This window comes from Pelobates fuscus, chromosome 9 (genome assembly GCF_036172605.1).
Source record: "Pelobates fuscus isolate aPelFus1 chromosome 9, aPelFus1.pri, whole genome shotgun sequence".
NCBI classification, from domain to species: Eukaryota; Metazoa; Chordata; class Amphibia; order Anura; family Pelobatidae; genus Pelobates; species Pelobates fuscus.
In genome coordinates this window covers 164,511,526-164,644,205 of record NC_086325.1, presented here as the reverse complement: position 1 = coordinate 164,644,205, position 132,680 = coordinate 164,511,526, and the positions used below count along the sequence as shown (strand labels likewise).

Genomic DNA, 132,680 nt, shown 5'->3' with positions numbered 1-132,680 from the left:
ATAGTGACACAGTAACAGAGGGATTGAGGGCCCTGCTCAGTGAGTTTACATGTTAGAGGGAGTGGGTTATAGTGACACAGTAACAGAGGGATTGAGGGCCTGCTCAGTGAATTTACATGCTAGAGGGAGTGGGGTATAGTGACACAGTAACAGAGGGATTGAGGGCCTGCTCAGTGAGTTTACATGCTAGAGGGAGTGGGGTATAGTGGCACAGTAACAGAGGGATTGAGGGCCCTGCTCAGTGAGTTTACATGCTAGAGGGAGTGGGGTATAGTGATACAGTAACAGAGGGATTGAGGCCCTGCTCAGTGAGGTTACATGTTAGAGGGAGTGGGGTATAGTGACACAGTAACAGAGGGATTGAGGGACTGCTCGGTGAGCTTACATGTTAGAGGGAGTGGGGTATAGTGACAGTAACAGAGGGATTGAGGGCCCTGCTCAGTGAGTTTACATGCTAGAGGGAGTGGGGTATAGTGACACAGTAACAGAGGGATTGAGGGCCCTGCTCAGTGAGTTTACATGCTAGAGGGAGTGGTGTATAGTGACACAGTAACAGAGGGATTGAGGCCCTGCTCAGTGAGCTTACATGTTAGAGGGAGTGGGGTATAGTGACAGTAACAGAGGGATTGAGGGCCCTGCTCAGTGAGTTTACATGCTAGAGGGAGTGGTGTATAGTGACACAGTAACAGAGGGATTGAGGGCCTGCTCAGTGAGTTTACATGCTAGAGGGAGTGGGGTATAGTGACACAGTAACAGAGGGATTGAGGGCCTGCTCAGAGAGTTTACATGTTAGAGGGAGTGGGCTATAGTGACACAGTAACAGAGGGATTGAGGGCCTGCTCAGTGAGTTTACATGCTAGAGGGAGTGGGGTATAGTGACACAGTAACAGAGGGATTGAGGGCCCTGCTCAGTGAGTTTACATGTTAGAGGGAGTGGGTTATAGTGACACAGTAACAGAGGGATTGAGGGCCTGCTCAGTGAGTTTACATGCTAGAGGGAGTGGGGTATAGTGACACAGTAACAGAGGGATTGAGGGCCTGCTCAGTGAGTTTACATGCTAGAGGGAGTGGGGTATAGTGACACAGTAACAGAGGGATTGAGGGCCCTGCTCAGTGAGTTTACATGTTAGAGGGAGTGGGTTATAGTGACACAGTAACAGAGGGATTGAGGGCCTGCTCAGTGAGTTTACATGCTAGAGGGAGTGGGGTATAGTGACACAGTAACAGAGAGATTGAGGCCCTGCTCAGTGAGTTTACATGCTAGAGGGAGTGGGGTATAGTGACACAGTAACAGAGGGATTGAGGGCCCTGCTCAGTGAGTTTACATGCTAGAGGGAGTGGTGTATAGTGACACAGTAACAGAGGGATTGAGGCCCTGCTCAGTGAGCTTACATGTTAGAGGGAGTGGGGTATAGTGACAGTAACAGAGGGATTGAGGGCCCTGCTCAGTGAGTTTACATGCTAGAGGGAGTGGTGTATAGTGACACAGTAACAGAGGGATTGAGGGCCTGCTCAGTGAGTTTACATGCTAGAGGGAGTGGGGTATAGTGACACAGTATCAGAGGGATTGAGTGCCCTGCTCAGTGAGTTTACATGCTAGAGGGAGTGGGGTATAGTGACACAGTAACAGAGGGATTGAGGGCCCTGCTCAGTGAGTTTACATGCTAGAGGGAGTGGGGTATAGTGACACAGTAACAGAGGGATTGAGGGCCCTGCTCAGTGAGTTTACATGTTAGAGGGAGTGGGTTATAGTGACACAGTAACAGAGGGATTGAGGGCCTGCTCAGTGAGTTTACATGCTAGAGGGAGTGGGGTATAGTGACACAGTAACAGAGAGATTGAGGCCCTGCTCAGTGAGTTTACATGTTAGAGGGAGTGAGGTATAGTGACACAGTAACAGAGGGATTGAGGGCCTGCTCAGTGAGTTTACATGCTAGAGGGAGTGGGGTATGGTGACACAGTAACAGAGGGATTGAGGGCCCTGCTCAGTGAGTTTACATGTTAGAGGGAGTGGGGTATAGTGACACAGTAACAGAGGGATTGAGGCCCTGCTCAATGAGCTTACATGTTAGAGGGAGTGGGGTACAGTGACAGTAACAGAGGGATTGAGACCCTGCTCAGTGAGTTTACATGTTAGAGGGAGTGGCGTATAGTGACACAGTAACAGAGGAATTGAGGGCCTGCTCAGTGAGCTTACATGTTAGAGGGAGTGGGGTATAGTGACACAGTAACAGAGGGATTGAGGCCCTGCTCAGTGAGCTTACACGTTAGAGGGAGTGGCGTATAGTGACACAGTAACAGAGGAATTGAGGGCCTGCTCAGTGAGCTTACATGTTAGAGGGAGTGGGGTATAGTGACAGTAACAGAGGGATTGAGACCCTGCTCAGTGAGTTTACATGTTAGAGGGAGTGGCGTATAGTGACACAGTAACAGAGGAATTGAGGGCCTGCTCAGTGAGCTTACATGTTAGAGGGAGTGGGGTATAGTGACACAGTAACAGAGGGATTGAGGCCCTGCTCAGTGAGCTTACATGTTAGAGGGAGTGGCGTATAGTGACACAGTAACAGAGGAATTGAGGGCCTGCTCAGTGAGCTTACATGTTAGAGGGAGTGGGGTATAGTGACAGTAACAGAGGGATTGAGACCCTGCTCAGTGAGTTTACATGTTAGAGGGAGTGGGGTATAGTGACACAGTAACAGAGGGATTGAGGGCCTGCTCAGTGAGTTTACATGTTAGAGGGAGTGGGGTATAGTGACACAGTAACAGAGGGATTGAGGCCCTGCTCAGTGAGTTTACATGCTAGAGGGAGGGGGGTATAGTGACACAGTAACAGAGGGATTGAGGCCCTGCTCAGTGAGTTTACATGCTAGAGGGAGTGGGGTACAGTGACACAGTAACAGAGGGATTGAGGGCCCTGCTCAGTGAGTTTACATGTTAGATGGAGTGGGGTATAGTGACACAGTAACAGAGGGATTGAGGGCCCTGTTCAATGAGTTTACATGTTAGAGGGAGTGGGGTATAGTGACAGAGTAACAGAGGGATTGAGGGCCTGCTCAGTGAGTTTACATGCTAGAGGGAGTGGGGTATAGTGACACAGTAACACAGGGGTGGAGGGCCCTGCTCAGTGAGCTTACATGTTAGAGGGAGTGGGGTATAGTGACACAGTAACAGAGGGATTGAGGGCCTGCTCAGTGAGTTTACATGTTAGAGGGAGTGGGGTATAGTGACACAGTAACAGAGGGATTGAGGCCCTGCTCAGTGAGCTTACATGCTAGAGGGAGTGGAGTATAGTGACACAGTAACAGAGGGATTGAGGGCCCTGCTCAATGAGTTTATACACTAGAAGGAGTGGGGTATAGTGACACAGTAACAGAGGGATTGAGGGTCATGCTCAGTGAGTTTACATGTAAGAGGGAGTGGGGTATAGTGACACAGTAACAGAGGGATTGCTGGCCCTGCTCAGTGAGTTTACATGTTAGAGGGAGTGGGGTATAGTGACACAGTAACAGAGGGATTGAGGGACTGCTCGGTGAGTTTACATGTTAGATGGAGTGGGGTATAGTGACAGTAACAGAGGGATTGATGGCCTGCTCAGAGAGTTTACATGTTAGAGGGAGTGGGCTATAGTGACACAGTAACAGAGGGATTGAGGCCCTGCTCATTGAGTTTACATGTTAGAGGGAGTGGGGTATAGTGACACAGTAACAGAGGGATTGAGGGTCATGCTCAGTGAGTTTACATGTAAGAGGGAGTGGGGTATAGTGACACAGTAACAGAGGGATTGCTGGCCCTGCTCAGTGAGTTTACATGTTAGAGGGAGTGGGGTATAGTGACACAGTAACAGAGGGATTGAGGGACTGCTCGGTGAGTTTACATGTTAGATGGAGTGTGGTATAGTGACAGTAACAGAGGGATTGATGGCCTGCTCAGAGAGTTTACATGTTAGAGGGAGTGGGCTATAGTGACACAGTAACAGAGGGATTGAGGCCCTGCTCATTGAGTTTACATGTTAGAGGGAGTGGGGTATAGTGACACAGTAACAGAGGGATTGAGGGCCTGCTCAGTGAGTTTACATGCTAGAGGGAGTGGGGTATAGTGACAGTGACAGAGGGATTGAGGGCCCTGCTCAGTGAGTTTACATGTTAGAGGCAGTGGGGTATAGTGACAGTAACAGAGGGACTGAGGGCCCTGCTCAGTGAGTTTACATGTTAGAGGGAGTGGGGTATAGTGACAGTAACAGAGGGATTGAGGGCCCTGCTCAGTGAGTTTACATGTTAGAGGGAGTGGGGTATAGTGACACAGTAACAGAGGGATTGAGGCCCTGCTCAGTGAGTTTACATGTTAGAGGGAGTGGGGTATAGTGACACAGTAACAGAGGGATTGAGGGCCTGCTCAGTGAGTTTACATGTTAGAGGGAGTGGGGTATAGTGACACAGTAACAGAGGGATTGAGGGCCTGCTCAGTGAGTTTACATGTTAGAGGGAGTGGAGTATAGTGACACAGTAACAGAGGGTTTGAGGGCCCTGCTCAGTGAGTTTACATGTTAGAGGGAGTGGCGTATAGTGACACAGTAACAGAGGGATTGAGGCCCTGCTCAGTGAGGTTACATGTTAGAGGGAGTGGGGTATAGTGACACAGTAACAGAGGGATTGAGGCCCTGCTCAGTGAGGTTACATGTTAGAGGGAGTGGGGTATAGTGACACAGTAACAGAGGGATTGAGGCCCTGCTCAGTGAGTTTACATGTTAGAGGGAGTGGGGTATAGTGACACAGTAACAGAGGGATTGAGGGCCGGCTCAGTGAGTTTACATGTTAGAGGGAGTGGGGTATAGTGACACAGTAACAGAGGGATTGAGGGCCCTGCTCAGTGAGTTTACATGTTAGAGGGAGTGGGGTATAGTAACACAGTAACAGAGGGATTGAGGGCCCTGCTCAGTGAGTTTACATGTTAGAGGGAGTGGAGTATAGTGACACAGTAACAGAGGGTTTGAGGGCCCTGCTCAGTGAGTTTACATGTTAGAGGGAGTGGGGTATAGTGACACAGTAACAGGGGGATTGAGGCCCTGCTCAGTGAGGTTACATGTTAGAGGGAGTGGGGTATAGTGACAGTAACAGAGGGATTGAGGGCCCTGCTCAGTGAGTTTACATGCTAGAGGGAGTGGGGTATAGTGACACAGTAACAGAGGGATTGAGGGCCCTGCTCAGTGAGTTTACATGGTAGAAGGAGTGGTGTATAGTGACACAGTAACAGAGGGATTGAGGGCCCTGCTCAGTGAGTTTACATGCTAGAGGGAGTGGTGTATAGTGACACAGTAACAGAGGGATTGAGGGCCCTGCTCAGTGAGTTTACATGCTAGAGGGAGTGGTGTATAGTGACACAGTAACAGAGGGATTGAGGGCCCTGCTCAGTGAGTTTACATGTTAGAGGGAGTGGGTTATAGTGACACAGTAACAGAGGGATTGAGGGCCTGCTCAGTGAATTTACATGCTAGAGGGAGTGGGGTATAGTGACACAGTAACAGAGGGATTGAGGGCCTGCTCAGTGAGTTTACATGCTAGAGGGAGTGGGGTATAGTGGCACAGTAACAGAGGGATTGAGGGCCCTGCTCAGTGAGTTTACATGCTAGAGGGAGTGGGGTATAGTGATACAGTAACAGAGGGATTGAGGCCCTGCTCAGTGAGGTTACATGTTAGAGGGAGTGGGGTATAGTGACACAGTAACAGAGGGATTGAGGGACTGCTCGGTGAGCTTACATGTTAGAGGGAGTGGGGTATAGTGACAGTAACAGAGGGATTGAGGGCCCTGCTCAGTGAGTTTACATGCTAGAGGGAGTGGGGTATAGTGACACAGTAACAGAGGGATTGAGGGCCCTGCTCAGTGAGTTTACATGCTAGAGGGAGTGGTGTATAGTGACACAGTAACAGAGGGATTGAGGCCCTGCTCAGTGAGCTTACATGTTAGAGGGAATGGGGTATAGTGACAGTAACAGAGGGATTGAGGGCCCTGCTCAGTGAGTTTACATGCTAGAGGGAGTGGTGTATAGTGACACAGTAACAGAGGGATTGAGGGCCTGCTCAGTGAGTTTACATGCTAGAGGGAGTGGGGTATAGTGACACAGTAACAGAGGGATTGAGGGCCTGCTCAGAGAGTTTACATGTTAGAGGGAGTGGGCTATAGTGACACAGTAACAGAGGGATTGAGGGCCTGCTCAGTGAGTTTACATGCTAGAGGGAGTGGGGTATAGTGACACAGTAACAGAGGGATTGAGGGCCCTGCTCAGTGAGTTTACATGTTAGAGGGAGTGGGTTATAGTGACACAGTAACAGAGGGATTGAGGGCCTGCTCAGTGAGTTTACATGCTAGAGGGAGTGGGGTATAGTGACACAGTAACAGAGAGATTGAGGCCCTGCTCAGTGAGTTTACATGTTAGAGGGAGTGAGGTATAGTGACACAGTAACAGAGGGATTGAGGGCCTGCTCAGTGAGTTTACATGCTAGAGGGAGTGGGGTATAGTGACACAGTAACAGAGGGATTGAGGGCCCTGCTCAGTGAGTTTACATGTTAGAGGGAGTGGGTTATAGTGACACAGTAACAGAGGGATTGAGGGCCTGCTCAGTGAGTTTACATGCTAGAGGGAGTGGGGTATAGTGACACAGTAACAGAGAGATTGAGGCCCTGCTCAGTGAGTTTACATGCTAGAGGGAGTGGGGTATAGTGACACAGTAACAGAGGGATTGAGGGCCCTGCTCAGTGAGTTTACATGCTAGAGGGAGTGGTGTATAGTGACACAGTAACAGAGGGATTGAGGCCCTGCTCAGTGAGCTTACATGTTAGAGGGAGTGGGGTATAGTGACAGTAACAGAGGGATTGAGGGCCCTGCTCAGTGAGTTTACATGCTAGAGGGAGTGGTGTATAGTGACACAGTAACAGAGGGATTGAGGGCCTGCTCAGTGAGTTTACATGCTAGAGGGAGTGGGGTATAGTGACACAGTATCAGAGGGATTGAGGGCCCTGCTCAGTGAGTTTACATGCTAGAGGGAGTGGGGTATAGTGACACAGTAACAGAGGGATTGAGGGCCCTGCTCAGTGAGTTTACATGCTAGAGGGAGTGGGGTATAGTGACACAGTAACAGAGGGATTGAGGGCCCTGCTCAGTGAGTTTACATGTTAGAGGGAGTGGGTTATAGTGACACAGTAACAGAGGGATTGAGGGCCTGCTCAGTGAGTTTACATGCTAGAGGGAGTGGGGTATAGTGACACAGTAACAGAGAGATTGAGGCCCTGCTCAGTGAGTTTACATGTTAGAGGGAGTGAGGTATAGTGACACAGTAACAGAGGGATTGAGGGCCTGCTCAGTGAGTTTACATGCTAGAGGGAGTGGGGTATGGTGACACAGTAACAGAGGGATTGAGGGCCCTGCTCAGTGAGTTTACATGTTAGAGGGAGTGGGGTATAGTGACACAGTAACAGAGGGATTGAGGCCCTGCTCAATGAGCTTACATGTTAGAGGGAGTGGGGTACAGTGACAGTAACAGAGGGATTGAGACCCTGCTCAGTGAGTTTACATGTTAGAGGGAGTGGCGTATAGTGACACAGTAACAGAGGAATTGAGGGCCTGCTCAGTGAGCTTACATGTTAGAGGGAGTGGGGTATAGTGACACAGTAACAGAGGGATTGAGGCCCTGCTCAGTGAGCTTACACGTTAGAGGGAGTGGCGTATAGTGACACAGTAACAGAGGAATTGAGGGCCTGCTCAGTGAGCTTACATGTTAGAGGGAGTGGGGTATAGTGACAGTAACAGAGGGATTGAGACCCTGCTCAGTGAGTTTACATGTTAGAGGGAGTGGGGTATAGTGACACAGTAACAGAGGGATTGAGGCCCTGCTCAGTGAGCTTACATGTTAGAGGGAGTGGCGTATAGTGACACAGTAACAGAGGAATTGAGGGCCTGCTCAGTGAGCTTACATGTTAGAGGGAGTGGGGTATAGTGACAGTAACAGAGGGATTGAGACCCTGCTCAGTGAGTTTACATGTTAGAGGGAGTGGGGTATAGTGACATAGTAACAGGGGGATTGAGGGCCTGCTCAGTGAGTTTACATGTTAGAGGGAGTGGGGTATAGTGACACAGTAACAGAGGGATTGAGGGCTTGCTCAGTGAGTTTACATGTTAGAGGGAGTGGGGTATAGTGACAGTAACAGAGGTATTGAGGGCCCTGCTCAGTGAGTTTACATGTTAGAGGGAGTGGGGTATAGTGACAGTAACAGAGGAATTGAGGGCCTGCTCAGTGAGCTTACATGTTAGAGGGAGTGAGCTATAGTGACACAGTAACAGAGGGATTGAGGGCCTGCTCAGTGAGTTTACATGCTAGAGGGAGTGGGGTATAGTGACACAGTAACAGAGGGATTGAGGGCCCTGCTCAGTGAGTTTACATGTTAGAGGGAGTGGGGTATAGTGACACAGTAACAGAGGGATTGAGGCCCTGCTCAATGAGCTTACATGTTAGAGGGAGTGGGGTACAGTGACAGTAACTGAGGGATTGAGACCCTGCTCAGTGAGTTTACATGTTAGAGGGAGTGGCGTATAGTGACACAGTAACAGAGGAATTGAGGGCCTGCTCAGTGAGCTTACATGTTAGAGGGAGTGGGGTATAGTGACACAGTAACAGAGGGATTGAGGCCCTGCTCAGTGAGCTTACATGTTAGAGGGAGTGGCGTATAGTGACACAGTAACAGAGGAATTGAGGGCCTGCTCAGTGAGCTTACATGTTAGAGGGAGTGGGGTATAGTGACAGTAACAGAGGGATTGAGACCCTGCTCAGTGAGTTTACATGTTAGAGGGAGTGGGGTATAGTGACACAGTAACAGAGGGATTGAGGGCTTGCTCAGTGAGTTTACATGTTAGAGGGAGTGGGGTATAGTGACAGTAACAGAGGTATTGAGGGCCCTGCTCAGTGAGTTTACATGTTAGAGGGAGTGGCGTATAGTGACACAGTAACAGAGGAATTGAGGGCCCTGCTCAGTGAGTTTACATGTTAGAGGGAGTGGGGTATAGTGACACAGTACCAGAGGGATTGAGGGCCCTGCTCAGTGAGTTTACATGTTAGAGGGAGTGGCGTATAGTGACACAGTAACAGAGGAATTGAGGGCCTGCTCAGTGAGCTTACATGTTAGAGGGAGTGGGGTATAGTTACACAGTAACAGAGGGATTGAGGGCCCTGCTCAGTGAGTTTACATGTTAGAGGGAGTGGGGTATAGTGACACAGTAACAGAGGGATTGAGGGCCTGCTCAGAGAGTTTACATGTTAGAGGGAGTGGGCTATAGTGACACCGTAACAGAGGGGTTGAGGGCCTGCTCAGTGAGCTTACATGTTAGAGGGAGTGGGGTATAGTGACACAGTAACAGAGGGATTGAGGGCCCTGCTCAGTGAGTTTACATGTTAGAGGGAGTGGGGTATAGTGACACAGTAACAGAGGGATTGAGGGCCCTGCTCAGTGAGTTTACATGTTAGAGGGAGTGGCGTATAGTGACACAGTAACAGAGGAATTGAGGGCCTGCTCAGTGAGCTTACATGTTAGAGGGAGTGGGGTATAGTGACACAGTAACAGAGGGATTGAGGGCCCTGCTCAGTGAGTTTACATGTTAGAGGGAGTGGGGTATAGTGACACAGTAACAGAGGAATTGAGGGCCTGCTCAGTGAGCTTACATGTTAGAGGGAGTGGGGTATAGTGACACAGTAACAGAGGGATTGAGGGCCCTGCTCAGTGAGTTTACATGTTAGAGGGAGTGGGGTATAGTGACAGTAACAGAGGTATTGAGGGCCCTGCTCAGTGAGTTTACATGTTAGAGGGAGTGGCGTATAGTGACACAGTAACAGAGGAATTGAGGGCCTGCTCAGTGAGCTTACATGTTAGAGGGAGTGGGGTATAGTGACACAGTAACAGAGGGATTGAGGCCCTGCTCAGTGAGCTTACACGTTAGAGGGAGTGGCGTATAGTGACACAGTAACAGAGGAATTGAGGGCCTGCTCAGTGAGCTTACATGTTAGAGGGAGTGGGGTATAGTGACAGTAACAGAGGGATTGAGACCCTGCTCAGTGAGTTTACATGTTAGAGGGAGTGGCGTATAGTGACACAGTAACAGAGGAATTGAGGGCCTGCTCAGTGAGCTTACATGTTAGAGGGAGTGGGGTATAGTGACACAGTAACAGAGGGATTGAGGCCCTGCTCAGTGAGCTTACATGTTAGAGGGAGTGGCGTATAGTGACACAGTAACAGAGGAATTGAGGGCCTGCTCAGTGAGCTTACATGTTAGAGGGAGTGGGGTATAGTGACAGTAACAGAGGGATTGAGACCCTGCTCAGTGAGTTTACATGTTAGAGGGAGTGGGGTATAGTGACATAGTAACAGGGGGATTGAGGGCCTGCTCAGTGAGTTTACATGTTAGAGGGAGTGGGGTATAGTGACACAGTAACAGAGGGATTGAGGGCTTGCTCAGTGAGTTTACATGTTAGAGGGAGTGGGGTATAGTGACAGTAACAGAGGTATTGAGGGCCCTGCTCAGTGAGTTTACATGTTAGAGGGAGTGGGGTATAGTGACAGTAACAGAGGAATTGAGGGCCTGCTCAGTGAGCTTACATGTTAGAGGGAGTGAGCTATAGTGACACAGTAACAGAGGGATTGAGGGCCTGCTCAGTGAGTTTACATGCTAGAGGGAGTGGGGTATAGTGACACAGTAACAGAGGGATTGAGGGCCCTGCTCAGTGAGTTTACATGTTAGAGGGAGTGGGGTATAGTGACACAGTAACAGAGGGATTGAGGCCCTGCTCAATGAGCTTACATGTTAGAGGGAGTGGGGTACAGTGACAGTAACTGAGGGATTGAGACCCTGCTCAGTGAGTTTACATGTTAGAGGGAGTGGCGTATAGTGACACAGTAACAGAGGAATTGAGGGCCTGCTCAGTGAGCTTACATGTTAGAGGGAGTGGGGTATAGTGACACAGTAACAGAGGGATTGAGGCCCTGCTCAGTGAGCTTACATGTTAGAGGGAGTGGCGTATAGTGACACAGTAACAGAGGAATTGAGGGCCTGCTCAGTGAGCTTACATGTTAGAGGGAGTGGGGTATAGTGACAGTAACAGAGGGATTGAGACCCTGCTCAGTGAGTTTACATGTTAGAGGGAGTGGGGTATAGTGACACAGTAACAGAGGGATTGAGGGCTTGCTCAGTGAGTTTACATGTTAGAGGGAGTGGGGTATAGTGACAGTAACAGAGGTATTGAGGGCCCTGCTCAGTGAGTTTACATGTTAGAGGGAGTGGCGTATAGTGACACAGTAACAGAGGAATTGAGGGCCCTGCTCAGTGAGTTTACATGTTAGAGGGAGTGGGGTATAGTGACACAGTACCAGAGGGATTGAGGGCCCTGCTCAGTGAGTTTACATGTTAGAGGGAGTGGCGTATAGTGACACAGTAACAGAGGAATTGAGGGCCTGCTCAGTGAGCTTACATGTTAGAGGGAGTGGGGTATAGTTACACAGTAACAGAGGGATTGAGGGCCCTGCTCAGTGAGTTTACATGTTAGAGGGAGTGGGGTATAGTGACACAGTAACAGAGGGATTGAGGGCCTGCTCAGAGAGTTTACATGTTAGAGGGAGTGGGCTATAGTGACACCGTAACAGAGGGGTTGAGGGCCTGCTCAGTGAGCTTACATGTTAGAGGGAGTGGGGTATAGTGACACAGTAACAGAGGGATTGAGGGCCCTGCTCAGTGAGTTTACATGTTAGAGGGAGTGGGGTATAGTGACACAGTAACAGAGGGATTGAGGGCCCTGCTCAGTGAGTTTACATGTTAGAGGGAGTGGCGTATAGTGACACAGTAACAGAGGAATTGAGGGCCTGCTCAGTGAGCTTACATGTTAGAGGGAGTGGGGTATAGTGACACAGTAACAGAGGGATTGAGGGCCCTGCTCAGTGAGTTTACATGTTAGAGGGAGTGGGGTATAGTGACACAGTAACAGAGGAATTGAGGGCCTGCTCAGTGAGCTTACATGTTAGAGGGAGTGGGGTATAGTGACACAGTAACAGAGGGATTGAGGGCCCTGCTCAGTGAGTTTACATGTTAGAGGGAGTGGGGTATAGTGACACAGTAACAGAGGGATTGAGGGCCTGCTCAGTGAGTTTACATGTTAGAGGGAGTGGGGTATAGTGACACAGTAACAGAGGGATTGAGGGCCCTGCTCAGTGAGTTTACATGTTAGAGGGAGTGGGGTATAGTGACACAGTAACAGAGGGATTGAGGGCCCTGCTCAGTGAGTTTACATGTTAGAGGGAGTGGGGTATAGTGACACAGTAACAGAGGGATTGAGGGCACTGCTCAGTGAGTTTACATGTTAGAGGGAGTGGGGTATAGTGACACAGTAACAGAGGGATTGAGGGCCCTGCTCAGTGAGTTTACATGTTAGAGGGAGTGGGCTATAGTGACACAGTAACAGAGGGATTGAGGGCACTGCTCAGTGAGCTTACATGTTAGAGGGAGTGGGGTATAGTGACACAGTAACAGAGGGATTGAGGGCCCTGCTCAGTGAGTTTACATGTTAGAGGGAGTGGGGTATAGTGACACAGTAACAGAGGGATAGAGGGCCCTGCTCAGTGAGTTTACATGTTAGAGGGAGTGGCGTATAGTGACACAGTAACAGAGGAATTGAGGGCCTGCTCAGTGAGCTTACATGTTAGAGGGAGTGGGGTATAGTGACACAGTAACAGAGGGATTGAGGGCCCTGCTCAGTGAGTTTACATGTTAGAGGGAGTGGGGTATAGTGACACAGTAACAGAGGAATTGAGGGCCTGCTCAGTGAGCTTACATGTTAGAGGGAGTGGGGTATAGTGACACAGTAACAGAGGGATTGAGGGCCCTGCTCAGTGAGTTTACATGTTAGAGGGAGTGGGGTATAGTGACACAGTAACAGAGGGATTGAGGGCCTGCTCAGTGAGTTTACATGTTAGAGGGAGTGGGGTATAGTGACACAGTAACAGAGGGATTGAGGGCCCTGCTCAGTGAGTTTACATGTTAGAGGGAGTGGGGTATAGTGACACAGTAACAGAGGGATTGAGGGCCCTGCTCAGTGAGTTTACATGTTAGAGGGAGTGGGGTATAGTGACACAGTAACAGAGGGATTGAGGGCACTGCTCAGTGAGTTTACATGTTAGAGGGAGTGGGGTATAGTGACACAGTAACAGAGGGATTGAGGGCCCTGCTCAGTGAGTTTACATGTTAGAGGGAGTGGGGTATAGTGACACAGTAACAGAGGGATTGAGGGCACTGCTCAGTGAGTTTACATGTTAGAGGGAGTGGGGTATAGTGACACAGTAACAGAGGGATTGAGGGCCTGCTCAGAGAGTTTACATGTTAGAGGGAGTGGGCTATAGTGACACAGTAACAGAGGGGTTGAGGGCCTGCTCAGAGAGTTTACATGTTAGAGGGAGTGGGGTATAGTGACACAGTAACAGAGGGATTGAGGGCCCTGCTCAGTGAGTTTACATGTTAGAGGGAGTGGGGTATAGTGACACAGTAACAGAGGGATTGAGGGCACTGCTCAGTGAGTTTACATGTTAGAGGGAGTGGGGTATAGTGACACAGTAACAGAGGGATTGAGGGCCCTGCTCAGTGAGTTTACATGTTAGAGGGAGTGGGGTATAGTGACACAGTAACAGAGGGATTGAGGGCACTGCTCAGTGAGTTTACATGTTAGAGGGAGTGGGGTATAGTGACACAGTAACAGAGGGATTGAGGGCCTGCTCAGAGAGTTTACATGTTAGAGGGAGTGGGGTATAGTGACACAGTAACAGAGGGGTTGAGGGCCTGCTCAGAGAGTTTACATGTTAGAGGGAGTGGGGTATAGTGACACAGTAACAGAGGGATTGAGGGCCTGCTCAGTGAGTTTACATGTTAGAGGGAGTGGGGTATAGTGACACAGTAACAGAGGGATTGAGGGCCTGCTCGGTGAGTTTACATGCTAGAGGGAGTGGGGTATAGTGACACAGTAACAGAGGAATTGAGGGCCTGCTCAGTGAGGTTACTTGTTAGAGGGAGTGGGGTATAGTGACACAGTAACAGAGGGATTGAGGGCCTGCTCAGTGAGCTTACATGCTAGAGGGAGTGGGGTATAGTGACACAGTAACAGAGGGATTGAGGGCCTGCTCAGTGAGCTTACATGCTAGAGGGAGTGGGGTAAAGTGACACAAAAAGTAAGGATATGCATTTCAAATAGAAACACTGTGGACGACAAACGCATGAGTGGCGAGCGCCATTCTCGTCCAATCAAATGCTTCTCAGAGAAAAACATTGAACCCAATGCTTTCCTATGATCAGCATTTAAAGACGTTCCGCATCCTCATGTAATGCAAGAAAATGTCCAGTGACTCGGTCATTGCAGTGTAAGCACCCTCTAGTGGCCGTGAGGAAGACAGCCACTACAGTTGTGTTTAGCTCTGCAATGTAAACTGCTGCGTCTGCAAACAGAGTTCTTCCTATTTCTATCACCTATGGGCTCTCTCTATCTGACCTCACAGTGAGTCGCTTCAGTCTGCCATCTTGGCTTCACTGCGTGAGTCCCATAGGAATCCTTACAGGGCCATTTACTAATGTAAGAATTTAAAGTGAATTTCTGGTTTAAGGTCAAAGTAGTTGCACTGACAGTATAGCTGTCTTGGAGAACATTTCTAGTTTGTTTATTTTGACCTTAAAGGATCACTAAAGGGTCATGAACACAAACATGTATTCATGACCCTATAGTGTTAAAATCACCATCTAGCCTCCCTGGGCCCCTCATGCCTCCATAAATATAGCAAAATCTTACTGTATTCAAGCCTGAAGCTGTAACTCTGCATGCTGTTTGCCTCAGAAAAACAAGCAGTCTGCTGACATCATTAGAAGTGGTGGCCTGATCCAATCACAGTGCTTCTCCATACGATTGGCTGAGACTGACAAAGAGGCAGATCAGGGGCAGAGCCAGCATGATTCAAACACAGCCCTGGCCAATCAGCATCTCCTCATAGAGATGAATTAAATCAATGAATCTCTATGAGGGCAGTACAGTGTCTGCATGCAGAGGGAGGAGATACTGAATGTTTGGATGCATTTTAGGCAGCCATGACCCATGAAGGATCTCTAATAGCCATCTGAGGAGTGGCCAGTGAAGTTATCACTAGGCTGTAATGTAAACACTGCATTTTCTCTGAAAAGACAGTGTTTACAGCAAAATGCCTGACAGTAATGATTCTACTCACCAAAACAAATTAAATAATCTGTAGTTGTTCTGGTGACTATAGTGTCCCTTTAAATTCGAAATCTACATAAGAGAATAACGCCGTTAATGTCGGCAGAAGCCTCGGGTACATTTTATACAAGTGCCGCCTAGCTACGCAGAGCGTTCCAACTGGTTTCAATGACAACAAACCCCCTGACAAACCTGCTGCAGATCTAACACGCATTGTAACTGACGCACGTATTGTGCGGCTAACAGGGGCAACACCTCCCGATGAAAAACATTTTAATTAGGGGATTCCAGGTATTAAAAAACACTTCAATGACATGAAACAGTTATAGTGTCTAAGATGTCCCCTTAATATTGACATTATTACCATTTATATAGTGTCTACATATTCTGAGGCACTACAACTGCAATGTTCCTAAATGGAAAAATGGTGTGAGAAAGCTGTCTGGTGTCAATGCATGCCTTCCATTCTGAGAAGCAAAAATGTATTGATTGTCTGATGTTTAAATGGTTAACAAACCTCTGCTACTAACATAAACAAACAAATTGCAAAAACAGAATAAGTGTCGGCATTCGCTTAATAACAGAGAGAAGGAGCAGATCGACTAATTAAGCAGTCATGCTTGGGTACCACAGCTCTCCGTAATTATACAGGAAGCAAGTACGAAATTAGAGACATCCGTAGTGAACACATTCTCCGACCCTTTAACTGCCGGTGAAATCAGTCTTCTTACTTGTAACATAAAATAGGGGTCCAGGCACTCCTTGGTTCAAGACAGGCACTTTATTGAGAACCACAACAGCAACGTTTCGACCCCAAAAGGTCTTTGTCAAGCTCAGATTTGTGGGAGTGAGTGCAGTTCCACATATACTATTCAAAGTCTTCTTACTTGTGACCGACAATTTCTAAACTGCTCACTAAAAAATGTACGAAAAACTATCCAAGCTGTGACTATACCTGCACACCTCCCAACATGTCACATGGACAAAGAGGGATTCTTTAATTTTAGGGGTGTGGCCAGGGGCGGGGCTGTTCTGAGAAATTTTAGGTAAATTACTAATAACAATTTATACAACTAAAATGTAATTTATAACAAGAGCAATGTATATTAGTTATACAGACTGGTAAGGGATAAGGGGGGCCAACCACCTAAACTGAGTTTTAGAACTGTAGTGTCATTAATACACGTTTGTGTTCCAGACAGTATAGTGCCTATTTAAGTTTGCATACATGTCATGACATATTCCTTCAACCTCTCATTTTGCCACGCAATGGTTGCTGGAATGTAGTACTGTTATTTGTGAGCCTGTTCAGCTCCGGTACCTATTCCTCCGATAGGTGAACAAAGCTGCAGAAACAAAGTTGAAGGTAATTGAATAGTTTATGATCTAATTTTAATTTTGGATCACTAATGATATGTTGATGGTGTTAAGAATAAATAAATGTTATCAGTAATATTAATATCATTAAAACAAATCTCACCCAGTAGATTCTGGGACATGTCAGATGTATTGTTTTATTTGTAATAATTGCCAAACAGAAGAAAACAAAAAAATAAAGAGAATATTTTTTTTTTTTTAAAAATACGTCCTCTACGTGAACAGCATGTATTCCAATAATCTAGGAACCAATCCAAGTTTGTTTCCTTCACCTGCAAACGGTCAGAGATGCACTCTGGACTGAGATTGCCATCGGGTTCTGAGACACCAGTAAATCTGTTGATATTTAAAGTTACCACCGATGATCACTGCGAGGATTGATACATTATTACTGCTGTCTTTTTAATTCGGATACGGGAGCATTGGGAATGTAATGATAGGATGGAATCCTTCACAACTCCACTCTATGCAGTGGTTAGAAAATGGGCTACAGCCACGTGGACCCTCACCCCTAGGCAGTTGCATAGAGCATCATTGTTTGTAGTTGGACATAGAATATACGTGGCCCTGCTCAATCTTAGCTGCACCCATAGCCATTGCCCATTCTGTCCAGCCCATTGTGTCACCCACTCTATCCTTAATACCACCTGTTCATTTATCGAGGGTAGGTGTACATGTAGTACTAGGGCTTAGGGGTTTATGAATGAAATTCCACCCCTATTTCTGTAAGAATATACTAAAACAATGTGGACCATGGGCAGCAGAAGTGGACCAGATTTGTGTAGCAATCTCAGCAGAAAAATGACAGATACACCAAAACAGCCACGGGACATCCTAAATCCATGTACAATATCAATTAGAAGTCCATACATATGTTTAAAAACCAAGCAAAAACAAACAGTAGTATTTTTCTAAAGGTGTGTATTTCCAGGGTGAGATACCTGCTGGCTTTCCAGAGGGACAGCCAGTCCTGTATAACTGGTTTTCTAGCTGCTCCTGTGTGATTTGTGGAAGGGACAGATAGGATAATATATGATGGGTCATTTGTATAAATATATGATCGACACATTAGTGGAAAGAAAGGATCTTAAGAGGGTTGATTTGTGCGACAACTCAAGATCACCATCCAGGCTTTGTTCAGTGATGAGCTGGTTTGAGTCCAAGGCATTTGAGTTAGATTACTTGTGGAGCCAACACCCAAAATGTCTCTGTTACGTCCTTTAAAAACCACGGAGACCATGGTGATTGGCCTGGAGAAGGCCTTGAGCTAGAGATGGAAAGTACAATTCAACCTTGGCCTTGGAAGAGCTAAAGTCAAATGGTTTGCTGTTGCTTGCTAGAACGGTAGTTGGTGCAGATAGTGAATAAGGATAGAATGACAATGAGAACGAAGAGGAAGACGAGGGCTGACCAGGAACTGAAGGTGACTGCTTTAAACCTGGAGGGAGCTTCTGCTGGGATCATATTGGTGAGATTAAGCATATAACCCAAAGCCCAGCCAATGGATGTGTCTCCGGCCTGCAAAAACAACAGAATGAAAAGATCACATAGGGCATTCAAAGATCTGTCTCGATTAGCTATATGTCTGCATGCTTAGCACATCTAGAATTTACAACTCTTTGCTTCAATAGCACCAATGCTACTTATTCGTCACATGTTGCAGCCTCCCTTGTCTTAATTCAGTAATATCCCATGATATAACGCATGATACAATATAACAAGCTTAACTATGGCAGCTATGTTAAATATATAGTTATTGCCATAGCATGATCCATATTTAACCATCTTCTCCAATACTTATAACCATTTTATTCCCTGCACCTGGAATGAACATTCTCTTATTGACTTAATCTCTTTTCCATAAATTACGACTGTATCTGGTCCTATCGCCACTGAAACATGCGACAGGTGACGCAGTTTATCATTGTCAACCGCACATTGCTAAGACAGTTTATTAGTGTGGCGAAACCAACCTCGCCACTGGGCATTGAAGAAGCCTGTTTGCCCGCCTGCTGACTATGGCCCCTGGGAGATTTGGCCCTTTAAATACAGTATTTGGGCATATTGTATTTTATTATGCTGCTGCTGGCCCTTTAAGAACCATCTGGGGACATACTGTGACTTTTAGGAACAATGCCCCTTTAAGATTATGGCCCCTGGAAGATATTGCCTGTTAAAGACTATTTTAGCAGATTGGATTTTAAAAGACTTGCTGCCCCTTTAAATTGTATTGGAGCAGTTCTGCAGCTTTAAATTGGCACTTCGGATGTAGCCGATGTGCCGAAGTAGTCGAAGTGGCCACCATTCGACAAATGAACACGTGGCGGCGGCCATCTTTGTTAATTCGAACAAGGTCAGCGGTATGTATAGCCAAATCCATGGAACTGAAATCGGCTACACATTTCAACAAACACCGCTGATCCTTACCTTCTCCTACACTCTGTTTTCAGCTGCAGAGACTAAGTCCCGTTCGGGAGTTTGAACTCACTGCTATACTAAGATAAATGCACGAACGGCCCCGTAAAATAGACCGACCGCACAGCCCAAATCTATGGAACTGTTTTGGGCAGGAAAATGTGCTTGCGGTCGGTCATGAAGGACTCCCAGCTAACTTTTGATCTACCTGATGGATTTGTCTGATTTTTGAGAGTGTTTATGTTTAACGTTTGCTGATTCTGAATATGTAATTTTTATGAAGATTGGACGTATATTTTTAAAGTTTTATAGTACATGTATAAAAACTGTATTTTTCCTGCTTGTGATAATTATGTTAACCCATTGTGTACCATAATTATATCCAGGGCCGTCTTTAACAAGGGGCAAACTGGGCAGCTGCCCCGGGCCCTGTTGCTCCTGGGGGGCCCAAAGCAGCTGCCCTGTGGGCCCCCTGCCCGCAGCCAGGTCTGAACAGCCCACAGGATACTAAGAAATATTCCGGTGGGCTGCTGCAGGTGTGGTAATCAAGGGCCCCCGGCCCTTTAAGAGAGCTCCAGACCGGGCCTCTGTCTTCCTGCCTGCTGGGAGGAAGTGTTGTGAGGTCACTTCCTCCCAATTAACTGAGTGCCGCTGGGGAGGAGGAGGCATACAGGGAGAGAAGGTGACCAAGAGAGAAGGTACAGACCAAGAAGAAGAAGACTCCCATCAATCTCAGCCATCCAGCTCCCACTGGACTCCAGGGAAGCCACACTTCTGTAAAGGTAAGGAGGGTGGCTAAACTATGTAAATTGATATGTGTGTGTGTGTGTGTGTGTGTGTGTATCTGACTGTGTGTGTATCTGACTGTATGTATGTGTGTGTGTGTGTGTGTGTGTATCTGACTGTGTGTGTGTATGTGTATCTGACTGTGTGTGTGTGTGTGTGTATCTGACTGTGTGTGTGTGTGTGTGTGTATCTGACTGTGTGTGTGTGTGTGTGTATCTGACTCTGTGTGTGTGTGTGTGTGTGTGTGTGTGAGTATCTGACTGTATATGTGTATATCTGACTGTGTGTGTGTGTATCTGACTGTATATGTGTATATCTGACTGTGTGTGTGTGACTGTGTGTGTGTGTGTATCTGACTGTATGTTTGTATATCTGACTGTGTGTGTATATTTGACTGTATGTGTGTATATTTGACTGTATGTGTGTGTCTAAATGTGTGTGTCTGACTGTATGTGTGTATATCTGTGTGTGTGTGTATATCTAACTGTGTGTGTGTGTGTCTCACTGTGTGTGTGTGTGTGTGTGTGTATCTCACTGTGTGTGTGTGTATCTGACTGTGTGTGTATGTGTATATCTGACTGTGTGTGTGTGTGTGTGTCTCACTGTGGGTGTGTGTGTGGGGGTGTGTATCTCACTGTGTTTGTGTCAGTGTTTGTGTGTATATGCGTGTGGAAATGCATACATCCCATCTAACATTGCACACAAATACATTCCGGGGGAGGGGGGGTGGCGGGGAGGGGGGCAGGAAAGGGGGGGTGGCAGGGGGCGGCGGGGGGGGGGGGGCAGGAGGGCAGGATCCAGGGGGCCCAAGCAAATGCATGCCCAGGGTCCAATCAATGTTAAAGACGGCCCTGATTATATCACAGGCAGAGGGGAGGATTTTGTGTATAATTGCTGGGAGTGTTTTCTGTAATGTACGTTGTGGCGGAACCCACCTCGCCACTGGACATTGGAGGGGCCTGGCTGCCTGCCTCTTACCTGCTGACTATGGCCCCTGGAAAATTGGTACACTTAAAGATTTATATTTGGGCATATTGTACTGTATATTGCTGCTACTGGCCCTTTTAACAGCATCTATGGACACATTGGGACTTTTGGGACTACTGTCCCTTTAAGACTGTGAAGCATGTTCTAGTGTGCTGCCTGTAATATTGTATATGTATTCATGTGTTAAGTTTATCCTGGGTGATATGTATGCAGCATTCAACTGATTGTTCGGTAGAATCACTCCATTCAGTATATTGAGTGAAACTACTGAACAACCAGACCACCCAGGAATAAGTGTGCCTCCAATTACAGTTTGCAACAATGTTGCAAACAGGTAATTGGCAATCAGTGCAGTGTGGTCTTTGTCCTCTGGGTGGCCGCCATTCGGGAAACAAACACGTGGCGGCGGCCATCTTAAACTACCGAACAGCGGTGTTTTGCCGTCGAGTGTCTGGAACTAAAATCGGACACTTGACTAGGCAAACACCGCTGAGACCTCCATACTTCCAGAAATTCGTATGGAAACTACCGAATGACCCGCCGTTCGGTAGAAAGAACCCCACAAACAAGGGAATTCATTCAAACCCTCTCCAGGCTCTATAACACAGGCAATTCGCCTGTTTTCATTCCCTTGTTTGTGACCGACCGCAGGGCCAAAATGCATGGAACTGTTTTCGGATACTTTACCCATGCGGTCGGTCAAATCTTTGGAACCCCATATCTCACGAACCATTCATCCGAATTACTTGAATTTTGGATATGTTGTCCCCCTGAATAAGGGCTATCCAGCGATGCTGGATTTAAAGGTGTACCTCCTGTTTTTGGGGTACATCCAGGAATTGGGGAAAAGTGTGTACTGTATAATTGGGTTAAGTGGTAATCTAAGGGGAGGAAATGTGTGGGAGGTGCATCCATGTGATTGGTCAATATCATCCTCCCCCTGGGAGTGTCCTGTATGTACCTGTTTGTGAATAAAAGCCAGGCTGGATGAGCCAGTCCAGAGTTCCTGTTTTAACCTCAAAGTGATGTGTCGTCTCATTATTGGGGGAAGGATTTATTGTATGCTGTTCCAGTTGACTGCTAGGGGTACAAGCCTATTCGTATGGTTCCTATTCAATGGTCTACAGCATTCATACGCTTGGGAGAATTTAAAGTTTTCTTGGATTCGGTGATTATGGTGTCTGCCAGAGTGCTTGGAGCCCTCAGGAAGCACTAGGAGCATCCATTAACGGAGGTACCAAGTCGGGGTGCCAGGCGATCCGTTACATACGTGTGTTATTGGTTGTTCTGTAAAACCTTGTGTGCAGTACTATGTTTGTGGATTGGGAATAAAAGAGACTGTATGTGCCAGTACAGTCAGTTCTGCTTGACCTCAAAACGAAGTGTCGTCTCGTTGTTGGGGGAATTGGATTGTATGCTGATTGCCAGGAGTGTAAGCTGATTGTATGCTTTTCCTGTTCAGCTGTTTACAGCATTCATAAGCTTGAGAGCATTCGTATGCTTCACCGGTTCGGTGGTTGTGGTGTCTGCTGCAGTGCTTGGAGTCCTCAGGAAGCGCTAGGAGCATCCATCAACGGAGGTACCCAGTCGGGGTGCCAGGTGATCCGTTACAATTAGTATCCACTAGGTGGTGCTAACACACAGAGTTTATAAATGTCCATTAGATGGCGCTGTCATTAACAATTCCTCACTGTTGACTAAATGACCTATAGTAGCCAATCTGTCTAAATGGGACCCAGTAACGTTCATTATAAAAAGGTATAATATATGGAGTTCCAAAATTCTGGAGCAAAATATTGACCCCCACATTAGTACTTTCCCAAGCACAGCTTTCAAGCTGAACTCTGTGTTGATAGGAACGTAATCTGGCCTTACTGTAACTGGATTGTAAGTGAGTTTTCCAAGTGATTATAAATTACCGGTAACTTTTAAGTGAACTGGAATGGATTATTAGAAACCATTTTGTTTTACTTGCTTCCATTTTATATAATAGTACTCCTGTAAAGAGCTGGATCCTGTCAATGCGAAATGTATCACGGTCTATGACCATTCCATTCATATGTTACAACAGAGATTTCTTTTTGTTTAGTCCAATGAGTTTCTTAAAGCCTATCCTGGAACAGTCTCTGCTGATCAGGATAGTCACCCTGAATTTAGACTGTGGCCACTTCCATTTCAGGTCTGGCTTCACCCATGTTCCACATGAGCTGGCTTAAATTTGGACTAACTCCAGAAATAAAACCAGAAGTTATAAGACCCCGAGAGAAGTAAGATGACAGTAATAAATTGTTAGGGTACACACCTTTCTCTGGAAAGCAATGTTGGGGAATGTCTCTTCATTAAAGCGGTATCCTTGGCTTAACAACAGGTAGATAAAGTTGGCTGTGGTGCAATAGCCGTTAAGATGTTTCTGCAGAAATGGAGGGGCTTTAACAACCAGCTGCAGGGGGAGGACGAGAACGGAGAAATATTAAAATCCAGTTTTACCGTCATGGCCTCAAATTCTAATCAAATAAATATTTCCAACCTACATCGCTATAGGAAGACGAGCACACGGAATTGGTGGCCGCTTTGAAGTTTTCAAGTGAATCCACCGGCATCTTCATCACAGACTTAATGAAGTCTGTTGTGTAATAAAAGCCTGCAAAAGCCTAAACCATGGAGATAAGAACGAGTGAGTAAAACACAACCAAGCATAAATCAAATTATTACTAAAAATATATATCATCAATAGGCCAACAGGTAAACGGAACAAAAAAAACAGCACAGGTTCCATGACATAATTGGGCTTACCATAGCTATATAAATGAATGTAATAATAACTATATATATATATATACACACATGCACATAAACAAATTAATTTTACATCACTACATTTATTGATAACACCATACCTACATATTAAAACCCATCACTTCTATTTGCTAGGTTTGTGTAGTACTAACTGTTTGCCACTAGAGGCCACCACAGTCCAAGTTAACTAAGGCATTCAGATAGGTGATTATTACTAGATACTGTAAGAGAACTGGCCATAGACCGAATAATTCATATAATTAGAAATTCCTGTTATCCTTCATAATAAATTGAAAAAAAAAATGTAATGAGTGGACCTTTTCTACCCTTAAGGGGCCTGTGCTCTAGTGAAATGTCTGAATAATTATCCCACTTATGATTGCACCTGGATTTTATTTGTGTAGATTAGTGCAGATCCAGTGCTGTAACATATATATCATTGGGGTCTCCCACTACATAGGATCCCTCATGCCCACCCTACTCCCCATTATTAAATAATAATCAAAATCCACATCATCATTATCATGTAAAGTCATGTTCTGCAGCTTAGTATTGTCACACTACAACGTTCGTGATCTGATAAATCACCCCGAATGGCAATGAGATGATGTAATGTCAGGTCCTACCTGGCCCCTGATATGTGCCACCTGTCACAGGTGCGTGGTATCTGCTCACCAGGCATGGACCACACCTTAGCTCATTATCGAGTCATGCTTTGATATTGCTATCTTTGTAGTTACTGTGGAGTCTGATGTGAAGCCTCCAGGGGCAGCTGATTGTGCTAATCTTCCCATTCTCTTCACTTACCTTAGGGTTTGAGTAATTGGAAGCTGCTACAGTTGCTGCTAATTGACTTAATGAACATCTGATCTGTCCATCAAGTCCTTCGATTCTAGGATCAGATACCAAACACCTAGTGTGACAACAACCCATTTGCCTTGTGTGTTTTCTATTTTGTTTTGTTTTAACATGTTTCTGGATCTAGACTGGACTTCATTATTTCTAGTCTATATGTTCGTAACTTGTGTTCCGGACTCTGTTTGGGCCAGCCTTGATCTAGTCATTGATCCTGTTACTTATTTCTTGTTTAGTTTTTCCTGCACGGTCACGTTCTTCCCTTGTGTTATTCAGGAATGACTACCCCATTACTCTGGGTCCAAACAGTTACATCGTAGAATGGTGGGATATATTTGCCATTTCATTGTCAACTCGGCACAATTCTTTGTTTGGTGATTAGAACCCTGCTTGTACCATGACACCCAAAAATAAACAGTACAAATATAGTCACTATGAAGGCTACTTACGATGAAATTTCCAGAAATGTTGGGCTGGAAGACGCTGTCAAAGGAGCAGGAGGAAAAGGTGCAAGTGGAAAACTGGAAGAGACTTTGCACCAGTGCAGTACACTGACCGGCATCGCCACTGCCCGTCATGCTGAGTGTTGCAGTGGGGTTGTAGTTTGGTGGTTTCTCTTTGCCAGTGCATGGCGACTCATAGACATCTCCAAAGGTCAAGGACTTGTTGTAATTTTTCGGCCAACATGGATTTTGAACGGCAGTTGCGTAGGACTGCGACTACAGACAGAATTAACATGTTACATTTTCGACAGATACATTCTTGGCAATGTTTTCACAGCATTAGTGTCTGCCATGGACTGCGTTACTTACACACAGGGCTATTCACTAAGGTATGATTTATTGGGAATTCAAAATTAATTTCAAATGTAAAGCCAAAATAGCAGAACTAGAAACACATTGGCTCTCGTGGTATAAAATCTGAAATTTGCCTTGAATTCCTGAAAATTCTAATTTTTGTGAAAAACAATGATGGGATACCAAAATAAAAAAATTGCTAATTTTAAAAACTCTTCAAGTTGGTGGTATTTCCAGCTCGACTAGTTTTGCTCTAACATTTGCAATTCCCTTCGATTCACCACAATTCTTGAAATAGTGATTAAGCTGCCTACATAGAATGACAAGCAAGGATTCATTTAATGTATTTATATTCATTTATTTTTTTACTGCCATTTATGAAACTGCTAATTAAACTAATAATCTGGATAAAAGCAGCTCTGAATGTGCATCGTGTGTGTCCATGTGCAAAATTATTCTACAATACATCTATTATTCATTATTTGGCAGGTGTACATAAGAAAATGTCAGCCTTTCTCAGGTGAGCCAGACTCAGGTGAAGGAGGGGCTCATCTATCCACACCCACTCCACTCATTGCACAACCGTAACAGTGTGAGTTGGTGACCCCATTTAAGGATAAAAAAAAGTTATTTTCTATTATTCAACTGAGTGTTCTAACCACCTGGTAAGTCATGGGTTACATTTTCAGGAGTCCCCTTTGTATTAGAGTAATTGAGAGTCTGGCAATCGATCACTTAGACGCCAGGAATTATCCAGACCTCCCATGTGACCCACTTGCGAATCTTGGCTATTACCCCTGCGAGGGCCACTAATCTTTATTATGGTAACAATTAATGAAATTATTGCAGTATACACAGCACTCCACGATAATGGGTTTAATGTTTACATTGTTTTAGTACTAATGCCAAGGAAAGTGTCCTGAAAAAAAAGGTTTTTACCGTGCAAAACTCACACATTGCAATAAACCTCTGATTGCAAAACTTCTCATTGAAGCTTTACATTGTTTAGTAAAACCTTGAAAACCTTGGAATGAAATTGTGTATTCCCTGACCCTGAGAATCTGTACATTCACCCTGAGAATCTGTACATTCACCCTGAGAATCTGCGCATTCATACTCAGAATCTGCACATTCGCCCTGCTAATGTGGCCATTTACCATGAGAATCTGCACATTCACCCTGAGATCTGTGGATTCATTCTAATAATCTGCCCATTCTCACAGATAATCTGGCCATTCACACAGAGAATCTGCCCATTCATTCTCAGAATATGCACATTCGCCCTGATAATCTACATGTTCATCCTATAAACCAGAAAATCTGCCCATTCACCATGAGAATCTGTCAATTAACTCACTCTACATATTATTTCTGCCTAATGGGGTCATGGTAACAAAAAAAAAAATTACACAGCTAATTAGATTGATTAGTTTAATCTTTCCATATGACTTTTTTATTTTTTACTTCGAAAGACTGTAGGGATGTTTTTTGGGGGAGTAGGAGGGACTTGTTCCCAGACCTACTCCCCCAAAAAAACATCCCTACAGATAAGCCCACTGCCATTATCCTGTTCCAGTCATCCCCTTTTACCTTGAGTACTTTAGAAAGGACTCTCTTCAACACCTGGTCTCGTCCATAGCACAGAAAGCTGTGGGTGTACACCCGGTATGTCTGGCCATAAAGACGCAAGACCATCTGGTTTGTTGGATCTTCGATTTTAGCCTTTGTCTCAAAAGTAATCTGAGTAGACGCTCCCCCCAAATCCATTGCTCCAAGAGTCCCTTTCGTGGGCTGCAACCAACGTCCAATCCAGCTATACTACATGACAGAGATGTCAAAAATATACTTTAATTTTTTTATAAAGTCAATCAAACATACAATTTACAAAATACAGGATTGCATTAATTAACACTGATTTTATATTAATATAGAGCTCGCATACATAGAATACAGTCATCAATGAGCATGTTATACAGTACATTCCAGTCACATGCAATCAGAATGGATGAATACTGGCAGCTGTGAAATACTCAGGGAAAGGTCCTAGTGACAAGTAACCTGGTTGGGAGCCAATAAGTTGGACTCAGAGGGACAGTAAGGGGAGCTTAGTTCGAGCCAGCAAACATATTTGGTGGAGGCGACTGGTTGGAGGACAAGAGATAATTTGTTTCTGGGACAAGGAAGGAAAGAAACAAAGCAGAGTCATTGATTAAATATACTGCTTTTAAAGGACATAATAGTCAATAGACCCACTACAGCTTAATGTAGTGGTTCTGGGGCATATAGCCTGTCACTGCAGGGTCAGTGAACGTTACCTTTTCTGAGACACTGCAGTGTTTACATTGCTGCCTAATTCCACCTCTAGTGGCTGTAGAGCGAGTTCATGGACAAGGTCCAGCAATCTTTATCTTTAACCCAATGCATCGATTGGACGGAGTGGCGATTTTCAGCGCATGTGCAACATATCTAAAATGCTTCTCAGCCAAATAGGTGAGGAAGATGTACCAAGAATGGGGCAGCAAGGTCTGAAAGGTAAGTTAATTTCTCTATTTCTATCATGGGGAGGGGGCAGTAATCGAAATAGTCAATCCGAAGACAATTGTTTGCGTTTTTAATTGTTGGGGTTTTCTTTTAAGTCACACTAAAAATGTTGATCAATATACAAAAATGAGAGGGTGATTTAGGGTAGAATAAAGGTACCACAACGCACTCTTTGAGTGTCAGGTTTATTAGCAAAAATGTTGATGTCCTGTTGCTATCAGATCTTTTCTCCAGTGTGGCATTTATGGTAGGAACAAAATCTTCTAGGCGTAGGGAGCGTTATGAAAAAAATAAAAAATCACCAAGTCTAATGTTTACAAACTGGCACTCATATTAAGCATATTATCGAGACAGGCAATCTCCTTTCATGCAGCTTAGGACCTTCATCCTTTGTTTTCTTTGTCAAAGCTGAGAGGCACCTAATAATTCTTTTAGAAAGCTATGCCAACTGAGGCTTGGAATACTTTCTTTATATTGTGTGATCTACAGATTGTGGGAATAAAGGAGCCGAACACACCACATCGTTTTTTTTTTTACATTGGGCACGATTCACATAAAGGCCCTTCCATGAAAGGGACAGAGAGATAAGAGAACGAGATTCACAAAAATAGTAATGAAAGAGGCAAGGAGGAGCTGACGAAAGATGAACTCTCAAATCTTCCAAAGACACTAGTAGTTTATTCACTAAACACTGAACCGTTGTGAATTGAAAAGCAAACTGCAAAATTTTGGCTAAAACATTTGATTTGGAAAAAAATCTTTTTCAATTCAGCTGCACTCACTGCTTGGGTAGTTTAGCCTAAACGTTGCGATTTGGTCAACTCTCTGCATTTTAGCATTCCGTGAGTAAATTCAGATCTGTATATAGAACATGTCATACCTCACTATAAAGGGGATACATCTGTACATTAGTACTCATTTGGGCAGGGTCCTCTTACTGTACTATGTCAAACATGTTTTGTTATAATTAATTGTTCGTCTTGTTTTACCTATTGTTGTACAGTGCTGTGACACTATATAAAAATTGTAATTATTCATTTGTGATGTAGGTCTAGTCTTGACATGTGTTCAAAGAAGGCCACAGTAACTCCTCTGAGTTCCATGTAACTTTCTCACACAGATATGTGGGATTTAAGCCAAACTAGGCATTAATATGGCTAACACGTGTCTTTTGGCAGCACCAATAATTATTATTACTGGTATTTATATAGCGCCAGAATATTCCGTAGCGCTTTACAATATTATCAAAGGGGGAGATTTAACAATAAATGAGACAATTACAAAAACTTACAGGAACAATAGATTGAAGAGGGCCCTGCTCAAAGAAGCTTACAGTCAATAGATGGGGGGCGGGGGTGTAAAACCCAAAAGGACAGGAGGTAGCAATCAAACAAGATGGAGTGAAGCAGAGCTGGAGGAGAGAATAGAGTGCTGCAATTTAGGAGAGAGCAAGAGACAGGTATGTGAGGTAGAGGTCACTCTGGGAGGCCATAAGCTTTCCTAAAGAGATGGGTTTTGAGGCACTTTTTAAATGATTGTAGACTAGGGGAGAACTTGATGGTGGTAGGGAGGCTATTCCAAAGGAAAAGAGCCACCCGAGAGAAGTCCTGCAAGTGTGAGTTGGCTGTACGGGTGCGAGCAGCAGACAGGAGAAGACCAAGAAGGGGCATACCTGCAGATCAGTGAAAAATTTATGAGGGGCTAGAATTGGTCAATGCTTTATATGTGTGGATTAGTACCTTGAATTGACTCCTATAGGATACAGGAAGCCAATGTAAGGACTGACAGAGGGGAGAGGTGTGAGAAGAGCAACAGGAGAGGAAAATCAGTCTGCCGACAGAATTTATTACAGACTGTAGTGGGGCAATACAACTTGTGGGAAGACCCATTAGGAGAGAGTTACAATAATCCATGCAAGAGATTATTAGAGCATGGACAAGCTCCTTAGTAGCATCTTGTGTAAGAAAGGGGCAGATGCGGGCTATGTTTTCAAGGTGGAACCTACAGGATTTGGTAACATACTGGATGTGAGGCCAGAATAAAGTATAACTCCAAGACAGCGCACTTGCAAGGATGGACTGATGTGGATACCACTAAATGAGCAAAAGAAGGGGATCAGTATTAGGAGGAGGAAAGACAAGGAGCTCAGTTTTAGAGAGATTGAGTTTCAGAAAGTGGGAGGACATCCAGTCAGAGATGGAAGAAAGGCAGGCAGTGACACATTGCAGGACGGCAGGGGAGAGGCCCGGGGGAGGAGCGGTATATCTGAGTGTCATCAGCGTACAGGTAGTATTGGAATCCAAATGAGGTAATACGTTTGCCAAGAGAGGCAGTATAAAGAGTAAATAGAAGGGGACCAAGTACAGAGCCTTGGGGGGCTCCAGCAGAGACAGGACAAAGGGAGGAGGTATCATTAGAAAAGGAGACCCTGAATGAGGGTTGGGAGAGATAGGAGGAAAACCAAGAGAGGACAGTGTCACAGAGACTGAGTGATTGATGAGTTTTGAGAAGGAGAACATGGTCAACAGTGTCAAAGACAGCAGAGAGGTCAAGAAGAATTTCAGTATTTAATAAGAGCAGTCTCGGTAGAGTGAAGGAGGTGGAAGCCAGACTGAAGAGGGTCAAGGAGAGAGTTGGAATTAAGGAAGCAAGTCAGACTGGTAAAGACAAGCCTTTCCAGAAGCTTAGAGGAAAAAGGGAACAGGGATATGGGATGATAGTTAGAAGGGGAGGATGGGTCAAGATATTTTTTTTCCAAGATGAATACTACAGTACCATGTTTAAGGGCAGCAAGGACAACACCAGAAGAGAGCGCGAGCAGTTGAAGATGTGTGTTAAGGAAGGCACAAGACAAGAGGAGAGAGATCTTATAAGGTGAAAAGGGACAGGATTAAGCGGGCAAGTGGTGGGTCGAGAGGAAAGGATTAGCGCAGCCACCTCTTGTTCAGTAGCCTGGGATAAAGGCTGAAGGGTAGGAAAGGCATGATCTAGGTGTGGTTGAGAAGGGAGGAGCAAGGGGGTGAGAATTCTTTCCTTAGCTGTTCAATCTTGCCGGTAAAGTAGCATGCAAAGCTATCAGCTGTAAGGTTAGTTTGGGGGCTGGCCACAGCAAGGCAAAGAAGGGAGTTAAAGGTGACAAAAAGACGCCTGGGATTGCGGGAGCATGAGCTAATGAGAGAGGAAAATTTTGACTGTTTGGCGAAGGCTGTGCTTTATGAACGCTACATGGATTTGTAGTGGAGGAAGTCAGACTGGGTGCGTGACTTCCTCCAGCAGCGTTCAGCAGAACAGGAGCATCTCTGCAGGTAGCGTGTTGATTAAGTGTGCCACGGTTAGGGGCGTGTTCTCGTCAAGGTGCATGTTTGGAGCGGGGCTGCAGCATACCTGGGCAGAGGTGAGGGTAGTGTTATATGAGGAGATAGCCAGTGAGGGACAGGAGAAAAGAGGGATGGTTAGAAGTTGGGAATCAATATTATCTGACATCTAATTCAGATTTCTTCTTAGTTGAAGGGGGTTAGGTTGAGGATGATGGGGTAGAGGGCTATTGAGAGCAAATGATAAGAGGTGGTGATCTGAGAGAGGAAATGGAATGTTGCAGAGATTAGATATTATACATTCATGAGAGAAAATAAGATCAAGAGTATTGCTAGCTACATGGGTGAGGGACTAAGCCCACTTCAATAGCCCAAGAGAGGAGGTAATTGAAAGCCGTTTTAAAGCTACTGAGGACAAGGGTAGGTTAATGGGAATGTTGAAGTCCCCAAGAATTAGGGATGGAATATTAGAGGAGGAGAAGTAGGGAAGCCAAGCAATGAAAGTATTTTGGGAGTATTTTACCTTTATAAAGTTCTCCAGGAGGTAGTTGGCAGTGACCCAACCAAACACTCCTTCATCTTGACCAGAAAGGATACGTGCTCCTCGGAAATCGAAAGGATAGGACCTTATGGTGGTGCTTACTGCTTCTAGGACCTTGTCTGAGGCAACAGGATTAGTCCAGCTGTAGACAGGATGAACAAGCGTTAAACCCTGAAGTCAATATTAACAGCGTGTTCCAAGAAGAATTTAGTTGCTTCCAGATTCAGATCTACACCTTCAGTGGTCTACAACATTACAACATTCTCCCCAATCAATGGTCTTTAATTTCACCCATCTAGTAATACATTTCACAATATGAATGACCTAATTGTATTCTGCGACCAAACAAAAGTCATTATTCCAACAGCTAGATCTTAAACACGTACTTGCGTGCCTAATCTATCTGCTCATATGACCACTTGAACAAATCTGACCTTAAAGAACGAAATATACAACTTGAGAAGATGGAACTGATAAGATCTTCTTCTTGATGACTCAGGAAATGTTGAAAGGAAGCCGTTGGCCTGATTTCTTAACCTCTTAGCATTTTACCATTTCCTGATTTTAATGTAAGTACAATACAGAAATCCGTGTTCGAATGGTTTGGTTTTTGGTCACTGGGTATTTATTCAGTGAATTGGTACGTAGCCATATTAACCATTGAGAAAGATGTCTCCAGCACCATAAGTACCAATGGTTACATTACATGATGTGCCACTTGGTATCATTCTGCAATAAAAACAAACTACTCCCCAAACGCCATAACTTTATATTAATATATAGAGCACACAGAACCTCTTTTAGCAGATCTATACAATCCTCAGAAATCTTGTTGAACTACGTAATCCATAATTCCCTGCCATCTTGGCCATCTGGAAATGTATTCCAACAAGTCATGGATGAGTCAAACTCAGACGCCCCCGGTCTCCATGTAGTGATATATTTCTTTAAATGTGTTTAAAGTGACACTGTAGGCACTCAGACCTCTTCATTGAAGTGGTCTTGTGCAATGTCCCATGTCACTTAACCCTACAGTGGTAATTATTGCAGCTTCTGTGAAACTGCAATAATTACCTCAGAGGGTTAACTACACCTCTAGTGGGACCATTAGAGGGACTTCCTGGACTGAAACGAATCTTTGGTCTGTTATCTGATGCTAGACGTCTTCACTTTAAATAATGCGTTCCTATGTGGAAATCCTAGTGCGATATAAATGCCGGCGGGGGAGAATGTGTGTGCGGCGTTAGCCGGTGGAGGAGACTGGACTGTTCGGCATGATCAGTATGTTTTAAAAATCAAACTACAGCTGCAATTATTGGTTAACCGACTTGTATAAGTTCTGCATTACCAAGGGTGCTCCACCACGTTGGACTTGTCTTCCATAAGATGTCTAAAAACCAGATAAATCTTCCTGCGAAACCAACCAACCAGTCAATAAATCTTACTTGAGTATCCTCATGCCAGCGGTGGCTCCCAGGTAAATGGGGGTAATTGAGTGGCGGTTGGTGGGAACATCCTTCACAGCTTGGTTCAGACAGACTTCTAGGCTTTTTCCTGCCTGGGGTGGATCTTGGTAATAGCTTGAAATACCTGGACCTGCGAGAAAGGCAAGGAACATCTTCATAACAGAAAGTCCTGGCTGTGAAACAAACTCATAGCGGTGGAAACCAAACTAATTAATCTCTCATGAGAAAATGCATTTAATTATTGTTGGCATAACTGACTAATGAGACTCACTTAGAAATAAAATGGAGGCCAGCAAACAGTGTACTGTAACAATATGTAAAAAGTTAAAACAAAGACGGTGTTTCATTAAAGGTGGCATTAGCAGCAGCAAATCAAATGTGAAGTTATTGAGGAAATTTCAAAGGCTTAAATAAGTCCAGAACAATCTGAAATTAGTCATAACCTTAGGAACAAATCTTCCCAACTTTTAAACGACACAATTAAACCAAAAAGATAGAGGCAGGGGTCTATGGGACAATCACAAATAAGAAGTGGAGCGAGATTAATTTTCTTCAACCATCCCCTGTGTGGGAGGCAAGGGGGTTAAAAACCTCAAAGATGTCCTGGGACACTTGTAACATCAGGCAACAGCTTAAAAAATGACTGACAGCACCAAATGTTCAGCAGAGAAGGAGATGAACTGGGCCACTCACTCATTCATTCCTTCATCTTGCGGTTTAGGATGGAGGGGGTCATTTATTAACCTGGGGGTACACTCCACATCTATTTACATCTCCTATCATTTCAAATGGACAAAAAGGGACACTCTTTAGGGGGATTCGAAGTGTGGTCAGCAACAGGGATATACCAAAATATTTGAAATGACTTCATGAAGTACTGATAACTATTTTTGGAAATGATAAATGTAATTTTAGAACAAGATTTCCGTATCTTATTCACGCAGACTGATTTCTAAATTTTATTGATCCATTACTGGGAGTATTATTACTGTGGAGCTCTGTTATACACACAGACACATTACTGGGAGTATTATTGCTGTGGAGCTCTGTTATACACTCGGACACATTACTGGGAGTATTATTGCTGTGGAGCTCTGTTATACACTCAGACACATTACTGGGAGTATTATTGCTGTGGAGCTCTGTTATACACTCACATTACTGAGAGTATTATTACTGTGGAGCTCTGTTATACACACAGACACATTACTGGGAGTATTATTGCTGTGGAGCTCTGTTATACACTCAGACACATTACTGGGAGTATTATTGCTGTGGAGCTCTGTTATACACTCAGACACATTACTGGGAGTATTATTGCTGTGGAGCTCTGTTATACACTCAGACACATTACTGGGAGTTTTATTGCTGTGGAGCTCTGTTATACACTCAGACACATTACTGGGAGTATTATTGCTGTGGAGCTCTGTTATACACTCAGACACATTACTGGGAGTATTATTGCTGTGGGGCTCTGTTATACACTCAGACACATTACTGGGAGTATTATTGCTGTGGGGCTCTGTTATACACACAGACACATTACTGGGAGTATTATTGCTGTGGAGCTCTGTTATACACTCAGACACATTACTGGGAGTATTATTGCTGTGGGGCTCTGTTATACACACAGACACATTACTGGGAGTATTATTGCTGTGGAGCTCTGTTATACACTCAGACACATTACTGGGAGTATGATTACTGTGGGGCTCCGTTATACACGCAGACACATTACTGGGAGTATTATTGCTGTGGAGCTCTGTTATACACTCACACATTACTGGGAGTATTATTGCTGTGGAGCTCTGTTATACACTCAGACACATTACTGGGAGTTTTATTGCTGTGGAGCTCTGTTATACACTCAGACACATTACTGGGAGTATTATTGCTGTGGAGCTCTGTTATACACTCAGACACATTACTGGGAGTATTATTGCTGTGGAGCTCTGTTATACACTCAGACACATTACTGGGAGTAGTATTGCTGTGGGGCTCTGTTATACACTCAGACACATTACTGGGAGTATTATTACTGTGGAGCTCTGTTATACACTCAGACACATTACTGGGAGTATTATTGCTGTTATACAATCAGACACATTACTGGGAGTATTATTGCTGTGGAGCTCTGTTATACACTCAGACACATTACTGGGAGTATTATTGCTGTGGGGCTCTGTTATACACTCAGACACATTACTGGGAGTATTATTGCTGTGGGGCTCTGTTATACATTCAGACACATTACTGGGAGTATTATTACTGTGGGGCTCTGTTATACACTCAGACACATTACTGGGAGTATTATTACTGTGGAGCTCTGTGATACACTCAGACACATTACTGGGAGTATTATTGCTGTGGGGCTCTGTTATACACGCAGACACATTACTGGGAGTATTATTGCTGTGGAGCTCTGTTATACATTCAGACACATTACTGGGAGTATTATTGCTGTGGAGCTCTGTTATACACTCACACATTACTGGGAGTATTATTGATGTGGAGCTCTGTTATACACTCAGACACATTACTGGGAGTATTATTGCTGTGGAGCTCTGTTATACACACAGACACATTACTGGGAGTATTATTACTGTGGGGCTCTGTTATACACTCAGACACATTACTGTGAGTATTATTACTGTGGAGCTCTGTTACACGCTCAGACACATTACTGGGAGTGTTATTGCTGTGGGGCTCTGTTATACATTCAGACACATTACTGGGATTATTATTGCTGTGGAGCTCTGTTATACACTCAGACACATTACTGGGAGTATTATTACTGTGGGGCTCTGTTATACATTCAGACACATTACTGGGAGTATTATTGCTGTGGAGCTCTGTTATACACTCAGACACATTACTGGGAGTATTATTGCTGTGGAGCTCTGTTATACACTCAGACACATTACTGGGAGTATTATTGCTGTGGAGCTCTGTTATACATTCAGACACATTACTGGGAGTATTATTGCTGTGGGGCTCTGTTATACATTCAGACACATTACTGGGAGTATTATTACTGTGGGGCTCTGTTATACACTCAGACACATTACTGGGAGTATTATTGCTGTGGGGCTCTGTTATACATTCAGACACATTACTGGGAGTATTATTACTGTGGGGCTCTGTTATACACTCAGACACATTACTGGGAGTATTATTGCTGTCGGGCTCTGTTATACACTCAGACACATTACTGGGATTATTATTGCTGTGGAGCTCTGTTATACACTCAGACACATTACTGGGAGTATTATTACTGTGGGGCTCTGTTATACATTCAGACACATTACTGGGAGTATTATTGCTGTGGAGCTCTGTTATACACTCAGACACATTACTGGGAGTATTATTGCTGTGGAGCTCTGTTATACACTCAGACACATTACTGGGATTATTATTGCTGTGGAGCTCTGTTATACATTCAGACACATTACTGGGAGTATTATTGCTGTGGGGCTCTGTTATACATTCAGACACATTACTGGGAGTATTATTACTGTGGGGCTCTGTTATACACTCAGACACATTACTGGGAGTATTATTGCTGTGGGGCTCTGTTATACATTCAGACACATTACTGGGAGTATTATTACTGTGGGGCTCTGTTATACATTCAGACACATTACTGGGAGTATTATTACTGTGGGGCTCTGTTATACACTCAGACACATTACTGGGAGTATTATTGCTGTCGGGCTCTGTTATACACTCAGACACATTACTGGGAGTATTATTGCTGTGGGGCTCTGTTATACACTCAGACACATTACTGGGAGTATTATTGCTGTGGAGCTCTGTTATACACTCACACATTACTGGGAGTATTATTGATGTGGAGCTCTGTTATACACTCAGACACATTACTGGGAGTATTATTACTGTGGGGCTCTGTTATACACTCAGACACATTACTGGGAGTATTATTGCTGTGGGGCTCTGTTATACATTCAGACACATTACTGGGAGTATTATTACTGTGGGGCTCTGTTATACACTCAGACACATTACTGGGAGTATTATTGCTGTGGGGCTCTGTTATACACTCAGACACATTACTGGGAGTATTATTGCTGTGGAACTCTGTTATACACTCACACATTACTGGGAGTATTATTGATGTGGAGCTCTGTTATACACTCAGACACATTACTGGGAGTATTATTGCTGTGGAGCTCTGTTATACACACAGACACATTACTGGGAGTATTATTACTGTGGGGCTCTGTTATACACTCAGACACATTACTGGGAGTATTATTACTGTGGGGCTCTGTTATACATTCAGACACATTACTGGGAGTATTATTGCTGTTGAGCTCTGTTATACACTCAGACACATTACTGGGAGTATTATTGCTGTGGAGCTCTGTTATACACTCAGACACATTACTGGGAGTATTATTGCTGTGGAGCTCTGTTATACACACACACAGACACATTACTGGGAGTATTATTGCTGTGGGGCTCTGTTATACATTCAGACACATTACTGGGAGTATTATTGCTGTGGAGCTCTGTTATACACTCAGACACATTACTGGGAGTATTATTACTGTGGAGCTCTGTTATACACTCAGACACATTACTGGGAGTATTATTGCTGTGGGGCTCTGATATACACTCAGACACATTACTGGGAGTATTATTGCTGTGGAGCTCTGTTATACACTCAGACACATTACTGGGAGTATTATTGCTGTGGAGCTCTGTTATACACTGACACATTACTGGGAGTATTATTACTGTGGAGCTCTGTTATACATTCAGACACATTACTGGGAGTATTATTGCTGTGGAGCTCTGTTATACACTCAGACACGTTACTTGGAGTATTATTGCTGTGGAGCTCTGTTATACACTCAGACACATTACTGGGAGTATTATTACTGTGGAGCTCTGTTATACACTCAGACACATTACTGGGAGTATTATTGCTGTGGAGCTCTGTTATACATTCAGACACATTACTGAGAGTATTATTGCTGTGGAGCTCTGTTATACACTCAGACACATTACTGGGAGTATTATTGCTGTGGAGCTCTGTTATACAATCAGACATATTACTGGGAGTATTATTGCTGTGGAGCTCTGTTATACACTCAGACACATTACTGGGAGTATTATTGCTGTGGAGCTCTGTTATACATTCAGACACATTACTGAGAGTATTATTGCTGTGGAGCTTTGTTATACACTCAGACACATTACTGGGAGTATTATTGCTGTGGAGCTCTGTTATACACTCAGACACATTACTGGGAGTATTATTGCTGTGGAGCTCTGTTATACATTCAGACACATTACTGAGAGTATTATTGCTGTGGAGCTCTGTTATACACTCAGACACATTACTGGGAGTATTATTGCTGTGGAGCTCTGTTATACAATCAGACATATTACTGGGAGTATTATTGCTGTGGAGCTCTGTTATACACTCAGACACATTACTGGGAGTATTATTGCTGTGGAGCTCTGTTATACATTCAGACACATTACTGAGAGTATTATTGCTGTGGAGCTCTGTTATACACTCAGACACATTACTGGGAGTATTATTGCTGTGGAGCTCTGTTATACACTCAGACACATTACTGGGAGTATTATTGCTGTGGAGCTCTGTTATACATTCAGACACATTACTGGGAGTATTATTGCTGTGGAGCTCTGTTATACACTCACACACATTACTGGGAGTATTATTGCTGTGGAGCTCTGTTATACACTCACACACATTACTGGGAGTATTATTGCTGTGGAGCTCTGTTATACACTCAGATACATTACTGGGAGTATTATTGCTGTGGAGCTCTGTTATACACTCAGATACATTACTGGGAGTATTATTGCTGTGGAGCTCTGTTATACACTCAGACACATTACTGGGAGTATTATTGCTGTGGAGCTCTGTTATACACTCACACACATTACTGGGAGTATTGCTGTGGAGCTCTGTTATACATTCAGATGAACCAACAATACGGAGCTCCTAAAAAAGAGGGATAGGGGGTGTGTGCCCAAATTAGGGGATGTCCCTCCTATGTAGGGGCACTTTAAACGTATGCCCCTCTTAAATAGGGGGAGGGATGCATAGTGATGAAAACCGCACATAAATAAGTAGATATCGGTCAGATGGTCCCAATCGTTAGGAGATAAGTTTGCTCGGTAACTAGGACTGCTGAAATAAAAACAAGGTTTGTTGGCAAGCAGTTAGTGTTAAGAAAATGTTACTGTTTTTAGAGTCTGACACGGGTGCCCTGTGTACCAGCACCATGTATGTAAGTGCAGTGAGAGAGGCAGGAATCGCGATAAAGTTACTGACGGGACTACAGACACTGACGAGTTTGTGTGTATGTGTTTTTATGATGTGCATATGTGAGGGTCAGCTTGTATATGCATGCATTGCACCCATTGTACAGCGCTGCAGAATGTGTTGGCACTTTATACATTTTAATAATAATGTATGACAACAAGGTGTGCATTGTATGTAAGAGTCAGACAGACGGTGTGTGTGACATGATAATATATAGGCAGAATGTATATACAGTATATCTATACAGGAACTCATTCTGCACCGTGTAGGTAAACGTCCCCACTTTGTTAGTTATACAATCCCCAGGCCGGGGTATAATATAAATTAATCAACGTGTCATTTGGCCGCTGTCCCAGATGACTGCTCTGGCATTTACATCCAGGAAGAATTCTGAATGCAGGAATCGCAAATACTGTGAGAGATAGTGGGATAGTGGCTTGCACAGGCTGTCCCGAGAGTTATGAAATAATAACCATTTATATATCACAATGAACTGATTTCCCAGCAACGCCATCTTTTCATGGTGATATAACTCGGGCAATGAGATTGTTACCTATTGATGGGTTTCCCTGCCCCTCCCCAGTCCGTGATTGGTACAGCCACAATACAGAGAATCAGGGGGGATCGTGCTGCCAGAGACACAGATCTCATTCTCTCTCTGATGGACCGATCAGCTTCTCCCCAGAATCACTAAATATTACATATTGAATACAGGGGAAGGTTGGTTTAATTCATAGAGAATCCTAGATTTCGTTACCCTCTCGTTACAGGCAAAGTCTGAAATCAGGCCGGATAATTCCCGATAACCGGAAACTCTGCACGATGACTTGCAGGCAAAGCGTGAAATTAAACAGAAAATGAATATAAATAGAGTAAAACTCTGATATCGTTATCCCAGGGTGTTTACTAAAGATGTGTCTCCCTATTTAATGAGTCACCTACACTTCCAGTATGCTTTCTAAACACCTGAGACAATGTGTTGGGAACAAAATACAGACAAATACATTTCAAAAAAAGGAGAAGCAAACGGGATACTTGTATCTAAATTTGAAACATCTTCAAGGACTAAGAAGTGGCTGAGATTTTGCAGCCATTCCTTGAACTCTCATTCTTTTCAATGGGACTGCTGTGCTTATACTGTAACCCTCTGTCCATGTGTTCATGGGATATGTAGTTCAGCACTTGACAGTAGCTTCATTCATGGAACAAGGTTAGTGATACTTTGCAGTTAGCCAATAAAAGCCTCAAAATGTTTCCATGAATGTTTTTTGAAGCTATTCGGAGTGTAACATGCATGTGGCTGCAGTACAGGTTCTCTCATATCAAGTTATAATACAGAGAGTATTGTGAGATCGGTGGCACATGAAGGGGGGTTTGTGTAACATGTAACACACAGTGGAGAGGGACAGTATCGGACGCTGCCTTACACCTAGGCCGAGGATCCTCAATCAGCACTTACCTGACCAAAGGTCGCACCGCTCTGGCTGATTATACATTGCTATAAGATCAGTTATGGTTGCGTTCAACTGGCCGAACAGTGAACAGTAGAAGGGCACGGGCAGAGCGGAGAGATCAAGAAGGGACATACCTATGGATCTGTGAAGAGATATAAGAGGGGCTAGAATTGTTCAATGATAGGTGTGGATTAGTACCTTGAATTGATTCCTATAGGATACAGGAAGCCAATGTAAGGAATAACAGAGGGGTGAGGTGTGAGATGAGCGACAGGAGAGGAAAATCAGTCTGCGGCAGCATTCACTACGGACTGAAATGGGGCTATCTTTAATAGTGATTGGACCCTGGGCTCTTACTCCCCACCGCCCTACTCCCTGACATGCAGTTATACCCTCCACTCACCAACGCAGTGCGAAACTAAAGTAGTGAGGGCCCTGGTACAAGAAGTTTTTTGGGGCTCCCTAATCGCAAGGGAGGCCAGATCCCCATCTGTTGTGCAACTCCAACAATGCTTTGACTTGCCAGCTGGGGCTCTACATTTTCCCATCGTTGCAGGGTTGTATTTAGCACTGAGCAGTGTCTGTGTGTTTGAATGTAAGTGTGTTTTTGTATGGAGTATGTTTGTTTGTGTGAATGTAGTGGAGTGTTTGTATGTGGTGTTGGCGTTTGAATGCAAGCATGCAATACATTTTAAACATGCCCCAGTTTTTTGACATGCCTCGATGCTCTCAAGTCAGTTTCTCCAAACAGCTACCAATGAGGGGGAGGGGCGCTGCCGAACTGAAACCTATTACCGTATTAAAGAGACACTATTTATTGCCATATTTTTTGGCTTACCACCTTCCCCTCCAGAAAATGAAGCTTAGTGTTTGTAACCTATTGCAAATAAATGTTTCCCCCACATAAAAACTAGTGGGTCAATGCTCTTAGTGCCCCCATCAATGAGGCTCCACCGGTTTGAATTCATAGTTTCCCTTTAATTGTGGGTCGTTCCTGACTTTATTCCTCACCTTGTGACTACATTTGTGTCGATGTCCAGAGTGTCCTTTTACATTTACCGATTATTTTTATTTTTGTATTTGCTAAAAGTCTGAGTTTGCTGAATTGGCATATCATGAAGGAACACGAATACAGCCACTTACCGTCCACGTCACACATACTGTGCTGGCTGACGATGCCGGTCTCATTTTCCTTATCGGCTGGCCATTTGTATATAAATAGGGCCGTGTGAGAAGACCCTGCGTCCAGCACTATGCCATACTGCAAGAGAAACAGAAAGTCAGATGGCAAATCAGGGACAGCAAAATTGCAAGAGTAAAGATCGGATAAACCGCGTCCTTCCTAAAAAACGTAAAATGCCATTACTATATATTTGCTTTTTTTTAAGATTTGTTCCTTATTGCAGTTTTTTTAATCCTTACATCCCAGTCAGGTTATTATCTTACAATGATTAAATACTCCTGCTTTTTGCATAACTTGACTCTTGGCTTTTCCAAGACTGACCTCAGCCGCCAGTCAAGTCTCACAGAAGGGGAATTCATTCAGCATCTGGTAGTAGTAACGTACCGTGTATTAAAAATTACTATGCAATAAACATAGACAAAAAAGCACACAGATTTCGATACATTAGTATAAAATATATTTATTAGACTATAAACAAGAATTATGATTGTTTGAATCTATCAAAGAGCTCCACAGTAATAATACTAATATGAATGCTCAGTGTATGAATGTATCACAGAGCTCCGCACGATACAGATTCAGTAATGTGCAGTGTATCAGAGTATTTCACAGAGCTCCACAGTAATAAACGGTCATTAAATTACCCATAATACATGCAATCAATCTGAACCCACAATTTCCTATTTAGTCATTTGAAATGTTGGTACCGGACAATGGTTCAGACAGTGACATATTACTGGGTACCAAAAAGAACAGAACAAAATTAGAAATGAGCAATTAAAAATATAATTTAGTGAAAAGCTCTTTTGTTTTTTAAACAAGAAAGCACAAAGATATTTGAGGAATCCAATATATCCTTCATTTCCATCCATACGCACAATGCGACCCATTGGGGATAAAAATAGACCAGAAAAAAAAGATGGTTAATTCATTAAACTGTGATTTTTTTTTCAGCATTAACACTGGAATTGCACATTTAGTCCAAATAAGGGGTTACGGAAAAACAACTTATACAAAAAAGGAAACAATGAGCACTTTTCATCTTAATGTGGTCACAGGGCACCAGGGCAGTAACATTATAACTTTTTGACTGATTTCTTTTTTTTTTTTTTAATTCACACTCTGTGATTAGAAGCTCTGCCTGGATGGGTTTTCAGAGAACGTTTACAGCTGGTGGATGTGGAGGAGAGTCTGACAGAACGAGGCAAGGAATTACGCAGCAGAGGTGTAGCACAGGAGAAGTGATGAAAGAAGAAAAAAGGAGAAAGTTATGATTAGAACAATGGAGGCGGTTTGATACAAAAGGGAAGAAATTGGCGGGGCTGTTATTGGCGGCTCTGTACTTATTATGAAATTATGGTTTGTCAGGATATTTATATCGGCAGACAATTTTGTGCTAAAATAGAAATTAAAAGTGTATATTGCCTGAGTCACTCAGAACAGAGCGGACACCATTTTGGATTTTAGGATAACAAAGACATAATTTCCTTGCTTTCAACTACTAGCCTGAGCTAAGGAATGCATTATATAAACAAGCCAAGTGATAAGCAATGAAGCAGGGGGATGGAATGCTCTGTTTAAATGTTAATAGAATAGAAATAATTCTAAGCACAGACACTAGTGACAGAGAAGACAAGTAATTAATTTTACAAGGTCCCATTGTAAGTAAGGGGTGAAATTGAGTTTAGACATGTCAATTCTAGAAATTACGATCAAAGTCGATGCCACAAAGACTGAGACAAACGCTTTGAACTGACAGTAAATTTAAGTTATGGTAGTCATTTTAGATAAGCCAAATGACGTCAAAATCGTCATCAGGAAAAGTTAACTCTTTCCTCTGTTCTGTGGAGATGTCTGGCCTTGGCTTCTGGTATCCAGTACTCTTTTTGCTATTCTTGTTTAGTTTTCCTTGGTTTTTTGGTTTTCTATTCTATGTCTGGTTTTCTTTATGCTGGGAGTTCTGGGTTCATTCCTGTAATCCATCCCTGGGATTCCCAGTCTCCAGGTTTCATTTAAATGTTTGTTTTATGTTGCCACACCCGTTTGTTTTCCATCATTCACTCTGTTTCAGTGTTCCTGCAGGCAGCTCCTCAAGGCTTCTGCCCTTTCTTGCAGGTAAGTGCTATATATATATGTATTTTGGTTGTTTTAGCATACATTAGGCAGTGTAGGACCTGCCAGATATGGGGTACATTGGCGTTGTTGGCAGGCTTATGCTATGTATGATCATATAGTGTGACTAAATCCCCATGATTTCCATATGTAGTACTTAGTTATTTCTCCTCTTGTTTTGCCTATGTTATCTTGTCTTGTTTTAGTTTGTATACCCAGTCCATGTCCAGTCCTGTCCAGTCATGCCCATGTTATGTTCATGTTTTCCTCATGTCTTGTGTATATGTTCTGGGTTTACCTTACTATCCTTCTCTAGTTCTGGGTTCTATTAGTTTTGTCTTGTTTTCATGTTTGGTGCCTATCTCTAGTCTTGCCTTGTTTCTAGTACTGGATACAATCTTGCTGCAGAGCCTCCCTATTCAGCTTCTGGGAGGTCTGCTTAATTTCCAAGCTCCTAGTTCCTGGTATCCGCATAAGCTGATTCAGGGTCTTGGTATGTGGCTGCACAAACGCTGGTGCTCAACACCAGGGGGCGTGCGGTTACCCTGCACCAGACCCTGCTAATCCACCTCCACACTGTGACTCCTACTCTGAACATCAGTGTCTGGGTCCCGGGCACTGGACCGCCACCCTGACAAAGGTTTAGGGAGGCGAGAGTGCCCTCTATGGACCAAATACCTAAATTGCAATCTGCAGGTTGACCACACCTTCAGTATCCTATTGGTTATACCAACTGATGACATACAGAGAATCTTTCCCTTTAAAAGTTAGGACAAAGGGAAGAGAGAGGTTAGTTAGTTTGGGCTTTCAGATTCGAACATTCAGAGAGATCCAGGACAGATATTCACTCTGGGACTAACACTCAAACTCTCTTGGACCCAACTCAAGAAACACTCCTTGACACTTACTTTTTACTATTACTTACATACCTCCATACAACCAATCATACACACATTCAAGTTCCTGGGACTACCTACTCATCTGATGAGAATATCTACTTAACTGGTAATTATGCTGGTTTTATTTAATTAATCTAAATTAATTAAAAATCTAATAGCAAGATATATGACTGGATAAATCACGGTCAGATTTCAATATTTAGAAATCTTAGTTAACTAAAGAATATATAGTTATAAACATTCCATTCTGCAGGTGGAATTAAGAATAATTATATATTAGTGTGATATTATCACATGTTAGCATACCGCTGTTTTTATCCAGGTGTATTGATTTGCTCTAAATAAGATAAGATATCTTTTTAGGCAAATTAAAATTCAGCTTATAGAATCTGGTAGATTATTCTTATTGGATGGTTGCAGGAAATGATTAATGAGCTGGTTTGAATGTTATTTGACTTGAAAATTTACATGAGAATAGGATAGTATATGCCTAGGAGGATGTAGCCAGCATTGAAAGGGTTACTCAGTTGATATAACTGTTAGCCAAGGTTTTATGGCTTTTCGCTGGATTTTTAACTTTCTGTCTGTGAAGTACCCTCATAAATATTGTGGATGACAGTTGATGCTGTTAGCCATTGGAACGTGTTTAACATACCACTGTATTGCATACTTATGTTATACTAAATATTCACTGATTATCATCATGCATGCTGCCTAATATTATTGTTTTATTTGTCACAATAAATTATATCTATTTTTATAACAAATTGTGATCTTATTTGTATGGAATACATTTCACTTACATGATAACGATCTCTAAGATCTAAGAGAATTGAAACAGTGGGCAATTCACAACTGTTTAATATTATTATCCCATAAATATCCCAACAGGTTGATCGTCGACAAACTGATTCTGAATTGTTTTAAACGTTTAGTTTATAGAATTGATATGTTTTAGTATTGATTAACAAACCAGCTCAAAAAACATTTGTGCAAGTTTAGAAATAAGAGAGGCTAAATGGCTGAAACCTCTAATGAAGCCTAATAAAATGGTAATAAAAAAAAAAATAATTAAACCTCATGCAGTAATACTACATTAGCAATCATGTGAACATTGGACTAGGTGGGACAATTCAGCAGTGTGTAACTGTTGGCGGTATTGATCTCTTGGCAATGTAGACCTTTTGGCAGTATGACTGTCTTAGCTGTGTGGACCTGTTCGTAGGGTGGACCCCTTCGTAGGGTGGATCTCTTCTTAGTGCATGGGCATTGGATCTTGACTACTTCAATGCCCAGTCCATGGAACTCATTAGGAATTTTGCCAATATGAACTAATATGAACACGTTTAATTTCTTCATTTTCATAAGTGAGCAGAGAATTTGTGCAGCTCAACTGTTGGACAAGATACTTCCAAAGAAGATCCAAACTCTGTACATCTTAAAATATTTAATGTAGACTCTCCCGTTCCTAGAAATAAAATCTTGCAGATGGGAAAGGGTTTATTGCCAGGAGTTCCTAACTGATGAATTTTATAAACGGAAGCAAGGACTCTATTCTCCAACAACAAACAATACAGGTTAATTCTGAATTATTGAGTGAAGACTTTGTAGCTTAATTCCACTAAGCAGAATGGGATGTACTGCCAGAATATCAGGTTATAGTGAGCGAAAAGGAAAAGAGAGGTTTGAAGATAAATAGGAAGGACCTACTGTTACAACCCATATTAACTGCATTCCGAGGAGCATAATTTCATCAGAGCCTTCCCAGGAGAATAGCATCTGTAAAAATAGAACATTTTGCAAAGCACTTATACTCTGATGGATCTCTAAGAGGCTAAATAATCTGTCTCCCATAATATAAGGCTATAACAAATAACCGCAGCAAAGTACAGAGACACATTGTAATTGAGATACACAGGAAGTGTCGGATCATTACAGCTCCCCGTGGCTGAAATGGTTTTTAAAAACCCCATTTTCATATGAGAGGATGGATGTTTTTACACATTTCCCAAAAGCTAGCGGTTAATTGCAAGCTCTGCATACCAATCTGGTTATTTTATCATCTTTCCTGAGCTGCAGTTAAAGGGTAACTCAAAGCATCATAACTGGTCCTGGCTCAGCTCCCCAGTAATGGGGCAAACCGTTTAGCAAAGGTTTGTGGTCTTCTCTGAAGCAGAATCTTTGCAGTGCTGTTAATGGTTATGGTGCTTGGAGTAACCTTTTAACTCCGGGGGAAATTTGCCAGTTTTTTACCATCAATGATCAAAAGCTGGACCCTCAGCTGATACACCTGGGAACCAGGCTGTTCCAATGATGAGATCACAGGATTCAGCTCATCAGCACAAAAACATTTTTTTTTCCTCCTAAATGGCACTATACACCAATGTGTTCTGAGTAAAAACAATGTGTTGCATTTTTTATAAACACTTTGGCAGTAGAAAAATGGAATGTGACAGCACTCGTTCATCCAAAGTATCCCATTGTTTAATGTTTTATCCGAGTTTGGCAGAAATAAGGAAAGAACAAATTAATTAGCCTACGGTGCTCGAAACCTGGCAGGGATTTGTTTTAGGAAATATGGGGCTTGTTTGCTGAATAGTGAGTGTCCGACTCACTGCAAAATGAAATAAAATGGCTTGGCGTAGGTAGGCTTGGCAGGTAGGTTTCTGCACCTTCCTAATCAACTGAATTCTAAATGCTGCTCTGCATATGTTTGCTAGGTCACGTTGTGGGTGACCTAGGCTTGGTTTGGGATAAAGCTCCTGGTGTTTTTGAAACATAGTAATGTCTCCGGCACATGGGTTATCTTGAGTGGGTCTGGCCGGGAATGCCCACAGTTCTACCAATTATGCAAACAGAATTATCGTCACACTTCCGGTTAACCTACCCGTGTTCTCCATGCTTCAATACCTGACAGTATTTACGTTTATGGTCACTTCTTCCCTATGGCTTGATTTCCATAACTGATCCACATTCAGCGGGTACATTGCATTGTTTACACTAAATCTCATATGCCACTTGCTCTCCTGAGTTTGCAGTTTGCCTGAATCACTCAGTATAAAAGTAACATCCGGCACAGATTGTTTCACCCGAGATAGCTCGGAGGCAAGACTTACATTCATAAAATCAGATTTACTTTGCAAAAACAATTTACGTGAGTTAAAGGGACACTGTAGGCACCCAGACCACTTCTGCTCATTGGAGTGGTCTGGGTGCCAACTCCCACTACCCTTAACCCTGCAAGTGTAATTATTGCAGTTTTTCATAAACTGCAATATTTACATTGCAGGGTTAACTCCACCTCTAGTGGCTGTCTATTAGACAGCCACTAGAGGTCACTTCCTGGGTTCTAGCACAGGTTTCCTGTGCTAGAGCGTCGCTGGACGTCCTCACGCTGTGTGAGGACCTCCAGCGTCGCTCAAAACCCCATAGGAAAGCATTGAAATGATTTTTCAATGCTTTCCTATGGGGAGACGTAATGCGCATGCGCGGAATTTCCGCGCATGCGCATTAGGTCTCCTCGGCCGGTGAGCGAGATCAGTCTCGCCCACCGGCCGACGTAATCACTAGGAGGAGCGTCGTGGAGGCGGAGACAGCGGCGAGGGACATCGCCGCTGTCCCAGGTAAGTCACTGAAGGGGTTTTCACCCCTTCAGTAACCGGGGATTGGTGGGTGGGAGGGAGAGGGACCCTCCAGTGCCAAAAAAACGGATCGTTTTTCTGGCACTGGAGTTTCCCTTTAATAATGTTGCATAATTGCCTACACAGTTCTTAAAGAGACACCCAAGATCCTAAAGTACTTTAACTTGCTAAAATGTTTTGTGTGTGACTAGTGCGTCCTCAGTTTTTCGTTTTACAAAAAGAGTAGATTTCAGTAAACACTGGTACTTTTATAAATGAACCTTGGATGGTGTATTTGAGTAAATTGTTGGGTTTTACACATTGCAGATTAGAGGGAGAGTGGGACAAGGGATCCGTTAGCATCACAATTTATCCAAAGACTATACATTGTTTTGGAATTTAGAGTGTGCCTTTAAATGATTTTTTTTAAATTAAATTTGCTTGGCTGTTCCCAGAGGCTGAATAAATAGTGGAATCGCTTTATGTAATAAACCTGAGCGACAATGAGAGGGTTTAACTCAGCCTCATTATTAATCTGGGAAAAACAAACCATTATATGAAATATATCTAATTGTTGGGTTCTTGGCCAGTGATACAGAATGTAAGCCATCTCTTTATTTAACTGGAATCAGAAAAGAAACATTTTAACCCTTTCTGTTGGTAAGATCTATCTGTGATGCTCACAATGTAAAAAGTAACTTAGATCTTACATCATGCGTTCCCGGCACTCTACCTCCTGCAATGACAACACGGTATAGAAGCCCCATTTTTTGGGCAGTTGGTAAGTGGACTCACAAGACGGATACTTGTTCTCTTGCTCCTTCTATATTCAGACAAGGTCTAACTCAGGGGTCAGCAACCTCCGGCACTCCAGATGTTGTTGACTACATATCCAACAATGCTCTTACAGATATATATAGATATGACCGGCATGTTATTTTACCTTTTTTTATTATTATTTAAACTTTTTAAGGCATTACGCATTTTACAAACATGACATTCATTTTCTCTACATTGTCCAAGTATGCTGTTGTAAACAACAGTCCAAGAATATCCACGTAATAAATCCATAGGGTATTCAGTGACTTGTCATAACCAGGAAGGAAGGAAATTTTGATGGACCACAGGCTACAAAATCCCATTTCCAGGAAAGCAATACGCAAAGAGTTACAGAGTTACAGAGCCAGAATATTATTGTCTGGGAACGTGCATGGGGGCTCAAAAACACCACACATTATTGGAGTTTTATTGCTGGGGAGCTCTGCGATACTCATACACACTACACATGACAGTGAGTGGTATTACTGTGGAGCTCTGTGACATACTCATACACACCACGCATAGCTGGGAGTTGTATTACTGTGGAGCTCTGTGACATACTCATACACACCACGCATAGCTGTGAGTTTTATTACTGTGGAGCTCTGCGATACACTCATACACACTACACATGACAGTGAGATGTATTACTGTGGAGCTCTGTGATATACACATACACACTACACATGACAGTTAGATATATTGCTGTGGAGCTCTGTGACATACTCATACACACCACGCATAGCTGTGAGTTGTATTACTGTGGAGCTCTGTGAAATACTCATACACACCACGCATAGCTGTGAGTTGTATTACTGTGGAGCTCTGTGAAATACTCATACACACCATGCATAGCTGTGAGTTGTATTACTGTGGAGCTCTGTGAAATACTCATACACACTACACATGACAGTGAGATGTATTACTGTGGAGCTCTGTGATATACTCATACACACCATGCATAGCTGTGAGTTGTATTACTGTGGAGCTCTGTGAAATACTCATACACACCATGCATAGCTATGAGTTGTATTACTGTGGAGCTCTGTGAAATACTCATACACACTACACATGACAGTGAGATGTATTACTGTGGAGCTCTGTGATATACTCATACACACCATGCATAGCTGTGAGTTGTATTACTGTAGAGCTCTGTGAAATACTCATACACACTACACATGACAGTGAGATATATTACTGTGGAGCTCTGTGACATACTCATACACACCACGCATAGCTGTGAGTTTTATTACTGTGGAGCTCTGTGATATACTCATACACACTACACATGACAGTGAGATGTATTACTGTGGAGCTCTGTGATATACTCATACACACCACGCATAGCTGTGAGTTGTATTACTGTGGAGCTCTGTGATATACTCACACACCACGCATAGCTGTGAGTTGTATTACTGTGGAGCTCTGTGATATACTCATACACACTACACATGACAGTGAGATGTATTACTGTGGAGCTCTGTGATATACTCATACACACCACGCATAGCTGTGAGTTGTATTACTGTGGAGCTCTGTGATGGATTCATATAGAAAACACATAACTGTGAGTTTCATTGCCGTACAATCTTGATAAGAAATAATGTAGGAGAGGAAGGATATTACTGAACATAAGATATCATCTGTTGTATTGCTATTTAATGATATTTTAGTACATTCCACATCTGTGCCCACACATTATATATACGGTAAATATTCTACTAAATATTTGAATGCACACAATATTTACACTGCTTCGTCTAAGTTTATTATTTTATTGAAAATCAGGTCCTTTATGTTATTAGCTGCACGGGCAAGTAATAACACATGGAGAAATCCCCCAGACTCCCGCTCCCAGTCTCCTTATTGCCCTGCCCAGCTGTTCAAACAGAGAATGATTTCAAATCCTCTGCACACAGTGCGCTGTTAATATATTTCATCATGTGATCAGTATAATAAAACATCACTTTATACCACTGAACAGGACTCCGATAATTACCTATTGCCTATATTAGAAATTGTAATGACGATATTTATTACAATATATTATAATAATAATAGAAATCCTGGGCTGTGACAGTCCCCTTTAAGAGAAAATCCAAGATTCTCTACTGGTAACTATTATAGCTGCAGCAGCAGTGTGCACAGTGCTAAACATGGAGCAGTCACTATGGAAACCAATGCATATCTCACAACATGCCAAACAGACACTTTCATTTTAGGGGTGTGAGTGGGGGTGTTTCCTGGAGCGGGGCTATACTGAGTGTGAGTGGGGGTGTTTCCAGAGGCGGGGCTATTCTGAGTGTGAGTTGGGGTGTTTCCAGGGGCGGGGATATTCTGAGTGTGAGTGGGGGTGTTTCCAGGGGCGGGGCTATTCTGAGTGTGAGTGGGGGTGTTTCCAGGGGCGGGGCTATTCTGAGTGTGAGTTGGGGTGTTTCCAGGGGCAGGGATATTCTGAGTGTGAGTGGGGGTGTTTCCAGGGGCGGGGCTATTCTGAGTGTGAGTTGGGGTGTTTCCAGGGGCAGGGATATTCTGAGTGTGAGTTGGGGTGTTTCCAGGGGCGGGGCTATTCTGAGTGTGAGTGGGGGTGTTTCCAGGGGCAGGGCTATTCAGAGTGTGAGTGGGGTGTGGTGAGGGCAGGGGCTGTTCTGAGACATTGTAGGTGACTTACTAATAACAATTTATACAACTAAAATGTAATTTAGAACAATGTATCTTATTTACAGACTGATTTCTAAACACATTTATTGTAGTTTAAAGACCCATTACTATGAGTGTTATTGCTGTGGAGCTCTGTTATACACAGACACATTACTGGGAGTATTATTGCTGTGGAGCTCTGTTATACACAGACACATTACTGGGAGTATTATTGCTGTGGAGCTCTGTTATACACAGACACATTACTGGGAGTATTATTGCTGTGGAGCTCTGTTATACACAGACACATTACTGGGAGTATTATTGCTGTGGAGCTCTGTTATACACAGACACATTACTGGGAGTATTATTGCTGTGGAGCTCTGTTATACACAGACACATTACTGGGAGTATTATTGCTGTGGAGCTCTGTTATACACTCAGACACATTACTGGGAGTATTATTACTGTGGAGCTCTGTTATACACACAGACACATTACTGGGAGTATTATTGCTGTGGGGCTCTGTTATACATTCAGACACATTAATGGGACTATTATTGCTGTGGGGCTCTGTTATACACTCACACATTACTGGGAGTATTATAGCTGTGGGCTCTGTTATACACACAGACACATTACTGGGAGTATTATTGTTGTGGAGCTCTGTTATACACTCAGACACATTACTGGGAGTATTATTGCTGTGGAGCTCTGTTATACACTCAGGCACATTACTGGGAGTATTATTGCTGTGGAGCTCTGTTATACACTCAGACACATTACCGGGAGTATTATTGCTGTGGAGCTCTGTTATACACTCAGACACATTACTGGGAGTATTATTGCTGTTGAGCTCTGTTCTACACTCAGATACATTACTGGGAGTATTATTGCTGTGGAGCTCTGTTATACACTCAGACACATTACCGGGAGTATTATTGCTGTGGAGCTCTGTTATACACTCAGGCACATTACTGGGAGTATTATTGCTGTGGAGCTCTGTTATACACTCAGACACATTACCGGGAGTATTATTGCTGTGGAGCTCTGTTATACACTCAGACACATTAATGGGAGTATTATTGCTGTGGAGCTCTGTTATACACTCAGACACATTACTGGGAGTGTTATTGCTGTGGAGCTCTGTGATACACTCAGACACATTACTTGGAGTATTAATACTGTGGAGCTCTGTTATACACTCAGACACATTACTGGGAGTATTAATACTGTGGAGCTCTGTTATACACTCAGACACATTACTTGGAGTATTAATACTGTGGAGCTCTGTTATACACTCAGACACATTACTGGGAGTATTAATGCTGTGGAGCGCTGTTATTCACTCTGACACACCAACAATATGGAGCTCCTAGAAAAGAGGGAAATTAGGATAGAAAAGAGAGACAGAGGGATTTAAGCCCAAAATAGGGACTGTCCTTCCTAAATACAGACACTTGGGTGGTATGGTAATGGATTGTGACTGCTGAGAAACCCACTTTCAAACTTAGCACAGTTTATCTAACAGCAAATTTTAATTGCTAATTGTGAGGCAAAATTACTATTGAAAAAAAATAGAAGTAGTTTTAGTAGGAGAATTTGCTGTTCCCATTCGAATCTTTCACAGGACCTGATTTTTATTTGTATTGTTAATAAACACCAGTGAGTTTGCCAGGAGATCATAATAATTATGACAATATAATTACCATTCAATAAGCATCTGCAATGTGCTGGGAAGGTACTCAGGGGATAGTCCCGGTCAATTCAGGACACTTTTGTTCAAGGTCATAGAAAAGCTGGACACCCCTGTACTACGGCCAACACAGCGTTACGCCTCCGGTCTCCTGCAGAGTGAAAGTACTTCCAGCTGTGAAGGCATTTATTCCAAAAACAAAACACTGGGATCATCTACGGTGTTATGTTTATCATCCAGGTCCCTGGGCAGTTTAAATTAATTTGTCTCAGCAACGTGACGTAGTAAGTAGATCTTCACGGTGGATTCATCAATGCTCTAAAATCAGGGCTCTCCAAACTATGGACCTCCAGATATTGCTGAAGAAGAGCGCTCATGATTCTCTGGCTATCTATTTCATTCCAACAATCATGGGAGTTGTAGTTCAGCAACATCTGGAGGTCCACAGTTTGGAGAACCCTGTGATATGACTGAAGCCGTCACTGGTTAGACTTGCTGGAGTGGTAACGGAATGTGCTGCAGCTGACTGAAGGAAGGGCGTATTTTCCAAAATGTCATTAAAAAATAGTGGGCCCCTTTATCGAGTGAGACTTATTGAAATTGTCTCTCTAACCACAAACTTACAGACGTATGAAGATTAGAATTTAATGCAAACAGTGAGAGGTTCGTGAGGGTATAATGGGAAGAGAGACGCACAGAGAGTCTGTGAGAGGGGTGAGATGTCCTACAGCAAAGAACTGCAGGACAAGAGGGAATGAGGCAGCGAAGGAGAGGAAAAAGACCTGAGAGCTGAACTGAGCCCTCAACAGCCATCATTTTACTTGTTGAGATGCTGATATTTCATCAAACCACATGTTTTGTTTTATCTCTGATAGTTGGTTGTATGTTATGTTGTTACCATTTTACAAGGCCAGGTTCCTTCATGATGTACCCACATTCCTTGAAGATAATATTTCCCATGCATCATTGTACCATGTTTCCCAGTGGCTCCACATCACTTTGGCATTATTTTATTTTATGCATATGTACCCGTGTCATTGATGCAATATCGTACAGATAGTTCTTGGCATTGCAGGAATGACGCCAACCTATCAGATGCTATTTAAGACCAGTCTTCAGGTTGTACTGTGCCCTGCCATGGTTTTTCAATGTGGTGATCCGAGAGTGTGTTCTCATTTGGCAAATTTGACCCCAGCTTGTGTCTTGATCATTCTTCGCCCAGTACCTCTTGACTTTGGCTTGTCTTGTTGTTTATGTTCCTTGCTGTAAACCTAGGCCATGGCTTGTTCACTTACTATTCCTTCGCCTGTTAATAAGGCTGTTGTTAATCTGTATCTTTGTTAAGCCCAGCCAATTATAAGAAATGGTAATACACCAGTACAAAAAAAAAACACAATAGTGTTTTCATACTCACCAAGATGAAGGAAAGCTATTTCCATTATCTCCTTAAACACAGATTTATCTATCATGCTGATGCTTTATGGGGTGTTCTAGAGCAGGGAGTATGAAGTAGTGTCCACCTTCTTCATACCTCGAGGAACCAAAAGCTAGCTACTTGGGAAATGGTGACATCTATCCCCTTATCCACAGCTAAGGATTTCACATTAGTATTAGTGTAGGAGATGTGACGGAGCCTAAGTTTCCCAATCGCTGGAGTAGAATCACAGAAGTGCTTATAGTGGTTCCACAAGCATCAGACAAGGAATGATGGAGTAAAAATGACCAACATTATTGGCACAACTTGCATGTACTCAAAGCATCATCAAAAGTTACAAGGGGTTCCCTTCCTGGGGTCTGTGTATCTGTGGGATGACTCAATTAATTTTATTAACTTCAAGACAACAGGGTGCTGTAAAATGGTCACCCCGAAACATAGGTTACCCCCCCACACAATAGTGACATGGTATATATCCCCGGACATTGTAGCTCCCAAGAGTAAAATGCCCAAAAAGCACCAGGATTAGACTCAGTCCGAGTAATTGTTGTGTAAAGTTTGACCAAGCTGTGGCTAACCAGTGAAAAATGTCAAAATAAATAAACGTTTGAAATACAATGCGTAACATATATTTCTTAGAACTGGTAAAATGACAAGCTCCTTTATATCATATTGAAAAGGAAAGAGATGTACAGGTGTCGTTTATATGTCCACATACTTAAACCAGTCAACATACAGATGATGAAATGCATCTTACCAAAACCAGTAAACATTTTCAAGGTAAATAAAAAGCTATTTAAATCAATGTGTAACTTGTGTCTGCAAAGTTAATAAGATAAAATTCATGATATAGTATGTGTCACTAAATTGACATAAATTGACATAAAGCATATCATTTTAACCCCTTACGGACACAACTTCTGGAATAAAAGGTAATCATGACAAAATATTGCCGTCGTGTCCTTAAGGGGTTAATAGTTCTGAGGAATATATATGTTTTATTTAAAATGTGTTTTATTTATTTTCACATTTTTTACTGCTTTTGGTATATGCTCCATGAAAAACAAATCTATTCTATATTGCACCAATTTTAATGATTTGTATTCCACAATGTTATTTCTCTCTTAGTTAAAAACTAGTTTGTCAATATATGTAATAATCTATGCACCAAAACAACTTTAGCCTAATGAGCCGATTTTAGTGTACAGATAATGCTTCTGAAGCCTCACTGCTCCATTCTCTGCCATTGAGGAGTTAAATCACTTTTGTTTCTGTTTATGCAGCCCTAGCTAAACTACCCCTGGCTGTGATTGACAGAGCCTGCATGAAAACAAAATGGTTTCACTTTCAATCAGATGTAACTTACGGTACTTTAAAAGTTTTTATCTCCTGCTCTGTATATTGAACTTTCATTACATACAGGAGGCGTCTATAGAGTCTAGCAAGCTATTAACAGAGCAGTAGATATGAAAATCTAAATTAAACAGAATTTGCACTAAAGGAAGTATAAACATTAGATAACTCTTTACAGGAAGTGTTTAGGATGGCTGTGAAAATACATGCAGGGAGGTGTGACTAGGGTTCATAAACAGTTATTTAACTCATAAATGGCAGAGAATTGAGCAGTGAGACTGCAGGGACATGATTTATACACCAAAACTGCTTCATTAAGCTAAAGTTGTTTTGGTGCCTATAGTGTCCCTTTAAGTGATGAAATTCAATCATCTCTAAGAACTGGAATGCAACCCAACTGGCGAAGTCTGACCAGCAACATGAAAATTGACAGAGCGCAATGAAACTAGATGAAGGAAAGTGACGCAGACTACCGTGTCTATACCAGAAGTCGAGCGGCTATCACGGAATTTATAGCGTTTGAACACATCTTGCATTCCACCACACAGAAAATGGTAATTTTAATAAAAAATTAGGTATAAAAACAGCTAGAGAGGAAGAAGAACTCACTACAGATCCAACTGAGGGCGCCATTGGGCGAAATGCGTTGAGAACTGCTTTTAATAATAATTTTGAGCTATGCAAGTATATTTTTACTATTTTCAATGTTGTTTATACAAATAAATTCAACTGTCCCTCATTGGAAATGTCTAGGTGATTTAGAGACTGCACACATACGTCTACTATGTGAGTAAATCCAGTCACCTGTATACGAATATGCTTTCCATATATTGTGTGGTTCTCTTTTAGTCTCCATCTGGCCCACAATGAATATATTTGCGGCCCACCTGCCCTGTGACCAGCCAAAGATATTTCCTGTCTGATTCTTGCCTTCCCTCCCATGGCCTCCCACAGGCCAGCAACTCCCTCTCGCAGTGCCAGAGGAGCAAGGCTGGAACTAGAGGACAGGTGGCTTATCTTAAGATTGGGGGACCTTCCGTTTTAGTGTGCTAAAATGGGGAGAGGGGTCAGTGTATTAATTTGGGGGAGTGAGGGAGGCAGTGTATTCAGTTAGAGTGGAGGGAGAAGGGGCCGTGTATTAGATTGGGTGGAGGGGGCAGTGTATTAGTATCACGGTTCTCACCGTGCCATCCAGATGGCCAGGCGTGGTTGCCCCACAAATGCCAGACAGGAGATTTGAACGTCGATATTTCTGCATCCTAAGCCTAGGTTCCTGCCTCTGAGCCACTTCAGTACTAAGTTGTGGACCTAGCCTTGTTTTGTTTTCCTGGCATTACCTGCAGCACTAGGGGGCTGGACTTTATCAGTGTCAATATAAGTCCACCTGAGGCAGATGGATCATTATCCCAGGTATACAATACTGCCTCTCCCTAAGGGCAGGGTCAGTTCGTTGTCTCTTGTTTCCTGTATCCTGTTGCTTAAGACTGACTTGACTTGTGACCCCTGCTTCTTGATCTTCATTATTGCCTGTTCGCTGCCTGCCCTGACCTTTGGAACCGTGTCTGACTACTCTCCTGGATTTGCCCTTGTCTGTTTCCTCATAACCGGTTACTGTTCCTGCCTAAGCCCCCGTGCGCAGATTCACAGCCCAGGTAGCTTCTTATCTGGTTACCGTGGGCTGTGTTTATCTACAAGGGTGAGCTAACATCTCTGCCACCTCAGACTCCCACCTCAGGTAAGACCCTGACATAACGAACTGACCATCATGGAGTCCGCAGAGATGTGCAAACTGCTTACCCAGCAAGAGTCCTGTCCTTGTTACGGGCAGCTTGACACAGTCACAGACAGACAGTTACACACACACACACAGTTAATGGCAGACTGTCTCACACACACACACACACAGTTAATGGCAGACTGTCTCACACACACAGTCACAGGCAGTCAAACACACACACACACACACACACATAGTTACAGGCAGTCAAACACACACACACACACACATAGTTACAGGCAGCCAGGGCCGGACTGGCCCACCGGGTACCGGGAATTTTCCCGGTGGGCCGCAGCACCTGGGGCCGGCAGGAAGCCCTAATGTTTTATTTCAATAATTTTTCCCTCGGACTGTGACAGCTTCTGTCAGTCCGAGGGAATTCAGGAGGCAGGTGCTGGGGGCTGGTGCCAGACGCAGGGAGCACTGAGTCTCCCTTCCCAGCACCTTCCTTAGCACTTACCGGCCCAGCATGGTAGCTCCGCCCCCACGTTGTAGCTCCACCCCCGCATGGAAGCCCCGCCTCCTGCACGCAAGCAGTGGACCTTGCTGCAGAAACAGGCGTAAGAGTGTGGCCTCCCAGAGAATACTCCAGTGCCAGGTAAGGATTAAATACTGTGAGTGTGTCTGTCTGTATTGAGTGTTGGTAGTAAGTGTGTGTGTCGTGAGTGTCAGTAAGCCGAGGGAGGGGGGTATTAATGGTGAAGGGGGGGTATTCATGGTGTGAAGGGGGGTTATTAATGGTGTGAGGGTGTATTGATGAAGTGAAGGGGGGGGTATTAATGGTGTGAGGGGGTATTACTGGTGTGAGGGGGTATTGGTGGAGTGAGGGGGGGTGATAATGTTGGGAGGTAGGGATGGGGTGCTGGTAAGGAATTAAATACCTTTTTATAGCTCCCTGGTGGTCCGGTGGCCATAATATCCGGTCTGCTCCACAGACCTGCAGACCATGTATCTTGCGAGATCCAGTCAGAGCGTTGCCGTGGTAACCCGTGGCAACGCTCTGATTGGCCAGGTCTCGCGAGACACATGGTCTGCAGCTGTGCACATTGTGGAGTTGCAGACCTGTGTCTGCGGTTGGCGCTCTCTGGCTGAGCAGACTGGAGGGGCTCACAACCAGCGGCATACAGAGACACCGCTGGGGCCACTGCTGGTGTCGGGTCCTCGGTCACTGACCGAGGACCTGACACAGTCTGCCCTAAGGTGATTTAGGTGGCTGCGAGGCCCCAGGCAGCGCAAGGCCTTAGGCGGCTGCCTAAATCGCCTAGAGAGCCGCCTCGGACCACAGTCTAGCACCCGGTATTAAAACAGTGATTATATTAAAGCAGGAGTGCAAGGCAAGATTGAACGGTATATATATATATATATATATATATATACACATACACACAGTGGCGTACACACAACCCATGGGTCCCCGGTTCAAAACTGATCTATGGGGCCCCCCTCTAACTCCCCCCCCCCGACAGACACACACACAAAGACAGACACATACATACAGACACATACATACAGACAGGCACACATACATACAAACAAACAGACAGGCACACACTTACACAAGATACATACATAAAAACAGTCACACACACACATGAAAAACATACAAACAGACACACACACATACATACAGACACACACACAAACAGAAAGACATACATACAAAGACACATACATACAAACAGACAGGCACACATACATAAATACAGACAGACACATACATACATACATACAAACAACACACACATAATATTTAAGTCACCCTCCTGTTTCCTACGTTTCAAGTGCAGGAGGGTGACTTTCCCTTGGAACCAGTGGTGGCTCAGGTTGATGGGAGTCAGAGTTCCTACTCTGACTCCCTCTGCTTCCTCCCGTGCGGGCTCTCAGTGATAGCTGGGATGAGTGACGGGGAGTCACTTCCTCCCAGCGTGTGATCTCAAAACGATGCAGCGCTGACCTGGCCCCCTGAAAATCCATACCCATCATAAGGTGCCCATCGGGTGGCCCATGCTATAAGGGCCACCCGATGGGCACCTTAAAAATGCGGGCTGGGGCCGCAAATGATGATGGCGGGCACCTGGTAGCGGGGGTCTGCAGAGCGGCCGGGCCCCCTGGAGTGACAGGCCCGGTCACAGCTGCGACCCCTTTGACCGCTATATGTACGCCAGTGTACACATACACATTACGTGGCACAAGAACTTATGGGGCTGGCATACATTTTTTTTCCAAGGCTGCTTTGAATTCCCAGTCCGGCCCTGCAGGCAGCCAGACACGCACACGCGCACACAGGGGCGGACTGACCGGTCGGGCACTTCGGACGTGGTCCGAGGGCCCGGCCGGGAGGGGGGCCCGCCATCAGGGGGCCCGGCCGCCCCTTTAAATGCTGCAGCCGCCTGAGCACTCTCCTAAGAGCGCTCAGGCGGCTGCAGCTTCTCACCTCACCTCCCCTCCCCTGTAGCGTGGCCGAGCGGCTTTCCGGTCCGCGGTGCCCGGCCGGAGTGATAGGAAGGTGCACACTGTGCACCTTCCTGTCAGTCCGGCCGGGTACAGGAAACAGAAACTTCTGTTCCGCGCGGAACAGAAGTTTCTGTTTCCTGTACCCGGCCGGACTGACAGGAAGGTGCACAGTGTGCACCTTCCTATCACTCCGGCCGGGCACCGCGGACCGGAAAGCCGTTCGGCCACGCTACAGGGGAGGGGGTAAAAAGAGAGAGGGAGGGGGAGGGGGGTTAAGAGAGAGGGAGGGTGGGGGTTAAAAGAGAGAGGGAGGGTGGGGGTTAAAAGAGAGAGGGAGGGGGGGTTAAAAGAGAGAGGGAGGGGGGGTGTTAAAAGAGAGAGGGAGGGGGGGGTGTTAAAAGAGAGAGGGAGGGAGGGGGGTTAAAAGAGAGAGGGAGGGGGTAAAAGAGAGAGGGGGGGTTAAAAGAGAGAGGGGTTAAAAGAGAGAGGGGGGGTTAAAAGAGAGAGGGAGGGGGGGTTAAAAGAGAGAGGGAGGGGGGGTTAAAAGAGAAAGGGGGGGGTTAAAAGAGAAAGGGAGGGGGGTTAAAAGAGAAAGAGAGGGGGGGTTAAAAGAGAAAGGGAGGGGGGGGTTAAAAGAGAAAGGGAGGGGGGGTTAAAAGAGAAAGGGAGGGGGGGGTTAAAAGAGAAAGGGAGGGGGGGGTTAAAAGAGAGAGGGAGGGGGGGTTAAAAGAGAGAGGGAGGGGGGGTTAAAAGAGAGAGGGAGGGGGGGTTAAAAGAGAGAGAGGGAGGGGGGGTTAAAAGAGAGAGAGGGAGGGGGGGTTAAAAGAGAGAGGGAGGGGGGGTTAAAAGAGAGAGGGAGGGGGGGTTAAAAGAGAGAGGGAGGGGGGGTTAAAAGAGAGAGGGAGGGGGGGTTAAAAGAGAGAGGGGGAGGGGGGGTTAAAAGAGAGAGGGTGGGTGGGGGTTAAAAGAGAGAGGGAGGGGGGTTAAAAGAGAGAGGGAGGGGGGGTTAAAAGAGAGAGGGAGGGGGGTAAAAGAGAGAGGGAGGGGGGGTTAAAAGAGAGAGGGGGGGTTAAAAGAGAGAGGGGGGTTAAAAGAGAGAGGGGGTTTAAAAGAGAAGGGGGGTTAAAAGAGAGAGGGGGGTTAAAAGAGAGAGGGGGGTTAAAAGAGAGAGGGGGTAAAAAGAGAGAGGGAGGGGGGTAAGAAGAGAGGGAGGGGGTAAGAAGAGAGGGAGGGGGGTTAAGAAGAGAGGGAGGGAGGGTAAGAAGAGAGGGAGGGAGGGTAAAAAGAGGGGGAGGGAGGGTAAAAAGAGGGGGAGGGGGGTAAAAAGAGGGTGAGGGGAGTAAGAAGAGAGGGGGGGAGTAAGAAGGGAGGGGGGAGTAAGAGGGGGAGAGGGGGTAAGAAGAGGGGGAGGAGGGAGCAAGAGGAGGGCAATTGCCCCCTTCCCTGTCCGCAGGCACCGTGCGGGCAGCCGGCAGGGGAGGGAGGAAGAGAGGACCCGGGAGCTCAGCCTGCAGCTCCTCTGGGTCCTTCTTGCGCGAGCACAGATCGTTGCCGCGGTTACCACGGCAACGTTACGGCTCTTGCGAGAGTAAACTCTAGCCCTGGAGCTACGGGCTAGAGTTCACTCTCAACACTGTGACCACCAGGTATTCCTGGTGGTCGCAGTGGTGAGAGTGAACTCTAGCCCAATAAACACACTGCCCCCACACACCATACACATTCACACACTGCCCCCCATACACACACACACTGCCCCCACACAGACCATACAGATTTACACACATTGCCTCACACACACACATACACTGCCCACCCATACACACACAGCCCCCCATACTAACATTGCCACACACATACACAGCCCCCTCGTACACACATTGCCCCACACACCCTACACATTCACACACTACACCCCCTCACACACACTGAACCTTTCACACACACACTGCACCCCTTACACATTGCACCACTGCTCCTATACCCTACTACAGCCTCATATCCCAGCAGACCCCAGGTAAGTTGTTAAACTGTTCTTAAAGGGAAACTCCAGTGCCAGAAAAACGATCCGTTTTTCTGGCACTGGAGGGTCCCTCTCCCTCCCACCCACCAATCCCCGGTTACTGAAGGGGTAAAAACCCCTTCAGTCACTTACCTGGGACAGCAGCGATGTCCCTCGCCGCTGTCTCCACCTCCGCGACGCTCCTCCTAGTGCTTACGTCGGCCGGTGGGCGAGACTAATCTCGCTCACCGGCCGAGGAGACCTAATGCGCATGCGCGGAAATGCCGCGCATGCGCATTACGTCTCCCCATAGGAAAGCATTGAAAAATCATTTCAATGCTTTTCTATGGGGTTTTGAGCGACGCTGGAGGTCCTCACACAGCGTGAGGACGTCCAGCGACGCTCTAGCACAGGAAACCTGTGCTAGAAACAAGGAAGTGACCTCTAGTGGCTGTCTAATAGACAGCCACTAGAGGTGGAGTTAACCCTGCAATGTAAATATTGCAGTTTATGAAAAACTGCAATAATTACACTTGCAAGGTTAAGGGTAGTGGGAGTTGGCACCCAGACCACTCCAATGAGCAGAAGTGGTCTGGGTGCCTGGAGTGTCCCTTTAAACGGTTTGACTACTTACTCTAGGAGGGGGGCCCGGCCCTCCTGGCACCATAACGACTACACAGAGCAGTAGTGGTTATTGTGCATGGATTATTTCTTTAAATAATCCACGAGTGCCCCAGTAGCCAGCAAGCCAGCCAACCCACAGGCCGGCCGGCCGGCCAGCCGGCCAGCCAGCCAGCCCACAGGCTGGCCAATAGCCAGCCAGCCAGCCCACAGGCCACCAGTTAGGCTTAAAGCTAGCAAGCCACAGCCTGCCAGCCAGCAAGCCACAGCCAGCAAGCCACAGCCTGCCAGCCGCAGCCAGCAAGCCCACAGCCTGCCGGCAGTAGCCAGCAAGCCCACAGCCTGCCAGCAAGCCCACAGCCTACCAGCCGCAGCCAGTAAGCCCACAGCCTTCCAGCAAGCCCACAGACTGCCAGCCAGCAACAGTAATTAAGGTAAGAGGAGCCAACTTGGCCTAGGTATCAGCGAGCTATGTTGTGTTGCTATATTGTGAATAGGAACCAGAGTGTTGGAGAGACCCCCCTCAAGGCCCCATTAGACTCCATTGTAGTCTCTAATGGGACCTGGAGGAAATTCTTTCTAACACACTCTCTAAAGGACACTGAGATAGCCTCTGCTAGAATGCTCCCCCCCTCCATGGCCCATTAGCCCTCAATTGTAGTCTCTACTGGGGCCTGGAGGAGACTGTTTCCAGCAGGGACACTCAGATGGCCTCTGTTAGAAAGACCCCCTTCCAAGCCTATTAGACTCCATTGTAGTCTCTAATAGGGCCTGGAGGGTATTCTTTCTAACACACTCTCTAAAGGACACTGATATAGCCTCTGCTAGAAAGACCCCCCTCCATGGCCCATTAGCCCTCAATTGTAGTCTCTACTGGGGCCTTGAAGGGATTATTGCACTTTTGTTCCTTGTGTCTAAAGATTGTGTAGGGTGTGGCTGGAGGCGGTGCATGGAGGCGGGACATGGGTGGCGCTTGCTGCGGAGTATGGGTGGGGCCTGTAAGGGGGCCCTTGATTTATTTTGCCCGGGGGCCCTGAGGGTTCTCAGTCCGCCCCTGCGCGCACACACACACACGCAGCCAGTCACACACACACACAGTCACATGCAGCCAGTCACACACACACTGTTACATACAGCCAGACACACAGTCACATGCAGCCAGTCACACACACGCAGCCAGTCACACACACACACAGTCACATGCAGCCATTCACACACACACACACACACACAGTCAAATGCAAGCAGTCACACACATACACAGTCAAATGCAAGCAGTCACACACACACAGTCACATGCAGCCAGTCAAACACACACAGAGTCACATGCAGCCAGTCACACACACACACAGTCACATGCAGCCAGTCACACACGCACACACACTCACACTCCGTTACATGCAGCCAGTCACACACACAGTCACATGCAGACAGTCACACACACATTCTCTCACTTACTGAGTTGGGAAGCAGGGATTTCTTCTTGCTTCCCCTGGATGAGCAGCAGTAACGGCAGCGAGTGGGTGCCATTCCATATTAAGCCCTGCCCCTGCTACAGATTTGGGTCAGCCCAAACATTTTATTAGCTCCGCCCCCACTTTCCTACCATACGACCGGTGTGGAATTGAAGTAATTCGACTGCCTGTCCCTGCAATTGTGAGCTGTGTCGGCTGCCATAGCAACCTGTGCTGCCGCACAGCTCAAACATCCTAAAGCTAACCCTGGTCATCAAGGCACCCCCCACCCCCCACCTTAGTATGCCACTGTATGTATATGCTTTCTGAGCCTCTATCTTTTTTTGTATTTATTTTCTATTAACCCTTTTGTTGTTTTTTGTTTTTTTAAGTAAACTATTTTCAGAATTGTTCAGCTGTACATTTACAATGAAATGTCCCTAACCGATAACTATTCCTTATTTGGGTAGTGATTTCTTATAGCACACTACACTTCCTGTGTTGTTTCCTCACCCCTAGTTGTACACTGTCAGCTCCCGTAAGCAGGTACCACTTCCTCTCTTGGACCCATGTTTGTGTTTGGCACATACATTTCTAGAATATCCTCTTTTTGGTACTTTATTTGTAAAAAGAACGGTCACGTCCTAGAATTATATAGAATTATGTTAACTTATCTCTATTTTTAACAAAAAATATATCTGCAAGGTGTGAAAATAAAATATGTAGAATTCGCCCTGCTGTGTTTACCTCTGTCCTGATAACTGGGCCCCTCCATCTTAGCTCCCTGTCAGTCATTCTTAGAAGCTCTGTCCTAAGCACCAGGCAACATGTGCCTTGTCTGTGCCAGGATGTAATTTGCTAAACCTTTAACATAAATTTAAATGGTAAACGAGGATCACATGAATAAAAATAATATTAGTACCAGTTACAGGGGATTTTCAATGTTTTATTCAATTAAGTAATTTTTAGAAAAGTGACGGGTTCCCCATTAAATTTCTGATATTTGATTCTTCTTTTATCAAGTGAGGTTTCGTTTTCTTTTAAATGTCTATTGAAGGAAAACACTCCAAGCACCTTAACCACTACAGCATACTGTCTGCCTGGCGCATGTCCTGCCTCTCTGTAGCCGGATGCTCTGTGTCTTAGCTAAGCCCTGTGGTGCAGATCGTCCAGCTATCAATGCAAGGTGACCCACGCCTGGTGGGTCCACTGTATAAAGTCAGGCCGTCAACAAAGGGTTTTACAACATCCATTTGTCATGGGTGCTTGGAGAGTTCCTTTAAAGATTCTGCACATTACTTCAAAATCCAGTCCAGACCTGGGAGAGCCACAGCACACACTACATTGGAAAGACTAAAAAAAAGAAAACTCTGTGCTGACTGACATGTATGTACGTAGTGGGGAATCGCGATGCAGCCTAGAACAAAATCTAACCCCATTAAACCCCCCAATAACGACAGACCACTTAGTATGGATGAAACAGGCCACAGCATTTATTATCACAACTAAATTACTGCATAACACATCCATAACTTTATTTATTAAATCTCTTCTTTTCTGTAACCAAAACATTATACATAAATAAGCATAAATTAACATATATACATATATAACTCCACCCATAGTGTTATACAGTGACCCAACCGTCCTTGCCAATAAAAACCTGGAGTGGTTCCTAATCACCACTCCCTCTCACCTCCCCCCTCGTCATAAAAATCCTTCCAATGCCTGCCATCAGCCGACCTTATCCACGCTCGATGGGCACGAGACCTCAGGCAACCTAAAGTTAAACCTTTAGAGCAGGGGAGGTTTGAGACCTTAAAAAACTTGTTCATCTCATTCCATCTACTTAAACGTAACCTCAAACTCAATTGGCAAGGACATACCCCCGGCTAGCTGCGACAAAATATAGTATAGGGTGGGCGGGAGGGAAGCTGTTTGCTGGCCCGAATCCCAAGTGGCACTGAGGTAAGACCTCCCCCACACTGTCTTACACAGAACATAATCACACCCACAGATTCTTCCCAACCAATCCCATGCATCTATCCCCACACTCCTACATGTGCCCTTGTCCGCTTAGCTGCGCTATCTCCCCAGGGCCTTGTATGTACGTAGTGGGGAATCGCGATGCAGCCTAGAACAAAATCTAACCCCATTAAACCCCCCAATAACGACAGACCACTTAGTATGGATGAAACAGGCCACAGCATTTATTATCACAACTAAATTACTGCATAACACATCCATAACTTTATTTATTAAATCTCTTCTTTTCTGTAACCAAAACATTATACATAAATAAGCATAAATTAACATATATACATATATAACTCCACCCATAGTGTTATACAGTGACCCAACCGTCCTTGCCAATAAAAACCTGGAGTGGTTCCTAATCACCACTCCCTCTCACCTCCCCCCTCGTCATAAAAATCCTTCCAATGCCTGCCATCAGCCGACCTTATCCACGCTCGATGGGCACGAGACCTCAGGCAACCTAAAGTTAAACCTTTAGAGCAGGGGAGGTTTGAGACCTTAAAAAACTTGTTCATCTCATTCCATCTACTTAAACGTAACCTCAAACTCAATTGGCAAGGACATACCCCCGCCACAACCCCGCTGTTTTACGCCTAAATCAGCGGGGGACCCCACCACAACCAGCCATGGCCTGTTCCACCACTTCACGCAGCGCTAGAGTAACAGAGGTCAAGTCCGACCTCCAGCAAGCGCACCCCTCCCTTCAAGATACCCAGGCCACCTTTGGCCAAACCCAAAATGCGAACTGGAAGTGTTCATGTTTTAGTTATTCATTTTGTCCGTTATACGTGTAGTCAGTTTTGTTATGGCCATGACAAACCTAGAAACCCATCCATTCTGATGACCGACGGCAGCGCACCAGGGCACTCACATTGCGGAGTGCACTGCCAACAGGAAAGGGCGATAGGCGCAGCCTAGCCCCTGGGAACCTCAGGGAAGAAAACAGAATGCGTAACATGTCCCGATCGAAGAGCACCCAAGTCCTAAACCACCACCGACCCACGTCATTCCACCCAGGGATGACAAAACCCCTGGACCCCATGAGGCGGGGCAGCTGACCCCGTATGAGGAGGAGCCACACCCCCTTCACGTAGCCGGAGCCAGACCACCGAACCTCCGCCATTCGAGCCCTCTGAACCATCGGCGCAGGCACGCCCAGCCTGGCGGTGTCTGTAGCCGCCCCCAACCAAAATAAATGCCCTTTGAATTCCCCACCATCCCTATCCAGGAAGTCGAGCCCCCAAGAGGAACACCCCAACTAGATGGACGCGGGGGTGACAAAACCCATCTCCGAGAAACAAACTGGGGAGGAGGCCGAACAATCCCAGGGACGGAACAGTACTCCCAACGAATACAGGCAAATGACGGAACCCTGCACCGCCCCCGATCGGAACGGTATAATACAGACCATCCTGGAAACCCATTACAGCTTGCCAGGACAAAATACAAACAGTATATCTACATATGATACCTCCAAATTAGTGACAATGGCATCTAGCTATACCCACACTTATCTGGTGTAGTTACCACAGCCTCTCAAGGTCGTGGCCCAGTTCCCGACCTTTTACAACATATACATAGACACAGAGGGGAATGAGATACGGCTGTACATAATCTAAAACAGGAACAGAAAAATAAATAAATAAATTACCTAGTGTAATACCGCAAAAGAAAAGATAATGCGCTGAAACAAGATTGCACTCACAATATCAAAGTGAATAAATCACCAGAACATGTGCCTGCCCGGATAAGCTTGGGCGGCTGGACGTCTCCACTCTCCACTGGAACTCCAAGCGGACCAAAAATGGAATGAGACTTCAATAGAGGTAGGTAGAGACTTCCACAGCTTGGTAGGAGCCCAACCATAACCCCGTGCATCCCACCTACCCCAGGAGGATGCAGAAAGTCAACCCTGCAACATCCAAGAATTGCACAGATTCTATCGATGAAACAGCCAACCACAACCAACTTACCCTTCCCAATGACAACAGCCATCGAGCTGCGAAACCTGAAGGAAGTCCATTCCAACGCTTACTCAACGGAACCAAACATGTATATGAGCAGTCAAATCCCGGAACCCAAAAAAGAAACGTACCCATCCGTCCCAAACCCTCCAACCTTACTGGAGCGGGCCCCACGCCGCCCCAGAGATTGCCTACAGACCAGCTTCAGCAGACCGCTGGACCAACTGACCACACCTCCACCGCCATACAAATCGACCCCGTGACACCTCCACCCGAGTACGCTCTATAATGAACAAGACAGAGCATCGGCCATCATATCGGTAACCACCGGACAAACCCTGACCAGCCTCCCCCAGCCTCAAACAGCACCGAGCCAGAGTACCAGAGTACCTCCGGGGTATAGGGTACTGTAACATGTGAAAGACAGCCAGCATCACCCCACGATGGTCCCCAGGGAAAACCCACCCCCTTGTTCGTGAGCTGGGTACCACATGCCTACCATGCCACCAGAAAGGGGGACCTCCAATAACACCAGCGTCCGCCAGAGCCAGCGTATTGGCAAGAGGCAGCACACTCCTGAGAGCCCAAATGGCCCAAAACCTGCTGCGGCGGCGAAACAGTCGTAAGCCAGCAGAAAAGGACACAGGGGGCCAGATTGCACAAGCCAGCATTAGAGGAGGCCCAGCAGGAACCCCATACAGTCCCAAGGGCAACCCCAACAGGCAAAGCCCAGCGTACCCCGGAGAGCCCACGGGTAGCGCAGCCGAAACCCACAACGCCCCTCCAAGCCCCCGTTGCCTCCTGCCTGATGCCCCAAACCGCAGCCAGGGGCACCGGCGTTTCCCTCACAGGAATTGATCCCACTATCCAGGAGACAAGAGCACACATCCCGACCCACGAATAAGGCCTTGGCCATGGAACTCAGAAACTCCAAAACACTATCCCAAGAAAACCACTGCAACAGCAGAGTGCGTACATGAGACACTGACGGCCCCACATAAGCGACATCGGGAGCAACTTACGTGGAGGCACATAGCCACCCAATTCTGACTATCAGAACACAGCCCAGAAACAACAACTCGACGGGCGTACCGGCAGCAGCCGGAAGACCAATTCCACCGCCGCCTTCGACAGCAAGGCCCCAGGCCCCGCAGCCCCACCCACGCATACCGCTGCGCCGAGCCACCAACTCAAACCCAGCCCCCGGAAGGAAACGGACACCTATAACGATTGGGAAGTAAGCTAATCGAGCGGTCTTGGTAAACTGGACCTACACCACCCGAAGGAGCTCTCCCATGGACTGGGGGTCCAGCACCGAGAGCACCCACGTCCCCATCCCAACAGATCGCAGAGAGGACGAAAAACGCACCGTGCTGAGGCACCAGGTGAGACCTAAGCAAAACCAGAGACCGGAGCCCATCCGGCCCCAGGCCAAGAAGGGTTGCACCGCCAACTAAAGTGCAAAACGTACCTCCACCAACCCAGCTCCTCCCACGGACGATACACGTCCGGAAAGTGTCCTGACCGCAGAACCACGCAGCGCATGCCCGGGGAGCCCTCTCCCCGACCATGCAAACCAGAACACAGGGTGCATTTGAACATGTGCCATGGGGTGTAACCGACCAGAGCATGCTCCCCACGACCCTCCTGGAGCCCCTAATGTCCCTCTTAGTCAAGGGAGGGAACGTCCCTGCAATAAAAGCCCCTCCCCACCATCTGCTCCCTAGCATTGCGCGCAAGCCAAGCGGGCCATATAAGCCCAGCAACACCCAGAGTCACACGAACTCGGGACGCTGCAGGAAAGCGCACTGAAACAGACGATGCATACTGAAATTCAAGGGGGAGGGGGAAGCGGCGGCCATGCACCTAAGTACTTGTATTCTATTTCAGTTGTTTACTTCCGCTTCGTTCTTTTTTTTTTTTTTTTTTTTTTTTTTTATTATAATTGTTGTTTTGCTATTCTTTTATATATGTTTTGTTGTTTATTTCTCTTCAGTTTTCTTTTCTTTTTTTTTTTTTTTTTTTTGTGTTTTTTTTTTTTTTTTTTTGAACGATCAATCTTCATGTATAAGCCATAGCACTTTTGTCGTATGCACTTTACTTTTCTCTTTTTTTTTTTTTTTTTTGTTGATAATTTATTCCAGTTGGCAATTTACAGTGCATTTTTTTTTTTTTTTTTTTTTGAGTGTGCAAGAGGACCAGACTGAATAAAGGAAGGAACAACGTATGCACGCGAAGCGCGAAAAGGAGGGGGGAAGCGTACTCACCGGTCGCAGCCTGGCGATCCAAGCCCGGCACTGCGCTCACAGAAGGCTGAGGCGAAGAATCAGCAGTCCCAGCATCCACAGAAGACATCGGCTGTGATCCAAGCGCCACCTGCTGGACGGTCCCTGAACAGCAGCAGTATCCTGAGAAGAAGCAGCAGAGAAGATGAGAGCCCACGCCCCAGAGGAGATGGCCGAGGTAAGTGACCTACACAGGGGTGGTGGGGTGGTGGTGGGGGGGGGGCAGGCTAGATAGAGGGGGGGACCAGGCTAGATAGGGGGGGGGAAAGAACATAGAGGGGTAGACAGAAAGGGAATGTAGCCCCAGGGGAGGGGAAAGAAAACATAGGAGAGGGAAAAAGGAGGGGAGAGGGCAGGCCCACTAGAAGAAGGAGGGGGGAAGGAGGCAGAAAAAAGGGGGGAGAAGAGAGGGGACTCGGGGGCCCAATAAAGGGGGAAACTGGGACCCCTGGCAGAAGAAAAAGGGGGAGACAGCCCTGGGAGCCTTCCTCACCGGCAGAGGAGGCTCCCGACGGGCAAAGAGACCCCCCCAATCCCATACGGCGGTACTAAGGTACCCCGCGCGGCCCGCGGGGGCCTACTCACCGCCCCAACCCCCCGCCGGCCGCGGGGGGACCTGGACTGATGCCGGGCGGCCGCCCGCCGCCCGGAGAGATGAATCCGCCGCCCACCGCCCCTGGCCCGCAATCCAGCGCTGGCGGCCGGGGCGGATGGTGTGGTAGGGGGCCCAAGTGTGTGCCGCGCGGCAGACCCTCCAGGTGGCCGCGCGGCAGTAGCAGGCCGCATCCCCGGCCTTGCAGTGAGGGCCCGCGCGGCTGTGCACACAGCAGGCCGCGCGGGGGTAGAAGGCCGCATCCCCGGCCTGGGAGTGCCAGGCCGGGCGGCAAAGGAGGCTGCAGGCCGCGCGGCAGTGGCAGGCCTCGTGGCAGAAGGCCGTGCCACGCGCGCGGCCGCAGAAAGCCTCAAATCCAGGCCCCTGTTGGTAGGCCGCGTGTCTGGAGCCCCCAGACATGCGGTCCTGTCGATGCCTCGGGCCCGGGCTCCACCTCATCAACCAGGCCCGAGGAGAGGGATCAGGGGAGAGCCTGGCAGGCGGGTGGGAACGCCTGCCAGTGCTGGTGCGGCCCCCAGGGGCAGGGACCGCATGGGAGGCAGCAGGGGAGACCACAGGGGGTGCTCCAAGGGGAGGTAGGCCGCGGGGGGGGGCCCACACCGGTAGCCATACCTCATTAATGCTTGCCAATTGTTCCCACAGGTGCCGGCCACCATCCACGCTGCAGCAGCCCTGAGGGAAGCCAGAAGCCTCAACCATCAGGCTGTGTAACCTGCAGGCCCAGGCAAACAGGAGCTGGAGGACAGGAAGCTGTTTGCTGGCCCGAATCCCAAGTGGCACTGAGGTAAGACCTCCCCCACACTGTCTTACACAGAACATAATCACACCCACAGATTCTTCCCAACCAATCCCATGCATCTATCCCCACACTCCTACATGTGCCCTTGTCCGCTTAGCTGCGCTATCTCCCCAGGGCCTGGTGCAAAGGGTGGAGCATAGTGAAGTTTATAAAAATGATTTACAGAGAGCCAAGACAGGGGCACTCAGTTCCAGAGCAGAGGTAAGTACAGCAGTGTAGATTTCCGCATTTAATTTTATTTTTCACACCTCACAAGTATATAGAGAGATAAACATCATATTAGAATTCTGGGAATGCACAGCCCCCTGTAAAAGTATCCTACATTGTATACAGTGGTCAGGAGAGCACATTGTACACTATATGGACACCAGTATTGGTACACGCCTCTTAATTATTGAATCCAGCTGTTCCAATCGGACCCATTGCCACAGGTGTATAGAATCCAGCACGTAGCCATGCCGTCTGCATTTACAAAGATTTGTTTATAAAATAGGTCATTTGAAGAGCTCAGTGATAAGATGCCACCTTTGCAATAAATTGGTTTGTGAGAGTTCATCCCTGCTAGATATTCCACAGTCAGCTGTAAGTGGTATCATTGGAAAGTAGACGCGTTTAGCAACAACAACAACAGCCACAAAGCGGAAGACCGCGTAAAGTCACAGAGCGGGGTCACAGAGTGCTAAGGCGCATGGTGCGTAAAAGTCAGCAACGTTCTGCTGATTCCATAGCTGAAGAGTTCCAAACGTCCACTAGCATTAATATCAGCACAAAAGCCGTGCAGTGGGAGCTTTATGGAATGGGTTCCCATGGCCGAGCAGCTTCATGCAAGCCTCACATCACCAAGTACAATGCCAAGTGTCAGATCGAGTGTTGTAAAACATGCCGCCACTGGACTCGGGAGCCGTGGAAACGTGTTCTGTGGAGTGACAAATCACACTTCTATGTTTGACAGTCTGATGGGATAGTCTGGGTTTGGCGGATGCCATTACCTGCCTGATTGCATTGTGCTACCTGTAAGGTTTGGTGAAGGAGGGATATAGATATGGGTCTGGAAAACGCTTCCAAGTTTGTGGGAATAGTTAGGGAATTATCTTTTCTATACCAGCATGACTGTACCCCAGTACACAAAGCAAGGTCCGTATAGACATGGTTGGATGAGTTTGGTGTGGAAGAACTTGACTGGCTACACAAAGCCCTGACCGCAAGCCCGAATACTTTTGGGATGAACTGAAATGGAGATTGTGAGTCAGCCCTTCTCTTCCAACATCTGTGTCTGACCTCACAACAGCTCTACTGGATGAATGGGCAAATTATCCCACAGAAACTCCAACGTCCCAGCGGATTGGAAGCTGTTATAGCTGCCAAGGATGGCCAACTCCATATTAATGTCTATGTATTTAGAATGTGATGTGATAAAAGTCCCTGTTGGTGTAATGGCCAGGTGCCCCAATACCTTTGCCCATATAGTGTATCTGTCTATGGTCCTGCCCCATGACACTCCCTCCACCATTCGTCCACAGTTAGCCAATCCCAAGCAGTCTGCTTTATATCCGATATTTGGAAAAGATTAGCTCAGTGGTTAGTGCTCCATCTGCAATACTCACAGTCGCTGGTTTGGATCGCTACCAGGTCAGAAATACCTTTAATCTTTCTAAGGTCAATAAAATGATTGCCACTAAGCTGGGTAATAACAACAGTGAAATCCTGTGGTGTACTTCAAAGGTAAACATCCGCTTACCTGGTATATCCTGCGGTATTAGTATTAGATTAGATTTAAACCCAAATTATGACATCATTTTGAAAATACCCGCTTCCTTTAAAGAGACGTAATCTCATGCAGCTCTTAAAATTACGCAGGTATGCTTTAACCCCTTAAGGAGACATGGCATGTGTGACATGTCATGATTCCCTTTTATTCCAGAAGTTTGGTCCTTAAGGGGTTAATACCCGCCATGTGCCAGAGGGTTAATGTTGCAGGTTAGCGCACCATTCTGTGTGTAGGGATGTGAGGTGCAGAATGTGCAGACAGCTGTCTGATGGAGAAGTAGTCGCTACTAACTAAAAAAAAAAAAAATCTTTGGATGTGCTGCTATCATCTTTTAGGTTACCGAAGCAAATTACACTTTTAACGATTTACATAAGTTTTATAATTTCACTTTTCCACTTTTCTTCTACTAAAATTGACAATCCCTTCTCGGTGATTTCTCCACAATTGCAAGTGTAGTAAATAACTCCACCGATGTGAATCTGAATCTCGAGCCCCTGCTCTGCCAACGTGATCTGTTACACTGTACAAAAAGGTTACAGACATAAATCAAACACTTCCTAAACTCTTTTTTGAGAAGGATCCAAATTCTGTTAGTTTAGTGAATCATACTTTAATTGTAATATAAAATAAATCTGGTGGTACCCATTTCCTGTGCCAGAGGGGTCTCTAGACCCTGAGGGAGGCGGTCATGTTACAGTAATTGGTTTATTACCTGGGACCCTATGGAAATAATATGTGCATGTTCCAATCAGTTGGATCCCTCCTTGGGGACCCAAAAAAGAACCACTCATCCAACCTTTTAATATTGTATAGAAAATATAATAGTTTGGGTCAGGAATAAAAGAAAGGATCCCAAGAATTACTGTGACAATACTAATATTGGAATATCTGGATTCCAAGCTTGCCCTCCTGAGATAGATTGCGAATGGTTAAACAATTTCGCTGCACCTCAGGGATAGCTTCAAACAAATGGTGACCAGATGCAACTGCTCTGGCCAAGCACATAAACAGTTAAATAAAAATGCCCTGTCTGATCATTACAGGGACTGCAGCCTGTTATAAGCCAGTCTGTTCACTGAATTGAGAATGGTTTGGAATTCAAGTCAATTTCAAATTTAAGACAAAATTAGCTGAACTGGCAAAATTCTCAAAATCAGCTTCACTTCCACTTTGACTATTTTAGTCTTAAATTTGAAATTCACTTGGAATTCTCTTTGAATGGACAACAATTCTCACTTTAGTAAATAACCCAGCTAATATTAAATGGGAGGTCTGGCACCCATTAAACTAAAGTGGATTAAGCTATATTTTTTTAATGAATTTTCCAGGTTTGAACTAGAAAGTAAGACAAGAGAAGTAAGATCTGCACAGTGCACACAGACATAACTCAGATGCTTTAAAGGTTAATGTGTTAGAAAAATGCCTTTTTTTTTTCTTTCTTTTTTTGCCTTGGGCACTAAAAATCTATATTTTAACAGGAGCATGGACGTTTTACAACCCCAGCAGATGTGGACTGCTCTTTGGCTGCCTGAGCCTGGTGGGAGTTGCAGTGCACGTTGCTGGCTGGCTGTGTGTATGGGAGTGGGAGAATGCTAGCCCTGATTGGTGTGTGATGTGACAGCAGATGTTCACAGTCCCATTCACTCCTCTGGCTCAGGGATCACATCCAGCCAGGTATGGGAACCAGAAAGTGATACATTGTTACAGGAAAACAAGCCATACATAATATCACAATATGGAAAGTCAATATTGAGAACTTGAAAAGCTGGTATTTTCACCCACGTGGGTTCTCCAGTCTGCTCTTACCTTGTATTTTGGGGAGTCTCTGATGTCCCTGGAGGGCAGAGCCAGCAGTAAGATCCCTATCACCCCCACCAGGCAGAGGAGACCAGGGAAGACAAGGGCTAGCACTCTCTTAGCCATTGTGGGTCTGAGAACAGCTGGAAGGAGCCTGCAGTTCTTACAGGGAACACAGGGGGGAGGAGATTGGCTGAGTCTCAGAGGGAGACTTCCATTGGCCAGGAAGGTGCAATGAGTTTTAAAGAGGGCTGGGAGCATTGTGTTATATTGTGTCTTTACACAGTGTGATTCCAACTGAGGGCAGCCCTGGGCTGATAGTAACATGTTACAGTGAAACTGTCTGTGCAAAGGGTTACAGGGAGAGAGAGACACAGAATTCTTATCTGCAAAACAATTCTATTATCATCTATTTATCCAATAGCTAGCTATCTGTCTGTCTATCATTCTGTCTGTCTATCATTCTGTCTGTCTGTCTGTCTATCATTCTGTCTGTCTGTCTGTCTGTCAATCATTCTGTCTGTCTGTGTTAGCTCTTTTCTATGTCTCTGTATCTAGCTCAGTCTGCCTACTTATTATTGTTAATTAAATTCAATTCAGAATGTTAATGCCTATACCCCAGGTGCCATCACCATGTAAGCCGTTTGGGGCCCCCAGTGGTATTTAGGGACCTGTCAGATAATGGAAACGAGAGCTCTATGGCAATGTGACAGATAATGATGACATCATGACACTGGGTTTGTGTATTAGTGCTAATGATTGTATTGCAGGTAGTCTGCTAAAAATAAGTGCAGAGAGTGAGACAGCAGGTTTCGCAACATCTCCATGCTGGCAAAGCATTATGGGTGTGACGCTCATTATCATACATTTTAGGCAATACGGTTTATAATAAAAAAAATATATATAATTAAATGAACACTATAGTGTTGGGAATACAAACATGTCTTCCTGACACTATAGAGTTAAATTAACTATTTTGCCATCAGTCTTCCCTTGCATTTTACTCACGTTTTTACCCACGCTGCTACGGTTTTGCTGTGGTTGGTCACGCTTGGTCCCGCCTCTACTGACGATCTCAGCCAATCCAGTTTTTTCCCACAAGAAAGCGTTGGGAGGCGATTACGCATATCGGCAAAACGCCACTCTGCGCCAATCAGCATCACCTCACAGAGATACATTGAAGCAATGTAAACACGGCTTTTCTCTAAAAAGCCTGCAGGGACAGGCTATAGACCCCAGAGGGCCTGCGAAGGCTTCAGAGAAGAGATCTACAGCTTTTGCAGCTGTTTTTAGATATACTCCCAATGAAAAGAAAATGCATAATTAAATGCGTGTATATTTTTATTGGGGATATAATGACTCTGGGTAGTGGAGTGTCTCTTTAAATGGTGTTCCCTTTTCGCTTTGTTGCTGAGAGACAGTCTTGGCGATGAGGGGGGGCTGACTTCTTATAGCAAGAACATCTGCCTAAACCCCCCATTGACCTCCACTAGGGCTCAGTGAATACAGCCATAAAAGCAATCCTGGGGGTAATAAATCAAGCTAAAATTTCGACTTCATGTACATGTGTTTTATTCACTATATCGAGAATTGTGGACCATTGACAGGGGAAATCCAGTTTGGACATGTTGCCCTAACATTTTTATTGCCCTTCTTAAAGGGACACGGTAGGCACCCAGACCACTTCAGCTAATTGAAGTGGTCAGGGTGCTGTGACACTTTTGCTCTTAGTGCTGCAGTGTTAAACATTGCAGTCTAAGTCTGCCCTCAGTGGATCTCTAAGTCTGCCCTCAGTGGCTGTCTACCAGACAGCCGCTAGAGGGCTTCTGGAATCCAAACGGACTTTTGGTCCATAATCTGATGCTGTACGTCCTCACAGACATCCAGCGTCAGATTTTCCCCATAGAAAAGCATTGAATAATGCGCATTAGGTCTCGCCCACTGGCTGATGTCAGCGGGGGAGGAGCGTGGGCAGAGTCTGACCCAGCGCTGAGGGACATCAGTGCTGGATTCAGGTAAGTGGCTGAGGGTTTTTTAACCCCTTCTGACCTGCTGGAGGGGGGTCGTGAGGGAAGGGGGGACCTGCTAACCCTATAGAGCCAGGCAGTATAGAATTCCTTTAATTCTCTGCAAACCCTTCTAATGTTCTATCTTCATTTAGCATTTTTACAAGTCTGGCTTTTACACATTTTGATTCCAAGGTAGCTCTGTCCTGATATTATTATTATTATTATTATTATTATTATTATTAATATTATTATTAATATTATTAATTAATATATATTTTAAAAATTAATTAATATATATTTTTTAATTTTTTAAATTTTTGAGTGCAGAGTAAATTACAGGCATAAACAAAGACTTGTTCAACATATTAGATTGTCAGAAACATTTAATATGGGTAGTCAAGAGATACTGCACTTTTTTTTTGTGATAGCAAGTTAGAAACACGAGGAAAACAAGAAATGATATAGTAGTGATATACAAAAATGTTCAAGCTAGGCACACATAGCCATTTGATTTTCAAAGATTATAGACTGTAGTTTGGCATGACCAGCGCATTGGCTAGTCTGTTGATGACACTTATTATACTGGTATCTAACGCTGGCCGTGCAAAATTGTTATGTAGTTAAACTGCATATTTACATTTAAGCTAGGTCTATGTAATAAGTATGCAATCATTGAGTAAGCGTTGTGAAATCTTATATGGCTGAAAACATACATAGAGTCCACATGATGTGTACCCCGGCGCACTCTGTGTGGATTAGAGCCGGTCAGTCCCTGTGGGGTCGGCTGTTGCTTGTGCTGGGGGCTGCAGGCTGTAAAGCTTTGTCGTTGGTCTGGATCAGCTTCCCGCATGGTGACCCTCGGGGGCTGGTGTAGAGGCGGCACACAGATGGGTATAGAGCTGAGGTTGATCTTCTTGTTGGGTGAGCTTTCGCCCTTGTTTGTGGCTATCTCTGTTGGTCCCAGGTTGCGGCTATGAAGGGGCCGGGGCTGGATGTCACCGGGTCGCGTGGCTGCCATGTTTGATGCCTGAGGGGGTGGGTAGGCCTCTTGCCGTCGCTTTCTTTGGGGCTTTTCTCTTCCACTCCATCTCCCCCAGGGTCATGTCCACTGTGGGGTTGCTGCCAGACCTGCCCTGCCTCGCTCACAGACGTTGGCTTTCCTGGTGTGTGAGGTTGCTTTATGTACCTCCGCCATCTTGATTAAGTGGTGTGTCCGTGCCTCCACCCGCCTGTGGCCATCCAACAGGGCTTGTGCTTGTTCGCCCATGCTTGTGAGCACGCCGTGGTGGACTGCGATGACCCCGCCAGTCCAGGGGGGGGGAAGGTTCTGCATCTGCAGGACTTCGGGGCCGGAGGACCGGCCGCGTCCCAAGCCCCGCATCAACTGTCGGACCTGCCTCGGTTGGTGCCTCTGGCCCCAATCTTGTTCCCACCCGGGGCTTCGCAGGGTGGCTAGATGTGGTGCCCGTTTAGTCTGGTTGGATTGCGGCAAGAAAGGCTTATATTTAGCCATTTGGTGGGAGCCCCGGGTGTTTGCAGCCTCTCCGCATGGCGGCCAAGCTCTGCCCCCGATATTATTTTTAATACTGTGCAATTTTATCATGTAATTTATAGGAACTCTGCAAGTACCATAAGCACTACATCCCGCTTAACAGTTTAACAGCTCACCGGGTTCTGCTACTACGTCCCTGCTGCCGGAAGCTCCTTACAATGTCAATAGAGTGTAAGGGCACCTCCCCACCTACCCAGCCCGCACTAGCCTGTTATAAATGCATGGGCTGTAGTGGTTATGGTGCTTGCAGTGTTCCTTTATTGTGCCTGGAGCATCATAGTCTGACAGAATCGCCCAGGGCACAGACGTACTGTGAGGGTGTGTTTTTATTGAATTCTGACGCACTCCTCTGCCCTGGAAGAGCGTAGCATTTATTAGAGAGAATGAAGATCTGTCACTTAAAGCGAACACGCTGTTCCGGTTTAAAATTGTGTATTTACTGCTCCAACAAAGTAGAATGTGATTGCTATTATTTATTTTAAGTCTAAATTATTTTTCAGTAGGATTTATCTAAAAAAACAAAACTGCGAATTGTGGAAAAATGACAAATAAAACTGAACAAATAAATTGTAAGCGAAAATCTATGAACTGGAAACATTCTCTAACTCTGCAATTTTTGGATAAAAATAGTCATTTCCTTGTCGTTCCTCCCAATTCCCAGTTTAGTAAATATTAACTTCATCCATGTCCAGGCTCGTCGACACCATTGAGGTTGAATGTGAGAATTGTATTTGCCGAGTTTCTCAATCTTTTACAGAGAAGTACCTCTGCATGTCTGAACAAAAACTGCTAAGTACCCCGGGCTCGCGAAGGTCATTATCAGCAGGTCTAATGTTGAGGATTTTATTGACGGTTAGGAGAGGGACCATGTTTTTAAAGAGCTTTCACTTGAAATCTATAGATTTGCTAGCACAGTGTAGAGATGTGATTTAATGCTTTTTAATATACACCCATTTTATATATAGTTAAATATAACACACATTTATTAATGTCAATATATACTTTTTTCACAAACGGAGTGAAACTATTTTTTTTATATAAACATTTTCATCCTTTAAGCACACACACTCTCACTGACCCATACACACACTCAGCGGCACACATACACTGTTTAGCCAACACTTTCACTGACAGACACACGCTCCCACTGATACACATATACTGAAATAATTTCACGGAGAAACATACAGCGATTGGCACACGCACTGTTTAACCAACACACACTTTCACTGACAGACAGACACAACCACTCACTGTCTTAGATACACATACAATGACATACACTTACTGACTGACACACACTCTTATACACATTCACTCACAATTTTTTTTTTTATGTCCACGCTGCATCCCAACCTTCGGGAGAGCTGAGGTGGATTTTCTCTCCCTGGGGTCCAGTGTGGATCCTTTCTTGGGTTCCAGTGTGGATCCTTTCTTGGGTTCCAGTGTGGATCCTTTCCTTGGGTTCCAGTGGCGATCCTTTTCTTGGGTTCCAGTGGCAATCCTTTTCTTGGGTTCTGGTGGCGATCCTTTACTTGGGTTTCTGTGGCAAAACTTTCCCTGGGGTTCAGTGTGGATCCTTTCCGCGGGGTTCAGTGTGGATCCTTTCCCCGGGGTTCAGTGTGGATCCTTTCCGCGGGGTTCAGTGTGGATCCTTTCCGCGGGGTTCAGTGTGGATCCTTTCCCCGGGGTTCAGTGTGGATCCTTTCCCTGGGGTCCAGTGTGGATCCTTTCCTTGGGATTCAGTGTGGATCTTTTCTTTGTTGTCCAGTGTGGATCTTTTCCTTGGGATTTAGTGCCCATCCTTTCCTTGGGGTCCAGTGTGTATCCTTTCCTTGGGGTCCAGTGGGGATCCTTTCCTTGGGGTCCAGTGTGGATCCTTTCCTTGGGTTCCAGTGGCAATCCTTTTCTTGGGTTCTTGTGGCGATCCTTTCCTTGGGTTCCAGTGGCAATCCTTTTCTTGGGTTCTTGTGGCGATCCTTTCCTTGGGGTCCAGTGTGGATCCTTTCCTTGGGGTCCAGTGTGGATCTTTTCTTTGGGATTTAGTGCCCATCCTTTCCTTGGGGTCCAGTGTGGATCCATTCCTTGGGGTCCAGTGTGGATCCGTTCCTTGGGGTCCAGTGTGGATACTTTCTTTGTTGTCCAGTGTGGATCTTTTCTTTGGGATTCAGTGCCCATCCTTTCCTTGGGGTCCAGTGTGGATCCATTCCTTGGGGTCCAGTGTGGATCCGTTCCTTGGGGTCCAGTGTGGATACTTTCTTTGTTGTCCAGTGTGGATCTTTTCTTTGGGATTCAGTGTCCATCCTTTCCTTGGGGTCCAGTGTGCAACGTTTCCTTGGGTTCCAGTGGCGATCCTTTCCTTTGGTTCCAGTGGCGATCCTTTCCTTTGGTTCCAGTGGCGATCCTTTACTTGGGTTCCAGTTACGATCCTTTACTTGGGTTCCAGTTACGATCCTTTACTTGGGTTCCTGTAGCGATCCTTGTCTTGGGTTCCTGTGGCGATCCTTTACTTGGGTTCCTGTGTGGATCCTTTCCCTGGGGTCCAGTGTGGATCCTTTCCCTAGGGTCCAGTGTGGATCCTTTCTTTGGGGTCCAGTGTGGATCATTTCCTTGGGATTTAGTGCCCATCCTTTCCTTGGGGTCCAGTGTGGATCCGTTCCTTGGGGTCCAGTGTGGATCCTTTCCTTGGGGTCCAGTGTGGATCTTTTCCTTGGGGTCCAGTGTGGATCTTTTCCTTGGGATTCTGTGTCGATCCTTTCCTTGGGGTCCAGTGTAGAAATCTTTTCTTTGGGGTCCAGTGTGGATGCTTTCCTTGGGATTTAGTGTGGATCCTTTCCTTGGGGTCCAGTGTGGATCCTTTCCTTGGGGTCCAGTGTGGATCCGTTCCTTGGGGTCCAGTGTGGATCCGTTCCTTGGGGTCCGGTGTGGATACTTTGCTTGGGGTCCAGTGTGTGGCTGCTCTGATCTTCCAACTCTGCTCCCCGCACTTCCAGTGTGGATCCTTTCCTTGGGGAAAAGTGTGGATCCTTTCCTTGGGGACAAGTGTGGATCCTTTCCTTGGGGACAAGTGTGGATCCTTTCCTTGGGGACAAGTGTGGATCCTTTCCTTGGGGACAAGTGTGGATCCTTTCCTTGGGGTCCAGTGTGGATCCTTTCCTTGGGATCCAGTGTGGATCCTTTCCTTGGGGTCCAGTGTGGATCCTTTTCTTGGGGTTCAGTGTGGATCCTTTCCTTGGAGTCCAGTGTGGATCCTTGGGGTCCAGTGTGGATCCTTTCCTTGGGGTCCAGTGTGGATCCTCTCCTTGGGGTCCAGTGTGGATACTTTGTTTGGGGTCCTGTGTGGCTGATCTGATCTTCCAGCTCTGCTCCCCGCACGCTGTTTAGTGAGGTCATATATTGCAGGTCACGCGAGGGAGCAGAACTGAAAGATCACTGCCCGTGCTCAGCCTCTCCCAAACACTATCTTTGGGCAGAGTAGGCACCTGCCATCCTTGAAAGCAGGTGCCTACTCTGTCTTACCGCACAGCCGCTGTCTCAAGGAGCCCCTAAGGTGGCCAGTCAGCCAGCTCTTGGGCCTCCTGACAGGCGGAACCCAGAGAGCCCGGACACACTTGCAACCCTTGTAGTTCAGCCACTGACTCTTGGCGTGCCCCAGGGCCTTTGGTGCACGTACCCCCTGGGTTACACATACCACAGATTGAGAAACCAGGGTGCACAGGAATGGTGTAAATCACAATCATTCAATATGTAGGTTTTTTTAAGGGGGGAGTTGTAGTAGTTATTGGAAATTGAAAACATCTGCTGTTTTGTTATTTCTGTGTCATTTCCATGTTTTCCTGATGAAATATAGGAAGGAATCTTGGGAAATGTAACTAAAGTGTTTTTATTTGTTCTCTAACAAAGAACGTATTTGTCTCCTAGTTATACATTTTCCTGGACTGATGTAGTCTAGTGCTGTTTCCTGTGTGGACTACATCCCATATTTTATGTTGCATTATTAGCGGCTGGCTTTATACCGTCATTAGAGTAAACAGAGGAGTGAAATCTGGTGCATAATTGGAGCTGTTGCCATAGAAACAAACAAAATGTTCCTGCTGAATCCGCTTTTCAAATTCCTCTCCAGAATTGCAGTTTAGTTGCGGTCAGTGTGTGCGTTTCCATCTCATCAGAGTAAATAAGGGTTTATAACTGCACAAATGGACATTTCTCTTATCATATGTTCACCAGTGCCAGAAACACATGCAGTTATCAGTTACCCACCCGAGGACAGGCCAATAAATGTAGTAAAAGTAATAAAAATAAAAGTAGTGATTAGTTAATCATTAAAAAGCGCTCATTGTACGTTAATTCACCTTAGCTACAAAGCATTGTCCTATGGCTTTCCAATGTCTAGAAATTATACAGCCTTAGCCCCTACCTTACACTTATCCTCTGAACACTGTCAGAGTAATTCATTAACCTCTGGATTTTATTTCCCCATTAATTCCAAATAGAAAAAACTGATCTGGAGAAATTCTCCAACTCAGCCGTAGTTACAGCTCGGTTATTTTAGCCTCAGTTTTGCCAATGCTGAATTAATTTGAGTTTAGTGTATTGCGCTGCAGGCGTTCTGTAAATGTCTATCAGGACGCGTTTGGTGTGCCGTGGTCACACTTCACTACCAAGCGATCTGTGAAAGAAAATCACTTGAATCCAAATATTTGGGGAGTCCTGGAAAAGAATGTTTAAATGCATTTTTCATTTCAATATACATATTATTGGGAAAGAATGAAAATGATTAAAAGAAAATCCATGGAACAACACTGCAGCCATGTTGGCTTCCTTTGAATGCTCACACATGCATTATGGGGTTTCTGTGTATGTGAGAGTAACTAAGTGTGGGGGGATGACTGTGTGTGTTTAGAGTTGACTGTCTGAGGGGGGATGACTGTGTGTGTAGAGTGTGACTATGTGTGCATGAGGGTAACTGTCTGTGGATGGTGAATGTGTGTGTATGAGGGTGACTGTGTGTGAGAGGAAACCTGTTTGTGGGGCAGTGACGTGTGTGTGGGTGGGGGGGGGGGGTAACTGTTGGGGGATGACTGTGTATACGTGAGGATCACTGTGTGATTGGCTGTCTGGGTGTGTATGTGTGACAATCTCTGAGAGGTGGCTATGTTGTATTTAAAAACATAGAATGTGACGTCTAGATGGAACCATTCGGGCCCATCTGGACTGCCCAATTTTCTAAATACTTTCATTAGTCCTTGAACTTATATTATAGTTGGGATAGCCGTATGCCTATCCCACGCATGCTTAAACTCCTTCACTGTGTTAACCTCTACCACTTCAGCTGGAAGGCTATTCCATGCATCCACTACCCTCTCAGTAAAGTAATACTTCCTGATATTATTTTCAAACATTTGCCCCTCTTATTTAAGTCTATGTCCTCTTGTTGTAGTAGTTTTTCTTCTTTTAAATATAGTCTCCTCCTTTACTGTGTTGATTCCCTTTATGTATTTAAATGTTTCTATCATATCCCCCCTGTCTCGTCTTTCCTCCAAGCTATACATGTTAAGATCCTTTAACCTTTCCTGGTAAGTTTTATCCTGCAATCCATGTTCAACAATCCTATCCTTTAACATGGTTTCCATTACTTTCCCCACTACTGAAGTAAGGCTTACTGGAGTATAGTTGCCCGACTCCTCCCTACTACCTTTCTTGTGAATGGGCACAACATTCGCTAACTTCCAATCCCCTGGGACTACTCCTGTTAACAATAATTGGTTAAATAAATCTGTTAATGGTTTTGCTAATACACCACTAAGCTCTATTTATAACTTTGGGTGTATTCCATCAGGCCCCATTTGTCTTTACTTTTGACAGTTGAAATAGAATCTCTTCCTCTGTAAACTCACATGTAACAAATGACTAATTTGTCCTTTTTCCTAACTGAGGCCCCTTTCTTTCATTTTCATCTGTAAATACTAAACAAAAATATTCATAGAGGCAGTCAGCTAGACCTTTATCCTCTTCTACATACCTTCATTCTTTTTTTTTTTTAATTTGACAATTTTTATTGGTTCGTCCTCGTTTTGCAAATAACAATTCAGCATTTGTGATATTGTGAAACATTGTAAAACACATAGCAGTCGGAATACAAATTGTTTACATGTGAAACATGTGGTGTCTCCACGCTCCCTGGCTGTACCTGGCTGAGTGAGCACCCCGATAGCCGGAGCATTCATGCTTAAACTTGCAACATTACTGGAAGTATTATTGCTGCAGAGCTCTGTTATACACACAGACACATTACTGGGAGTATTATTGCTGTGGAGCTCTCTTACACATTCAGACACATTACTGGAAGTATTATTGCTGCAGAGCTCTGTTATACACACAAACACATTACTGGGAGTATTATTGCTGCGGAGCTCTGTTATACACCCAGACACCTTACTAGGAGTATTATTGCTGTGGAGCTCTCTTACACATTCAGACACATTACTGGGAGTATTATTGCTGTGGAGCTCTGTTGTACACACAAACACATTACTGGGAGTAATATTGCTGTGGAGCTCTGTTATACACTCAGACACATTACTGGAAGTATTATTGCTGTGGAGTTCTGTTATACACTCAGACACATTACTGGGAGTATTATTTCTGTGGAGCTCTGTTATACACTCAGACACATTACTGGGAGTAATATTGCTGTGGAGTTCTGTTATACACACAGACACATTACTGGGAGTATTATTACTGTGGAGCTCTGTTATACACTCAGACACATTACTGGGAGTAATATTGCTGTGGAGTTCTGTTATACACACAGACACATTACTGGAAGTATTATTGCTGTGGAGTTCTGTTATACACACAGACACATTACTGGGAGTGTTATCGCTGTGGGGCTCTGTTATACACTCAGACACATTACTGGGAGTATTATTGCTGTGGAGCTCTGTTATACACTCAGACACATTACTGGGAGTATTATTGCCGTGGAGCTCTGTTATACACTCAGACATATTGCTGTGGAGCTCTGTTATACACTCAGACACACCAACAATATCGAGCTCCTAGAAAAGAGGGAAATTAGGAGAGAAAAGGGAAACAGAGGGATTTGGGCACAATATAGGGAATATCCCTCCTAAATAGGGACACTATATATCATGTTTTATTAAATGGAGTTTATGGTAAGCCTGTTTCAGCCGGACCCACCTCACCTCCTGTGTCTGTAATGTTTATTTTGTCTGTCATTTATTTGCTGTTCTGTACGCTCACTGTATAATTGTACAGCGCTGCAGAACATGTTGGTGCTCTATAAGTATTAAAATTAATATTAGTGCTACAGAGGTAACTCCTCCAGTTGATCACCCAAACACCCAGGATTTCCGTATAGTTTCAACATTTCTGGTTCTGGCTTGTTTGATGTACGAGTTATGATGCCGTAATTTCCCCTCTCTTTCTGCATAGCAACTCTAATAACTTTAAGCCAAGTGTGGGTAATGTTGGGAATAATGTAAAATCTAACAAATGCACATACAAAATAAAAGGTCATTTATTAAAGGTGCACTGTCCACAAGAGCCAGCATATTTCCTTAAACCAAGTAACGCTACTGAAACACTTATAAGGGTGAGGTGTGCGGTGGAGGTGGGTACAAAACACACTTACCTACACAGCATTTCAGATCTTGTATACAATCCAATAATACTCAGTACTCAACAAAGTGCTGTTTGAGTGCGTGGCCACTTGAGCGTTCCTTTTGTAGTACCAATCGCAGGTATGCAACACGTTGCATCATGGGAGACAAACTCATTTGCATCCTATGTCCTGATTGGTTTACGATGTATATAAAAAAAATTAAAAACTTAAAAAAAAGAAACTGTCCAGTCCTAGAGGGTAACGTTCAACTTTCAAATGCAAGTCCCCCCCTTGACAAACCTGCTCTCACAGTATTGAATACCGCAGCTAAAACTGCTCTCACAATATTGAATAGCTAATGAGAGAAATAAGCTGTGGTTAAATAATTCAGGAGGCTTACAAGGCCACATGTTAGAAACATGTTGTGCTCACTTGCTAATCTTGGTTAGTGTAACAGCCAAACACGCTGACAGCAGAATTTGTTTTAAGACTCGCTTAGGGAGTTATTTACTAAACAGTGAGCCGTACTGAAATGAAAACGCATTGCAAAACTGAAGCTAACCGATGATTCATAATATTTCTCCAAATCTGAATCTACAAAGGGTTACTCCGAGCACCATCACCACTTCAGTAACTGGAACCCCGGCACACAGTGTATTAAAAAATACATTCGTTGTAACTGACCTTTCACCTATAATATTATCCACAGAACCCGTAAACTCTTCATCGGTTACATCATTGCTTTAAATAATTCAGTGATTTCTAAAATACTTTAATAATTAATGTCAACCTCTCACAAATACCGTAATTTATACAAGATGTGAACTAATTGATTCATTTATTATCTAATCTGGAGAGACATGTGTTGGTTTTAGATTCTCTTCAACTCCTCTTCTTTTATTAGTCCCTGCTATATTACAGTTATTGCAGGAGTTGTGGGTACATGGAAGTGGCCCAGAGCAGATGTGGTAAGAGTCCAAAGGTTCCTGTGAGATGTCAGCCTCTATTCTGAGTTTTGTATATTTACCTTTTGTGTCACTATACCCCACTCCCTCTAGCATGTAAACTCACTGAGCAGGGCCCTCAATCCCTCTGTTACTGTGTCACTATACCCCACTCCCTCTAACATGTAAACTCACTGAGCAGGGCCTCAATCCCTCTGTTACTGTGTCACTATACCCCACTCCCTCTAACATGTAAACTCACTGAGCAGGGACTCAATCCCTCTGTTACTGTGTCACTATACCCCACTCCCTCTAGCATGTAAACTCACTGAGCAGGACCCTCAACCCCTCTGTTATTGTGTCACTATACCCCACTCCCTCTAACATGTAAACTCACTGAGCAGGGCCCTCAATCCCTCTGTTACTGTGTCACTACACCCCACTCCCTCTAACATGTAAACTCACTGAGCAGGGACTCAATCCCTCTGTTACTGTGTCACTATACCCCACTCCCTCTAGCATGTAAACTCACTGAGCAGGGCCCTCAATCCCTCTGTTACTGTGTCACTATACCCCACTCCCTCTAACATGTAAACTCACTGAGCAGGCCCTCAATCCCTCTGTTACTGTCACTATACCCCACTCCCTCTAACATGTAAACTCACTGAGCAGGGCCCTCAATCCCTCTGTTACTGTGTCACTATACCCCACTCCCTCTAACATGTAAACTCACTGAGCAGGCCTTCAATCCCTCTGTTACTGTGTCACTATACCCCACTCCCTCTAACATGTAAACTCACTGAGCAGGACCCTCAATCTCTCTGTTACTGTGTCACTATACCCCACTCCCTCTAGCATGTAAATTCACTGAGCAGGCCTTCAATCCCTCTGTTACTGTGTCACTATACCCCACTCCCTCTAACATGTAAACTCACTGAGCAGGGCCCTCAATCCCTCTGTTACTGTGTCACTATACTCTACTCCCTCTAACATGTAAACTCACTGAGCAGGCCCTCAATCCCTCTGTTACTGTGTCACTATACTCTACTCCCTCTAACATGTAAACTCACTGAGCAGGGACTCAATCCCTCTGTTACTGTGTCACTATACCCCACTCCCTCTAGCATGTAAACTCAATGAGCAGGACCCTCAACCCCTCTGTTACTGTGTCACTATACCCCACTCCCTCTAACATGTAAACTCACTGAGCAGGGCCCTCAATCCCTCTGTTACTGTGTAACTATACTCTACTCCCTCTAACATGTAAACTCACTGAGCAGGGCCCTCAATCCCTCTGTTACTGTGTCACTATACCCCACTCCCTCTAACATGTAAACTCACTGAGCAGGGACTCAATCCCTCTGTTACTGTGTCACTATACCCCACTCCCTCTAGCATGTAAACTCACTGAGCAGGGCCCTCAATCCCTCTGTTACTGTGTCACTATATCCCACTCCCTCTAACATGTAAACTCACTGAGCAGGCCTTCAATCCCTCTGTTACTGTGTCACTATACCCCACTCCCTCTAACATGTAAACTCACTGAGCAGGCCTTCAATCCCTCTGTTACTGTGTCACTATACCCCACTCCCTCTAACATGTAAACTCACTGAGCAGGACCCTCAATCCCTCTGTTACTGTGTCACTATACCCCACTCCCTCTAGCATGTAAACTCACTGAGCAGGCCTTCAATCCCTCTGTTACTGTGTCACTATACCCCACTCCCTCTAACATGTAAACTCACTGAGCAGGCCTTCAATTCCTCTGTTACTGTGTCACTATACCCCACTCCCTCTAACATGTAAACTCACTGAGCAGGACCCTCAATCCCTCTGTTACTGTGTCACTATACCCCACTCCCTCTAGCATGTAAGCTCACTGAGCAGGGCCTCAATCCCTCTGTTACTGTGTCACTATACCCCACTCCCTCTAACATGTAAACTCACTGAGCAGGGCCTTCAATCCCTCTGTTACTGTGTCACTATACCCCACTCCCTCTAACATGTAAGCTCACTGAGCAGGGCCTCAATCCCCCTGTTACTGTGTCACTATACCCCACTCCCTCTAACATGTAAGCTCACTGAGCAGGGCCTCAATCCCCCTGTTACTGTGTCACTATACCCCACTCCCTCTAACATGTAAGCTCACTGAGCAGGGCCTCAATCCCTCTGTTACTGTGTCACTATACCCCAGTCCCTCTAACATGTAAGCTCACTGAGCAGGGCCCTCAATCCCTCTGTTACTGTGTCACTATACCCCACTCCCTCTAACATGTAAGCTCACTGAGCAGGGCCTCAATCCCTCTGTTACTGTGTCACTATACCCCACTCCCTCTAACATGTAAACTCACTGAGCAGGGCCCTCAATCCCTCTGTTACTGTGTCACTATACCCCACTCCCTCTAACATGTAAACTCACTGAGCAGGGCCCTCAATCCCTCTGTTACTGTGTCACTATACCCCACTCCCTCTAACATGTAAGCTCACTGAGCAGGCTCTCTATCCCCCTGTTACTGTGTCACTATACCCCACTCCCTCTAACATGTAAGCTCACTGAGCAGGGCCCTCAATCCCTCTGTTACTGTGTCACTATACCCCACCCCCTCTAACATGTAAGCTCACTGAGCAGGGCCTCAATCCCTCTGTTACTGTGTCACTATACCCCACCCCCTCTAACATGTAAGCTCACTGAGCAGGGCCCTCAATCCCTCTGTTACTGTGTCACTATACCCCACCCCCTCTAACATGTAAGCTCACTGAGCAGGGCCTCAATCCCTCTGTTACTGTGTCACTATACCCCACCCCCTCTAACATGTAAACTCACTGAGCAGGGCCCTCAACCCCTCTGTTACTGTCACTATACCCCACTCCCTCTAACATGTAAACTCACTGAGCAGGGCCCTCAATCCCTCTGTTACTGTGTCACTATACCCCACTCCCTCTAACATGTAAACTCACTGAGCAGGGCCCTCACTCCCTCTGTTACTGTGTCATTATACCCCACTCCCTCTAACATGTAAACTCACTGAGCAGGACCCTCAACCCCTCTGTTACTGTGTCACTATACCCCACTCCCTCGAACATGTAAACTCACTGAGCAGGGCCCTCAATCCCTATGTTACTGTGTCACTATACCCCACTCCCTCTAACATGTAAACTCACTGAGCAGGGCCCTCACTCCCTCTGTTACTGTGTCATTATACCCCACTCCCTCTAACATGTAAACTCACTGAGCAGGGCCTCAATCCCTCTGTTACTGTGTCACTATACCCCACTCCCTCTAACATGTAAACTCACTGAGCAGGGCCTCAATCCCTCTGTTACTGTGTCACTATACCCCACTCCCTCTAACATGTAAGCTCACTGAGCAGGCCCTCAATCCCTCTGTTACTGTGTCACTATACCCCACTCCCTCTAACATGTAAACTCACTGAGCAGGGCCCTCAACCCCTCTGTTACTGTCACTATACCCCACTCCCTCTAACATGTAAACTCACTGAGCAGGGCCCTCAATCCCTCTGTTACTGTGTCACTATACCCCACTCCCTCTAACATGTAAACTCACTGAGCAGGGCCCTCAACCCCTCTGTTACTGTCACTATACCCCACTCCCTCTAACATGTAAACTCACTGAGCAGGGCCCTCAATCCCTCTGTTACTGTGTCACTATACCCCACTCCCTCTAACATGTAAACTCACTGAGCAGGCCCTCAATCCCTCTGTTACTGTGTCATTATACCCCACTCCCTCTAACATGTAAACTCACTGAGCAGGGCCCTCAATCCCTCTGTTACTGTTTCACTATACCCCACTCCCTCTAACATGTAAACTCACTGAGCAGGGCCTCAATCCCTCTGTTACTGTGTCATTATACCCCACTCCCTCTAGCATGTAAGCTCACTGAGCTGGGCCCTCAATCCCTCTGTTACTGTGTCACCATACCCCACTCCCTCTAACATGTAAACTCACTGAGCAGGGCCCTCAATCCCTCTGTTACTGTGTCACTATACCCCACTCCCTCTAACATGTAAACTCACTGAGCAGGCCCTCAATCCCTCTGTTACTGTGTCATTATACCCCACTCCCTCTAACATGTAAACTCACTGAGCAGGGCCCTCAATCCCTCTGTTACTGTGTCACTATACCCCACTCCCTCTAACATGTAAACTCACTGAGCAGGGCCTCAATCCCTCTGTTACTGTGTCATTATACCCCACTCCCTCTAGCATGTAAGCTCACTGAGCTGGGCCCTCAATCCCTCTGTTACTGTGTCACCATACCCCACTCCCTCTAACATGTAAACTCACTGAGCAGGCCCTCAATTCCTCCAACTTGTTTGGTTACAAATACGTGTCTGTTATTCCATCCATTGTACAGCGCTACGGAATTTGCTGGCGCTTTATAAATAATAAAATAATATTAATATAACCACTAATGTTGTGTTGTCTTTGTTTTTGAGGAAGGCCTTGTGTGGAACCTGCTTTGCTAAGTTAAGACATCTGGTTTCTCCTACAGGAGACAAACCAGATATGAGATAGGCCTTCGAGGAACCCAGGTAAATTGTCAAACCATTTTAAAACAGATTGATAGATTATTCTGGGAGCGTACCAGGGCACTCCTGGCACCATAACCACTACAGAAAGCTATAGTGATCATGGTGCTTGGAGTGTTTCTTTAAAATGAACCTGCCAGAGCAAAACACATATTCTTTATCCCAGGGACCAGCAGCCAATCAGGAAGCTGAAATATCCCAAAACTCACTCAGTGCCCTCCAGTGCTGCGCTGTGACCCCACATACCTCCGCGCTCTCCTTTCCTGTTAGAAGAGAAACAATCAGGAGACAAACACTTGTGGGTTTATGAGCGCAGACTTTTACTGAGGCGCTAAAATAAGTCATAGAAATTGTCATTATCATATTTATTTTTATTACCGTATATATTTTTATTACCGTATATATTTTTATTACCGTATATTTTGTCATTGTTATATAAATTGCCATAATATTTCATATATGTTTTCATTCATGCAGATTGTGCCGTGTCTGATATATTTCGGATATAAATGGCGAATTGTTCCAAGAAGCATTATTTTAATACTGAGAGATGAATTTATAGAAGGTCCAATTTACAGATTTGTTACCAATCCAAACAATCACACTAATTCTCTGCACATCTTGCTCTACGCTGGCAGGGTCGCCTTTCGCTCGTTCCCTCTCTGTTTTGGGCCCCATGCCCAGCGCCTGGTTAATTTCCTCCGTCCCGTTGCCATGACGTGTAATGCCTTGTTAGGTATCAACGTGAAATAGGACTGGAATTTTAATGAACGCAAAAAACCCAACTCAAGTCTACAATCAGTAAGGTTTAAAGGCCCCACAGACAGCGTCTCGTAGGACTCCACTACGCCTCTGTCAAAAAACACATGGAAAGGACTGTCCATATGATATAATAATAGATTTCCTGTATGTTGGGAAAAAGAGACAACCGTTTGTTTTCCAAATATTCTATTTTAAACTTGTTATACAGCATTGCGAGGAACTGCCGGAAAAATCGAAACATCCCACCTATGCCAATTTCCCTCGCTCTGACGCACAGAGTCTGTAAATTCTATAGTGTATGTAACGTCTATTATTTATAGTTTGTGCTGTAAAAGGCATTTACACATAACATAACATGTTCGTACATACACAATAAATACATCCGGCACCTTAAATGGTAAAATGTACCTGTCCCCCTCCCCTCCTCCCCCAGAGCATTATGATGGGCAACAAATTAATTTTAAAAGAAAGTTAAACTGAAACAATAGCCCAAGTAGCTGTTATGTCAGAAATCCATAAAAATACTTTCAAGAGAGTCCGACTGTGATTTTCAATCTACCTTGACAGAGAGCATTCTGGGAATAATCTCTGAGAGCCCCGGTATCTGTCTGTGTTAGGACGCTGTATCTGGGGTTAGCACATGGGTCTGGGGATAGCACTCTGTGTCTGGGGATAGCACTCTGTGTCTGGGGCTAGCACGCTGTGTCTGGGGCTAGCACGCTGTATCTGGGGTTAGCACGCTGGGTTTGGGGTTAGCACGCTGTGTCTTAGGTTAGCACTCTGTGTCTGTGTTAGCACACTGTATCTGTACTTGCACTCTGTGCAGTGGCGGATCCAGAGCCTGATCTCGGGAGGGGCACTTGTAGATTATTTAAAAAAAATAATCCTAGCACAATAACCACTACAGCTCAGTGTAGTAGTTATGGTGCCAGTAGTGCCAGGATCCCACCCCGGAGTAAGTAGTCATACCGTTTAAGAACAGTTTGACAACTTACCTGGGGTCTGCTGGGATATAGGGCATAGGAGAAGTGGTGTGTGTTAGGGGTGAAGTGTGTGTGAAAGGTGCTGTGTGTGTGTGAGCGGTGAAGTGAGTGTGAGTGCGTAAGGGTGGCAGTGTGTGTGTTAGGGGGCAGTGTGTGTATGGGGGCACTGTATGTCTGTGTGGGGCAGTGTGTGTATGGGGGGGCACTGTATGTCTGTGTGGGGCAGTGTGTGTATGGGGGGCACTGTGTGTGTGGGGGGGTCGTGTGTGTGTGTTTGGGGCAATGTGTGTATGGGGGGGCAGCAGGGTGTGTAGGGCACTGTGTGTGTATAGGTGTGCAGTGTGTGCGGGGCAGTATGTGTATGGGGCAGTGTTTGTGGGGCAGTGTGTATGGGGACAGTGTTTGTGGGACAGTGTTGTATGGGGACAGTGTTTGTGGGGCAGTGTGTGTATGGAGGCAGTGTTTGTGGGGGCAGTGTGTGTATGGGGTCAGTGTGTGTAGTGTTTGTATGTGGGGCAGTGTTTGTGGGTCAGTGTGTGTATGGGGTCAGTGTGTGTAAGGGGGAAGTGTGTGTATGGGGCAGTGTTTGTGGGGAAGTGTGTGTGTGGGGCAGTGTGTGTATGGGGACAGTGTGTGTATGGGGACAGTGTGTATATGGGGACAGTGTGTATATGGGGACAGTGTGTATATGGGGGCAGTGTGTATATGGGGGCAGTGTGTATATGGGGGCAGTGTGTGTATGGGGGCAGTGTGTGTATGGGGGCAGTGTGTGTATGGGGGCAGTGTTTGTGTGTATGGGGGCAGTGTTTGTGTGTATGGGGGCAGTGTGTGTGGGGTCAGTGTGTGTAGTGTGTGTATGGGGTCAGTGTGTGTATGGGGTCAATGTGTGTAGTGTGTGTATGGGGTCAGTGTGTGTAGTGTGTATGGGGACAGTGTGTGTATGGGGGCAGTGTTTGTGTGTATGGGGGCAGTGTGTGTATGTATGGGGTCAGTGTGTGTAGTGTGTGTATGGGGTCAGTGTGTGTATGGGGTCAGTGTGTGTATGGGGTCAGTGTGTGTAGTGTGTGTATGGTGTGTGTATGGGGTCAGTGTGTGTATGGGGTCTGTGTGTATGGGGTCAGTGTGTGTAGTGTGTGTATGGGGTCAGTGTTTATATGGGGACAGTGTGTGTATGGGGACAGTGTGTATATGGGGACAGTGTGTATATGGGGACAGTGTGTGTATGGGGACAGTGTGTGTAGTGTGTGTATGGGGACAGTGTGTGTAGTGTGTGTATGGGGTCAGTGTGTGTATGGGGTCAGTGTGTGTATGGGGTCAGTGTGTGTAGTGTGTGTATGGGGTCAGTGTGTGCATGGGGTCAGTGTGTGCATGGGGTCAGTGTGTGTATGGGGTCAGTGTGTGTAGTGTGTGTATGGGGTCAGTGTGTGTATGGGGTCAGTGTGTGTATGGGTCAGTGTGTGTATGGGGTCAGTGTGTGTATGGGGTCAGTGTGTGTATGGGGTCAGTGTGTGTATGGGGTCAGTGTGTGTATGGGGGCAGTGTATGTTGGGCAGTGTATGTGGGGCAGTGTGTATGGGGTCAGTGTGTGTATGGGGGCAGTGTATGTTGGGCAGTGTGTATGGGGGCAGTGTGTATGGGGGCAGTGTGTATGGGGGCAGTGTGTATGGGGGCAGTGTGTATGGGGGCAGTGTATGTGGGGCCAGTGTGTGTATGGGGTCAGTGTGTGTATGGGGGCAGTGTGTATGTTGGGCAGTGTGTATGTTGGGCAGTGTGTATGTTGGGCAGTGTGTATGGGGGCAGTGTGTATGGGGGCAGTGTATGTGGGGCAGTGTGTATGGGGGCAGTGTATGTTGGGCAGTGTGTATGGGGGCAGTGTGTATGGGGGAGGGGAGGAGGGAAGGGAGGCTTTTTAATTAAAAAATTTAATAAAATATATTATGTCCCCCCTCCCTTCTTACCTTTATTGAGGAGGAGGGGGGACATTTCTGGATCCCTGGTGGTCCCAGTGGGGAATCCCTGGTGGTCCAGTGGTTCCAGTGAACTCTAGCCCGCGCTCCAGGGCTAGAGTTCACTCTCGCGAGATTTGGCGCGTTGCCGTGGTAACCGCGGCAACGCTCCAAATCTCGCGAGAGGAGGACCCGGAGGAGCTGCTGGTAACAGCTCCCGGGTCCTCTCTCCCTCCCCTGCCGGTCGGCTGTCAGTAATGTGCCTGCGGACCGGGGAGGGAGATCACTGATCACTGATCTCCCTCCCGGTCTGCAGGCACAATGCAGGGCTGGCACTTGGGCAATGTCAGCCCTGCACTAGCCGGCAGGGGAGAATCTCGGGGGGGGCAATTGCCCCGTTGCCCCCCCCCTGGATCCGCCAATGACTCTGTGTCTGTTAGCACGCTGTATCTGGGGTTAGCACGCTGTGTCTGTACTTATTATTATTATTATTATTATTATTATTATAGCAATTTATATAGCGCCAACAGATTCCGTAGCGCTTTACAATATTATGAGAAGGGATTTAACTATAGATAGGACAATTACAAATAAACTTACAGGAACAATAGGTTGAAGAGGACCCTGCTCGATCGAGCTTACATTCTATAAGCTCTGTGTCTGTGTTAGCACGCTGTATCTGGGGTTAGCACGCTTTGTCTGTGGTTAGCACGCTGAGTTTGGGGTTAGCACGCTGTGTCTGTACTTGCACTCTGTGTCTGTGTTAGCACGCTGTATCTGGGGTTAGCACGCTGTGTCTGTACTTGTACTCTGTGTCTGTGTTAGCACGCTGTGTCTGTGGTTAGCACACTGAGTTTGGGGTTAGCACACTGTGTCTGTACTTGCACTCTGTCTGTGTTAGTGTCAGGGTACCTGTGGTCTCTACCTCCAAAAGAGGTAGAGACTTAGCTGTTCCACCATCCAGACGGTCTGATGACTCCCTTCCCCGCGGTCTATCCGGTCATGCAAGGCCGGCCGCGAGGGAGTGACTGCCTTTTACACCATCTAGGCAGGAAGTCATCATCAGGACACTCCCCCGGATCGACCTGTCAGTCTATTGCTGCAGGACCAATCAGGACGTCTCGGAGGTGTGGTTACTGCTCTGAACAGGGTATTTAACAGAGCTTCCTTCATTAGCTCATTGCCCTGTCGTGGTTCTAGCTTGTTCTAGTCACTCAGTGCTTGTGTATTCTATTATCCCTTTTGGTTTTGACCCGGCTTGTTTACCTTACTCTGCTTATCTCTGTTACCCTTGATTCGGCTTGTCTCTCGCTTACCTGTCTTCTGTTAACCTCGACCTCGGCTTGTCTTTGACCATTCTATACGGTACTACTTACGTTAGTCCGGCCATTCTAAGGTCCGGTATACGTATCTGGCTACTGTTTGTACTCTGCGTGTTGGATCCCTGTCCCGATCCTGACATTACGACAGGGCCAATGGATCCTGCAAGTACAAACAGCCAGCTGGCTTCTCCTGATCCTAGGTTTGAAGCCATGGATCACAGAATGGATCAGATGGCGCTTGCGCTACAGGCTCTATTATCTCATGCCAATAACCCACCAGAGGAGATACGTAATACCCCTGTTTCTCCTGTCAGTTTAGGTCTAGAGGTAGCCACAGTGGGTGCTTCTTCTCGCATTACCCCCCCAGTACGCTATGGTGGGGCTCCTGAGAAGTGTCGTGGTTTTTTAAACCAAATTAGTATCCACTTTGAATTGCAACCCCGCTCTTATCCTACAGATAGGGCAAAGGTAGGATTTATTATCACCCTACTTATTGAGAAAGCTCTGAGATGGGCCAACCCACTATGGGAGAACGATAACCCATTAGTGTATAACTATAACGCATTTGTAGCTGCTTTTAGAAGAACATTTGATCCTCCAGGTAGAAAGGTTAATGCAGCCAGATTACTGTTGCGCCTGAGACAGGAGAACCGAACACTGGTGGATTATGCACTAGAGTTCAGGTCTCTGGCGTCAGAAGTCAAGTGGAATGAGCAGGCGTATATGGATGTATTTTTGAATGGCCTATCTGAAGTAATCCTTGATGAGGTTGCTACCAGAGAACTCCCTGAGAATTTAGAAGATTTAATTTCGTTCATCTCTCGTATAGATGAACGTTTAAGAGAGAGACAGAACACTCGAGAGAGGAACCGGAGACCTTCTTTTAGGTTAGCCCCCGCTTTTCCAAGTCCTGACTCCACGGTATCTTTGCTTCCTGAACCTATGCAGATAGGTTATACCCGCCTCTCTGAGGAGGAAAGACAGTACAGGAGAAGAGAGGGTTTGTGTATGTATTGTGGAGCCAAGGGTCATTTACTCTCGAACTGTCCTAACCGTCCGGGAAACGCTCGCACCTAAGTCTCTCTAGAGGACAAGCCTTGGGTGTTTCTATTTTGTCCTCTACTCCTAATTATAAAGATCACAGGCTTCTGCTACCAGTTTCCTTAACTTGGGAGAAGGAAGTAGTAAGGGCTATGGCATTGATAGATTCCGGTGCTGCTGAGAATTTTATCGACCAAGCCTTTGCTATTAAGAACAATTTCCCATCCCAGCTAAGGGAGACACCCTTGGCCGTTGAGGCCATAGATGGTAGACCACTACTAGACCCTGTTATCTTTCGTGAAACCATACCCATTAGTTTAAATGTTGGTATCCTACACGTGGAGAATTTATCTCTTTTGCTCATTTCATCCCCTTCCGTTCCCATAGTTCTGGGGTACCCATGGTTGAAGAAACATAACCCTATTATCGATTGGGAGTTAGGGGAGATACTCTCGTGGGGCCAGGGTTGCCAGGATAGGTGTTTATGCAAGGTTTCTCCATTAGCTAATGTTAACATACCTGAGACTCCTATTCAGTCCACAGAAAGACAGATACCAGACCTTTACCTAGACTTAAAGGCAGTATTTGACAAGAAGAATGCCAATTCTTTGCCGCCACACAGGCCATTTGATTGTAAAATTAAGCTTCTACCTGGGACTATGCCTCCGAGGGGCCATGTATATCCTTTGTCTGTTCAGGAAAACTTGGTTCTAGAGGAGTATATTCGGGAGAATTTAGAAAAGGGATTCATTAGGAGGTCTTCTTCCCCGGCTGGGGCTGGGTTCTTTTTCGTTAAGAAAAAGGATGGCACGCTGAGACCTTGTATCGATTACCGAGGCTTGAATAAAATAACTGTCAGAAATGCCTATCCTATTCCACTTATTACCGAGTTATTTGATCGTCTTAAGGGCTCCAAAATCTTCACCAAGTTAGATCTCAGAGGGGCATATAATTTGGTGAGAGTCCAGCAGGGACACGAGTGGATGACGGCGTTCAATACTCGGTACGGTCACTATGAATACACAGTTATGCCGTTTGGACTTTGCAATGCTCCTGCAGTATTTCAGGATCTGATTAATGAGGTACTTAGGGAGTTTCAACATGATTGTGTCATTGTCTACCTAGACGACATACTGATACACTCTAGGGAGATTGAAACTCACCATAGACAGGTCAGAGCGGTATTACAGAAACTTCTGCAACATGGTCTATACTGTAAATTGGAAAAATGCAGCTTTGATCAGTCTCAGATAGATTTTCTTGGTTACGTGATTTCTGGGGAGGGTTTTAAGATGGACCCTGACAAACTCCAGTCTATTTTAGATTGGCCATTACCTAAGGGACTCAAGGCTATTCAGAGGTTTATTGGTTTCTCCAATTATTATAGGCGCTTCATTGATGGTTACTCGTCTATTATTGCGCCCATTACCAATATGACCAAACAGGGGGCAGAAACTAAGACGTGGTCTCCTGAAGCTCTCGCTGCTTTCAAGAGGCTCAAAGAACTTTTTGCTTCTGCTCCAATATTAGTCCATCCTGATACGACTTTGCCGTTTCTATTCGAGGTCGATGCCTCTGAGACAGGAGTAGGTGCGGTTCTGTCACAAAGATTAGCGGTAGATAAACCATTACACCCGTGTGGTTTTTTTTCCAGGAAACTTTCTGGGGCTGAGAGCAGATATGACATCGGAGACAGGGAACTGTTAGCAGTCATTAAAGCCTTAAAGGAGTGGAGACATTTGTTGGAGGGGACCCTACACCCTATTACGATTTTGACAGACCACAAAAACTTGTCATATATTGGGGAGGCTAAGCGCTTATCCTCTAGACAAGCTCGTTGGTCCTTATTCCTGACTCACTTCAATTATGTACTGACTTACAGACCTGGTTCTAAAAACTCTAAAGCCGATGCATTATCTCACCAATATGAACCTTCTACTGTACCTGAACCAGTTCTTTCTTCTATAGTTCCGAAGTGCAATATCATTGCTAATACGAATCTCAGGATTCATTCTCCATTACTGGCCGAGATCATTAAGTTGCAACATCTCGCACCTAAACAGACCCCTGCGGGTCGTCATTTCGTTCCTCCTGCTTTTCAACTGGAACTTTTACAGTGTTTACATAATAGCAAGATGGCGGGACATCCTGGTATTCGCAAAACTTACGCCTTGATCTCTAAGGACTTCTGGTGGTCTACTTTACGGAGGGATGTTGAGGAGTTCATCGCTGCATGTGAAGTTTGTACTAAAACCAAACAACCCCATACGCTTCCATGTGGACTCCTGCAACCCTTGGAGGTTCCAGAGAAACCATGGTCCTGTTTGGCCATGGACTTTATTGTCGATCTACCTATCCCTAAAAGACAGACTGTTATCCTCACCGTGGTTGACAGGTTTACTAGGATGGCACACTTCATTCCCCTGCCTAAACTTCCGTCTTCTCCCGAATTGGCAGAGATATTCGCCAAGGAGATTTTTCGCCTACATGGGATACCCTCTCAAATTGTATCGGACAGAGGCTCCCAATTTGTTTCCCGCTTTTGGAGGTCCTTCTGCTCTCAACTTGGTATTAAATTAAACTTTTCTTCTGCCTATCATCCTCAGTCTAACGGAGCTGCTGAACGTACCAACCAGAAAATTGAACAATATTTACGATGCTTTGTTTCTGAACACCAGGATGATTGGGTCGGTTTGATTCCTTGGGCGGAGTTTGCACACAACAATCTCGTTTGCGATTCTACTCATTCAAGCCCCTTCTTCATGAATTATGGTTTTCATCCGTCTATTCTTCCTTCGGATTCTCCTTCCCAGGGGGTGCCGTCGGTTGATGTTCATGTTGCCAATTTGAGGAAGTTGTGGGATCAAACTCGACAAATCCTTGTGCACAACTCTATGTTGGTCAAGAAACACGCTGATAAACGTAGAGGGGCGGCTCCGGTCTTTGTTCCAGGTGATAGGGTATGGCTGAGCACGAGGAACATCCGTTTAAAAGTGCCCTCCATGAAGTTCGCTCCTCGTTATATTGGACCCTACAGGGTGCTGACCCGTATCAATCCGGTTGCGTATCGTTTAGCTCTTCCTAATACCTTACGCATTCCGAACTCGTTTCACGTTTCATTGCTGAAACCACTCATATGTAACAGATTTTCCTCCACAATAGCCCCTCCTCGCTCCGTTCAGGTGGAGGGTCAGGAGGAGTATGAGGTCAACTCTATTATTGATTCTCGAATCTCCCGGGGGAGAGTACAATATCTGGTTGATTGGAAGGGATATGGTCCTGAGGAGAGGAGTTGGGTACCTCAGGAGGATGTTCATGCTCCCCGTCTCCGCAGGGCGTATCACTCTCGCTTCCCATCTCGTCCCGGTTCATTCCGCCCGGTGGGCGTATCTGAGAGGGGTGTACTGTCAGGGTACCTGTGGTCTCTACCTCCAAAAGAGGTAGAGACTTAGCTGTTCCACCATCCAGACGGTCTGATGACTCCCTTCCCCGCGGTCTATCCGGTCATGCAAGGCCGGCCGCGAGGGAGTGACTGCCTTTTACACCATCTAGGCAGGACACTCCCCCGGATCGACCTGTCAGTCTATTGCTGCAGGACCAATCAGGACGTCTCGGAGGTGTGGTTACTGCTCTGAACAGGGTATTTAACAGAGCTTCCTTCATTAGCTCATTGCCCTGTCGTGGTTCTAGCTTGTTCTAGTCACTCAGTGCTTGTGTATTCTATTATCCCTTTTGGTTTTGACCCGGCTTGTTTACCTTACTCTGCTTATCTCTGTTAACCCTTGATTCGGCTTGTCTCTCGCTTACCTGTCTTCTGTTACCCTCGACCTCGGCTTGTCTTTGACCATTCTATACGGTACTACTTACGTTAGTCCGGCCATTCTAAGGTCCGGTATACGTATCTGGCTACTGTTTGTACTCTGCGTGTTGGATCCCTGTCCCGATCCTGACAGTTAGCACGCTGTATCTGCGGTTATTTTTGGGGCTATTTTTTATCCTTGGCCCATCCTGTTTCTTTTGTTGAATTGTCTATTTTTCCCCTTGGGGTTTAGAGGGAATCCCCATTTTAAGGTGTGCTGCCTCCTCTATCTTATTGTTCGGTTGTTCAGCGCTGCTTTTTGTGTCTGGGGTTAGCTTGCTGTATTTGGGTTTAGCACGCTCTGTCTTGGGTTAGCACACTTTGTCTGTGTACTGACACCAGAAGCAAAAGGTGCACACAAGTTTTTGAAAAAGTTAGAGTTTGAAAATGAAACATTTTCAAAAATAAAAGCTGCAGGTCTTGCAGAGTCTTTGCACTCTAACCTCTTCAGTAAGATGATGTGGTTATGGTTCTTACAGTGACCCTTTACATTTGTGTTTTCATGTACCAGGAGAGCCCAGTTAATTAATATTATGGTCAGATCTTTCTGTCTCCCTGACAGTGAAGGGAAACATTATTAATTATCTGGGAATAGTGGGGGACTGAATTGCAAATTTTAGACAAAAAATGCTGAATTGGAAAAAGTTCCTTTATGTACTTTAATATATAGGTGGCAGACCACACTGATTTTAATTAACTCAAATCAAAGTAATGATCTAATGATTTAATTAATGCTAAATGTCACCTATTTGCTAAACAGGAAGACATGAATGGTAACCCCAGCCAGGCGTTACACACATTGCGATTTGAATCCCTTCCAAAGATAACTGTTTATAAAAGAATGTGTGCACAAGGCAATGTATTTTCCCTTGCAGCCATGTGATTGTTTCTTATCAAGTTTACACTCAGATTGTTTTCCAATCACCCGACCCCTCATGAATGATTTCTGGAAAAAATTATCTGTTACTTTTATATTTTTTTAATCTTTTTTTTTTTGCATCCCATCCGAAGAGGGGAATTAAGGCTGCATTAAGCTTTAAAACTTGACATCATGGTATCTCCTACATTTAAACGCAGCAAGCGTTCCCAACTACAACCCTGGCACACCACGCTGACCCGATATCTCAAAAAATGTTCTAGAACTGCTGAACGCTGTTGGAGACTCTGCACCAGACTTCTTCCACTATAAATGTATGCTACGCTCCTACATTCTGGCTCTTTCCTCTGCAAAAGTAAATTACTTCAACACCCTCATAAGCACACTGTCCCGCCACCCTAAAGGTCTATTTCACACTTTTAATGCTCTCCTTTGCACTGTTGCTCCCCCTCCCCCTACCACCCTGTCCGCCTCAAACTTTGCAATTCACTTTACTGAGAAGATTTCTACAATCAGGGAAGAGATCTCTAACCTCTCTCCCTCGCCCTCCAATACATCCCTTCCACCATCAGTTATGTTCGTGGGGATTCAGACAAAGTGGCATTCGGGGGAGAAAACTCCCGAACAAGATACACAGAAGAATGTCTGCACGAACAGTTCATGCCTTGTCTTTCGCATATTTGATACTCCCGAAAGGGACCGACCGTACAGACTAATTTCATGGAACCTTTTTGGCCAGGCACCTCGTTTGAGGTCGGTCCAAACTATAGCCAGGTGGCGTTTCGGCTGCGTTCGTGGGATCTGAGTGCTTTTTGGATATATTGGGCGCTCAGACCCAGGCTGTCCAGGGATATAAGACTTAAGGGGATATCTTGTGGGGAACTGTATGTTTTGGGGTGATTATTATTGTACATGTCCTGGACCTGAGAATTACTGTAAGTGTGTTGTGTATTTTGTCTCAGTCTACTCTCAGGTCCAGTGGGGAATGCCCCTGGAATGTGTGTTTGGAAACCCCTTGCATGGGGATTCTCAAAAAAGGCCATGTGTGGCTCCATTAAAATCAGTTATATTCCCAGAGCTGAGTGTCGTCCAGTTGCTGGGCAGGAGGTGGGAGATTCCTAGAGTATTTTACTGTGTTTGGCTGTTCCCTTGAAGTATTCTACTTGTTTCTGAGTGCATGTTGGAGAAACCAGTGGAGGAGAGTCCCTGCTAGGACTAAGGCTCCGCTACACCTACGTCTATCCTCTGTCCGTACTCTCACATCTGATGCTCGCCTCCAAGACTTCTCCATGGCTGCACCTTTTCTGTGGAACTCCATTCCCTTCTCCGTTAGACTTTCACCCAGTCTCCACTCATTCAAAAAAATCTTTGAAAACACACTTCTTCAGGAAACTATATAATTTTAACTGTTAGCGGGTTTTGATTCCCCTCCCCCCCCCCATGACTCCTCTCCTGCAACTGTCCAAAATAACCCAAGTTCTCAGTGAATACATTTTAGCAACCTATTTCATAGCCCCTACTTTGTGTCACACTATACCCCACTCCCTCTAACATGTAAGCTCACTGAGCAGGGCCCTCAACCCCTCTGTTCCTGTGCGTCCATTTGTCTGGTTACAATGATGTGTCTATTAGTCCACCCATTGTACAGCGCTACGGAATTTGCTGGTGCTATATAAATAATAAAATAATAATAATATGTTGGAATACTGGCGGTCAGTAGATGTGCTGGAAAACTGGTTGTCAGTAGATGTGTTGGAATACTGGTGGCCAGTAAATATGTTTGAATGCTTGTGATCAGTAGATGTGTTGGAATACTGGTGGTCAGTAAATATGTTTAAATGCTAGTGGTCAGTAGTTCTGTTGGAATTCTGGCGGTCAGTAGATGTTTTGGAATTCTGGTGTCAGTAAATGTGTTGAATTCTGGTGGTCAGTAGAAGTGTTGGAATTTTGGTGGTCAGTAGATGTGTTGGAATTCTGGTGGTCAGTTATTGGGAAGTTTATGAATTCTGTATTCTGCCAGGCAGGGTGTGAATCTAAAAATGACACAATTTCAAAGCTGATATTTAGAGAGCGCCATTTTAATCGGAACGTTTCACAAATCGGAAATATGTAAGGCTAAGGACACCACACAGCTTCTGAAAGAGTTATAACGTCGTGGATTGAGAGAGATCAAATAACAAGAGACAGAACGATTTGTCAAAAACATCACTTAAAGGAGACTTATCACTTCTCTGGAAATTATATCATTGAATAAAATATTGAAAATCACCAATAACGGGTATTAACATTTTTGTATGTGATGTTCTGATATTATTATTTTTTCTTTAAATGTATTTAGCAGATTTTGATTTAGTTCAGTCCTGGCACAGTCAGGGCACACAATGCTCGAGGAACAAGAAACATATTATTCATATTCTGGGATGTGAAGGCTTTCCTTTAAAAATGGTAAAACAACACATGGTAAAAAACATATCATTGTGAATATTTCTTTCTCTTTTACGAATCCAGTGCCCTTTAAATCCTCAGCTGATAGTTCTATAGGAAACCCTATTTTAATCGTAAACACAATATTTAAACTGCTTCCACATTGTTGGGTAAACTGACCTCTTGCTGATCCCCAGCAAGTTCCTCTCTTTAAATATAAACTCTGCTTATATCATCTAAAGTCTAATTTTTACTACAACAGTCATGTCCATCTGTTTGTGTCCACAAGCCATATGGACTGGCTCACACTACACGTTCTCTGTGTATCTCTCTGCCTGTCCCAGAGGTCAGATCTGTGCGCATGTTGACATCTGAATATAGCCACGATAAATCTGGGCTACAAGTTACTTTACAGTCATTTTTTCAGCCTACTGCCCAATGTCCCTATTTAGACAGGCTCTTTTCTGGGGCCATACCTACCAAGTGTCCCTAGTTAGAGAGGCAGTCCATATTTTGAGCCTAAATTCCTACGTCCATCTTTTCTAGGCTCTCCATCCTCTTTGGTTTTGTGGTTTGATTCATAGTGACGGAGTCTTTTACTCCAATCACAGGGTGAAAGGGCAGATTCACAAGGTCAGATATGGATGGGACAGATTCTTATGTTCTCAGTGTGAAAGGGTAGATTGCCAGGGCATAAATAGGAAGGGGAAAATTATTAGAAAGGGGCAAATTCTTATGGGTTAAGTGTGAAAGGGCAGATCATTGCGGTTTCATGAGAATGGGCAGATTCTCAGAGTGAATGGGGCAGATTCTCAGGATGAATGGGCAGATTTCTCATAGAGAATGGGCAGATTCTCAGAGTGAAAGGAAAGATTCTCAAGTTTATTGAACATGCATTAATGTGAATGGACTGGCTCTCATGGTAGGGTGAATGGGCAGATTTATGCACTGTCAGAGTGAATGGGCAGATTCTAAGAGGGAAATGGGCAGGTTATATAGGTAAATGTGCAGATGTGTGTGCTCTCAGGGTAAATCAGCAGATTCCCAGGATGTTATGATGAATTGGCAGATTCTTTGGTGGGCAAATCGGGGTACGTTCCTGGAGACGGTAACCATCACACAGATTATAAAGGCAGATACTCATGGTAAATGTTTCCCCAGGTCGGCACAGGATTCTCCAGAAATCAGCGGTGCTATTGAAACAAGTCCATCCCCAATTTTGCTACAATTTTGAGACATACATGCACGTACACATGTCCAGCTCTCCTGACTGACTGACACGTGGCCTATGCAGGAGCGTCTTAGACTGACACGTTTGTACCAATTAGTGCTTAAAGAGATTCCCCGGTGTGAGCACATCAGGAGGGGGCCCTCCAGCTCTCTTACAAGAAACAATGCTCTGAATTTTAGCAGGATTTAAGGATGGAAAGTGAGACTAATCCTGATTTACTGTGTCTTTAAGAACTGTTTATAAAATTCCAAAACTAACACAAAATCTGAATGCTCTGTTCCATATATAGCAGGTTCGACAGCCATAGAATATTTTACTGCTGCTACAAACTGCATCTGGTCTACTTTCTAATCTGTGTCTGCAGGTTGACACGCTCCTGGATATCTGCCACTCTCAGAGCGCTGCCACTCTGCATGAGGTCTCTCCTCTACATCTTGTGTGTGTTGGACACCCCTGGGTGTGAAAAGGTTGGTTGCAATTTTCATGAATCCCTGGAAAATCTTCTAAAATAAACAATGGAAGTTAATCTGCATTAGTTCTGCTCGGTATCTCCGCGGCTCCTTGCTGGGAACGCATACTGAACAAGTGCAGATGTAGATAGGCACAATTCATCATTCAAGAACCCACCCATTGTTTAATGTACGCATGGGGTCTAATGGCAGAGTATTCGCAATCACAGATAATAAACAGCCCAAGGTATCTAACGAGAAAGCTAAACAGGATTCAACCCCTTTCAAAGGAGACCTCCCCGTATAACACACTGCACGCTCTTCACTGCAGATCCTTCGGGGGTCTATTTTCCTTTTCTTTCCCGGCCTACAGAGCTCGCAGTCTTTTCTTGGTAGATTAAAAACTATTGCACCACCTTTTCAACCCAAAATATTTCTTGCCTTGAAGTACATTGCAGACCATTGAAGGTCACTGGGACTTGGCAAGCCGGGGATAGACTTTACTACGTAGGTGTATAACAATCAAAGGGTTACAAACAAATGCAGTAACAATATCTCTTAACCCTACACTACTTAACTCCTTGACGTAACTTCTCCACAAAGTGATTTGTATCTCTTTGAACAGAAAGGCCCTTCTTCTAATCTGTAATTATTTTACTTAATACAAGTATCTTGTCAGATCTCTTACGACCCATTCAGAGCGCTAAGAAATGTTATAATTAACCAAGATTTTTGGCTTAAACGCGTAGATTGTCATAATTTATTTATTTAAAGGTTTACCTTAACCATGGCGGTGCAATGCAAGGCATAACTGTTCAATTAGGAGGGGATGTTCAATTAAATCATGAAAAAACTAAACAAATGGTGTACAATGTTCCAAGCGACATGTAATGTGAAACCAATACATATTATGTGAACAAACAGTGCGCTATGTCACTACAGAAAAGGTAAATTGCAGGAAACAAAGCAATGATAAAGTTTCTGACGTCAGATGATTTTTTTTCCTTGCTAAAGCCATCACTATAACTTTTTTTTTCTTTTTGCCGGGGGCCTCTTTTTTTTTTTTAAGAGGAATTTAATGCCTCGGTTAGCCGGAGGATTACTGGGCAATCACAGCACAAATGCTCTCTAATGAGGTTTAATCGCTAGACTGGTATTGTGGAAAGTTAGTAAGAAATGAAAAGTAGTGTTTGTCATTAAAAGAATTTTGGCATTTGGCCTAAGACACGGAAAACATGGACAGCTACATTATCAGCCAATTAGGCAGCAGAGAAAATATTTTTAAAAAAAAAAAAAAACGTGGCCAGCTTTTCTCGAGAAGAAGGATGAGGTCCCAATCACCATATAAAATGTAAAAATGTGCTTTATTACATCATTTAAAATGGGACATAATCCAGCAGAGAGAGTACTGGGCTTTGCCTTTTTTACATGTTGGGAGGTATGCTTTCGTGAGTAAATCTGCTTAAAGGGACACTCCAAACACTTAAAGCAGTTTCGCTTGCTGAAGTGCTTTATGAGTGAAGACTGCGTCCTCTTTTTTTTTTAATTCATTTTACACAAAGTGCAGATTTCTATAGAAATTGTCACTTTTATAAATTAACCTGGTTACACCCCCCTGGCTGTCAATCAGACAGTAATCCTGTTACTTCCTGGTTTGTTTTGCTCAGTGGAGCTAAACTCGAAAGGCAGCAATTGCCCAGAGCACCTGCCTTGCAAATACTTCTCATTGAGTTGCATTGGGAAATCTGTGATTGGACAGCCACAGAAAGCCTGGGCGGGGTTAGAAGGGGAGGACTTGCAAAGACTGCAGACAAGCCCTCCAGATGTTGCTGAACAACAACTCCTATTATTCTCTGGCTATCTTTTAAATTCAAAGAATATTGAGTTGTATTTCAGCAACATCTGGAGGGCCAGAGTTTGGAGAACCCTATTTTAGATTTAGCCCCCAATGAAGAAAAAAAAAATGCATTCATATTCTTATTGGTGGTATAACTACTAAAAGGTGATTTTTATTTATCTTGTATTTGGGCAGTGGAGTGTCACTTTAAGTGCCAGGTAGATGATCAGTACAGCTGTTTTTTTCTATAATGGCTGGTTCAATCTAAATGCTGATCTGTGTGCCAAGGCGTATCAGGAAATAATCTCTGTTGCTGGTAAAGTCATGGCCCTTTTTCAGAGTACAACATGCCGTGCAGGATGTGACATGCGTGCTCCAGAGCTGCTGAGTTAGACACATGTGATTCTTGGCACAGCTTCCTCGGAGCTGCTGCGACCTGTGACGACTCTGACAGTAACTACTGCTTCGTAGAAAAAAATTCCTCCCGCGTTCTGTGAAGCCTATCATTGCAAATCATTCTATATCAGCTGTGATGCAAATACAAGTAACAAGGAAATACATATCTCAGGTGTCTGTAGGCATGGAATTCTCAGTAACACTACCATCCCCTGAAATACCTGGATCTACACGCCAGGATTATAGGACACAAAAAAGACTCAAGGAGTACATTCCCTTCCTTCGTAAATGCCATGTCTCTAGCACCACCAATAGGCAGCTGCCCACTCTTCTAATTAGCCAATCGTACCCTGACAGAGTGCTATGCATGCGCAGTGTTAACCAGAAGGAGGTCATCATGAGATGTATTTCCTGAGTCAGGGTAAAGCTTCGCAGATTTGCAGGGTTATTCACCAAAATGAGAATTATTCAGAATTTAAAGGGAATTTTAAGGCCAAAGTAGCCAAACTCAAAACAGAATTCACCTGTGGAGTGTTTCTAAATCAACTATTTTGTCAGAAATGTTCAATTCACTTTAGTAAAAACCTTCATATTTTGCTTTCTCACTACCGCAATCGCTGGAACAGATGGTTTTAACAGGTTAGATTTCACACTATTTTCGCTTCGATCTGGAAATCTTGAATCATTACAATTCGATATTTTTTTATTTATTTTTTACAATTTCACAATTTTTTTGAATCATCACATTTCCTTATTAGTAACCGTTTGTTATATACTTTCGAGAACTACAGCAATTGATGATTGTCTTTAACCCTATCATAGAAAAGAACAGCTGGACAATGTGTGTGGGGGGGGGGGTGAAAAATGATAAAGTTGGTATCTCATTGTTGAAACAGCCGAGGAAGAGGTTAAGTTCTCAGCATTGAAATAAAAAGCAGAAATCTCTTTGTCATCCCCGATTATCCTTCATGTTAAAATAGGAGCCATTAACTTCTCACATTTTATGGTATTTTTTTTATTTATTCCAAATAACTGTTATTAAATGTTAAAAAGTATAACATACATGACAGAATACGCTTTACACATAGTTTTCTAAAGGTGATTCCAGATTGGCACCAACATCACATGATCTGGTGTGGTTAGCTTGTGGCAATTTGGTGAAGTGGGCATCTCGACACTGGAATACGAGCAAAAACAAGCAAACTGTGCACTGACACATTTTTACTTTATCAGTGCATCATGGGAGATTAATTTGCATGAAATGCCAGTCTTATGCCCTTCTTTACATGGCAGCTTTATCAAATACAAAAAAAAACAATATAACAACTCTAGAATGTGTGTAACACAGCACTGCACAGAGAAATTGTTTGTTCGTTTTTTGCAATGAGAGATGAGGAAGACATTTTTTCTGCAGAGGCAGCCTCATCTTCTCCAACAGGAAGAGAAAGTCATGTCAAAAGCTCTACAGAAATGTATGTGTACACACGGATATTTTATTAAATTAAAAGATACACATTGATCAAATAATCAGTCATGAATATTTAATTTCATTAAATCCTAAAGGCATTCATTATAAGTAGTATTGTGTATTAATAATTATTACCTGCAATGTCCTTTTAAAAATATTTAAATAAAACTGTGCCGTATACATTTACATACCTTTACATAAGGTGATTGGGTTCTGGTCCAGTTGTTATAAGATGAAGTCTGGTTTGGTTTGTGTTGAGGAGTGATATACTGGGCCCTCTCCAGCTATATTCTGTCTGGAGGTAAGAGGAAGCCGATTCCAGAGGAACATTCCGTAACCATGGAAATTCTGGAAGAGGTCTATGTGTGCATAATGTTTGGGTCGACTTGGAAGAGAAACAGAACACAGAAAGAAACATTCAAATCTACAAATGTAGGCTGAATATTTTATTGGTGAGAATGTTGGCTACAATCCAATGCAGCTGCTTGTTTTAAAATTGAGGGACAAAATAATTGAAACCAGTTTAAATGGCTTATCCCAAGTTCTTCCAGGGATTTTGGGAGTTTACAACCACTCATGATAAATTGTTCGGTAACATGACACAAAGGGTGTGGATCCCTTGATTTCTCTTAGGAGGTCAATACATCAACATCCTCCAGCTATCATTCACAAATCTTCGCCAACTATCTGTAACTATCACACGCAAAATGGCTGCTGTATGATGTCAATGCGTTCGGCCGAATACCAAATGAAATTCTGGTGAACATGTTTGTTTTTTTATTATATTTTATAAGAAAGCCTTTTTTCGGTTATAAAGATCAAAACACGACCTGGCTGCCCCGCATTTATTACTTGATTAAAGCCTACAGTCAAGTTACACATAGTGAGTTAAGAGAAACAGAGGAGGAACTAGCAGCTAATTCAAATTTTGATGTTGACTTTCAGGGTCTTTCTAAAGAATTTCAATAAAGCAAAGCAGTCCCTATATGTTAGCAATATAGCAAACACAAATAGTTAGGTGAATAATTTTAATATGCAAAAAAAATACATGTCAGATCCTCTTATAGTGTATATTTAGAAGATAGATTTTTTTTTGCCTGCTAATTAATACATAGGAGATAATTAGTGCATAAGTCAAATGTACCATATTAGAAATTATTGTTCATCAGTGACATATGAGATAAATCATATTTAATATATGCAGATGTTAGAAGAATGGGTGGACATATGGCATATATCCAGTAATTTAAAAAACACACTATATACAAGAGACATATGTAATTGGTCGGTGGTATGTAAATATCAATGTTATTTATATGAAGAAACATATCCTCATGATGTGTTTGAGAATTGAGATCTTCTATAAATCAGCTATATTTGCTTAACATTTTATATTTTAACTTGAAAATATAAAAAAAAAAAAAAGCCCACCCAAAACTATCAAGCTGTGCTAACTTGGCCACCGTATGTCTATGTCATCTCAGTGAAAGGATTTTAAACATATCTGTCAGTTTTTGTTTTGCGTGTTTGTTTTATAATAAAATAATTTTTCTAATTTCTATCTTTTTGTTTTCTGGTTCTAACATATCCTGGCTTCGTTCTTGGCTATTGTAGAGTGACTCTGGGGACCATTAAAACAGCGGTCTTCTCCTCTTGGTAACAGGACGCTAGTTTGTTTCTCTTGCTGTACTCCTTGATTGATGGCTGAAGTAGGCTTGTGGTGAGCCAACAATCAAGTTACACACAATAGTTTATTCACTATATGAGGAATTGTGAAGAATTGACAAGTGAACTGCAATTTGACTGAACATGTAAGATTTATTAGTAGAAGTTGTGATGGTTTTACCCAACTATGAGAACCAAACATTTTCAATAGTTTGATGGTCTTGGGGCTTCTAGTATGACTGATCTTGGACAAGTCCATGGTGAGCTCATCCAGCGTGGCCATCATGTCATACATCCAAGGCGTACCATTCTATTTTGATCATGACTAATTGGGCAGACCTTCATGCTTTGGTGTGTAATCACTCAAATCACACCTCAAAGTTGTAGGAGAATGCAGAGACAGTCTTTATAATCATTTTCAGACCAATATGACGTGAACATGGTTTCAAAACATCTTTTTGCTTTTTTTCCCCATGGTAACATATTTTGCATTTTTAAAATTATTGCAAGAAAGTTGCACAATGCAACATGTCAGTTATGCAATAAACATGCTGTCTCACAGTTTCCCAGATCATATTTTGAGTTGGCATTTTCTATATTATTTAAAAAACACAAAAAAAATGGTTATTCACTAAAGTGAGAATTCAATCATTCCTGACTTAGAGCATTTGTCCAGTTCGTTAATTATGACGATAATTTTAAAATCACTTTGAGTTTTAACTTTAGTGGATGACTCTGTAAGTATTTAGTAAATACCTTGTTCACGTTCCCAGTCTAAGTACCGTAGCTTTATCTATACATATTTTCCAAGTGTTTAGCTAACACAAATTAAAGTAGACTGTATAAATCTTGTAAGGAAAGAGTTAGATAGATATGGCAATCATTTTGTTAATGAAAATGTCCTTTTGTTATATGTACCATACTATAGCTAATCATGCTGGGTTTAAAAGGGTTTGGGTCCACGAAAGGTTAGGTATATTATCTGGAGGAAAAGTAAGAAAATATTTGGTGTGACACACAAGGGACTGGACCCTCGAATGAAATTTCCTCATGTTGTCTTTGTTGAACAAAGAAATATTGATAGACAATGTGGTATACAGTCTCGCTGAGGCTATGAACATTCATATGGAAACAATTATAGTTACAGGTTAAACTGTTATTTAAGCTCCTCTGTGAATTCTGCATTCCTTCCTACTTCTAGCTCTTTAGACTGATATCTTGAGCAAATTCCATTGGTGTAAGAGAAACAGTTGCAAGGGTCCCCCAAGCAATTGAAATATTTTGTGGGTCCTCGAATCACTGTGTGCCCATTATAGGTGCCGGGTGCGTATAATGTAATTGTTTAATGTTTTCTGTGCTCTCCTGTCCTGTTGATGCTCTCAAACAACTAAGTGGATTTGGCTGTGGAGCCTATACAGCGCTACCTGCTGCTTGTGAGGATCTTGAAATAGCTTTATGCACTACCTGAATAGCAGGACTCAGTAATTTGCATATCCAGGTAGATTTGCATATTATGATTTCTGCAGGCAGAGGAGATATTTTGTGCTAGTTATTGTCTTCCCCACCCCTTTATGAATATGTTATTGTGTTAATATGAATTCCTGTATGTTTCCTGATATGATTGGATAATTTGTATTACATTGAGTTTGTCACTGTAAGTTTGATGTAATGTGTATATGAGATAACTGGGTAAAATTAAAGCTGAGTTAGTGAGTCCTGGTTGTTTTATTCAAGGTTCCAAGTAACAGAGTCTTTGCACCTGTTAGTTGGCTGCTATGGTCTCTGATTCCTGGGACACGTTAAATAAGCCACAAGTGCCTTTGTAAAGGCAGTAGCTGGTCACAGTTTAGGCAGAGGTGTTAATATTAGCCTGGGAGAGAAGCTGAAGAGCCAAACGCAGAGGGGACGATAACTGCCTGTAAGGAGTCTCTCCCCCTCTGCACTCGTCTCGCAGTGGCTGGTCCTTACTCCGTGGCTGAGATCATCAGTCTTGATGATCTTAGCCAACTCATTGTTTTCCCATAGGGAAGCATTGGAAGGGTATTGTCATGAGCGACAAAACAATGCATAGCTCCAATCAGCATCTCCTTATTGAGGTGCATTGAATCCGTGCATCTCTATGGGAAGCACTCTGCATTTTCATGAGCTGGAGACACTGAATGCCAGTACTGCACTGGTTCTGGTGATTATAGTGTCCCTTTTACAATGATTGGCAAAGTGAAAAGGTTTGCTCAATATCAGTCGCAACTTCTGCACCTCCACCCAGGTGGACACTGATTGATGTAGGTCAAAACAATGAGAGAAATGGACTTCAACCAAGCATCATTGCAATATTTACACCTTACACTTCATGCTCCTATTTGGAATCGCAGTAAACCAGGGAGACATTGCACCAAAAAAGAAAACATACCGGTAAATAAATTCAGTAACTTTATCAGTCCTAATATTACTGTTATATTCTGGCTGCCTTAGGGGTTTAATTACTAAAGGGGAAAAATGTTTGGATAGAATGTGCTGTTTTTAGAAAATCCTCCATCCTATTAATTCTGGTCTAAGTTGTGCAACTCACACTTTAGTGGATAAACGTTGTATATTCTTTTAGAGAGCAAGAATAAATATAAGCAATTGAGTTAAAGCTCCTCTCACCCTTAGCCAGCATGTTGCGTAATATAAAACAGTTGGAACAAAGTAAGATATTGTATGGGGGACCACGATAGGTAATAGATTGGTTGCCTTTGGAATGATACTGCGATCCAGAAAGTCAGAGATAAGGTAGGACATCTCTGGTGATGCTGGTGCAGAAACCATGCCCACCGGCTGCATGGCATAGCCAAGCCCAACAAAGAGGCCAATGGCAAGCATGATCCGATCCCGCAAATCTAAACGCTAAAGCATGCAACAGCGCTACTGCAGTTAAATGGCCGTGGAAGGTATTGCATCTGATTAAGACACCAGTGACCCAAAGGAATCGTATTATGACCCTGGTGCAAACTTACTTAAAGGGTTACTCAAAGTATCATAACCACTACAGCCTCCACATATGCAGTGTTTCACGGTGAAATGCCACACATACCAACTCCAGACACCATGACTACTTCAAATAACTGAGTGTTCGTGGCGCTTGGAGAAACAAATTAAATTGATTCCGGAATTTTTATCAATTCCAATATCTCCAGCTCAGCAGTTTTATCCTATATTTAGCAAATTCAGATTTCGGTACATTTTCAATGCAATTTCAGTAATTAAAGCCTGAATTGTTACACGTAGAGAATTTAACCAGCTCTGAAAGCTCAGCAGAGGTCCGTGGAAGGTCCATCCAAAAGGGTTTAGAAAGAGGAACGAGGTTGGTACAGCAAAGGGCAAGGTCTTGTTTCTATGTGCGAACTAACACTTGCAAAAAACCCACAACTTCTGTCTTTCAGGTCTTTTGTTACCAGGACGACAAACAAATCCAAACACTTGGCATTATTTTAACTTTAACCAAAGGTTAAACGATGTTTCTACAGTTGTACAATTGACTCAAGTAAACATAAATAAATAGGTTTCTGCATTTTACCCAAAAATATAATACAGTCTATCTATCTATCTATCTGTCTATCTATCTATCTATCTATCTATCTATCTATCTCTATCTATCTATCTATCTATCTATCTCTATCTATCTATCTATCTATCTGTCTATCTATCTGTCTATCTATCTATCGATCTATCTCTATCTATCTATCTATCTATCTCTATCTATCTATCTCTATCTATCTATCTATCTATCTATCTATCTATCTATCTGTCTGTCTGTCTGTCTGTCTATCTATCTGTCTATCTATCTATCGATCTATCTATCTATCTATCTATCTCTATCTATCTATCTATCTCTATCTATCTATCTATCTCTATCTATCAATCTATCATCTATCTATCTATCGATCTATCTCTATCTATCTATCAATCTATCTCTATCTATCAATCTATCTATCTATATATATATATATATATCATCTACCTATCTATATATCTATCTATCTATCAATCTATCATCTATCTATCTATCTCTATCTATCTATCTGTCTGTCTGTCTATCTATCTATCTATCTATCAATCTATCATCTATCTATCAACCTATCATCTATCTATCTATCTCTATCAATCTATCAATCTATCATCTATCTATCTATCTATCTCTATCTATCTATCTATCTATCTATCTATCTCTATCTATCTATCTATCTGTCTATCTGTCTATCTATCTATCGATCTATCTCTATCTATCTATCTATCTATCTCTATCTATCTATCTCTATCTATCTATCTATCTATCTATCTATCTCTATCTATCTATCTGTCTATCTATCTATCTGTCTATCTATCTATCGATCTATCTCTATCTATCTATCTATCTATCTCTATCTATCTATCTATCTCTATCTATCTATCTATCTCTATCTATCTATCTATCTCTATCTATCAATCTATCATCTATCTATCTATCGATCTATCTCTATCTATCTATCAATCTATCTCTATCTATCAATCTATCTATCTATATATATATTGTTACGGACCGTTTCAGCATAAAAGGGGAAAAAATCCGTTTAGGCGATAATCCCCTTTTCCCAAACAAGGCACAGCTACTATAAAAGCACCAAAACTCACGAATTCGGATATAAATGAATGCACCAAACTCCCGAACTGCATACAAGGGAATAAGGTAGCACTCCAGCTGGAACCTCACGAATAGCTGCTAGCAGATGAATAGGGAAAAGCAGACATCAGCTTACACTCCTTAGCAATCAATCTCCAACAGCATACAGTGAATCCCCCCAAGAACGAGACAAGGCTCCGTGTTGAAGGTCAAGCAGTGGTCTGTTTATTCAGGGCTACCTGCCCCTGTATTTATGCAGGTCTCCCACCTGGTGGACACTCCCCTAGGGGACCAGATGGAAGACTGAAACAGCAGACAGACATGTATCATTTTCGTACACACAGCCACAATACTTTCCCACAATGCATCATGGTTTCCTCCTCCCTGCCCCGGAGATAATTAATGAAGTAATTCAATTATCTCCTAAGACAAAGGCCAGACTCCATTATGCACATGGTGACACAGAAACAGACTATCACTTTAAAATACATACAGACACATTTTATACATAAAACACAGACATGTAACATATCCCCAGATAGCTCAGGTCTGGGCGCACATTATTAGGTGAATGGCACCCAGATCACACAAATACATTTTAATTGCCATGGAGCTAAAGTCTTTAATTATACGAACAGGCTCCATGGCAGGCTATCTGGGTTACTACAGTTCACATAAAACATAAACTACCGAATTTCCCTGCATTCACCAAATCCATTCGAATTAGAACCAGGGGCTGGAGGTTCAGCGGTGCCTGCACGTAAAAGTGTCCGATTTTGGTGCATGAAAGCCGGGCAGAAAAGTGTTGGCTGCCCGGGGAGCTCCAGAACAGCGCCACCTAGCGGCCGCTAAGTGTAACAGCGGCCACACAGTTAACAGGCAATTAACCGCAGCTTCAGGGAGGTAAATGGAGGGCACACTCCAGCTTCTGGGTGGCCAATTAACAACGCCGGCCGGCTTCCCACGGCTCTGGGGAGGTTGGTGAACGGCTGTTTGTTCGGTAGATGAAATCTACCGAACTGCTGTGCAGAAAGGGAGAAATAAATCATTCTGCACAGTAAAATTAACCCTTTAGCTGCCGGTCCATAGTCCAGAGGTAGCAGGCGGGCAACCAGGCTCCTCCAATACAATGTGGCGAGATTGGTTTCGTCACATCTCTCCCCCTTTCCAAAAAGACTAACAGGGTACCTGACCTCCTGCCGGTCAGTGCCCTTGTTAGTCCAGCAACCCACCCACAAAGCAAAAAAAACAGTACAGCCCACCCACAATAAATAGTTACTACACCTGGGTAGAGGAGAAGTTTGTCCCGGTCCAGGTGCCTCACCACGGCTGTGTAGGGGACTGGTAGGCTGCCTTGGTGGGTTGCTGAGTGGGCAGAGACCAGCGGTACTCTGTCCTGGTGCCAGCACTACCACCGGAGTAGTCTGGTTGGAGCCTGGTTGCTGGAGACGGACTGTCTCCCCCTTAGTTGCATAGCTCTGCTGCTGAGTGGGGAGACCGGTTGTCTCCCCCTTGGATACACAGCTCTGTCGTGGGGGGGTAGGACCGACCATCCCTACCCCCTGTGTGGTAAGTGCAGAGACCACGGTCCCATCTGCACTGGTGGGGGGTTTACAGTCTCCCCCTGGTACATTAAGCTGCCGCTGGGGAGAGGGGGTAACAAGTTTCTCTCCCGATAGAACGCTCTGCACATTAATGATCCGCCGCTGGGGAGAGGTGGTAACAAGCTCCTCTCCCATACATATTCCTAGTCTTTGCGGAGGGAGACCGACTGTCTCTCCTCCCAATACAGAGTCCTGCCGCTGGGGAAAGGAGACAGGGCTCTCTATTCCCTGCTGGATACTCTGCCGCTGGAGAATGGAGACTGGGCCCCCAATTCCCGAAAACTCACGCTGCCGCTGGGGAGGGAGGACGCTGCTCTCCTCTCCCTGTATTCCACATTGCCCTCCTGGCATATCACTCTGCTGCTGGGGGGCAGGAACAACTACCTCTGCCCCCTGTAACTCAGCCTGCCGCTGGGGAGGGAGGCCACTGCTCTCCTCTCCCTGCACTTCACATTGCCCTCCTGGCATATCACTCTGCTGCTGGGGGACAGGAACAACTACCTCTGCCCCCTGTAACTCAGCCTGCCGCTGGGGAGGGAGGACGCTGCTCTCCTCTCCCTGCACTTCACATTGCCCTCCTGGCATATCACTCTGCTGCTGGGGGGCAGGAACAACAACCTCTGCCCCCTGTAACTCAGCCTGCCGCTGGGGAGGGAGGACGCTGCTCTCCTCTCCCTGCACTTTACACTGCCGCTGGGGAATGGAGACTGGGCTCCCAATTCCCTGCAGGCTCGGTGGAGAGACCTCGGTCCCATCTCTACAGGCCACCTGGGGTTCTTCCCAGTAAATCTCTACAATATCTTCCCAGTGGAAGGGGTCTGGATCTGGGTCTGTCACCTTACTGTCCTGCTGAGCCTTCCCAATGAAGCGGAAGAGATCTTGGTAGTTTTGCTCCAGTTCCCACTCCAGGGCTGCTAGGTGAGCCAGGTCTTGCTCTACCTCATGGGGGTCATCCCACTCATGCCTAGCCTCCCTCTCATAGAAAATGTCCTGCAGTCTGGTTTGCGCAGGGCTCCCGAAGCCAGGCTCTGCAAAGGACTCCCATAACAAGCCAGGACCATCAAACTCCTCTCCCTCTGGCTTGTCATGTTCGGCTGTCCAGGGTATATACTGTGCCATATACCACCAGAGCGCCTGGTAGGCATCCTCCAGCCATAGCTCCTGCCATACCCGGTGCTCTAGTTCCTTCACCCATTCCTCCAGGGGCTGCTCTCCCAGGATGGGCATCCGCAGGGCCACTTGCTTCTGCAACCGCTGCTCTTCACTGGGGAGACTCTCACCCCGCTGGTATTGTACATTATCCAGGGCCTGGTACCAGATGCCTTTCCTTATTGCATCCCGGTCATCCATGTCACCCTTATTGTACTCCACTGCTGGTTCCATGCTGTTGCTTTTAGGGTCGCTGTACTGGGACATGCGTTGCCCTCAAATTGTACAATCCAGAGTAATGGTGTCTCCTGTAGCTGTCCTTCTGGCTGTAGGAACGATCCCGCCGCTTGCCACCAATTGTTACGGACCGTTTCAGCATAAAAGGGGAAAAAATCCGTTTAGGCGATAATCCCCTTTTCCCAAACAAGGCACAGCTACTATAAAAGCACCAAAACTCACGAATTCGGATATAAATGAATGCACCAAACTCCCGAACTGCATACAAGGGAATAAGGTAGCACTCCAGCTGGAACCTCACGAATAGCTGCTAGCAGATGAATAGGGAAAAGCAGACATCAGCTTACACTCCTTAGCAATCAATCTCCAACAGCATACAGTGAATCCCCCCAAGAACGAGACAAGGCTCCGTGTTGAAGGTCAAGCAGTGGTCTGTTTATTCAGGGCTACCTGCCCCTGTATTTATGCAGGTCTCCCACCTGGTGGACACTCCCCTAGGGGACCAGATGGAAGACTGAAACAGCAGACAGACATGTATCATTTTCGTACACACAGCCACAATACTTTCCCACAATGCATCATGGTTTCCTCCTCCCTGCCCCGGAGATAATTAATGAAGTAATTCAATTATCTCCTAAGACAAAGGCCAGACTCCATTATGCACATGGTGACACAGAAACAGACTATCACTTTAAAATACATACAGACACATTTTATACATAAAACACAGACATGTAACATATCCCCAGATAGCTCAGGTCTGGGCGCACATTATTAGGTGAATGGCACCCAGATCACACAAATACATTTTAATTGCCATGGAGCTAAAGTCTTTAATTATACGAACAGGCTCCATGGCAGGCTATCTGGGTTACTACAGTTCACATAAAACATAAACTACCGAATTTCCCTGCATTCACCAAATCCATTCGAATTAGAACCAGGGGCTGGAGGTTCAGCGGTGCCTGCACGTAAAAGTGTCCGATTTTGGTGCATGAAAGCCGGGCAGAAAAGTGTTGGCTGCCCGGGGAGCTCCAGAACAGCGCCACCTAGCGGCCGCTAAGTGTAACAGCGGCCACACAGTTAACAGGCAATTAACCGCAGCTTCAGGGAGGTAAATGGAGGGCACACTCCAGCTTCTGGGTGGCCAATTAACAACGCCGGCCGGCTTCCCACGGCTCTGGGGAGGTTGGTGAACGGCTGTTTGTTCGGTAGATGAAATCTACCGAACTGCTGTGCAGAAAGGGAGAAATAAATCATTCTGCACAGTAAAATTAACCCTTTAGCTGCCGGTCCATAGTCCAGAGGTAGCAGGCGGGCAACCAGGCTCCTCCAATACAATGTGGCGAGATTGGTTTCGTCACATATATATATATATATATATATATATATATATCATCTACCTATCTATATATCTATCTATCTATCAATCTATCATCTATCTATCTATCTCTATCTATCTATCTGTCTGTCTGTCTATCTATCTATCTATCTATCAATCTATCATCTATCTATCAACCTATCATCTATCTATCTATCTCTATCAATCTATCAATCTATCATCTATCTATATATCTATCTCTGTCTATCTATCTATCTATCAATCTATCATCTATCTATCTATCAATCTATCATCTATCTATCTATATCCATCTGTCAATCTATCATCTATCTATATATCTATCTTTATCTATCTATCTATCTATCTATCTATCTAGCCTTTATCTATCTATCTATCAATCTATCAATCTATCTATCTATCTATCTATCAATCTATCTATCTATCTATCTATCTATCTATCGATCTATCATCCATCTATCTATATATATATATATATATATATATATATATATATCTATCTATCTATCTATCTATCATCTATCTATCGATCTATCATCTATCTATCTATCTATCTATCTATCTATCTATCTATCTATCTATCATCTATCTATCTATATCAATCTATCAATCGATCATCTATATATCTATCTATCTCTATCTATCTATCTATCTATCTATCTATCTATCTATCTATCTAGCCTTTATCTATCTATCTATCTATCTATCTATCTCTGTCTATGTATCTATCTATCGTTCTATCATCTATCTATCTATCTATCTATCTATCTATCTATCTATCTAGCCTTTATCTGTCTATCTATCTATCTATCTATCTATCTATCTATCTATCTATCATTCTATCTTCTATCTATCTAGGTTGCATTTGAGACTGTACGGTAGCCCAGGAATGAGAATTACTCCCATAATGGCATACCATTTGCAAAATTACACAACCCTAGGTATTGTAAATGAAGTATGTCCAGTCTTTTTTAGTAGCCACTTAGTCACAAACACTGGGCAAAATTGGTGTTCAAATTTGTTTTTTGCATTTTTCACACACAAACAAATATTAACACTAACTTTGGCCAGTGTTTGTGACTAAGTAGCTACTAAAAAAGACTGCACATACCCCATTTGCAATAGCTTGGGTTGTCTACTAATGCAAATGGTATACCACATGGGGGTAATTCTCATTCCTGGGCTACCATACCGTCTCAAAGGCAACATAACGAATATAGGGAATTTCAATGTGAAAAAAATGAAAAATGTAACATGCTATATTTGATCCTGTAACTTCCCAAAACACCATAAAACCTATTTTACACGTGAGACATCACTGAATACAAATATGTGTATTTTATTGCAGTAAAAGCAAACAGTATTGTGACATTCACAGTTAAAATGCCATGCAGAACTAAAACAATAACAAAATGTCTTAACTTCTAATTTTTATATATTTTATTCATATCAAATCATGTTTCATAGCTAAATATTTGATGTTAAATGAAAGCCCTGTTTCCCTGAATAAAATTATATATAATAAGTGTGGGTGCATTTAATATGAAAGAGGCAAATTACGGTTGAACAGACATAGTCAAATTCCAGGTTTTGTGTACATTTGGCTCAGTCCTTAAGGGGTTCAGGTAACAGGTAACAGTGATACAATTATATAAAACTAAACAGGAACATAAAGTAAAACAGGTTAAAGGAACACTATAGTCACCAGAACAACTACAGCTTATTGGATTTGTTCTGGTGAGTAGAATCATTCCCTTCAGGCCTTTTGCTGTAAACACTGTCTTTTCAGAGAAAATGTGGTGTTTACATTACAGCCTAGTGATAACTTCACTGGCCACTCCTCGGATGGCTGTTAGAGATCCTTCCTGGGTCATGGCTGCCTAAAATGCATCCAAACATTCAGTGTCTCCCAGAGCCGGACTGGGGATTCCAAAGAAGCCCTGGAAAAAAAATCTATGCCAGCCCCATAAGTCATTGCGCCATATATTGTCGCATGTAATATGTAAGGCTATGTCTTGCCACCCTAGATGATTGATATATATATATATATTGCTTTTTCCAATATAAAATATTGGTCCTTTCAGAGTAATTTTTTTTACTATACAGTAAGCATACTCACATGCAGACACAGACAATCTCACTGACACAAGCTGATTGATACACAGCCTCATAGACAAACAATCTCACTGATATACATAAGGTCATTGACATAAAAACACAAGCTCACTCAGTAGCAGGCACACACACACACACACACACACACAGCTTAATGTAGTGGTTCTGGTGTCTATAGCCTGTCCCTGCAGGCTTTTCAAAGTAAACACTGACTTTTTATAGAAAAGGCAGTGTTTACATTGCTTCCTAGTGACAGACACTCAGACGGTCACTAGAGGTGCTTCCTGTGTCAGTGTGGATTGGCTGAGATCATCAAGCTTGATGATCTCAGCCATAGAGGCAGGGCCAGTCGAGGGGAGAACAGCACGACGTGGGGGGAAAAAAAGGTGAGTAAAAACACACATACACACACACACTCATACCATGACACACACACCATGACACAGACAGACCGTGACACACAGGGCCGGACTGGGAATTAAAAGCAGCCCTGGAAAAATATTATTTACCAGCCCCATAATGCGTCGTGCCAGCATAGTGTGCAAATACAGCGTTAGAAAAGATCATTTAAGATTAAAAATGATTACTCCAACGTGAAAAAAAGCACATATAGGCTTAAAAAAAAAAAAACCAAGAGTGCAGATTTATTTTAAGCAGACGTGCCTTTGCATATTACCAATGTTTCAGTCCAACTACCTTGACATATTAAGAAAAGCTTGGTAATGGGACTGAAATGGTGAATGTATGTAGGGCACAACTGTAAAAAATGACGATATCTTGTTTATTTTGAAGTCCTGTGGGTGCGCTCTTCACTTTAAATATTGTTTTGTGCTGGAGTATGTACCTAGCAACAAGACTGGGCCAATATCTGCTCATTACATATGGTCCATATGAATTACATTTATCTGTGTATTACGTATATATATATATATATATATATATATGTACATTAATATATGTGTAAATATAATAGGCATAATATATATATATAATATTATATATATATATATATATTGATAAAGACCTGCGGGTCGAAACGTCGATCTTCTTGTACACAGATAAATAACTTTTTTCACCAAGTCCTTTGGAGTGCTCTGGTTCATCATTTTCTATATATATATATATATATATATATATATATATATATATATATATATATATATATATATATATATATATATAACTAATACACACATTAATATACATGATATATATATATACACACACACACGCACACCAGTGGCGGATCCAGAGCCTGATCTCGGGAGGGGCACTTATAGATTTAAAGAAATAATCCATGCACAATAACCACTACTGCTCTGTGTAGTGGTTATGGTGCCAGGAGTGCTGGGACCCGCTCCCAGAGTAAGTAGACAAACCGTAAGAACAGTTTGACAACTTACCTGGGGTCTGCTGAGATATGGGCCTGTAGTAGGGTATAGGAGCAGTGGTGCAATGTGTGAGGAGTGCAGTTTGTGTGAAAGGTTCAGTGTGTAGGGTGTGTGGGGCAATGTGTGTTTGGGTGGGGCAATGTGTGTATGGGGGGTCTGGGTGTGTGTATGGGGCTAGAGGTCGCAGTGGTGAGAGTGAACTCTAGCCTGTAGCTCCAGCGCTAGAGTTCACTCTCGCGAGAGCTGGAGCGTTGCCACTGTAACCGCGGCAACGCTCTGTACTCGCACAAGAAGGACCCGGAGGAGCTGTAGGCTGAGCTCCTCTCTTCCTCCCTCCCCTGCCGGCTGCCTGCATGGTGCCTCCAGAACAGGGAGGGAGATCTCTGATCTCCCCTCCGGTCCGTGAAGGCACATGGTGCTTGGACAGTGCCAGCCTTGCATTGGCCAGCAGGGGAGAGCATCTGGGGGGGAAAGGGCAATTGCCCGTTGCCCCCCCCCTGGATCCACCAGTCATATTATATATATATATATATATATATATATATATTTATTTATTTCTCCCCCTCTCTGCTCCTCTGTGTCCATGTCACCCCTCTCCTTCCCAGTCACTCTCTTCCCCCTCTGCCTCTTTCTCCCCCTCCCCTTGTGTATCTCTCTCTTCCCCTCTGTCTCTTTTTCCCTCTTTTCCCTGTCTCTCTCTCCCTCTCTACCATCTCTCTATCCCCCTCTTTCTCCCCTTGTGTCTCACTCTCCCTCCCCCTCTGTCTCTCTCTATTCTCCCACTGTCTCTTTCTTCCCTATCTCTGTTTTATTCCCCCCTCCCCTTGTGTCTCTATATTACTCCGCCTTGTGTCTCTATATTACCCCCACTTGTGTCTCTATATTGCACCCCCTTGTGTCTCTATATTACCCCCCCTTGTGTCTCTATATTACCCCCCCTTTGTGTCTCTATAATACCCCCTTGTGTCTCTATATTGCACCCCCTTGTGTCTCTATATTACCCCCCTTGTGTCTCTATATTACCCCCCCTTTGTGTCTCTATAATACCCCCCTTTGTGTCTCTATAATACCCCTCCCCCTTTGTGTCTCTATAATACCCCCCCCTTTGTGTCTCTATAATACCCCTCCCCCCTTTGTGTCTCTATAATACCCCTCCCCCCTTTGTGTCTCTATAATACCCCTCCCCTCCTTTGTGTCTCTATAATACCCCCCCCCTTTGTGTCTCTATAATACCCCCCTTTGTGTCTCTATAATACCCCTCCCCCCTTCGTGTCTCTATAATACCCCTCCCCCCTTTTGGGTCTCTATAATACCCCTCCCCTCCTTTGTGTCTCTATAATACCCCACCCCCCCTTTGTGTCTCTATAATACCCCTCCCCCCTTTTGGGTCTCTATAATACCCCTCCCCTCCTTTGTGTCTCTATAATACCCCCCTTTGTGTCTCTATAATAACCCCCCTTTGTGTCTCTATAATACCCCCCTTTGTGTCTCTATAATACCCCCTTTGTGTCTCTATAATACCTCTCCCCCCTTTGTGTCTCTTTAATACCCCTCCCCTTTGTGTCTCTATAATACCCCCCTTTGTGTCTCTATAATACCCCTCCCCTCCTTTGTGTCTCTATAATACCCCTCCCCCCTTTGTGTCTCTATAATACCCCCCCCCTTTGTGTCTCTATAATAACCCCCCCTTGTGTCTCTATAATACCCCCCCTTTGTGTCTCTATAATAACCCCCCCTTTGTGTCCACGCTGGTGCCGCCGGGCCGGGTGGCAGCCTCGCCGGTCCGGCGGCACTTCTAATGCTGGGGACGGAGCGAGGAGGAGGGAGGAGCATGTCTCTGTACCATGCTCCCTCGCGGTTCCTGTGCTGTGGGAACCGCGAGGGAGCATGGTACAGAGACATGCTCCTCCCTCCTCCTCGCTCCGTCCCCAGCATTAGAAGTGCCGCCGGACCGGCGAGGCTGCCACCCGGCCCGGCGCCACCAGCGTGGAAAGCGGCCGGCCCCCTCTGAGTGTGCCACCGGACCGGCCACCTGGTGGCACATACCTCTGCAGCCCCCAGGTGCCGCGGCCTGGGGGCTGCAGAGGTATGTGCCACCGGGTGGCCGGTCCGGTGGCACACTCAGAGGGGGCCGGCCGCTTTCCACGCTGGTGGCGCCGGGCCGGGTGGCAGCCCGGTATCCCGGTGGGCCAGTCCGGCCCTGGTGACACAGACAGAAACACAGACACACCATGACACAGACAGACACACACATACACACCATGACAGAGACACACACATACCATGACAGACACACACCGTGACACACACACAACATAACAAAGACAGACCATGACAGACACACACACACAACGTGACACAGACACACATTACATGACACAGACAGACACACACACCACGACACAGAGAGACCGTGACACAGACAGACACACAATGACACAGACACACACACATACACTCACACTGACACACATAATTGCTACCTGTGGCAGCTGGTGGGGGAGCTCAGCCTGATAGCGGCCACTGGGGGAGCTCAGCCTGATGGGGGCCGCAGGGGGGGCTGGCTCTTCTGGCGGCCGCAGGGGGAGCTGGGCTGGCTGTTCTGTCTCTGCTCCCCTGCCCCAGCGCTCAGCTTAATGAGACCGGGGCCCGAATATGACGTCACCGGTATGCAGACACCGGTCTCATTAAGCCGAGCGCTGGGGTGGGGGAGCAGAGACAGAACAGCCAGCTCCCCTCTGCGGCCGCAGGTCAGCCTGCTGCCTGCCCGGCCCCAGGTACTGCCTGCCTGGCCCTGGTGTCTCCTCCCTCTGCATGCAGACACTGAACTTTCCTCATAGAGATTCATTGATTCAATTCATCTCTATGAGGAGATGCTGATTGGCCAGGGCTGTGTTTGAATCGTGCTGGCTCTGCCCCTGATCTGCCTCTTTGTCAGTCTCAGCCAATCCTATGGGGAAGCACTGTGATTGGATCAGGCTACCACTTCTGATGATGTCAGCAGACTGCTTGTTTTTCTGAGGCAAACAGCATGCAGAGTTACAGCTTCTGGCTTGAATACAGTAAGATTTATTTACTATATTTGTGGAGGCATGAGGGGCCCAGGGGGGCTAGATGGTGGTTTTGACACTATAGGGTCAGGAATACATGTTTGTGTTCCTGACCCTATGGTGATCCTTTAAGGTCAGCCTTTTTGGTTTCAGTTCGAGGGTCTTTTAGGATACTTGCAAATAATAGGACAGTCTGTAATATCCAGGTAGGTTGTAACCAAATCAATAAGAAAACAAAGTCCAGTATAGACATAAAGCAGGTTCGTATTGGAGATCGTGTTGGAATAATTCAGGATGGTTCAAGGTAAGTAAGAGTAGAGCAGGTTTTCTTTAGTAAGAGCCAGGAGCAGAAGACTTGTCAGGTCCAGAACACAACGTCTCTCGATGTAAAGGCCATGTGGTGAGTTGGGTGTAGCCTTTTGTTGCAGATTTGGATTATCATGCTATGCAGGTGAGAGCGACTGAGGTGAGTAGTGGCTACGGAGGCCACTAGAGGCGAGAAACAGGTATTGCAAGAATAAAACAGAATAAGATAAACATAATATTTTGGTTGTCAGGATAGGATCCTGACACTTTATGTCTGTCTCTGTCTCTATCTATCTATCTATCTCTATATCGGTCTATCTATCTATCTATCTCTATATCTATCTATATATCTATCTATCTATCTATCTATCTCTATATCTATCTATCTATCTATCTGTCTGATTGGGGCACCTGATGTATACAGCAGACACTGTTCTTTCTAGTGAACTATTAAAAGATTATAGTATCTATATAATGTACATGTATCAGTACTGTGTGTTTCCAGATCTGTTCTCGGCTATCTGTGCCAGCTTGCTGCCCGGCGGTAGAATGTTATGAAAGGACAATAGATCGGAGATTGCTGTTTGGCCTTTGCAGGGACATTGATGGAATTCCACAGACTGCAGCTCACAGACCACATGAGAACAGATAATTATATGGTTTTCTGAGCCTGTGCAGGGCATTGGGACCACTTCCAGCATCTGTATGTGTGAAATTTAAGATGTATCGGTCAAGAGAGGATACTGGCCATGGACCTCCCACCAACAGCTGCTACCACTGAACCAGATACCTCCAAAATACTACACAAGTAACAGTCTCAGCCAACCTGAGGTCCGTAGAATCTGCCTATTAACTCTCAGAATCTGTCCATTCAGCTTGAGAATCTGCCTATTAACTCTCAGAATCTGTCCATTCACCCTAAGAATCTGACCATTTACCCTGAGAATCCGACCATTCGACCTGATATCATGAGACTCTCCCATTCACTCTGATAACTGGTCAATGCAGTCAATGAATTCAAACAAAAAATCTTCTGATTTACCCTTAGAATCTGGCTATTCGCTCTGAGTTCCCCCTGTTGCAGTTAAAATCCAGTTTGTGAGATAGAAATCGATCTCCTACTGACATTACCCCAACCTCTCATTTACTCCAAATCTCCAGTTTCAAAGCCGGATCTCTTACCATTCATCCTCTCTTCTGTCGAAATGCTCTTCCGCTCGGACATCGTTAAGCTCCCTCGACACAGTCTTATTTTATTAAAATTGATAATACATATCCTGCCCTATTTCTGTCTCTGACAATGTTTCAGAAAGTGGAAGAAGAACCGTAAATATAACAAATGGGGAATAACAGCAAATAATCAATTGTAAAACGAGAGCTAACGACGTATTATATTCCATTGCGTTGAAAAGGTAAATCATTGTGATATGACGCCTCTGAATGAATTAACACGGTGAACTTAAAGTCAACCCGTTGTAGAAAAAAAATACTAAAAAATAATCATAATATCATCAACCGACCATGCCAGCCAAACTGTGAGTATGTGCGTATAATGTTTAAATGTGTACGTGTCAGAATATAGGCATAAAAATTATCTTTATAACATACTGCCGAAAAACCCCAAATAGATCATACTTCAACACCTATACATAATACATACAAGTACATAGATACAAAAATAATAATAGAAAATACATCTGAAAAGATACGCATCTCTCCGCAAAACACTGATCCTTTAGACAGAAACCTATTCACAATATACAGTCATTGCGATGTTTCAAGAAAATGTGGCCTACGCTTGATAAAAGGCAGTTTTGCCAAAATGTTTTTTTTTTTTTAGACTTTCGGGTCTGCTCTCGTCCTAATGTGGTGGATTCTTGTTTTTCCTTGTACGTGTCTTACAATTCCCCCAACTCTACTAATATCAGTACAGAATAGAAGGCATTATTTAATGACAGAGATAAATTACATTTAGGAGTAGGGATAGGATACATAGTCTAATATGATAATAATAAAAAAAAGATTTCATTAACAACTGGAATTGTAGAGCTTTGGGAAAGAGAATGTACAGTATGTCTACATATATACGCAATTGGTACAATATAATATACACACTACTATGGATAATAACCGTAGTGAAATATATGAAAGTACTTAACTTAATTATAATACAGCCTCCCAAGATCGTTACCCAGAGAAGACGACCTTTTCATACAGAGATAACCAAAAAAATAGCACAGAACTTCGGGATACGGCTGGAAGTTAATCTAAAAGGAACATGAAAATATACAAAAAATAGTGAAGCACAGTTAACACATTTTTTTGCGCTGAATACAAATGCACTCACAGGATAAAGTAGAATATATCGCTCATAGGGTGCCTCCCCTGGTTGGAATGGGGGGTTGGTAATCCCTTGGCTCCGTTATCAGCTTCCTTAATGATGCTCAGGACTCCAAACGGGTAATGGTAGAAAAATATGTTTTTTATTGATTAAAAGTGAATAATCACCATCAATATAAAATATATTTAAAAGAAAGAACGGTATGGTCCTACGCGTTTCGTTCTGCAAAGAACTTCATCAGGGACCGTATACAAAATAAAGTAAAATCAATATGCAATTACAACATGTGAAATATACATCCTATTCCCCCCATCCCCGAGTCCTCTTTAAATAGGGCTACTCCCTGTGTCCATTGGTGGTTCCGTGGGTGGTGTCCAGTGTCAGTTGCTTGATTGGTTCCATAAGGGAGCTGAACAGCTGTTTTCTATCCTCCTCGTATTGCTGTGATCAAATTTTGGCGCGTTCGGATAACCGGAACCGGAAGTGGGGATTGAACCGCACTTCCGCGTTCCACTTGCGTTCCATTTGCGTTCCACCACCGGTTCACATGCGTTCCACCTTCGTTATAATTCAGCACAAATATACAACCAGAAAAAAAACCAATATATTCTATCTGCTAAAGAGAAAATGATATTAATAACCTTATTGACTGCATATTTTGTACAAATAGCAACAATTTTTTTGTATAATCAATCGTTATTAACTGCTGTGTTAAACAATGACATACACTATTTTCTTAAAGTGAGAGATAAAAAAATACAAAATTTTATTTATGGTATATATGGACCTACCTGGAAAAAACATATATACAAAGTGTAACATACACAACTAGACTATATAATATATATATCCATATTCATTGATTTGTTGATATGTAATCAATGTCGTAAAGATAATTTTAAGAATAATACATTTTGAGAATAATACATTTTAATCAATTTTAATCAATTTTGTGATGTACCAATAAAGAAAATCTCCGATATTAGATGGAGTTATAGTACATTTTAATCAATTTTGTGATATACCTATAGAAAAAATCTCCAATATTGAGTGGAGTTACACATATATTTAATATCCCAAATCAATATCCACTGATTTGTTGATATGTGATTGGTGCCACAAATGTAATTTAAGGATAGTAAATTTTAAGAATAATGCATTTTTTTTTTCCAAAAATAATGCATATTTTTCAATTTTGTGATGTTCCTATAGAAAAAAATCTCCAATATTAGGTGGAGTTATACATATATCCAATATCCCAAATAGTGGGGTTGTTCCCTAGTGTTT

General features: G+C 44.5%; 1 protein-coding gene across 1 annotated transcript; it reads right to left on the bottom strand.

Moving 5' to 3' along the window:
- Positions 1-16,770: 16,770 nt before the first annotated feature.
- Positions 16,771-76,426, bottom strand: ENTPD2 (ectonucleoside triphosphate diphosphohydrolase 2). The gene is made up of 9 exons (XM_063432960.1): positions 76,267-76,426; positions 42,073-42,190; positions 33,127-33,277; positions 31,664-31,823; positions 26,876-27,103; positions 24,938-25,207; positions 23,369-23,488; positions 23,140-23,277; positions 16,771-18,167 (listed from the first exon to the last, which is right to left on the bottom strand). The coding sequence occupies exons 1-9, from the start codon at positions 76,381-76,383 to the stop codon at positions 17,964-17,966; spliced, it is 1,506 nt and encodes a 501-aa protein (XP_063289030.1). The 5' UTR covers positions 76,384-76,426; the 3' UTR covers positions 16,771-17,963.
- Between the last annotated feature and the right edge of the window lie 56,254 nt (positions 76,427-132,680).

What these genes read in the sequence shown, in the direction of transcription:
- ENTPD2 (XM_063432960.1), bottom strand. Translation starts at nt 76,383, where the DNA reads ATGGCTAAGAGAGTGCTAGCCCTTGTCTTCCCTGGTCTCCTCTGCCTG. An exon ending in GAGACTCCCCAAAATACAAG is followed by an intron (nt 42,191 to 76,266) that starts GTAAGAGCAGAC and finishes TTTCTCTTGCAG; the next exon opens with TATGGCATAGTGCTGGACGC. An exon ending in TCCTTTCTAAAGTACTCAAG is followed by an intron (nt 25,208 to 26,875) that starts GTAAAAGGGGAT and finishes TTCTGTCTGTAG; the next exon opens with TCGCAGTCCTACGCAACTGC.